Here is a 144,179-nt window from a genome sequence, read left to right as displayed (position 1 = left end):
ATTTCAAATCTTCCAGTGTTTCCTCTCTTTATGCAACTTCCAGTATATTTGGGGGGCATTTATTTCCTTTTTCTTGGTTTAGATTTCCCTGTCAGTAAAATAGAGTAGTCAGACCAACAAATGGATCTGTAGTTTCCAAGTCTGGCACTTGTCTGAAGGAGTCAGTATAGTGCAGTTATCTGTTCTTTGTCCAAAAAATGCTATAAATGCTGCAGTTTGCTCTTTATTTTTAGATTCAAATCAGCTAGAGGCACACAACAAAGCAGAGGACAGGAGGAGGCCCAACCCCAGGTGAAGTGTAGGTGGAGTGGGCATCCAAGGCAGCTGGCTTCTCAGGCGTAGGTGGTGACATATTGGGGCCCCATGTTACCAAAGTAGGAACGTTCCCACTCACTCATGAGCTCGAAGTGCACAGGACGGTGACAGAAATTGCAGGCAGCCACAGACACATCTTGGAGGGGCAGCCCCACTTCAGTCCAGGTTACCAGCAGTTTCTCTGAATGTGGGAATGAGAGAGAAAAAGAGAAGAGGGAAAGAATCGGTTAGACTTGGTCTTCCAAATTCCTGTGTTACAGTGTAGATGTGCTACGATATTGATCCCCTGAATCCTTTGAGGTACCTCAGGGTCAGAGTAGCTTTATATGTTTATTCCAGTGTGAGCTGTGAATGTTGCCATTTTTTTATGAGTGCTGAGATGTATAAAGATTGGGAAGCATTCCTTTGATACAATTTGAAGTGATACCACCTTGCTTTCTATTACTCCCCAAGTACAGGACATGTGTGGGCCAAGAAGTGAACCTATCTGCTTGGAAAGTCCTAACTTGGTGAGAAAGGTAGCACTAGCAGTAATCATACTATGATATCAGTGTGGTGACTAGGGAGCCTAGGGTGAGGCAGTGGGGGTTATTCCTGAGGGGTGTGGGAACCTAGAGTAGGGAATCTAACCCAGCTATAGGAAGTACCTCAGGTATGTGCCAGGCCCCTGTCCTTAACCTTTTTTTATGCTCATGCTCTTGGTGATCTTGTCTAGTTTCATAGCTTTAAACACCATCTATATTCTGATGATTCTGAAATTTTCGTCTCTACCAGACTTGTATATCCAGTGGCATTTCTCCTTCTCCACTTGGATGTCTAATAGGCATGTCTAACTTAACATGGGCACAACTGAACTACGTATGTCCCTACCATCCACCAAGCCTGCTCTACTTTCATCTTTCCTAATCTCATTTGATGGCAATCCCAGTTGTTCAGTCTAAAACTTTCAGAACCAGCTTTTCTTTTTCTTTTTCTTTTACCCTACATTCAATCTATCAATAACTACTACTGGCTTCACTTTCAATTTTTTTTTTTGTGGTACTGGGGTTAGAACTCAAGGCCTCATACTTGCTAGGCATGTGCTGTACCACTTTAGCCATTCCACCAGCCCTTGGCTTCACTTTCAAAATCTGACCACTTGTTATTATCTCCATTGCTATGAAGTATGAACCACAATCATCTCTCATCTGGAATATTACAGTAGCCCACACACACACACACACTGGGCCTCCCTGTTTGCACTCTTTCTCTTTTTTGGTATATTCGCAACATAGAAGTTGGAGTTCTGCTAAAACTTGTGTCAGATATGTTAGTGTTCTTAGATCCTTCCAAAGGATATTTGAGGAAGATTCCAAATCCTTCCAGTGATACACAATCTGGCCTCACATTGCCTCTATCTGCCTAATTTTTCTCCCACTTGCTTACATTATTCCACATTCATCTTATTGCTCCTCAAATATAAAAGGAATATTTCTGAGTTATGGTCTTCCCTGCCTTAGGCTGTTCTCTCTGCCTGGGATGCCCTTCCCTTAGATATCTCCCCATCTGACTCCTTCACCCTTTTCTAATCTTTGTTTGAGTGTCACCTCAGTGGTCTACCCTAATACTATACTATAATACTATAACCCTCCTCTAAACTAGCTCTTGGTCCCAACACTTTCTATCCTCTCTCTCGTGATTTTTCTTATAGCAGTTAGAACTAGCATGCTATTTAATTTGCTTACTTTTAAAAATGTTATTGACCCTTCCAGAATGCAAACTCTGTGTCATTTGTTTACTACTGGATCCCCAGGACCTTGAACTGTATCTAGCTCACAACAAGTACTTGATAATTATTTGTTGAAAGAATGAAAAGATACCTGAGTTAAAACTAGAAGATGAAGGGAAGTAGGGCAGAAGAAAGGGTGAAAGAGGGGGCATTATCTTAATTTTAATAGCCTCCCTCACCTCAAGTCCCAACCTAGTACCTATATGACCTTTGACCAATAAATATATTTTATGCCTCAATTCTACCTACACAAAACATAAATAATAACACATCTACCTTGAGGATTAAATGGATTAATAATACAATAATGTAAAGTGCCTAGAACAGTATGGAGCACATGGTAAATAGTAATTGTTAGCCATCATCATTTAATATTTTTGAGTAAATGAATGAATGGCACCCACCTGTCTTGTCTTTCTTGAACTCTCATACTGCCTGTGCTCCAGATGGAAAGGATGTTGTCAGTACATGCCCTCTATTTTCCTATCTTTAAGTTATTGCTCCTGGGAGTCCCTTATTCTGGAATATCTTTGCATCATATCCACATGTACTTCAATGTGGAGCACAAAGACATTCCGCATCCACAAAGCCTCTCCAATCTCATCCTCCTTGTCTTCTCTAACCATAAATGAACTCTCCCTCCAGCCCCAGAGCACTAAGACTTATCACACTGACCTGTACTGTCCTTGTCTGTCTCCTATGCTAGACCATCGACTGCCTTACCTGTTTTTCATTCAACAGACCTGGAATGAGCACAAGCTCTGTGCGAGGCCCTGTTTTAAACTATACCCAAATGGAATCCAGTAAACTTCAGGTAAATTGAGTAAACTGGCATCTTTCAGGGTAAAACCCAAACTACTGAGCATTATAAGCCTCTCAATCTAGTTCCTATTTTTTTGTTGTCTTTGTAGATTCTTTCCACCCTCACTCCATTCCTACTACTCTACATTCCAGTAATACCTGCATATTGTTCTCTTTCCACACTTTCTTTCTTCTCTTGGTCAGGACCACCACTTACTTTGCAAGGTTCAACTCAGGTGTCACCTCTACTAAGAGACCTTTTGAATCCCCCAGACTGGATCAAGCTCTTCCTTTCTGTCCCCACAACTCCCTCATGCACTGTGTTTGTTAAGCTTTGATCACCCCTCAGTGTCATTGTTTGTGTCTGCCATGGTCTCCCCAACCAGACTAGAGCACTGTGAGTCTATGGGGCTGTTTCTCATTCATTTGTGACCCTGGTATAGGGTCTGGCACACAAAAGATGTTCCAGAAATATTTTCTAAATTGAGTGGAATCTGTCCTGAACTTACTTCTTCAGATCCTGGATCTGAGGGGTGGGGGAAATGCTGTAGGCACACATGTTGAGGACTTACCCACAAAATTTTCCATCATCTGAGGGCTGTGGTGTGGGGAAGGTGCCAGGCGCAGCAGCTCCTCACCCCGGGGAACAGTTGGGTAGTTGATGGCCTGCACATAGATACTATGCTTGGAGAGCAGGAGATCACAGATCTTGCTGTTGAGTGCTGCATCACCCACCTGGGCTCAAGAGAAAGGCCTTTCAGTAGTTGCCACCCTGGCTCCACCACTACTAACTAGATCCATTAGGCAGGTAGGGGGAACCAGATCAAGGTACACCACTGAACTGGGGACAGATTTGTTTCATAAGGGGTTAATCAGTGGCATCTCCAGAATTTCTATCAATCAGGAGCCCCGAGCCAGTAATTGGATTTGAAGGAGGTTGAAGGTAGCACCAGGAGCCTTGACTTGAAGCTGTTTGCAAAGCAAGCATATAGGTTGATTTGGTATGGTTTTAGATGAGAAGATAAACTGACCAAGCCACCTCTGGCTGCTGTAACTGGACTAATGAAAATATCAGTTATTTTAAAAAAGGAGTTTTTCAAGGGAACATTGGAGCAATGGCTGCAGTTGACCCTGTATATCAGTGGGTCTTGCATGCAGGGATTCAACTGACCTCAGATCAAAAATATTTTTTAATTGTGTGTTTTAACGAACACATGCAGACTTTTTTTCTTGGTTATATTCCCTCAAAAATACAGTGTAACAACTATTCACATAGCATTTATATCGCATTAGGTATTACAAGTCATCTAGACATGATTTAAAGTATATGGGAGAATTGCATAAGTTATATGTAAATACTACGCCACTTTCTACAAAGGGACTTGAGCATTTGTGGATTTTGGTACAGGTGGGAGAGGGTGTCCTGAAACCAATCTCCTGCTGATACTGAGAGATGACTATTCCTTTCTCATCCACAAAATCATCACAGTAAAGCATCCTTCCCATACTTACTAACTTACTCATACAAACTCACTCATACAAACTTACTAACTTACTCATACACATAGATGTCATTTAAGAAAGAAGTAGCATTTTTAAAGGCAGTAAACACTCAAACATAATTGAGGATACAAAATAGCAGCTAGCCCTATGGTTTTTGATTTTATTTTTCTGACCTTGATTCTCAGTAACAAGTATCTTTTATATTATAATCATAATACACACATGTACATATACATGCACACACATAAAACTGAACAAATTCCTCACAAATCAATACCCTTTACTTATGTGTGTTATACTTCAACATTGTAATATTTTTTCTCTTTTTTAATGCTAGTTATAATTCAGTAAACTGATTTGGTAACCCACTAATGGTATTGATAAACAGTTTGGAAAATACTGGATTACAGACCATGAGTACTTGATATTGCGAGTCAGGACAGTATAATAAGCATGAGGTAATAGCTGATGCAGAAAAAGATTGGTTAATTCAGAACAGCTGATAATTTTTTCAAAATGAATGAAACTGGGAAGAAGGAGGATTCACAGGAAAATGAAAGAGTTGATGACAGGTGCAGATACTGGTTTGCTGGGGATGGAAAGGTTCCCACAAGACCAGTGGGCATGGTGGAACTCTCACCCGGATGGGGATGATATGGCTGGGGCAAGGGATGACAGGAAGACCCTTGTCCATTAGTAGCTGGCGCATATGCTTGACGTTCCTCTGGTGGGCCCTTCGCAGAGCTTGGCCCTCCTCTCCCTTTAGCAGACGCACAGATTCTAGAGCCCCAGAGAGCACCATGGGGGGCAGTGAAGTGGTGAAGATGAAGCCTGCAGCATAGGAGCGCACCATGTCCACCAAGTCACGAGTGCTGGCAATATAGCCACCCACGCAGCCAAAAGCCTTGCCTGGAGACAGAGGAGAAAAATATGCACAGACATCATAATTAGTCCTCAGAGGAACAGGATCATACCCCAGGTAACACAAGTTGGTACACCAGAAGCTGGGGCTCCGGTCTCATTTCCCAGGCCTCTGCCCATCTCTCCTGTCCATTGCAAGGCAGACAGAGTTGATAATTTTATGGCTCTGGGATTAGGACTGTCAAGTCCTACCATATGTAATGACTAGATAGACAGAAGCAGGGTGGGGACCTTTAACTGATTAGAGCCTAGAAGAGCTAAGATGAGACCTGGGCTCATGTGGCCCAGGGAAACACAGCTCTCTGCTTACTCAAGTTGAACCTGGCTATTTTATCCAACTCAGGGGTCTTTTCAAAAAACTCTCCCAGACTTTTTCAGCAGCTCTGCAATGGGATGAGAGTAGAGAGAAGGGAGATCTGGTAGGACAGTACCCTGGGGCTACTTCTACCCAAACAACTCCTGCAGCTTTGGGGAGGAAGAAGAAAAGGTTCTGGCAGAGGTCTCTTGTCTGGATTGCATGTAAGGGAGGTCCAAGGCATTCACTTACCAAGAGTTCCAGAGATGATGTCAATCTTGTGCATAATTCCATCACGCTCCCCAATCCCAGCTCCCCGGGACCCATATAGTCCTACAGCATGAACCTCATCCACGAAGGTCAAGGCCCCATACTGGTGGGCCACATCACACAACTCCTCAAGGGGACAGATGGCACCTAAGCAAAACCAAGAGATAGGGGTCAGAGATCACAACTCTTCTCCATCTCTACCTCCAGTGTTGAATTTCCCATCACTGCCTACTCTAGGTTGAAAAAAATATGTTGTAGAGCAGGAAAAAGGCCCACCAGAAGTGTACAAATCCTCATTTGAGACTATTCCAAACCTCTTTATATCCATCAACCAACTGCACCCCACCCACACCTCATCTCTCTCTCTTTCTCTCTCTGTGTGTGTGTGTGTCTGTTTCCCTAGTATGGGATCAAGGGTTGGCTCACTGTCTATTTTTGCTTCATTCTGACAATGACTGTCTTCCTATTTCTGCCATTTTTATTCTTTCTGTTGCCTTTTCCCCTTTGCTAATCTGTGTATCTCCATCTAGGGTTGGCACTAGCCTACCTAATATCTTTGTTTAAATAAATAGAAAGCATTACTTTTTGCTTACTACAGTCCTGATTTCAGATATCACTCACCCACCTTGTCCAGGTACTCTTGACAGCCCTGTCAATAATTTTATTCTTCACTGGTCCTCCCAGTTTCTTTCTGGATTTCTGCTACTATCTCCTTTTTTGTGTCCATTTCAATCTTTGTTTCTCTGTCTCCATTTTTCTCTGTGTCTCCTCTCCCCCCTCTCCATCTCCTTTCTCTTTTCCTTACTTTCTCTTTTTCTGTTTATGTCTCTTTCTGTCTTACTTTCTTCTTCAGACTTTCTCTGTACCCTGTGTCTCTTTCTGAGTTTCTTTGTGCTTCTGCCTCTTTGTCTTTTCTGTGTCTTTGTGGGAATGTTTTTCTCTTTCTTCTTTTTTTCAAACTTTTTTTTTTTTGTGGTACTGGGGTTTGAACTCAGGGCCTCATGTTTGCTAGGCAGGCACTCTGCTATCTGAGCCACTCTACCAGCCCATGTTTTTCTCTTTCATCTCTACCAATATGGTTCCCTGAAAAACCTCTCTCTCAGGCTCAGTCACAAACTATAAAGTGAAAATTAATCAGAAGTAATCATTGTACCCCTCTATTTTCCATACAGATTTGTCATTTATCCATGTTATTCTAGATATCATCTATGTTAAGGTCTTCAAATGGCTGTGAATCTCATAAATAAACTTTGTGGCTACTCTTCATATTATAAAACCCCACACCTTTTTAATAATTTCCCATCCCTCTACTCCCTGGAAACTCCTGAGGTATGGGGAGTTGGAATACAGAAGAAACTTCTGAAGGCAGAAACAGGGATCCAGACTATGAATAGAGGGTGTGAGCAGCTGGTTGGTCAACATGAGAGGAGGTGGAGCTTGGGATAAGACAATGTGATGGTTCAAGTATCATTTCAGAAGGAGAAAGTCATACCTAGGATTGAGTTTGGCAGAGTTTCCACCAAAAAAGTATAAGGAGCCATTCACTTGCAAATGTAAGTAGTATGATCTCAAAATAACTTCCACTTGAGAAAAGTGAATTTTAATAGTCTCAGTGTTAGAAATATACAAATGTGATGGTTTTACTTTATTGCTGGTTATAGAAATGTGGGAGTCATCATGACAGTAAATTCCTTCATTTAATTAATTCATTTAATTCTCACAGCATTTCTATTATTATTACCTCCATGTTGTAAATAACAACTGTGACACAGAGCAATTAAGAAACTTGTCCGAGCTAATAAATTGTTATGCTGGAATTTGAACCTAAACAGTTTGAGGTTAGAGCCTGTGTGCATAATCATTATGTGATGTTTATGATACTTATGCTAGCAGGACCTCTTTCCTTAGATAAATCCAGAAGGAGATGTCTAAACCACATGACTTCTGCTTGATAGGGCCAGTAATAGAAAGCTTTAGGCACTGTTTCAGTTGGGAGAAGAAAGGGGGTATCAAAATAAATGGAATGGCTTCCATCATCTATAATTCTTACAATCAAATATTTTACCTTGGGGAAAATTGAGGCTCAGGGAGTTTAAGAGCTCCCAAGTTCATAAAGACAGTATGTGTCAAATAGGGTATTTGAACCCGGGTCTGTCTGACTTGAAAACCTATTTTGATTCTAATGCTGCATACTGGACTTTGAAAAAGGTCCTAGGCAATAGTTTGTGAATTTTCCCATTGTAGAAATCAGACTCTAGGATGATTGATTTTTCACGTCATTTCAAATGCAAGGGAATTGCAGTTATATGTCCTAGGGTGAAAACACTCACTTTTTCACCAATTTGCTGAACTACCTAAGACAAAATTTGATGCCATCTGTAAACTTTAGTTTTTTTCACCTGTAAGATAAGTGTAGTAACTGCCTCTGTCCTTTGGCATTTACTAGTTTTGTGACACTGGGTAGGTTACTCCACTTGTTTCTCAAATAAAAATAAAAATAAAATAGCACTTACCCCATAGAATTGCCATGAAGACTATGAATTGATGCATGTAAAATAATAATAATTTTGCATGGCATGCAATGAGCACCTTGTGAATGTTAGTTATTACCATCATTATCATTACGGTTTTTGTGAAACCAATGCTAGTAAAAGCTCACATATACTCACCATCCATGGAATGAACAGTCTCAAAGGCCACAATTTTTGGTGTCTTACGGTTGGATTTCTCTAGAAGTTTCTTCAGGTGATCAGGATCATTGTGTCTGAAGACAAATTTAGCTGCTCCGCTGTTGCGAATACCTTGGATCATGGAAGCATGGTTGCCTGCATCTGAGTAAATCTCGCATCCTGAGGAGCCAAACATGTAATTCTTAAGCTTCTGTCTCAGTATTCCTCTTTCAACCTTCATGTCTAATCAACTCCCGCTTCCCCTTGAAGATGCTGCTGTGCTTCCTCCTCCTCTAGAAATCTTTGTGATATCTCTTCCTTTACCGAACTCCTTTGCCCTGCAATTCTGCTCTTCCTCCAGGCATTTCTTATTCTCGCATGGCCTCTGACTGACCTGGGGTGGAGGAAAAATTTATTCCCCAGGAAGCTTTAGAGTTTCTTGAGGACATTCTCCTCAACATATAAATTCAAGTCCTGGAAAGATGTTAATCTCAGGGAATGCTTATACACTTGGACTCATGTTAGATTTTTCCTGGTCTAGATAAAACCCATTTGTTCCAGGTATTGTCCATCTGCTTGTAGTTACAGGGATGGACACTTACTGGGCTTTCAATGTTGGAAACATGCTCATAGCAAGTCAGAGCAAGAAGGGCAGATAATCCTTATAGGTTCCAGCCCCTTTACTGTATAGGGGGAAAACTAAGCTCCAGAGAGGGAAGAGTCTTTCTCTAGAACATGAGGAATGCAAGGATTTTTACTGGGGGGGCAGGTGGGGATGGGAAGTTGGTGGTGAGTTGATTCTTAGACCCTGCAAATCTTACTGACATCAAGGAACTATGGCCTTTCATAAGAGTAAGGGATAATTTCTACTTAAGAAAAATGAGTCATGGCTTCTTGGAGGACACGACTAGGACTTTCCTGAGAACAGAAATGAAATATTCTTGTCTTTGTATCCCTTGTTTCCAGTATAATGCTGAGTATATAATAGATGGTAAGAAACAGTTCTTAAATGAGTGGTTGAATAAATAAATGACTGATTTATAAGTGAGTGAATGCGTATATGGATGAATATATTACTGAACAAAACAGTGAGAGGAGAGGTATGAAAATATAAGGCTGAAGAGGTATGCAGAAACTAGATTATTGAAAGCTTTAGAAGGCCATGATGGGGACTTTAGATTTGGTAGTAGGGGCAGTAGAATTTTGACCAGGGGAGAAACAAAGATAGGTTTAAAATTTTTAAACATTGTTCTGAATGGTGTCTAGAATAGATTGTAGGGAGGCAAAGATAAAATCAAGAAAATGATGTAGGTCTAAACTACAATGGTGGCAATAGAGATGGAAAGAAGTTGAATTCTAATAATTGAGGAGGAGGGGATTGATTTAAAAAAAATCCCAAAGGTATTGAGTTTATTTGAGGACTGTGGTGACATCAGAAAAAGTTCCCAAGAAATAGTGGTTATATTTAATGTGCTGAAGAATCAGCAGGATGGTGAGGTGGTAGACAGCAAGTACAGAGACTTCTCTCAGGCAATTTGCCTGTTACAGGAAGAGAGAGGACAGTAGCTAGAGCGTGATGAGGAGTCAAGGCAATATTTTTTTCAGATGTAAGAGACTTGAACATGTTTCTAAAAAGGGAGAGGCTGAAGATACAAAGAGTGGAAGAAAACTGATAGATCAAGGCTCCTGAGTAGGTAGTGGGGAATGAGACACAGAGCACCAGTGGAAGGACTAGTCAACAAGAAGAAAGGTACCTCCACTGTGACAGGAGGCAAAGAGTGGGGAGAGAACAGGCAGGAATGCATGTAAGTTCACAGGTACTTTGTGGGTAGGAATTGAGACTATTGCTCTCTGGTGTCTTCTGTTAGTACGATAGGAGATGAGGATATCTGCTGGGGGCAGGGGAAGCTAAAGATAATGGGGGGTTGGCAAAACTGCCTCAGAGACTTGAAGAACTGACTAGGGAAACAGGATTGTTAGACAGCATAGAGGACTGAGTGGAAGTTGGGAAGTGTGATTCTTTTAGTGGCTCCCATTTGAGCAATTGTATGAGCCCAGGATTGACATAGGGAATGTGGATAGTTGTATTAATCTGAGGTTGAGCTGTGATGGAATGATGGCAAGGCATATGAGGTGATGACATCATTGACTAGAGAGTGGGAACGTGGGAATATGTGATCCAGTATATAGGTAAAAGGATTGGCTTTAGGTAGAAGGAGAGATATATCTGCCTAGTGGCTTCTGTATTGAGATAAGGTGTGGGTTATTTGGTAAAAGTGACAGAGGAGGTAGTCAGAGGTTTTGGAGAGGAAAGGTGGTTTGGTAAAGCTTCTGTGGAGAAATAATTATTTATGAGTGTTATGAGCCCAATTGAGTTGGGAAGTGATGAACTTATGGTGTTACTATTCTTTGATGGGTGATGTTCCCGAGTACTGGTCCTCAATCCAGGTGTAGAAGGGGAGAGAGTGAGCATCTGGTGTTGAGGATATGCAATGTGGGTAAAAGGGAAGAACAATGGGAGCAAGCAAACTCAGAACAGAGGGAATGAGCAATGGCAGCAGTGAGACTGGATGCTGTAGTATAGGACACGAGTCTTGAACAAATGTCAGGCCACAGGCTTACCTGGCAGGATCTTGGCCAATGTGAAGAGAGTAGAGTCATTTGCCACAAAGCAGGAAGAGAAGAGCAGGGCTGAGTCCTTCTGATGCAGTTCAGCTAGCTCCTGCTCAAGCTCCACATGGAACTTACTGGTTCCTGAGATGTTACGGGTGCCACCAGCTCCAGCTCCATGATGCTGCAGGGTCTCCCTGGCCCAGAGAAAAACATATGGGAAAGGAGAAGAAAAAACCCTATCAGGCACTGCACAACTAGGTAGGTAGCCCTTCCTTTATGGGGGATCCATGTTGACTTAGGGTTCCTATATGTACTGTGTCCTCTGTGACCAAGTAAAAGGAAAGATAAGGAGGAGAGGGAGATATAGCCCCTTCTTTTAGTGATGGAGGCACTCAGGGATAGAGGGAAGAAGCTAGATGGAGCTTAAGCCATTTCGAAAACCTAAAGGAGGTCACATGCCATCTCTGGAAACACTCATTCTATAGTTAGTTTGAGTTCATGGAGAATAGGCCTTGCTTGGTTTCCCATCCTACTCCTCCACAACACCAGACACCCAGACACCCTAGAGTTTAGAAACTGTGGTGTGCTGACTGAGTTCATATCTGAGGAGTAGACATGCTTGAGGACCTTGGACAAAAGGGGTGGTGGTAGAACCCAGATTTCCACTGCCAGCTCTGCCTTTCCTTTCCATATATGCCCCATGACCTTCTCTAAATGTATCTCCACAGGTCATGACCCCAACTCTGCTACTCACTGTATAGCCTGCAAGACCCGAGGGTGCCGACTCATGCCCAGGTAGTCATTACTACACCACACAGACACATCCTTTGAGGCCACAAATGCCTCAGAGAAGTGCTGGGCAAAAGGGTAAGCATTAGCCCAGCGGTTCACAGTTTTGAACACGCGGTAGGTGTGGTCCAGTTTCTTCTCCATGATCTTGTCCCTAAAAAACTGGTCATAACCAAAGGCATGGATTCCTGTAAGAGTAGAGATGGGGATAAAAATAATTCATTTCAAATTTCTTCCTGGCTAGTTTGTACTTTATCCATGTTGTTGGTTTTGATTTCTTTAAATCTCTTTCCATATGTTCATTTATTTGCACTGTCACTGGCTTACTGGATCACATTAACACTCCACTATTTCGTTCAACCTCCCTTTGCTTACTCACTTACTCATTCACCCAGTAATTCATTCACACATTCACTCAGGCTTCCTGCCCTTGGCATGGCCTCATCTCTCTTCCCAGGGTTTGTGTGGAAACCTCCTTACTGAAATTATTCCTTCTAATCTCGGTGGAAGAAGTACTGACAGATCTAGTTTGGAGGCATGTCTCTGGTAAAAGCTAGTTGTATGGCCTTGAGCAAGGCATGAATCCTCTGTCTTTCTCTTAATGTCCTCATCTTTAGCATAGAGTAACACTACATTCTTTGCAGAAATGTGAGCATCTGATGACAAATAGCATGTAATACACCCAATTGGCGCATAGCAATAGTAGTATCATTACTACTACTAATAGTAAAGAAAATAGCTAATACTTAACTATATTATTATAACTAACATTTAATGATTATCTACTAGATATGAGGCCCAATTCCAGGAAGTTTAAAAATACTACTTCATATATTCCTCACAATAACCCTATGTGGAAAATTCTATTAGTATCTCCATTTTACAGATGAGGGAATGGAGGTATGAAGAAATTCGTTAACTTGATCAAGATCATATAGCAAGTAAGTGACACACTAGGTTAAAAAAAGAAAAAGTTATGCTATGCATTTTCTTTGAGTATGTTTATGTGTATGTAAAGCCAACATACAATCTAGACTGGAATAAAACAAAAAATGTAAGCAACCTAAATTATAGGTGCTTTATTAATGGAATAATGTTGCGTCCACACTACAAAACACACTTCAGCCATTAATAATTGTTATGCAGCTCTATGTTTATGGACATGGAATGATGCCAGGTAGATTACTAAGTGAACAAAGCAGCATAATAAACTCTGGGTAGAATAAGTTCCTATTTCTGAAAACAGCATGTGTATGGTAAAGAGAATGCGGGGTTTTCTCTCTCTCTCTCTCTCTCTCTCTCTCTCTCTCTCTCTGTGTGTGTGTGTGTGTGTGTGTGTGTGTGTGTGTATGTGTTTAGCCATAGGAAGATATCTGGGAGAAAACATAACCAAAAGTTAATGGTCTGAGTGGTTTAAATTTCCATCTATATTTTCCTGCATCTGTTGAAAAATAGCTCCTTTTCTTTCAAAATTAGAAAAAAAAGCAAATTCCATTATGAAAAATGAATATAAATACATATGAGATATAAAAAGGATGATGAGAGTTTTTGAAGGAAGCATGGAGAAGAAATAATGGAGGTAAGGATAATATTTAACAAGGCCTCATTAACAAGCTAAAAACACTACACTTCCATAACTGTAATTTTATTTTCTCCTCATGATAACCTATTGAGGTAAGTGTTAAAATCCCACCCAAAGGAAGTACCTTACTTGCCAAAGTACACAGATCCAGCAAGTGCCAGCACTAAAATTTAAACTTAGATTCTTTTTGGTTTCAAAGCCTTTCCATGTCCATGTCAGATGATCTTTTAGGACTCCTTCCCTATTCTAATCCCCGCCACCCCCCCACTTATTTCCACCTCAGCAAACTCACCAGCCATATTGTCCTGAATCAGTTGTGTAAGCTTCTCTGAAATTTGCTCTGGATCTTGGGAAGCAGGGAGAGACTTCCTTGGGCTGGTGGAGGCCAGGGAGCTTAGCAGGTCTGAGGAGTGTGAAATTTGCATGAAGAGAGGGAGAAAAAAAGACAGCATGTATTGTTTTCTTTAGGTTCAGTTCAATGTATAAAAATTTAAGTTTATAAAGTATAGAAGCCTTCTGCAGAGAGAAGAAATTTTCTGCAAAGTGAGCTCCTACTCATCTTCTGCAGTAACAACTCCTGTAATGTCAAGAGACCTTCTATAGGGTGATTCATACTTCTCACTAGAATTTTCCCTTAAGTGAGATAACTAGGACAGCCCCTTGGGTCCTGCACTTGGGAGATAGATGCATGACTGTGTACCTTATTCTCCTTTTCTAAACATCATTAAATTTCAATTTTGAATTTGTTGTCCTTAATGATATCCTAAAAGGGCCTAAGAAAGATGTCAATAGTGTGGCCATCTAGGTGTGATTATCTTGGGTGGTGTGCACCACTTGAGTTGAAGGAGCGCCACATCCTTCAAAAGGATGCATCTTGTTGAGAACAAAATTTTATTTGAATTTGTTTTAATAAAACTACTAATGCAAGATACTTTTCAATGAACAAAGGCCAATTAAAGGAGTATGTTATGTGAAAAAATAAAATTAAATAAAGGATGTGTCTACTCTCTACCCTTTCTCTTTCATGCAAATCCATATTCTCATAATGTAGTCTTGCTTAAATGTGGAATCCCAGTTTGGCGGGTTCCATTTAACCACCTGGAAGAGAGAAGGCAGAACTCTAGAAAGCTCATCATAGATTAATGGCTAAAAGTTATGGGATCCTTGCCACATGTGTGTGCTGGGAAGTCTATGCTCAGTGCAGTCTAAGCTATTGCCTTCCATGACTCCCCTGGAAAAGGCTGGGATTTTCCATCATGGGATGTGTACTAGCTGTCCTTGGATTACCCAGTTCATGACTGTGGTAAAATGGGTTCAGGCATTAGGAGTAGAGGTTGGATAAGGTGGAACTTGAGTCCAACCTGTCTTGAAAGTCTTCACATCCTCCTGGACTTCTGGGGCTGCCTTCTGCACAATCTTGCTCTTCCCATCCTGGAGTTCTGACAGCATGAAGGGACAGTGGCCCTTAGCCCAAGATGAAGAGTCTACACAAAGTTAAGAGAATAATTGAGGGTGTATTTCTGACCATAAATTCAGCTCAACAATGATTACTGAGACCTACTGCATCCCAAAACCCTATCTCAGGCTATGGTAGAGGCAAGGATAGATGATTCTGGTTTCTGTTCTATGGACTCTCCTAAGCAGTTGGAAATGGAAATGACACACACAGAAGACACATTGTGAACAGTGCTGGGATGAGAGGGAGGACAGTGTTTGTAGAAATCCAGAAGATTATAGGGGACACGACCAATGATTGGCATTGAATAAGTTAGTGGTCTAGGCAGGCTTTGCAGAGGTGATGATGCCCAATTTCAGTGTTTAATGAGAAGTATGAGAGAGGGTAATAGTTTGGGAGAGGGTAATATGTTAAGAGCAAAGACACAGTATCTTGAGGAAATGGGGTTGATTCAAGCAATTTAAAGTAGTTTGGGCATGGCTGCTGTATAGTGTGTGAAGAGCATGAGAGTGAAACTCTAAAGACCTGGAAGACATATCCTGGAATATTTTGAGGCCAGTTCATTGTGCCTTGACATTTTTTCACATGAATTCTCCTAGTTAGTAGGCAATGATGGCCAGTATGACTTGGAACCTTGTCTTTATGATCTAGATGTTTTCCCCCTTTTGTTAACAACCACTTCTTACCTCCTCCAGCCTTGGTTGCCTTAAGGTGGATTTGAGAACAGGTTGGTCCTTGGGTGGCTAGGATAGGACAGTGTCCAATACCAAATAGGAATGGATGAATCTTAACCACTTTGCCCAGGAGACCTGTGGGGCCCCGGGCAAGCACTGGGCAACACTGTAGCAACACAGCTGCTGCCACCATCTTGAGCCTGAAGTCCTGCAGAAAATATGGAAGAGATGAAATTCCATTGTTAGAATCTGACCAAAAGCCAAGGATCACTCCTCTGTTGTGATTCCTCTGAGATACACTGGTTGTGTTTCAGGGAAAGAACTTCTGGGAACCACTAAATAATGGGGTGAAAGAAGGAGTTCTATTTTGAGGTCAGAAAGCCTGAATTCTAACTCAGATTCTGCCATTGACTTATTGTGATTGTGAGGATCATTGAATTATACTTGTATGTGGCAGGATAAGAGTTGACAACCAACAAACCTTTTGATCAACACTTGAGGTCAGGATCCTTTCTAACAATATCAGCCTCAACCAAGTGAAGATTCAGCCTGATAACGCAAATAGATGCCATTAACCAGAGCTCCTGAGGCTTGGCCCAGAGTGTTTCCTGAGGAAATTCTGCCAGAGAGGAAGAAGGAGCTTAAAGTCAGTTATAAGCTTAAAGAGATTCGGGGAACTAGAAGAAAGGTGAGGCCCTAGATCCTACAGACTATATGCAACCAGGTTAGCATTTCCTATCTGGATTTTCTCCTGACTTTTGGATAAGCACAGGTAAAAGAGAAAGGTACAAGAGCCAAGGCACAAAGACATCATCTATGGGTTAGAAGAAGAGGTGGAGGCCAAAATAGAGGAAAGAAAGGAGCCAGAGAAGAGATCAGGAAAAGAGAAACCAAGTGACACAGCACTCAATAAATAGTTATTGAATTTTGGCTTAAATTAATGAATAAGATCTCAAATTGGGGAAAGAGAAGGCAAGTATGGGAACAGTAAGAAGAAATGAAGGCTTAGGAAAGATAAAAGAAGGAAAGTAGAACAAAGGTGTGATGGTACTGATTGAGTTAGAAGAACAGATATTGCAGGAGGGAATGAGATCAAAGCCAGCGGAAAGGGGATAGGGTAGAAATGAGAATAGACACAGAGGGGAAGACTGATACTGAAAGAAAGGACAGAAAGATGATGGGAAATACAGAAGGAATAGGTTAAGAAAACGACCCATGCATGATGTAGAGAGCTGTTGGCTTGGTTTTGTTTTCTTTTTTTAAAGGAAAAACTATTTGTAAGATGTTGCACTAAAACGTTTTATATACACTTGAGACCTGTAGTAAATTATGTTGACAATAAAAAAAGAAATACAGAAGGATAAGGAAAGAGAGTAAGATAAGAAAAAGAGAAAATGAGAAAGAAAGAGAATATTAGGGCAGAGACAGAGGTTCAAGCCCCAGTACTGTCCTCCATCCCCCCAAAAAAGAGACAGATGGAAGGACACAAAAGGGACATAAGGAAAGATCCAGTAGCCCAGAAGATTATAAAAAGACTTATAAAATTATGTGAAGGAGAAAAGGAATACAGCAGGAGCAGAGTCAGTGAGACACAAAGGAGAAATTCTGAGGAAGGTTAAGTGATTTTAAAAAAAGGATTAGGGGAAGTAAACATGCTACTACAAATGGAAATGAGAGCTAAATTGAGTGAAAGACAGAAATGGGTAGAAAATATCTGCCCATCTCTATCTAAGGGATAGAGTGAGGTGCTAAAAGGGGAGGGGAATGATTACAAGGAGTAAGACTGAAAAATAGCAAGAGAGACAGCTAGAGAGAGCCAAGAGAAACAGATAGAAAAGGGGCCCCATTATAGAGCCAGAATCAAAGGATGAGACAAGATAGTAGATTCTCCACAGGAGAATGTGGGAACAATAAGTCCCTGGCACTGCCAAGAAAGCTTCTGAGTAAAATCTGACAGCACCTTCAGTGTATAAAGTCCAATGGTGTGAGGGACAAATAAGAAGGAAGAGCTCATGGCCCTGTCCTCATTTGACAACCTCCTTCACCTTCCTCCCTTCCTGATCTCATAAAACAAAAACCCTCTCCTTACATCACATAGTAATCCATTTACCTTATTCTATCTTAGAGCCTCTTCCCTCACTCTCACAGGCTGTCATGGGAGCTGGGTAAATTTGTGGGGTCTGAGCATGTGAGCCCTGAAATTAGGAAAGGCAGAAAGGTTAATGTATGGACTAAATTAAATAACCCATGTCAAGCCTTTAAGAATGCCTGGAACATAGTAACTTTTCAATAAATGTTAGCTTTTCCTATTTAAATTATAGCTCCCCAATTCCTTTGGTTTTTGGTCTTGGACAAGTCACTTCCTGTCTTTGGGTCTTGGCTTTCATAAGCTGTCAAATGTGAGGTAATTATGCCTACCTTACATGGTAGGTCATGAATTAGATTCAGTGCCTTTTTCATATCTGGAGATAAGAGGTTTCCCTTCCCCTGCCCATGAAGGCTAAATCATCCAGGGCTGAGCCTGCAGACCAAAGATAAAGCTTACAGAGTTTATCGCCATTGGAGTCTGATCACTCCCCAGGCTGAACCCAGGGTGTGGGAGAGAAGAGGAGCCCCTTCCTGGAATCACGTCTGAGCATCTGTCTGAGGCTGGCTCCAGCTATTGGAAATGAGCTAAGATGGATAGCCCAGGATCCTGCAAACTCCTTCCCTTAGCATCAACACCACCAACAATAATGGCAACAACATTGAAGTATGTAGTCAGATTGAAAGTCCCAAAGATTGGAGGCAAAGTCCAGCCCTGCCTTGGGATGGTGGTAGATTAAAGCCTACTCGCCATGTATACAAACTGAAGTTCAATATAGTAATCCTCTTTAAGGGGCTTTTGGCCAACATGTGTCTGGGAAAATATACACTACTTCTTGAAGCTTATTGAATTCTCAAGTTCTTTCAAGCTCAGGTTCCAATTTCTCTTGTTCTGATACTCCTTTTCTGGGACTTGCTCCTCTTCACTCTGCCTAGAAAGCATTATGACCCATGATTTTGTAGTCTAAGTACCTTGGGCTTTGTGTCCATTCCTTAGCACTACCTACCATGAGACTGGAGTGAGTAAAATTAAATCAAGGAAGCATTTTAGGAAATTTAGGGTATTAAGAGCAAGACTACTTGGTTTTGAATCCTGGATCCACCATTCACTAGCTTTGTGATCTTAGAAGAGTCACTCCCCTACTCTATATCTTATATCTATAAAATGTAGATAATAACATTGACCATCTACTTGACAAGGATGTTGTGAAGACTCAGTAAGATAATTCATACAAAATATTTAGAAGAATACCTATCCTAGAATAAATACTGAAAAAGTGTTAGCCATCACTTTTATTTTCTCCCATTTTCTATGTAGAGAAAGTGAAGGTACAACCAAGGAAAGTCACAACATGGATATGTCAAACAAAGTCTGAAAAGCTAGAGACCTGATCCTTGTTCCAATCCTGTTACAACTTACTGTGTGAACTTGGGCTCTGTAGCCCCTACTCTGGGCCTCAGTTTCTCCACATATATTAAACTAGATAATTTCATAGATCCCACCTGGTTCTGATAATCAAACACAGAGCCCTCGCTGTGCCAGCCTTTGTTGTAAATGCTTCTCATGTATTGACTCATTCAATCCTCATGACAACCCTGTGGTAAGGGAACTGAAGCCCCCCAAAATTAGGTAATTTGTCCAGGTCACAGGGCCTACTAAGTGAACAAAGCAGGATTTTAACTTAGTCATTCTGGCTCCAGAGACCACTAAATTAACAATGGGTACATGAACTGAGAACCAGACTCCATATATCAATCCACTCTGCTATACTAACTGGTACATTAATCTTTTGTGACCAATGTCCTTACCAAAGGAACAGATATAAAACTGAAGTAGGATTTTAGGTACTGTTGAACCATTCCACCATCTAAATATTTATGCATCCCACTATGTGGAAATGCTTGCCAGAGATCTTCTTAAAACAAAGCTTTTAATCAAAGAGATGGATGTTATTCAAACATATCCCATCCATTTCTCTGCATCTTTATAATTCCTTTTCATGTCAGCATCCAATCTGCAATCCCAGAGGTCAGAAGAGCCAACAATGACTCTACCCCAACAGAAACAAACAAACAAACAAAAACCAATCGTACAGGTTTCCTTGCCCCCTCTCTCCCATTATTCCTGGCCTGCTTTGCAAGACTCAGTTCATTCTGAAGGGGAATCAGTTACTTCTCTTCAGGAGTTGGAGGTATCAGGGCCTCCCTTCCTAGTATCCTGTTCCCACCACTGAAGAAGCATGTAGAATTTTACATACCTGGAATAACATAATTGAAAATTCTTAGAAACAGAAAAATTTAGGAGACCACAAAATCAAAACTAGAAAGAGTTGTGGAAAATATAGGCCAAGCCTTTTTTCCCCAGAGAATGAATGACTTGCCTGGGATTTCACAGTGAATTAGAGTGAGAATACAAATCTCTTGACTTTCTACATAGCGACACAGCATTCCTCTTCCATCTTTTCCCTTTAGTTTTGCTAATTATTCACATCTTAATTCCCCCAAATCTCTCCTTATCCAATTCTTCATTTCTATTCTCCTCATTTCCCCTCAGTTTTTCCCTCCCTAGGTCTGGCCCCCCCTAGGCTCTGACCCATCAAGCTATGCCCTAGGTCAAGCAGAAAGAAGAGAGACAAAAGGAGGAAAGAATAGCAAATTGCAAGAAGAAATATTAAGGCATCTTTCCTGATAGAGAAAAGAGAAGGATAGGAAGAGACAGAAAGAAACAGGATGGAGATGGAGAAATACAGAGTTGAGGAAAGAGACAGAAAGGGGAAGAGAGTTTAGGAGAACAAGATACAGAGAAAACTCACTGGAAGGAAAAATAAGAGAAAGCAAGAGTGTTGGAGAGTGATATTGAAAACTAACAAAGGAGAGAAAAGGGGGGAAAGGAAGAAAAGTAAAGGTGGAAACAGGGAAAGATAGGAAGAGACATGGGATAAAAATGACAGAGTTTCTAAGAAACAGAGAAAGGGAAAGTCAGTCAGAAGAAGAGAAAGTCAATCTAAGACAAAGATCTAGTCAGACCAGAGTTAGTGTATGTAGCTCTGAGGTGGGTAGGTAGACCAGAGAGAAGGCATCAGGCTGAAAGCAACTCTTACCTGTTGCCCTGCACTGAGGACGAACGAAAGACGGGTGGGTGCTATGAGTTAGGACCTGGTGTTTATCCCTGCCTGTGACTTAGCTCCACCCACCCCACCTTCTGCTGGCCTGTCCCTGCATTGGCCCCAAAAGTATCTCAGGGCCTTGCTAGAGATAAAAAAAAAAAAAAAAACAAAGTAGTCCCTCTTGTGTTTCTCTTCCCCCAGTTGTGACTCTTCCCTCTCTATTTTCTTTCTCTGTTTCCTCTGGATTGTAAAATGAGCTCATTTGGACTTTAGGATCAGACTATCCATACAGAACTAGAGCACCTCAAGCAAAACCACCACCTTTCTGATCCTCTGTTTCCTCAAGCATAAAAGCAGGGCAATAAAACCCAGAAACAAATGAAGCACAAATGGGAAAGGCTCTGAGATCAGACCTAGAATACAGTTTTGTACTTATGAATTCTAACAATCAGTTCCAGAAAGTACATCCAGGATGTTGTAACAATTCAGTAACATCATATATAGAAAACACTCAGCAAAGAAATAACAGCTAAAGTTGATAGAATGTTTACTATGTACCAGACTCTGTTAATTGCTTTACATGGATTAATTTAGCCTGAAAATGACCTTAAGAGATAGGCACTATTCTCCCTATGTTTCAGATGAAGAAACTGAGGCTCAAAGATGTGAGACAACTTATTAATAATTACCCAACTAGAAAATACATAGCCCAGCTATGAACCTAGGCAGTCTGCTGCCAGAACCCACACTCTTTTCTCCTTCTTATAATATACATTTAAAAATTTGAAGTTCTTCATCCTTTCTTTTCTAATACCCTTTTTTGTTTTCTTTCTCATTTTTCATTTTCTGTTGTTTGTTCCCTTCCAAGTCTAAGGCAGTGGGGCTATATTATAACCAGACAATTTCATCTCTGAAGCAGATTATCATTATTAATATTATATCTATATAAACATGATCATAGCCCATATATTGCATATAATTTCCTTTTGCTAATTTGGCCATATGCCATGGAGTCTTTCTACAAAATTCACCATTTAGTGGAATCATAATATTATAAAATCTGAATGTACTATAATTTAAACACTCTCCTATCGATGGAAATTTAGGTTATTATTAGGAATTTTTCCTCTTCATTGTGTATAATATTGCAAAAAGTAACTTTGGGCATATCTGAGAGTATTTTTTATAGGGTGACATCTTACAAAAAAAGAGTTCTTAGGTTGAAAAGTGTACAGACATTTACTTTTTTGATACTGCCAACTTGCACTGTGTCTATGTTATATAACCTTACTACTGGTATACAAGTGTGTGTGTGTGTTTTCTCACAGACCTTAGTGAACCAATAATTGGTATTTACCAATACCACTTATTATTTTCAATTTTTAAAATCTTTGTTAATTTAAGTACTAAAAGTGGTATCTTGGTGATGCCTTGCTTTTCTTTATTAATGATATTGGGTATCTTTTTTGAACAGTACTGGGAGTTGAACTCAGTGCCTTGCACTTGCTAAGTGGGTGCACTACCACTTGAGCCACTCCACCATCCCTTTTTGTGTTGGTTATTTTTGAGATAGGGTCTCACTTTATGCCCAGGCCAGCCTGGGCATATGATCCTCCTGTTTTTGCTTTCCCATATAACTGGGGATGACAGGCGCATGACACCACATCCAGCCGTCATTTGAGATGGGGGTCTCACAAACTTATTGCCCAGACTGTGATCCTCCCAACCACCTCCCAAGTATCTAAGATTATAGCCTTGAACCACTGTTTATATCAGGTATCTTTTCATATGTATCTTGATCATTATTTGTTTCTCTTCTGAATCACCTATTTTGGGGATGAGTTGGCAGTAAAAGGTAGTAGACAGAAAGTATGTGCTCTGGAGTTGAACTTGTCCACATTATCTTACTTAGTAGCTGTGTGGTTCACTAAATTCGGATTCCTCATCTGTAAAATAAGATTATCATAAAACCTAACCTACAGAATTATTAGGAGGATGTGATCTAACTAGTATAGTTAGACCTTACAGTTTTCTTTTTGAGTTGTGGAAGACATTTGAATAGTATAGATATTAACCCTTTTCAGTGATATTTGTTGCTTCATCTGGATTCATTTATTAATTAAACAAATATTTATTAACTGCCTATAGTGTATTAGGTGCAGTGCTAGTTGCTGGTGATACAACTGCATGGAGTATAGGTATTTTATGGTGTATTTAACCATTTTCAAAAAATTGAAGATTGTCTCTAATTCTTCTGGAAGGTATTTCAAATAGAGTTGCAGTAACCCCAGCCTCCAGCTCTTTAGCTGGCCAACCATTTACTACATTGGATATTGAGCTCCTATGTCATCACCTCTGGGAAGCCCTCCCTAACTCCCACACTGGATCTGGTCCCCTCTCCGAGGCTTCCACATTTCCCCTCCAAGAATTTATCACTGCCTTTGTTTTATATCTTCCTCCCCTATCAGATCTTGAGCAACTTGAAAATAGGCATCTGAAATTATTGGCAAGAGGGCATGTCAGAAATGTTTGCTGTATTCAGTTGCATTTTCTCTGCTCCTTCTACCCCATTCTGTCCATACACAAGAAAGGGACAGGGAGGATAAAACACACCAAGACTGGCAGACCTCCATGCTGACTCAGAGAAGAATGTGAAATACCCTAATGGAGGAAAGTGGCTGGGTCATCCCAGGTCATTGGGAAGGATGCTTAGGTTGAGCCTCCCTGTACTATTCCTGGGTCAAGTGAGTGTGTGAAAGTGGGTGATTGTGCTTGTGTCTGATATCACCTCTCCTTTATGCAAAAATCTCTCTCTCTCTCCCTCCCTCCCTCCCTCCCTCCCTCCCTCTCTCCTTTCTTTCTTTATCTCTCAATGGTGATTATGATCAATGAAAGATAATGATGTATGAAGAGGAGAATAAGTTCCATTCTGAGGTACTCATGTGGCACTTCCTCAGGGAACACGTCAATGATCCTCCTCTCTACAGTCTCCTCTCTCCTTGCACTGATTTCCTCTATGTCTTGGTTGACTTCCTACCTTCCTGAGAATTCCTCTGGGGTCAACATCTAGGTTTGATTAATTTCTGCATCTCCAGTGTCAACCTGGATATAAACAGATGTTAAGATGATGTCTGTTCAACTTTTCATTGTACAGTTGCACTGCAATGGAATATCATGGTAATTAAAACTGTGTCTGAGTACTGGGTTATTTTTTATAATTAATTTTATAAAAGCATAATTTAAATCATAATTTATAAACCATAAAATTTACCCATTTTAGGTGCACAATTCAATGATTATTACCATATTTGTAGTGTTGTGCAATCGTCACTACAAATGCTAGTATTGACTTTTAGAAAAGGAATTATTTTATCAAAGGATATGAACTTTTAAAAGATTTTTTCATACACATTATCAAGTATTTCTCTAAAAGGCTGTACCAGTTCATGATAGTCTCAGTCATCTGTGACAAGTCACAGTTGAGAAAGATACACAGAGCTTTGCTGGGTTACCTCTGAATGCCAGTCTCTCTGTCATCATCTCTCTTTTTTGTTAGCTATACCCCTCCCCAGATTTTGGTGTGAACCTCAGGGATTAGCCTAAATCTATGGTTCCTTACTCTTGTAAAATTGGTCTATAGTTTCTATATTAATTTAAATAGCACACATATTCTTGTAAGATTTGGTAGAATCAGTCAGTATAATTATTTGATCCCAATGCCTTCTGGTGGTAACTGAGTCATTCTCTCACATCTTTTCCCATGGTTTCCTTGATTATTTGTTTATATGAGTTTTTTATATCTTCCCATATCAATTTTAGTAATTGATATTTTTAAAAATAGCATAGAGTAATGTGGAGAATTTGCTTATAATTTTTGTTAGGTATGAAATTATAATGGCCAGTTCTTTTCTCCTTCAGAGTGTTGTAAATATTATTTCATTGTTTTCTAACACTTAGTATTGGAGCTAAGATGTTCAACATCAGAATTGTATTCTTTCTTTTATAGGTAATCTATATGCTTAATAGAAACATCTTCCTATCATGGGAATTTAGAAATGTACCTATCATAGTAACTATAGCTTTTATCTTTTGGTAAACAAGAGAATGTCTTCTTTCTCAATCTCCTATTGAGCAAGCAGAGGGAGCAAAATGAACAGAAAGGAGAAAAGTTTAAAAGTGCTTAGTATGTTTCAGGAAATAACTGTGGAGAACAGACAGTATTTTAAATGGGTTATGAAGCATGTACTCCATATAATAGTGGGAAAGGAACAATCCAGATAATCCAAGAAGAGGATGAAATATCAATAAAACCAGAGAGGGCTTAAAGATATTTATTGTGTTTCAGGAGCAGTGAGTTCCCTATACGTTGAAGGAGAAAGAAGAGTTTGGAATTACCTGCTAAGTCACTTTCTGGAGGATAAGGTCTCATCTGGGTACTTTGTTCTTCTAAGTAACACTGGAAGAATGAATAGTGGTTAAGAACATGGGCCCTGGAGCCCCAGTGCCTGGTTTCTGCCATTTACTAATTGTGGGGAATTTGGTAGGTTATTTAACCTTTCTGAATTTCAGTTTCCTTGTCTACAATATGAGGATATTGATTATTCTAATATCTACTTGATAGTATTTCATGAGGTATAAAAGAGTGAATCTATGAAAAACTTATCACAATACCTGACACAGAAGAAGCAGCTAGCAAGTGTTCTTTTCATTTAGTTTCAATTTTTTTTTTACTAATTCCCTCTCTGTCTTGAAGATCACTGTCACATCATCTGCAGTCTCTTCATTGGCTGTTGGTATGATCTGTCTATCCCAGAAATAGGCACATTTCACTCTGCTGTTTAGACTCTTTTGATGTCTCTCCATAGTTAACAGAAGATAAAACAAAGTCCTATCTTCTGTCTTAACCTGTTGGATACTTTCATAGAAGCTTCCTCTCGTCTACCTATACTTTCTTTCCTACTGGTCTTTACATTCTTCTCTCTGCTTAGACTTGCCTTCTACTATCTGCCTTTTAAAATCATTGCTGTTTTGTTTTAGTTTATTAACTCCTGCTTGTTCTTTAAGAATCAATTTGAATGTCAACTGTCCAAGAAACCTTCCTTGACTTGTTTCTCTCTGATAGAAGATATTTCTCCTCTATGCCTCCTTGATTCCATTTATTTACCTTTCATAAGATTTTGAGCCCTTCAAGTACAGGTTTCTTGTGTTATTTTATTTTCCTCAGCAATCTAAAATGTTTGTTGAAGGAATATACTTTAAAAAGTCACATAAAAGGCTGGAGGTGTGGCTCAAGTGGTAGAGTGCTTGCCTAGCAAGCACAAGATCCTGAGTTCAAGCCCTAGTACTGCAAAAACAAACAAACAAACAAGGCACACAAAGTGTTTGTCTTTATTTCTTGTTCTTATACTGTAAGGATACTGGTTACCTATCTGAGGCTTAGCAAAATTCACAGGGTTTCCTGAGGGTGACACTGCCTAGGTGTCCCAGACTTGGTACACTATCTTCCATGTCTATACGAGTGAACCTGTCCCTGAGAAATCTCATTCTCTCAGGTTCCTGAGAACCTGATATTTTCCTGGGAACCTATTTCTGAGTTCTCAGAAGATCACCAGTACATCTCTCTCTCTCTCTCTCTCTCTCTCTCTCTCTCTCTCTCTCTCTCCCCTCTCTCTTGTATATAAATATAATATATACTTTAAATATAATATACATTGCAAATTCTCCTGTATGACCAGGGCTGAATTTTAAGAGGGCTCAGCAAGCCAAAGCCAATCAACACATACACTTATTTATTTTTCGATGATAAGACTGATACCAAGAATTCTATTCCAAAGTAAGTCGTGCCAGTCATAGAGAAAGTCCTAGGGATCTTACCATAAGGGTCATTCCCCAGACTCCCAAGTCTGGAACAACTTCTGAGTATTAAGACAAGTTAGACTGGCAAGTGGGAAAGATATGTTTCTTTCTGAGAAAATAGTTTTAGTTCTGTCACTAAGTAGCAAGGTTCTGTGTGTGTGTGTGTGTGCATGTGCTCGCGTGCATGGGGGGGTTTACTGAAATAATATCTATGAGAATATCTTAAGCCTCATGACTCAAAGGAGATTGGCTATAGGTCAGAGTCTGGGGTGATAATTCACAAAGTGTTATCTTCATACTAAACTATAAGTGTTTAGGGAGCCAGAGAATTACAAGTATATCCACTGTTTGAAAGCTTTTATGTGAGTCAATTCTTACTCTCCATCAGAGACTTCACAATGGAGAAAAGAAAAGTGATTGTATAAAAACCATTAGCAGGATCTGTAATCTTGCAAAACAAAAGAAAGAATCAAGAGTGGAGACATTATATTATGGATACAATATCTGTGAGAAAAAAAATTTTTACTCAGGGGTCAAATTTTATAAACCTCAAGAAAATTCATAATTAAGAGAAAAGGTATCATGTATACACTAAGGCCTCAGAACTGATTAAGCATCAGCAATCTATAACAGAAAAAAAAAACTGTATGAATATCACGTATGCAGCAAGCCTTAATCAAAAGGACAACCTTATTTTCTTTTCTTTTTGAGATGCTGGGTATTGAACCCAGGACCTCATGCATGCTATGCGAATGTTCTAAAACCTGAGCCATGCCCCCAGCCCTTTTGTTTATATTTTGTTTTGGAGACACGGTCTTGCTGCCTGGACTGGCCTCAAACTCGTGATCCTCCTGCTTCTGCCTCCTGAGTAGTTTGAATTACAGGCACATATCACCATATTCACCTTCAAAGATACAACCAGAAAATCCATGAAAGAAGTCATTGTGGTAGGTACTACGAGTATTGATTCCTCCCAATTCAAGCCTCATCTCTTGCTTGGACTAAACTCTTCAGTGGTCTCTTTACCTCTAATTCTTACTCCTTACTGCTAGAATGTTCCATTAAAAATAACAATGAGTATAATATAAATATAGTAAAGAACCTATGCTGATATCAGACTTTAGAATAGGGTTCCATTCCTTTGCAGTGATGAATAAATTTCTGCCATTTGCTGAGTAAAGATAGTACTGAATCCAGCACTCTGCAAATAATCCCCTCTGTATAACTTTTTGTGTAATTACTTGGCTGACCAAAGGAGTAAATGCATGAAAGTTTTCATTCCTTGAAGTTTGTAAATCACAGTGGTAGAATTATTGGACACATTATAATCCAACTTATTATTTACAAATTTGTAGGCAGAAAATATGCAAAGTGGAAAGAATTTGGGCTTTGACATCAAATAGTAGCTCTACTTCTTTCTAGCTGTGTGACTTGATTAGAACTTAACCTCTCCTGAGTCTCAGTTTCCTTATCTATAAAATGATTATACTAACACCTATACAATTTAAAATAGTATCTAACACATACCAGAATCTCAAATACTTATTTATATCTATTAATAACTTTCTTAACAGTAGGGCTTAGGCCTACTATCCTAGATAATATCTCAGTAGATCAAGAATTTTACCTGAAGTAAATGGATGGAACTTGAGATCATCATGTTAAGCAAAGTAAGCCAGGTTCAGAAAGACAAAGACCACATTTTCTCTCTTATGTGGAAGCTAGACCTCAAAGATAAACATATACATAAATACATACATGATTAAATAGAACTGTTTGAGAGGACTAGGGAGAGGCAGGAGAGGAAAAGAGAATTATGGAGAGTGAATAATATCTAAATACATTGCATCTGTGTATAATTATGGTATAATGAAATGCACTGAAAGCTGTTGAAAAATAGGAGGGAGGGAAAGAGAGCAATAAGAGAGGGCTAATCTTATTAAAGTACAATATATTCATGTGTGAAATACCACAGTGAAACCCCTTTGGACAATGAATATATACTTAAAAAATAAAGGACAGGAATATAAAACAGGTCCTGTTAGGGGGATGGCAGAGGCTTTGGACTGTAGGTGTTGCAGTTCCAGGTTTTGCATTTCCAATTTGAAAGAAGAGAAAGAGCATGTCAGAGATCAAATGTTTCTACCTCCCTTAAATCTAATCCTTCTCCTAGGTTACCTTTTTTATTGAAACCCCCATTCATGCAGCCTTCAAAAACTTATTTTTCTTCATAGACCCCTACTTTTGCCTCAATTCTCATATCTAACCTGTTACCAACTCCTCTTTATTTTTTCTTCATCTCTCATAACCTATTCTTTCTCTCTGTTCCTGAGAATACTGCCTGAATTTAAGCCTCTTCTTCACTGGCCAACATCTTCACTGGCCTTATCATCTCCAATTTTACTCCTTGTTACTACTAGAATGGTCTCTCTAAAACATAAAAAATTGTAGTATAATCTTTGATGGTTTTCAAGATAATATAACATGATCCCTATCTAGGTCTTCTTCAGCATCCTACCCCACCATTCCTTTTTATGCATCCTTCTTAAATATGTCAAGTTCTTACATCTTCATGCTTTTGCACATTCTGTTCTTCCCTTTATCTGGACTTCTCTCTCTTCCCCTCTCTCCCTCACCTCATTGTCCTTCTTAAATGAAATTAGTCTTGGCCTTTAAACTACAAATATCACCTCTTGCGGGGGAGTTTTACTAACCTCAGCCTTAGTTACATACCCTTTTCTGGTGTGTTAATTATACCCTATATTTTATGGCTTATAGTAGTTATGATATGATATAATGTTATACATCTGCTTTCTATACTAAGCCATGAATTTCTTTGTTTCACCATGGAATTTTATGTTAGATATAAGTTTTTCATGTATGGCCTTTATCATGTTGAGGAAGTTATTATGTTAAATTTTAAAAATTTATTGTCTTAACAAATGAAGAATACTTAGTTTAGTGGATATTTCTGTCATGAAAGGGCTTTAAATTCTATCAAATGCCTTATTTGCATCAATTAAGATATAATTTTTTCCTTCATTCCATTTGCAAGGTATTATGTTGCTAGATTTTCACAATTTCTACCATCTTGCATTCCAGGAATAAATCTCTCTTGGCCATGATGCATAATCCCTTTAATATGCTTCAAAGTTAAGTGTGCTACTATTGTGGCAAGCAGTTTTGCATCGATATTCATAAGGGATATTGGTCTGTAGGATTTTTTTTCTTGTATTTGTGTGGTTTTAGTATCAGGTAATGCTGGCCTCATAGAATGAGTAAGGAAGTGTTTCCTGTTCACAGTTTTGGAAGAGTCTGAAAAGTACTGGTACAAATTCTTTTTAAAATGTTTGGTAGACTTCACCAGTGAAGCCATCTTGTCCAGGACTTGTCTTCATTGGGAATTTTTGGTTACTGATTCAATTTCCTTGCTAGTTATGAACCTATTCAGATATTTATATTGCTTTATAATTTAATTTTGGTAGACTGTATGTTTCCAGAATTTTATCTGTTTTATCTAGGATATCTAATTTGTTGGCATACAAATGTTCACAGTATTCTCTTATCATTTTACTTCTATAAAATCAGTATAAATGTTCCCACTTTTGTTTCTGATTTTAGTAATTCTCTTTTTTCTAATCAATCTAACTGAATATTTGTCAAGTTTGCTGATTTTTTAAAATAGCCAGCTTTTGGGGTCATTGCTTCTTATCTATTATTTTTATATTCTATATTTTTCTCTGCTCTAATTTATTATTTCCATCTTTCTGCTTGCTTTGGAATAAATTTTTCCATCTTTCTGCTTGCTTTGGAATAGATTTATTCTTCTTCTAGTTCCTTAGGATGTAAAATTAGGTAATTCATTTTAGATAGAAATATGGATAGCACAGGTCATTCTGATGTGGTTTTAGATGGAAATGAGGTAGATACCATTGGAAACTGGAGGAATAACCATCCTTACTATAAAGTGGCAAAGAACTTGGCTGAATTGTGTCTGTGTTCTAGCATTTTATGGAAGACATATCTTAAGAATGATGAACTTGGATATTTGGTGTAAGAAATCTAACAAAGTATTTAGCGTCTTGCATGGTTTCTCTTAAATGTTTATCATAAAATGTGAGATGAGAGAAATGACTTAAAGATGGAACTTATAATCAAAAAGAAAGTGGAATATAAAGAGTTAGAAAATTCTCAGCCTGGCCATGTGAAGAATAATAAAGGTATGTTTAGAAGAGAAAAACAAGATTATGGTCAACAAACCATTTATTTGATAGAGATTGCTATGGATAGAAAGAAGCCATCAAGAGTATGCAAGGATGGCCCCTAAGGCATTTTTTGAGATCTTTGAAACTGCCTCCTGAATCACAAGTCCTGAGTGGCCAGACCTTGAGGCAAAACGGTTTGAAGAAAGGAGCTATGGGCCTCCTCGAGTCTCTACTCCCCACATTCCAGTATAGTTCTCCTTGCATGCCTCAGTTGTGGCTCAATGAAGCCCAGGTGAGCCTCTAGACATCACTCTTGAGGGCACAAGTCATAAACCTTGGCAGTATTCCTGTAGTGCTGTTTGTACAGGCAGACAAAATGTATGAGCTATGGAGGCAAGATTACTTCCTCCTAAATTTCAAAGGATGCCTCAGAGCCTTATGCCCCAGGATGTAAGCTGTGGAGTTGGGGCTACTGCAGAGAGCCCCCAGCAGGCAATGGTTAATGTAGCCATGGAAGCAGAGCTCTGATTGAGATCCCAGGTCTGTAGAGTCACCATCATGCATTGTCAGCCTGGGAGAGCCATAGGCACCCAATTCTAAGCCTTGAGAACTATGGGCTGTACTCAGAAAAGCTATGGGGGCAGATTTCCTGGAGCTTCTGGGACCCAACCCCTAAGCTGCCCTAGTGTTTCTGGTAGGCAAGAATAATCTTGAGAAGATTAGTCTCAAGCCTTAAGATTTAATGATGTTTGCCATCTTGGGTTTTGGACTTACATGGGACCAATTACTGCTTTCTTCTACTGTTTTCTCCCTTTTGTAATGGAAATGTCTGTCCTATACATCTCCCTCCATTATATGTAACTTCTTTGATTTCACAGACTCACAGATGCTTCAGGATGAATCGTACATCGAGTCTCATCCAGATGATATTTAGATGAGATTTTGGACTTAGACTTTAATGTTGGTGCTAGAAAGAGTTATGACTTTTGGGGCTATTGAGATGGAATGAATATATTTTCTGTGTGAGAATGATGTGCATTGGTAAGGGGTTAGAGGTGGAATGTGTTCCTTTCCAAAATTCAGATGTTGCTAATGTGATAGTAAGCATGGGGCTTTTAAGAAGAAATTAGACCACCAGGACCCTTTCCCTAATGAATGAGATTACGAGTCTTATAAAAGAGATGTCACATGTGTTTGATCTCTTGCCTTTCCAATTTCTGCCATGTGAAGACACAATGTTCCTCCTCTCCAAAATATGCAACCTTCCCCAGACATCTGAACCTGCTGGCCTCTTGATGTTAACTTTCCTGTCTCTAGAACTGTGAGAAATAAATTTCTATTGTTTATCAATTACTTAAGTCTGTGATATTTTGTTATAGCAGGCACAAATGGGCTAAGATAGAAGTATTCCTTCCTCTTCAATTTTTTTGAAGAGTTTTAGAAGGATTATCATTAATCTTTAAATGATTGTTATAATTTTCCTGTGTATTCTCCTGGTCCTGCAATTTGCTTTATTGGGAGGTTTTTGATTACTGAGTTGATTTCCTTACTTGTTATTGGTGTGTCCATATTTTCTATTTCTTTGTAATTTAGTCTTGTAGGTTAAATGTTTCTAGGAATTTATCCATTCTTTCTAGGCTATGCAATTAAAAATTTTTATTATTGACATATAATAGTCATACAGGGATACATTGTGATATTTACATATGTGCTTATAATATATCTCAATTAGATTCATCCTCTCCATCATTCTCCCTCATTTCTCCTTGTCCCCTTCTTAGACAATTTCAACAACTTTCATTATTCTATTTTCATATATAAATACAAAATACATCTACCATATTCACCCTCATTCACCCTTTCCTTATGCCCTCCCACTTTACTTGCCCCCAAAAAAGACTGTTTACTCTTCCACATGAGGGAAACATGCAACTTTTGACTTTTTGATAGGCTATCCAATTTTTTGACATATAATTGTTTATCTTTTGTACTTCTGTGATTTAGTTGTAATATCTCCTCTTTCATTTGTAATTTTATTTGAGTTCTCTCTTTTCTTGGTTAGTCTAGCTAATAGTTTATCAATTTTGTTTATTCTTTCAACAAACAACATTCTTCACAAAAATAGTGTATTGGGCATGGTGGTTTATGCTTGTAATCCCAGTTGTGTGGGTGGTGGATATCAGGAGGATCACAGTTCAAGGCCATCCTGGGCAAAAAGTTAGCAAGACCCCATCTCAACTAATAAAATTGGGTATGGTGTTGTGTACCTGTCTTGCCAGCTATATAGGAGACTTAAATAAAGGATTGAAGTCCAAGCTGGCCCAGGTAAAAACTGCAAAACTAGATTTGAAAAAATATCTAAAGCAGAAAGGGCTGGGGGTATGGCTCAAGTGGTAGAGCCCTTCCAAGCACAAAGGCCTTGAGTTCACCCCCTCAAACAGGGAAAATATTGTAAGACCCTTTTCAGACAAAAAAATATGTAATCACTCACTGTCTCTCTCTCTATATGTATATATATAATATGATCAAATATATGAATTTCCTCTTTTAAATGTGAAAGACAACTTCTAACCAGAAAAATGTTTGCAAAAACTAAGGAATCTCACAAAAGATGCATTTTCTTTTACTAAGCTTTGTATTCTCAAAATCCCCCAAATGGATTAAAAAATACTTATGAAAAGTCTTCATAATTTTTAAGTCATATTACTTTTAACTTTTACTAGATTGACCAGAAAAGTAATGTCTTATTTTTGTTCTCAAGTTTTTTATTAGAAGATAAACCCAATATTTTTGATAATTTGGGATCATTAATATTGCCTCCTTTGTTGATTAATTGCTAATTTATGCTATCTGCACATTTTTCTTTCAAGATGTTATTATGCTTATTGACTTTGTAGCCACTTCAAGTTCATAATTTTTATTTTTATAGTTGTAAAATGTTGCAAATATTTTTGAGGTTGTCATTTGTACTTTATATATTTATGTTCTTTTAAAAAGTCCTTCTTATTGAAGCACAATATTTATAGAGAGAGGTACATATGTCACAAGTGTATAGGTCAGTATATTTACATGAGTCCAGCATACTTGTGTAACCAGAATGCAGATAAAGTAACACAACATGACCATCAACTCAGGATTTCCTCTATGTCCAATTTAAATTATTACCCTGTCCCTTGACTTTGTTTTTTTCATATTCCAATACATTTATTCTATAATAACAGTACCTTTATCTTTTTTACTTGATTTTCACAGTAAAATTTTCATTTTCAACTACAAACTTCATATACATGAAAGATATTCCAAGGACAAACAGAACAGGGTTGATAAAACTCAAGCCAACTAAATATGTTCTTATATGTTAGCATAAAATAAATTATCATTATCAAAATAGCAACAATGACCCATACATAAAATGGTTTGTGGATGAATATTAACTATTTTAATCTTAGTTCTAAAAAGAAAACAGTAATTCACTAAAAATTTTTATTTGTACATAAATGCTTTGTCTGGTTTCCCTTTGGGATGCTGCTGATTAAAGTGTGACGTATTCACCTTGAGTGATCAGTTCAAAAATAAGTCATTGCTTTTATTTTGGAATAACACACATTGAGTTACTAACTTCATATATAGAAACTGGATCTGTGTTGAACATAACCACATGAGTTTGGGAAATGTAAGCTGTCAACTAGCTATTTCCAATACTCAATAAATATTTAACTATATGGTTAAACTTTGTACATGGTCTCAAAACAAAAGACAATTTTACATTCATTTTCAATATGCCAGCATTGAGTACCTAAGAATTCATTCCTGGGTTCTGTCACAGAGAGGAAATCTCATTCTTAAGGATTATGTTGAGTTATCATGTAAAAGAAATGTTACCATACATTTAACTGAGTGTTTGATGATGTGAGGTAAAGAGGAGAAGGATGGATAATAACTGCCTTGCTTAAAGGATCCTAGGTATGTATAAGTCTGCAAAAATCTTGGTAATCCTTAAAGGTTAAGGCCAATTTCACACAGCCAAACAAAATGAAATTAAATCAATAGCCTTGAAACGACTAAAATGTCTTTTTTTTTGACAAGACAGAGAGGAATAGGAATAATTACATGCAAACTGGTATTCTGACACAGACGACAAGAACTATGTTCTGCTTTATATCAAACCCAAGAATATCAGACCACCAAATGTATAGCCTTCTTGTCATTTCTCTTAATATGCAGCATTCATTCTGGTAGTTAGGTCCCTCCACTGGTTTTCTGCAAGTTTGAAATTGTATTCCTTGTGTCATTGCCTGCATCTCCACCCTCAGAGCTGCTTTTGTTTTCTCCTTTGCATTCCTTGTCATCTTAATCTCTGGAGATTTCTGGAATTGTTTAGAGTGTTTCTTTGAAGTGTATGATTTTTTCTACTTTGAACTGTTTTTCAGTTTTTCTTTTGGCTTTTTCATCTTCTACCCTATCATCTTCTTCATCACTGCTAGCATCTGTTTTCCCCTTCAGTTTCTGAAGACATCTGTTGCTGAATTGACTGCTATCAAGCAAACTTTACTCCTAGATTATTTTCTATTTCCCACTATCCTTCATTAAATCTTTACTATGTGTTTGGCTTTGTAAACTGTTTTTATATTCTTTAGATGGGCAAAGGTCTTTGGGACCTAGAAATGAAGTTTCATTGGTACCAGAAAAGAAAATAGGATGCTTTTTTTTTTTGCTGGAGGTTTCACAGTTCCCTCTGAGAGTTCATCAATCCAGGTTGGTTAGTGTAGGTAGCCCTTCGTCTTGGCAAATATCAAGTTGCCCACCTTGTCCTGGCGATGCCATGGATACTCCATTATGCCAGTTCACTATAAAGATGCCAGGAGGTCAACTTCCCCTTAGGCCAATATATTACTCCCCCATCTTGACTTTTAAAGCTATGGATTAGTTTTGTCTGTGTTTGGACCTTACATAAGATTCTATAGTATATATTCACTCTTTTGTATGTAGTACTTTTTAGCACAACATTATGTTTATAAAATTCTAGAATAGGAGAGTTACCAGTTGAGAGCTAATTGTATGGCTTGAATATTCACATGCACACCTTTTAAGATAAACATATGTATATATTCTAACAAATATATACATATGTATATACCTGAGAGATGAATTATGGGGTTATAGGTGATATGTATGTTTTCAGTTTTAGTTGGTACTGCTGAACAAAATGTTTCAAAGAGATGGTACCAATTTATACTCCTATGAAAAGTATATGAGGATTTTGGTTGCTTCACATCTTCAACACTACTTATAAAGTTATATTGATCAATAATTTACATTGTGGTTTATTTCCTTTTCAATGAATTATTTCCTGGTCAGATGTATATTCTGTTAAATTTTCTTTTAGTTATTTATTTTTCAATTTTTTGAATAAAATAGATAGTTATTTTGGTATATCTCATGGATTAGTTTTGTCTGTGTTTGAACCTTACATAAGTAAGATCATATGGTATGTATTCACTCTTGCATCTAGTTCTTTTTAGCACAACATGATGTTTGTGAAATTCTTCCAGGTTGTGTATAGTTTCTTTTATTTTCATTGCTATGTGGTTTTCCATTGTGTAACTATACCACAGTTCATTTATTTATTCAATTGTTGATAGAATAGCAGGGGTTTCCAGTTGTGGGAAACACTATTCTCCAAATAGTTAACAATTGTTTTTCCATTTACTAAGCCAAAGATTACTACCATTTTCTGTACTCTTGTTTTTTCTTTTCTCAGATTGGCTTGCTGTGCAATTTTGAAAATGCAGTTTATTTTTTGGTATTTGTTTTTGTATTAGGATTCATCAATAATAGTACAAGGGGTTTCATTGTGAAAATTCTATAGATGTGTACAGTGTACTCTGAACAATTTCATTGCATCTATTACATTTCCTTACCCCCTATTTTCAAGCAGTATTTGGTGGGTTTCATTATGCTATTTTGTTTTTCTTATTTAAAAGGAAAACACATTGCAGCACTATTCACAATAGCCAAGATGCCCCACTACTGACGAATGGATTAAGAAAATGTGGTATCTATACACAATGGAATTTTATGCAGCCATGAAGAAGAATGAAATCTTATCATCTGCAAGTAAATGGATGGAATTGTAGAACATCATTCTGAGCAAGGTTAGCCTGGCCCAAAAGACCAAAAATCGTATGTTCTCCCTCATATGTGGACATTAGATCAAGGGCAAACACAACAAGGGGATTGGACTTTGAGCACATGATAAAAGCGAGAGCACACAAGGGAGGTATGAGGATAGGTAAGACACCCAAAAAACTAGATAGCATTTGTTGCCCTCAATGCAGAGAAACTAATGCAGATACTTTAAAGTTACAGAGGCCAATAGGAGAAGGAGACCAGGAACTAGACAAAAGGTTAGTTCGAGAAGAATTAATTTAGAAGGTAATGCACATGCACAAGAAAGCAATGTGAGTCAACTCCCTGTATAGCTATCCTTATCTCAACTAGCAAAAACCCTTGATCCTTCCTATTATTGCTTATACTCTCTCTTCAACAAAATTAGAGATAAGGGCAAAATAGTTTCTGCCTGGTAGCGAGGAGGTAGGGGGGGAGAGGGAGGGGGTGGGGTAGGTAAAGGAGGGGGTAGGGGGAAGGGGGGAGAAATGACCCAAACATTGTATGCACATATGAATAAAAAAATTAAAAAATAAATAAATAAAAGGAAAACACTTGAAGCTGTAAATTAACTGGAATGAATGTAAACTTGGATGCTTCCTTTAACTCTAGGTATGTGTTTTTACTGAGACTGGTTCAAATTATCATATGATTATATTTAAATTTTTTCACCTTTACCCAAAGATAATTTAGGAGAAGCATGTTGTTTATATTTTGTGGGTGTGGGTGAAGGTAGCTGATGTGGAGTACACTGTAGGGTCCCAGCACCAGCATAGAAATATGGACAGCTGGGCCCCTGAAAGGGAAGATGAGGATGGACTTGCATGAATAGAGGCACCTGGGTCATTTGGAAGTGGAAGGGAAGTTGGTGACCTATTATCAGATGTTCAAGCTCTTTTCTCAAAATGTACCCTCTGGTTAAATTAATTAAATTATCCTCTGGTTAAAGTAATTACTCTTTTAATTACTTTGTTTTCCACAAGGATGATATTGGCAGTGATATTCTTATCCTACATCTCCCCTGAGACCTTATAGGGTCTGGGCCTGGGAGAACTAGTAGGGGACAAAGTATAAGAAAGGGATGGGTGAAAATGTGGAAGCCCTGAAGTCTAGGTCCTTCTGGGGAGGAGGCAGGAGAGCAAAAGGAGATGGAGTTTATTTTTTTTTGTCTGTTTTTTTTTTTTTTGTTACAAGTCGCTTTTTAGCAGTAATTTAGGTCAATAAAGAGAGGACCTGAGTATTTTCTTGAATCCTGTGACAACTAAGAATTAGATGCCAGAAATGGAGGATCTTGAGGTCAGGACTGTAGTGCCAGTCTGAGAGCAACATATTTGCTCTCAGCAAATGCTCTGCCAATGTTAAGATTTATCCCAGAAAACTGGATTTCTAGGAAACCTCTTCAGGATGTGATAAGCACCACACAGTCAGTAATTGTGGGAGGATGTGGTGAAGGATGGGGATTGGAGTGGTAGCATAGGGGTGATTTAGTGTGAGAACACAATGCTAGACTGGAGAAGATGGGGGAAGGGCTCTAGCAAGAAGCCTCCCTTCAGAATGCAGTGTAGATGCAGTAGTGAGAATACCCAAGAGAGTGGGTTTTAGAGTAGTTACCACATAGGGATTTCATGAGTAGTGCTGGCCTCTGTCAGCTGTCTTCTCTGCCCTCACTTACTCCAATAGACAGAAGGGGAAGAGCAGGAGAGAAAAAAAAAGATCGAGCCTTTTACCTATGATTAATGACAAGAATACTCAATTCCAGAAGCTGAAAGAAACAGTATGGAGTACAGAGAAAGATAATTGTTCTGCAAGGATTTGACTAGTCAGACCAAACTGAAACAGAGATGAAGGTAAAGGGGTTGGAATTCATTTTTGGTAGAGGATGGCTGTTGTGGTACAGAAATAGACTGTGGTAGGGAAGGTGGGGGGGATAAGGGATAACATTTTCTAACCCTCTCTCCTCATTTCTGCGTTTTCTCTTTTCTCTCTTCTTATGACCAGAAGTCTAGACAGGAAGCAGAGGTCGGTTACCAAGGAAACTGAAACTGAGTATGCTTGATTGGTGAGTTTGTGAGATAAAAACAAAATTGCTAGTCAAAATGCAAGATCTTATGGAGGATGGGAATAAATCAAACATACATTCATTCATCCTTACAATTATTTTGCATGCACATATAAATACATAAAGATTAAACACAGAGATTTCCCTACAGGTTTAGTTAAGAATCACTCATGGAATGGCCTTGAATCCTACCCCTGCTGCTTTCCATTTTCTCTGTTGGCCCCATGCTACCAATCTCTCAATATGCCTCATTTCTGAGTCTGATGAAGTCTTAAAAAATTGTCTGTGTCCATGGCTCTGTTAGAGAGAAAGGAACTAAAAGAGAATAGGCATAATATTATCTAGCTTTTAAAACAACTATATGAACCCCAGAACCAAAATATTTCCCTAGAAATCCTCTTAAAATCCCAGAAAATCTAATGAAGGTATTAATCTTTCAAAGTCCCATCTATGCAAATGTTTGGAGTACCTCACCTTTTCTTATACACTGCTTCCCCTAGTGGCACAAATGAAGACTGCACTCTCTTGGCTGCTGTTGTCCAGTCAGAGCACAATTTTTCCATTTGAATGCTGTGTAAAGGGTTTAGACTTGTGTCTGTCTTTTAAAGGTATATAGTTGAATATATATCTGCAAACTTTTATTATGGAATATTGATACAGGTAGTCTACTAGGGGCCAGACAATTCTTCTGATAGGAAAGTACTCTGTGGCAAATGCTTTCCAATGCAGTTTCCATTGTTAAATTTTAACAAAGCCATCCCCTGCTTGTACACTCTGAAATTATTTCAGAAAATTCATGCTGATGTCAACTGTGTTCTAATAATGTGATCTCCACAGGGACCTTAGAAAATTCATGCTGATGTCAACTGTGTTCTAATAATGTGATTTCCACAGGGACCTTAGAAGTGGAAGCAGACCTGGCTTTAAAGTTTTAAGGAGAGAACAAACAGGGAGTGTTCATATCTGTCTGTATGACTTCTAAGATTAGAAAACTTTCACTAGTAAACAAAAAAAATTAGATTTGAGTAGAATTTTGTGTGGATATATGTGCGTATCACTGAAAAGTAATAAGAATTGGCAAGCACCAATATTTACTGAGTACTACTAGGAGTGCTATAATTTGCATTATTTATTTCATCCGAGTATTACAAAAATGTAGTAAGTTGGGTAGCAACCCAAGTTGAACTTTTCAAAGGACATTCTTTGATTCTATGAGGCTAATTGCTTGTGGATGGCAGGGTGAATAGAAATGTTATTGGTTACAGGTTTTCTCTGACACTTAATTGTCATAACCCTTTGTACTTTGGAGAAAATTCTGATAGGGAAATTTATTCTCATGGGTCAGGCCCATTTTCCATGCAATACCTCTTTAACCCTTCCCACAAACCCTCTGATATAGATACTATGATCATCCTCAATTTACAAATGAGGTACTTGGACATGAGAACTCAGGTCTTCCTGTTTCTGAAGTCTGTGCTCTGCAACCACACCTTATCATGTCTTCCTGTCAAATTCTACTTTCCTCTATTAGGACAGTCTGGAGTGTTAATCTTTGAAAAAATTTTTGATGCTTTGTGCAAGCCTTTCCTGAAACACCAGGGAGACGCTCATATATCTCAATTCTTCATCAAAAGAGACTATTACACAAGTGTCACTTAACAATCGGGACATGTTCTGAGAAATACACTGTTAGGTGATTTTATCATTGTGTGAACATCATAGAGTGTATTTACACAAACTGAGGTGGCTATGTCGTCACTAAGTCATACAATCTTATGAGACTACCATCATATATGCTGTCCATTGTTGACAGAAAAGTCATTATGCACTTCATCACTGCTTATATAAATTTGCTTCCCTATACCTACTAATTGCATGTTCACTTTTCTATCAACCTCTGTCATCAATTTAAAAAGATAAATATTTATTGAATAACTGCAGGATTCATAAACTAAATCTGACAAAAATTTGAGACAATAGCAAGGTATGTTTGTTGACTAGGGCTACTGTAACAAAATACCATGGAATGGATGTGTGGAGTCAAACTTTTCATTGCTTTGACAAATACCCCAATAGAAACAGCTTAAAGGAGGTGGACTGGGGCATGGCTCAAGTAGTAGAGCATTTGCCTAGTAAGTGCAAGGCATTGGGTTCAATCCCTAGTACTGCAAAAAAAAAAAAAAAAAGAATAGTTTAAAGGAGAAATGATTTATTTTGACTTACAGTTTCAGAGGTTTCAGTCTGTGGTCACTTGGCCCCATCAATGTAAGGTTGTGGGGAGAGAGAACAGAACTATTCACCTCATGGCAGACAGGAAACAGAAAGAGACAGACAGGAAGAATCCAGGACAGGATACAGACTCCAAGGACACATCCCCACTGGACTACTTTTCTCCAGCTAGGCCACATCTCCTGAAGCTTCCATCACCTCCTAACATAATGCCATCAGCTGGGGACAAAGTCTTCAACACATGAACCTGTGGGGGACATTTCATATTCAAACCATAATAGGGCGATTTAAACAATAGATGTTTATATTCTCATAGATCTGGAGGGTAGAACTGGAAAATCAAAGTGATGATATTTTTGGTTTCTTCTGTGGCCTCTCCTGGGCTTTCAGATAGATAGCTATTGCTCTGTGTCCTCTGTGCTTTATGCATCTTGGCATTTGTTTATCCAAATTTCCTCTTATAAAAATTATTGGATTGGATTAGTGCCACTTGAAAGACCTCATTTTTACTTAACCATCTCTTTAAAGGCCCTATATACAAATACAGTCATATTCTGAGGTACTGAAAGTTAGGTCTTCTAAAGCAGCACTTTTATTTACTTAGTAATAAATTAATTAGTTTAACTAAAATTCAAATTGTATATATTTATGGGGCACATTGTGATGTTTTGATATTTGCATACACTATGGAATGATTAAATTCAAGCTAATTAATCTATCCATAATCTTATATACTTACCATTTTTTTTTGTGGTGAGAACATTTAAAATCTGCTCTTTAGCAATTTTTAAGAATACATTGTTATTTACTATAGTCATCATGCTGTACAATGTATCTCTAGAGCTTATTGCTCCTCCTTAACTAAAATTTTGAACCCATCTCCTCATTTTTCACATCCCCCAGTCCCTGGTACCATCTTTTCTTTCTTTCCTTCCCCCTCTACCCCTCCCTCCCTCCTTCCATACTTCCTTTCCTCCCTCTCTTCTTTCTTCTTCATTCTTTGTTTCTTTCTTTTTGGAGATACTGGGATTTGAACACAGGGCCTCGCACTTGCTAGGGAAGTGCAGGATTGAGCTATGCCTCAAGTTTTTTTGCTTTAGTTTGTTTTTCTGATAGGGTTTCCGGCTTTTTCCCAGGCCAACCTTAGACCAAGATTCTTCTACCTCCAGAGTAGCTGGGATGACAGGCATGTGCCTCCATCTCTGGCTTGTTTTTTGGGATAAGGTCTCACTAACTTTTTTCTCTGGCTGGCTTTGAACCATTATCCTCCTATTTTTGTCTCTCAACTAGTTGGGATTACAGGTGTGAGCCACCACACCCGGCTGTCTACACTCTTTTTCTATGAATTTGACTTTTTTAGACTCTACCCATAAGTGAGATCATGCAGTATTTGTTTTTCTGTGCCTGGCTTTTTTTCATTTAGCATAATGTCCTCCAAGTTTAGCCATGTTATGGCAAATGAAAGGATTTTCTTCTATTTTAAGGATGGATGTATTCAATTGTGTATATATGCCACATTTTCCTTATCCATTTATCTGTTGATGGGCCCTTAGGTTGATTCCATGTTTAGGCTATTGTGAATATTGCAGCAATGAACAGAGGAGGCAGATATCTTTGGAACATACTCATTTAATTTCCTGTGAGTATAGACCCAGAAGTGGGATTGCTTGATCATATGGTAGGTCTGTTTTAAACTTTTTGAGGAAACTCCACACTGTTTTCCATAGTGGCTATACTAATTTACTTCTCAAGAAACAGTGTACAGGGGTTCCTTTTTCTCCACATTCTCCCTAACACTTGCTTTCCATCTTTTTGATAGTAGCCATTCCAACATATTTCATTGTAATTTTGGTTTGCATTTCCCTCATGATTAGTGATATTAAATCCATTTTCAAATACTTTTTGTTGATTTGTAAGTCTTGTTTGGAAAAATGACTATTCACTTCAGTTGCCCACTTTTAATTAGGTTATTGATTTTCTTGTTATTGAGTTGTCTGAGTTTCTTATACATTTTGGATATATAACACGTTATAAAATGTATGATGTTATGGTTCAGATATGAGGTATCCCCTCAAAGGCTCATGTAGTAAAGGCTTGGTTGCTGGCTGATGGACTTTTGGGAAGTGAGTGGATCCTGAGGGTTGTGACCTAATCAATGGATTAATTCCTTGATGGATTTATGATATGATGGCCTTATTGGGAGGTGGAGCCTAATTAGAGGAAGTAAGTCACTGGGGCATGCCCTGAAGAGATATACCTTGTCCCTGGCCCACCCTCCTGTGTTGTGGCCATTATAAGGTTAGCAGTTTTGCTCTATCACATACTCTTATCCCATCATATAGGTTGTCTCTTCACTCTGTTGGTTGTTTCATTTGCTATTCAGAAACTTTAGTTTGATGCAATCTCATTTGTGTATTTTTGCTTTTCTTGACTGTGCTTTTGGATTGTGTTCTTGGCACCTTTGTCAAATATCAGTTGACTGAAGATGGGCATATTTATTTCTGTGATCTCTATTCTAATGCATTGGTCTATGCATCTGTTTCTATACCATTACTATGCTGTTTTGATTACTGTAGCCTTGTATTATATGTGAAAATTAGATAATGTGATGTCTTCAACTTTGTTCTTTTTTGCTCAAGATTGTTTTGGTTATTTGGCAGCTTTTGTAGTTCCATATATATATAAAGATTACCTTTTCTATTTCTGTGAAAAATGACATATTTCTTTGGGTAGTATAGACATTGAAACAAAATTTTATCTTCCAAATTGTGGACACAATACCTTTTCATTTATTTTTTGTCTTCAGTTTTTTATCAGTTTTGTATAGTTTTTCAGTGTACACATCTTTCACCTCCTTGGTTGAATCTATTCTTAAGTATTTTACTTTTGTAACTATTGTAAATAGAATCATTTTCTTGATTTCTTTTTTTGAATATTATGTTGTTAGAGTATGGAAACACTGCTGCTTTTTGTATGTTGATTTTGTATTCTGAAACTTAACTGAATTCATTTTTAGCTATAAAAGTTTTTTTTTGGTGGTACTAGAGGTTGAATTTAGGGTCTTGCACTAGGCAGGTATTCTACCACCTGAGTCACACTCCCAGCCCTTTTTACTAATTATTTTTCGAATAGGGTCTTGTATTTATGCCCAGGCCAGCCTGGATCACAATCCTCCTATTTATGCTTCCTGCATACTGGGATGACAGGTGTACACCACTACACCCAGCTTTTATTGGTTGAGATGGGGTCTTGTGAGCTATTTTGTCCTGGATGGCCTTGAACTGTGATCTCTGCCTCCTGAGTAGGTAGTATTGTAGGCATGAGCCACACACCCATCCATAGTTATAACAGTTTTTGATGGAGTCTTTAGGGTTTTTTTTCATATTTTTAAAGAGTTTTTCATTTGTGTTTATCAGGGATATTGGTCTTGTTTGGCTTTAGTATCAGAGTAATGTTGTCCTTGTTAAATGAGTTAGGAAGTATTCCTTCCTCTTTAATTTTTAGAAGAGTTTGAGAAGAATTTGTATTGTTCCTTAAATGTCTGCTAGAATTTGGCAGTGAGGGCATAAAGTGCTGGGCTTTTCTTTGATGAGAGACTTTTCATTATTGATCTAATCTCTTTGCTCATTATTGGTGTGTTCAGATGTTTTATTTCTTCATGATTCAGCCTTGATAGGTTTTATGTTTTAAAATGTATCCATTTCTTGTAGGTTATCTAATTTCTTGGCATTTAATTATTATAATAGTCTCATGATCTTTTGTTTTTCTTTGACATCAGTTGTAATGTCTCCTTTTCCATTTCTAATTTTATTGAGTCCTCTCTTTTTTTATCCTTGTCTAGCTAAAGGTTTGTCAATTTTGTTTCTTTCCAAAAAACCAACTTTTCTTTATTTTTCTTTCTCCTTTTATTGTATTGTTTTTACATTTACTTACATGTGTATACATTATTTGTGCCACTTCCCCCCAACCCCCTCACCCCCCCATCCCAACCCCCACTTCCAGCAGATCCTGTTCCGCCCTCTTCTTTTCCAATTCTGTTGAAGAGAAAACATGAGATAATAAGAAAGACATAATGTTTTTGCTAGTTTGGGATAAAGATAGCTATACAGAGAGATTCCTAGTGTTGCTTCCATGCACTTGTGTATTGCAACCCACATTGTTTCATCTCTACCAGACCTCTTCGCTACTTCCTGGTCCCCTTCCCATAGTGGCCTCTGCTAATTTAAGATTACTTTACTTGCCCCTCAACAGAGAGCACATCAACCACATTCAAGTTTTAGGTTTCCTTTCCTTTCCCTATTTCTCCCATGCATGTTCTCCCCTTAGTGTGTGACCCATGACCAATAATATTACTGCATTTGTTTCGGTTCTGTAATCCGCATATGAGGGAGAACATTGGATTTTTGGCCTTCTGAGCCTGGCTAACTTCGCTTAAGATGATGTTCTCCACTTCCATCCATTTACTTGTGAATGATAAAATTTCATTCTTCTTTGTGGCTGAGTAAAATTCCATTGTGTATAAATACGACATTTTCTTAATCCATTCATCAGTAGTGGGGCATCTTGGCTGTTTCCATAGTTTGGCTATTGAGAATAGTGCTGCAATAAACATGGGTGTGCAGGTGCTTTTGTTATAACTTGAGTCACATTCCATCGGGTATATCCTAGGAGTGGTGTTGCTGGATCATATGGCAGATCTATGTTTAGTTTTCTAAGAAGCCTCCAAAATGTTTTCCATAGTGGTTGTACTAGTTTACATTCCCACCAGCAGTGTATGAGGGTTCCTTTTTCCCCCACATCCTCGCCAGCATTTGTTGGTGGTATTCTTGATGAACACAGGGGTGAGGTGGAATCTTAGTGTGGTTTTCATTTGCATTTCCTTTATGGCCAGGAATGGTGAGCATTTTTTCATGTTTTTTTTTTTTTTTTGCCTTTTGGATTTCTTCCTTAGAAAAAGTTCTGTTTAGTTCAGTTGCCCACTTATTTATTGGTTCATTGATTTCTGGGGAGTTTAGTTTTTTGAGCTCTCTGTATATTCTGGTTATTAGTCTTTTGTCTGATGCATAGCTAGCAAATATTTTCTACCACTCTGTGGGTGGTCTCTTCAATTTAGAGATCATTGCTTTTGGTGTTCAGAAGCTTTTTACATTTCATGTAGTCCCATTTGTCCATCCTTTCTCTTAGTTGCTGGGCTGGTGGAGTTCTACTGAGGAAGTCCTTGCCTATTCCTATTGTTTCCAGGGTATTCCCTGCTCTTTTGTGTACTAACTGCAAGGTTTCAGGTCTGATATTAAGGTCCTTAATCCACTTTGAATTGATACTTTAGTACAGGATGACAGGCATGGATCTAAGTTTCAGTTTTCTGCAGGCAGATAGCCACTTTTCCCAGCACCATTTGTTGAAGAGGCTCTTTTCTCCGTCGTATGTTTTTGGCACCTTTGTCAAGGATAAGGTGGACATAACTGTATGGATTCATATCTGGGTCCTCTATTCTATTCCACTGGTCTTCATATCTGTTTTTGTGCCATTTACCATGCTGATTTTATTGCTCTGGCTCTGTAGTACAGTTTGGAGTCTTTTTGCTCACTATTCTTGGCTATTCGTGGTCTTTTGTGTTTCCAAATGAACTTTAGGGTAGATTTTTTCAATCTCTGTGATAAATATCATTGGAATTTTGATGGGTATTGTGTTGAACATGTAGATTGCTTTTGGTAGTATAGCCATTTGTACTATGTTGATTCAATCAATCCATGAGCATGGAAGATCTTCCCATCTTCTGTAGTCTTCCTCAATCTCTTTCTTCAGTGGTTTGTAGTTCTCCTTGAAGAGGTCATTTATGTCCTTCATTAAGGTTAATCTTTTTTGAGGCTATCGTAAATGGAATTGTTTTCTTGTATTCTTTCTCAATTTGTTCATTATTGGTGTATAGAAAGCCTACTGATTTTTGTAAGTTGATTTTGTATTCTGCTATATTGCTGACGCTGTTTATGGTGTCTAGAAGTTTCTGGGTGGAGTTTTTGGGTCTTTGAGGTATAGGATCATGTCATCTGCAAATAGGGATATTTTGACTATTTCTTTACCTATTTGTATTCCTTTATTTCTTCTTCTTGCCTTATTGCTCTGGCTAGGAATTCCAGGACTATGTTGAATAGGAGTGGGGAGAGTGGGCACCCTTGTCATGTTCCTGAGTTTAGGGGAAATGGTTTCAGTTTTTCCCCATTAAGTATGATGTTGGCTATAGGTCAAAAAAACAACTTTTCATTGGTCTCCAAAATTTCTGTGCTAGGTCCTGGATTTTATCCCTGTCACTGTAAAATAAGAAAATTAATAAACCAAACACTTTGAACTCAGTTCTATTTCTTGTTAACATGTGAAAAGAATCTGAATTGTGCAGGGTTATTGTAATAATGAGGTGTGTAAAGGACCCAACATTCTCCTTATGTCATTCAATAGATACTTGCTGAATGCCTACTAATGTCTAGGTTTTTGTATTAGGTGCTGTGGCTGGCTTCTACCAGCTCCCAAAATAGTGAGATAGAAGAATACCCATGTGTTCATAGTAGATTGGGGTTGTGTCTGTGATAAAGGAAATAAAAGGTGTCATGGGAGTACAGAGGAAGTTTATATGTCCATAACTTGGGGAACCAGCCTGATAGGGCTCTCTGGAAGATGCAATATCTAGCAATATCTAGTCCCAAGTGGTGAATAAGAGGTGGACAGGAGTAAAGGGAGCACTGTGGAGAAGAAAATTCAGGGCTTCTTTCTACAGTATGGGTTTGAAGCATTATTGCTTCATTTTCTCCTGTCATTGGGATCCCTGGTAGTGGAAGAATTAGAATCTCTGGTAGCCATCTGTCTGGTGAAAAGTCCCTCTAACCTTAGTGAGGTAGAGTGGAGGTAGAACAGACCTGAGTACAGGAAGCAGGATTATATTTAGTATGAAGACAGGATGTTGAAGGTTTTTTCTCTTCTCTCTGTCTTGGTCTCTTTCTCCCCTCAGCATTTAGCATAAGATAAATGTAAGCCAGTTGTGGTTTAGAATTAACAAGAGGTTCCATAGCCAAATGTCTAGATACAGAAGCTTCTGCTTCTCTTCTTGTTTGTAGGCTGGCATATAAACAAGAGCAACTGGTCTGACTGACACACTTGTGCAGGAGGTATCACTTTAGCATCTGACAAACAGCTGAGCTACCACAAAACAACATAGGATGATTATTAAAAAAGAAAAAAGCTGCATTTTCTTTCAGGTAAAGCTGGTTGGGTAGATAATTAGATATATTACAAATGTGGATTAAAACAGAACATGAATGTTAATTTAAGTCTTGAAAAGACATGATGTAATTTAAAAAATAGTTTATTGTCTGGGTTGCCTACTTTTCTCACCTTCTCCCCCCTGTACATTTTCTCTAACCAATCTGTGCCATTGTGATTATCTGTGCAGGAAGAACACACATGTGTACCTGCATGTATAAGAATCCTCAGAATTAACACATCGGAGTCTCAATTCCATGTTGTGAATGGACTGTTATAATCTATCCTCATTTTATATTGCATGTAACATTTTTCCCCTCATGACTGATAGATTCAGCTTCAGTTTCCCTGGAAACAATAATTAACCCTTTGTTTCAAGCATTGGAACCAGAACTACAAAGAGAATGGAGCATTGTTTTCTCACCTGCCCCTATTCACCAACCAGAGGGTCCTCCTGTCTAAGCTGAGTGACTCTGGGGATGAGAAACAGAGCTGTTACTAAGACAACAGAATTCCAGATCCCTTTCCACTTGTGAGGCCCTGCTCCCTCCCCTCAGCCTTCCTATCAAGTAAAATAAAAATAAAAATATTTGCAGTGAGCAATGAAACTATTTAAAGATGATTTTTGTATCTCAGTAATGGTGAACCTTATTTTAAAATAGCATTTAAATGGCAAAATAACTTTCCAATAAGAAGTTCTTGATAAAATAAATGTGGTAATTAAAATATATTTCAATTGTAATAAATTTAGATATAAAACCAGATTATGTCAACCAAAAAAAGGCAGCATAAATGGAGTGTGTGCTTTTGGTTCTCAATCTCAGCTGTGCACCAGAATCTTTCATGGGGCATTAGAGAAGACAAATGTCTGTGTCCTAGCCCTAGAGATTCTGACTTAGTAGGTCTGGAATGTGGACCTGGAATGAGCATTAGTTTAAATAAAATTCCATGTATGGAAAGCCTAGTGACAGCCGTGGAAACAAAATCTGCCTCCAAAAAGAAAATAAAAATCAGACCTATATTAAATATAGATATATTTTAGATATATTTGAGAAAAATTCTCAAATAGATTTTTCCCCAATCACATTGAAGTTGATATCTTCTATGTCCCTAAAACCCAAGGTGTGGGAAACAAAAAAGTCATTACTTTAATAATGAAATATAGCCAGATACCAGTGGCTCACACATGTAATCCTAGCTACTTGGGAGACTGAGATGAGGAGGGTCATGGTTCCAGGCCAACCCCAGCAAATAGTTCATGAGACCTCATCTCCAAAATAACCAGAGAAAAATGGACTGGAGGTGTGGCTCATTTGGTAGAGCACCTGCTTTTGTGAAAATTATTTTATTAGCATGTAATAGTTTTACAGGGGGATACATTGTGATATTTACATATGTGCTTACAATATATCTTTGTTAGATTTACCCCCTCCATTGTTCTCCTTCTTCCCATCTCCCCCCTTTCTTAGAACAATTTCAACAAGTTTCATTATTCTATTTTCATATATGGATACAAAATACACCACCATATTCACTCTCATTCCCCTTTTCCTTATGCCCACTTCCTCCCACTGGTATCCACCCCTGGAAAAGACCTATTTTTCCCTCCTGCCCTTCACTTTTTAAAGTGTATACTGATAGTCCAAGGGGGTTTCACCTTGATACTTCACACCTGTATACATTGTGCTTTAATCAAATCAACCCCCCTGTTATTTATTCTCTATCACCATAATACCCTAGTATTCAACAATTTACAGTACAGTGCATTATAGTATACCCATATATAGATGGGTTGTTTCAATATTTTTCATTCTCTAACATTTTCTTTACCTCTCCCACCTCCTATAGTCCCCTCAGACAGACTAATAAAATCTTGTTCTCTTTCTCACTATATGTATGTGTATATATCTACATATATGATCATGTATGTATCTATATATACATTTAACTTATAGGTCTAGCTTCCATATATGAGGGAAAACATGTGACCTTTGACTTTTTGAGCTTGGCTTACTTCGCTTAGCATGTAGTTCTCCAGTCCACTCATTTACCTGCAAACAACATAATTTCATTCTTCTTTATGGCTGAATAAAACTCCAGTGTTTATATATACCACATTTTCTTAATCCATTCATCAGTCGTGGGGCAATCTGGGCTGCTTACAAAGCTTAGCTATTGTAAATAGTGCTGCAATAAACATGGCTGAGAACACCTACTTTGCAAGTGTGAAGCCCTGAGTTCAAACCCCAGTCCCACCAAAATAATAATAATGATGATGATGATGATAGCAATAATAATGATGGAATATGTTACTTTTCTTTCTTATGAAGGCCCTTTATACCTGAGTTACTGTCAGTGTATGTAAAACATTGAATAGACAATTGCATAAGACCTAAAACATTAGTCTGAAAATTAAAGATAGATCCAAATTATATCACTTATAGAGATGAATTAATACTTGTGTTAATTCTTACTAATTATGGGTTTTTTTTTTGGCGATGGGGGTCTGTTTATGTATCCCAGGTTGCCTCAGCTTCCTGAGTAGGTGGGATTACAGTTGTGCACCACTGCACCAGCTTCATTTTTTTGCAGTAATTGGGTTTGAACTCAGGGCTTCACACTTGCAAAGTGGGTGCTCTATTGCTTTAGCCACATCTTCAGTTCCTTCATTTTTATTATCTTAAGTCATGATTTTTGACAATATGGTCATGTTACCAAGTACATAGATATGTAAGTTGAAAAGTAAAATGTTACTACAAAGTTTAAATTAGCTTAAAAAAACAGCAATTTCCTGTATTATTCCTGCGTATCTTGATATCCTTCCTCCTAAACTTCTAGTTTTTTCTTCTAGTATTTGCTTTCATATTTCTAGCTATTAAGCTCATACAGTTTATTACCAGTTTTAGACATAGCTGTTGACTTATTGTGGGAGATGAGTTTTTATCTCTTATTTACCCAAAGAGCTCTATAACTTTGGGTCTCTCACCAGGGAGATTATAACCTTTTCCAGAGTAGATTCATGGAGTGCTAGGGAAGAGGAGGGAGAGAAGGAAGGAGAGAGGAAGGCAGGGAGAGAGGGAGGGAGGGAGAGAGAGAGGGAGGGAGAGAGGGAGAGGGAGAGAGAGAGACAGAGACCCATGTTTCTGGTTGTTCTGCAGGGCCTGGTGGAGAAGGTGGTCTATGACTTAGCTTAGAGTTCTTATGTAGAGATAGAGATGAGGAAGGAATCACTGTAAGTGATAAGCAGTGTCAGATGAATGAATGGGATGTTTGGGTATGATTGATGGATTATATAGCGTGACAAAAACAGAGGATAGAAGTTTGAGGCTGGAATACCATAATATTTAAAAGGAAAGCAGAGGAAAAGGAACCCAAAGAGGAGGCACAGAAGAAGCAGTCAAAAAGGAAGAAGGATGATCAGAAGGGGCTGCTGCCACAGGGATGAAGAAATGAGAAAGTTTCATGAAGGAAGGAATGTCAACTATACCTAGGACTGCAGAGAGGTCAAGGAAGGTAAAGACAGCAGTGAGTCATTCAGTGTTTTTGTTTGTTTTTGTCGGTACTGGGGTTTGAACACAGGGCCTTATGTTTGCTAGGCAGGCTCTCTACCACTTGAGTCACTCCACGCTCATTTAGCTCTTGCAATAAGTAAATAATTGGTGATTATGGGAAGGAACTATTCCATGGATCTGAGAGGCAGAGGACAGTTTGCTGTATATTGAAGATGGAAGGAGAGGTGATCAATAGAGCAAGAAAGTGTAGTCTACACATTCTAGAGGCTTAATGTTGAAAAGAACGAGTTATAAGGTGCTAGTGGAAGAGAGGTATGTTGTTTCAGTTTCTTTGGTTACAGACTGATTCCAAAACTTAGTAGCTTAAAAACTAAAATTATATTGTATCATGATTTTCTGGGCTGGGGAATTCCTCTGCTCTCTCTGGCATAATTGGGAATCACTCAATGAAGGCTGATCTGATTAGTATCTAAGATGGTTCCATTCACATACATGACACTTTTTTTAGTACTGGGGTTTGAGCTCAGGACCTCATGCTTTTTATTTTATTTTATTATTCATATGTGCATACAAGGCTTGGGTCATTTCTCCCCCGGACCTCATGCTTGCTAGGCAGGTGCTCTACCACTTGAGCCACTCCGCTTACTCAACCTGACACTTTGGAAGGATGGAACAAGCTGCTCCCTTTTCCTTCTCCATACTGTCTCAGGGACTCTCTATGTGGTCTTTCCAGCAGGTGGGTTATAACCCACATTGTATCACTTCTGCCATATTTTCTTAATCAGAGCAGTCCCAGGCAAGCCTAGACTCATGCCACCTCTCAATGGGAAAAGTGTTAAGGAATTGTGCCTATCAAAATAGTATTGAGAGATTGGCTTTTATCCTCAAGAGATAAATTGTGTCCTTGTCTACAATTGTTTCATTGTGATTTTTCTCAGGATAAGGAGCAGTGCCCAGTGGATGAAAGCACATGAGGGTTATAGTTTTAAACATTTTATTAGTACATAATAGTTGTATAAAATAAGAGGATTCGTGGCAACATTTTTATAATGCATATAACATACTTTGATCATACCCACCCCCTATTAATGTCTCTCACTCGCCCCTCCTCCCTCTCCCTGGTCCACTTCTTTAATGGTCCTGCTATTACTTTTATGATGTCTCCCCACCCCCTCCACATCCACGTATGAGAGAAAACATGCAATACTTGTCTTTCTGAGTCTGGCTTATTTCACTTAACATGATGATTTCCAATTCCACCATTTTCCTGCAAATGACATGACTTCACTCTTCTTTATGGCTGGATAATACTCCATTGTGTACATATATATCACATTTTTCCATATCCATTCATCTGCTGATGGGTGCATAGGACTGAAACAGGGTTTTAGGCCCCAGGTCCAAACTCCAGTGTTTCATATGTCAGGTCTGGCCACTCACCCCAAATTGCCAAATAAACAGACAAGTAATGGTACAGGTCACAGAAACGACATTTAATTAACATGGCATGGGCATGCAGCAGAAAGAGGCAAAGTAAGCATTTCAACCCATTTCTTCTGTACAAATGCTTGCTTTTGGTTTAAATAGAGGAAGAATTAGGGGCAGAGGAAGAGAAGTATGCATAATCATTAAACAGTCCTGGTCACAGGTGTGTTCTGGTGGTCATAGATGGTCTGGTTGCTCATTGTCTCAGGATTGGTCAGGCAGGGCCTTGTTACAATAAGAAAGTCACTGCTGCCTGGTATGTGGTGTGTTCTACAGAGGCTCTGATGTTCCTTTACTGGAGGGTAGTTCCCCCTGTAAAGATATTATCTATCAGTCATGTCCTTCCTACTTTCCAAGGTGACTGTGGAAAAGAGAGACCCAGAACAAAGGACACAGATACAAAATGGAGACAGAGATGCCACATTTTTATCCCATTTTCAGTTAATTTGTGGGCAAAAGCAGTTTAAGTACCTGTTAGATGATGGTTCCATAACTTAGCTTTTGTGACTAGTGACACAATAAATATGGGTGTGTATGTATCTCATAGGCTGACTTTGATTCCTTCAGGTATACACCAAGGAGTGACATAGCTAGATTATATGGTAGTTCTATTTTTAATTTCTTTGAGGAACATTCATAATGTTTTCTATAGAGGTTGGGGTAATTTACATTTCTGCCCATGGTGTATAAGGGTTCTTTTTTCTCTACATCTTTGCCAGCATTTGATGGTGTTGGGGATGGAACCCAGGGTGCTGTGCATGCTAGAAAAGTGCTATACTACTGAGGTACACTCCCAAGCCCAAGTAATTTATTCTTGACACTTGTTAAAAAATTGTAAGGCAGATTTTATTTGGAACCAATGAAATGTGTGTAGGGACCACTGCAGTGGACTCTTGCAGTAAAGATTGGGCTCAACTTCAAATATAACAAGGAAAAGTGGGAAATTATTGCCAAGTAGAAGAGTGTGGGTCAGTCGATGGAAAATTAGTAAGAGAAAACATCAGGGTAAGGGAGATTCTGTTTAAAGCAACCTAACAAGATACTTGCTGAAGACAGGCCACCATGATGGGACAACAACTTGGAGGTAGTGGAGAGTGAAAAACCTTATTTGATATCTGAACCTAATTGCACACATCAGAGCCCATGAGGCTGAGTAGCCTCTCCTCCTCAGGGATGTTCTCTTCCCCTTCTAAGTCTCCCTGCCCCACCCGTCGTCATGCCCTGGGCATCAGGGAAGACCATGTCCAGCCCCGATGTCCGTTTCTTCATTACTGCTCTCTCAACAGCAACAGCAGCAGCAGCAGCAGCACCACCACCACCACCACCACCACCATCTGCTGCCCTTCCTGCTCCCTCTCTGAAGCCCCTACATCCACAGCCTTCAACCTCCTGGAGGACTCCACTGCACTAGCATTAGTTAGAAGGCGATCAGATATCAAGGATGGGAGATTCTGGCTAATCTGATTGCAGGATTTGTGATAAAATTAGACAATGCATACACACACACACAAAATTAGGATATAGTTGAGAAGACAGTTCAGAGCCAGAGTAAAGGTACTTCAAGGAGGAAATCTTTGACAAAGGCCTGGCACCAAGTAACTATCCTGTCACAAAGGGGCAGCAGAAGTATAGACCAGTGGTGAGCGCTTGCTCCTATTTTCACAAGGCGATACTGGTGACCACCATGACAATATTTGGTTGTGGTGCTTGTGGGGACTTCTATAGAGAGAAGAAAAGAAATGGGTGTGGAGGGTTTCCATTACTGGGGGTGTTGCCAGGAGGTTAGGGAGGACAGAGAATGGAGCAGAAGTTGAGTGTGTGAGGAGGAGAGTACATAGCTTTGGGCAAGCTGGGTAAGGAAGGGTCTGGTGGATGGTAAAGAACGGTGTGCAGTGGAGTCCTCCAGGAGGGTGAAGACTATGGATATGATTGCTGGCAGGGAAACTTAGAAGGGGAAGAGGGTACAGGTTTCTAACGTGGAATGCCGCTGCTGGTTCTGGACACCTAGGTCACATCCAAACCCTACAGGTAACGACAACATTGGAAGGAAGAGCAGGTAAGACCCAGGTCGGAGGCTGGCAGGGAACTCAGTGGGCTCCCCCAAGCTGTCCCCTAATCAGCCAATCCTATATGGGAACAGGCAGGGTCTTCTGGTGTAACAAACACTTCCCGCTGCTGTTGCTATGGTTCCGAGGGAGGGACTAGGGAAGGCTTCAAGGACGGTGTGGTTTGCAAGACTCATTAAGGCAAATCCTATGGCATTATGTCGTCCTCTCATTCATCTCACAAGGATTTCTCGGAGTTTATAAGCACGATTTTAGGTAGAGAAGAAGCAGAACCGTGAAGTTTCACGCGAACGTAGGTGAATATCCATCTATGAATGCTAGATGGCAGCGTTGCACCGTATTTGGGACATACACGCCTCTTGCCCCGCCCATCGTGCTAAAAAAAACCCTACGGATCTATTTTTACTGCGCAGGCCCTTTCCTCTCTTTTCACTCTCGCTGGAGTGAGCGAGAGGAGGACGTAGGAGGATTAGAACAGTTAGCGAAGATGGGGTGGGGGGGTTGCAGTTCGTGGACATCACGGGTAACACTCCTTACCTTAAAAAAATAGCATTGGAAAGAAAGTGCAGGCGAACTCAGGATGGAAAGCTGGCAGCGACCTCACTGGACGCCTACGCGCAGACTCAGAACTGGCCAATCCTAGGCAAGGAGCCGCTGTCTACTTCCTGTGTGGCCGGGACTTCCTGTTGCTGTTGGGATGATTCCAAAGACAAGATGGGGAAGCGTCTTTACAGCGGATGGTTCGCGGGGGCCGCTCCGGAAGGTATTAGTGTATTCTGTAGTCCTTTACTCTATCCCGCTTGGCTTTCCCAGCCTTCATCTCCAGGGCTGGAAGCAGGAAAGCAGCATTAAAAAGGAATTTTTGTTAGAGGGTTTTGGCTCCTTGTTTCTATAGTCGCTAGATGGCAGTGTTGCACAAATCAGAGTTCCTGCGTGCCTCTTACCCCGCCCTTCATGTTTGAAAAAAACGGTGGAGTCATTTAAAAAAAAAAAAAAAAAACGAAAGAGGCTTAAACATTTTTTTTCCCCTTTTCCCAAACTTGTCTGTGCCTACCTGCAACCAGAGCTGGGGATTAAGGTACAGTCTTCTGGCAACTCCCTAACCTCAAATTGGCATTTGCTTTTCAAGTTGGCATTTCTGTGCTTGGGCTGCCTTGCTATTTGTATGTCTGCTTCTCTGAAAGATTTTCATTGTTTTATTTGTCCTGGGGTTTAATCTCACTCTGGAAGTTTTCTGTAAAGAGTAATAACAGAAACCATTACTAGCCTTACATGGTGGCACGTCCCTGTTATCCCAGCACTTGGTAAGCAGAGGCTGGAGGATCCTGTACCAGGACAGATTAAGCTATTTAGGGAGACCCTGGTTCAAGACACCAAGGCCTAGAGATGCACTTCAGTGGTAGAGCACTTGCTTAGCATGCCCAACCCCTGAATTCCCTCTCTAGTCCATTTTTTTTTTCTGGGAATTTTTTAAAACTCGCATACATTAATAGTACAAGGGAGGTACATTGTGATTTTTTCATAGATGCCTGCTGAAAGGAAAGTGAAGAAGTGGATAAGAGACAAATTGAGAGAGAATCTGCAACCTTCATAAGCAAGCAGGCCTTTTTTAGGGAAATGAGACCCTGAGAGGGACCCTTAGCCATCAGAGTAACACAAAGGGGTGAGAGCATGTCTTTCTTACAGGCTGGGGATTTTAAACATTCTGTTGCAGGGAGAGGGAGGTTGGAGGAGGATGGGCATTAGGTAAGAGAATGGGGAAGGTGCTGGACATTAGCAGGAAGTTCATTGGGGTTGGGCAGGTATGCATGTTGTTATCTCGACATTCCAGCAGTTCCAGAATTTGCATTGTTTCAATGTTTCCTGACATTCCAGCATTCTAGGCTCTTTGATTATACACACACACACACACACACACACACACATACATATAAGTGGCATCGGGGTGCCACCTGTCTTCTGGCTACTTCCTGCTTACTAGGGGCAATGTGGGGTGTTGTCAAGCCTGGAGAGTTTATAGAAGCATGATGGCTTTGAACTGCTCCCCTGGTAATATGTTCCTGAGAAAATTTTTGGAGGATATTAATGAGGCATGGTAGGAATATTAGACCCAGACAAACAAGGATGAGAGGGACCACCAGTGGGATGAGCCACGGGTACGAGGAAAGAATATTAGGCTGTGAGGATGTTAGCTGTGAGGAGATCTAATCCCCTCCTGTTTTGAGGACAAGGTCACAATGGGAAAAATAAGGGGTCCCAGTAGAGGGAAGGCCCATGGCATCCACTTGGCCCACTGGGACACTGTTCCCAGCTGTTCGTTGTTCGTTATTGGAGATTGGCATCAATTTCCCAAAGTCTTTTAGTGGTATCATGAACAATCCTGGATTGGCTGACATAAAACCAGCATTGACCTAAAAAACAGCATTCTTTGGACATGGTTTTGAGTGGCAACCTGTGTAAAGGAATGTAGCCTTCAGGAGATAAAGTGAGACATGCAGTTAAATACACATGGGCCAGTGGTTATCAGCATGAGAAGGAAAACCAAGGGACCTAGGCTATAGGTTTAAGTAGACAAGAGAACTGGGGGCAGGGAACAAAGTTATGTACAGTAAACGGTTCCAATCACAGGTGTGTCATGGGTGGTCATTACCTCAGTCTTTGTTTTGGGAGAGGTTCCAGAGTTGTTATCTGGAGGGTGTTCTGTAAAAGCAGTTTAAGTCTAAAACTAGAGACAACTTTATCAAGTGGAGTACAGAGGATGTAAAAGTCAGAATGCTCCCAGTTAAATAGACCACATAAGGGAAAATAACTCAGTGAGCATGGAGTATGAAAAAGATAAGTTTGAAGCAAAAGTAATGTTTTGTTTTGTTTTTTTACTTAAATGGAAGGTGTCAGGCAAAAATACGAGTTTTCCTTCTGTCAGAGGTGCCTGTAAGGGCTTGAATGTCCAGTTAGCCCTGCGTAAGATCACTTCTTTACAACCTCTCAGCTTTAGTAACTTTTGTGAGGTCTGGCACGGGTGAGCCCATCTGGATCGTGACAGCTTTCCCCTCTTGTCTCCGAACTGTCTCTGAAGAGGCTCCTCTGAAGATTTTTGTCAATTAACCATTCTGGTTTATGACAATCCCTCAGTGCAGGAAAGCTTTTCCTGGATGTTCTTGGCATTGGAGAGGGAGTGTCAGGCAGGTCAGGTGGGAATCAGTGCCAATTAAGACCCATTTGGCCAAATTAAAAGCAACAAAATAGGTTTAGAAGAAGTGGGCTTACTTGGCATCCATTTTTAGTTTTGTCTTGACTATAGATGATATCCTTACAACTTAAAAATGCTGCAGAATGTCAGCAGACAACATTTAAAAAATGTTTTGAAAAAAGCCAACAAAAGTAAATATCTAGAAGGCTGACTCAATTGAAAAATAAGTACCAGGTAATTGCAAATGCTCCGAAGAAGCACCCAGACTGAGAATGAAAAGACTTAGAATAGCCATAGTTAAAATGTTGAAAAGTAGTTTAGGAATTGTCAGAACATTTAGTTATTTCCATTGCAGACCACATTTTTAAGAAAATAATTATGACTGACAGTATTAAAACAGCAGCACTAAATGCTCCTTGTTACAATTACTGTTGAGTCTGGAGACCTAAAGGGCAGATGAGTGAGTATCCCATCCCCCATAGAGCACTATCATTCCTACATCCTGAGAAGGAGTTTAGATCTGCATTCCTGCATCCTGAAGAGGAGATATAGGGTCTGATAGATCTGCCACAGGGCTGATGAGCAAAATGCTTTCAAGATTGTTTCCCCTCCCCCAGAAAGGGGCAAACAAACCAGTTCATCTAAGAAAGCCCACGAATCCACAGCCAATGAAAAGAACCCACCTAACCCAGAGTTAAAAACATCCACAAAACCCCCAGCCTTTACCTGAGTAGAGAGCTACCGGTTTCTGGGCTTTGCTGCACTGCTGTAGCTGTAGCCTTTCCTCGCTCTCTAATAAATCCTACTTCGTATACCTAGGCTTTGGCTCATCAATCAGCTGCCTCATGAGCCAGTTCTCTAGCCTGTGGAGTCAAGGACCCTCGACACTGGCCCACAACACTTCAAACCGGCACGTAACATTTTGGTGACCACGAAGGGACATCTCTCCTGGACCAAAGTTGGTATGTCTTGAGTGCCAAACCAGCAGGGGCAAGCCTAAGGTGCAAACGTGAGTATCTGACGCCCTGCTGGATGCTCCTGCTGGGGGAAAATGCCCTGCTGAGGACTAGCCAAAAGCAGACTTCCTTGCACTGCTTGCCCTGTCTCTGTTCCTGTCTTCCTGAGGGACTTTCCTGTCATGGTATCAAACCAGCAGCAACTAGCCAACTTTGGCCTCATGGCGATTCCGAATCTGGGGGTGCTTTTGCTCCCTCCCTGTGGGCCAAGACCAAGCCCAGGGTTTATTTGGGTATGCCTTATACTATGTTGGAGAAGACCTGATTAATTTTGGTACCTGATGACTTTTTGTCTTTTCCCGCCTGTCAAATACCCCTTCTACCAGAAACAGTGATCTGAGAGTGGAGATTTTTGTGTGGCTGACAGTGTTCCAGTATCACTTAGTGGGAGCAACCTGGAAGCACACTTAATCATTAATCTCTCAGGTGTGCATCCTGCCTCCAGGCTCTGCCTTCCCCTCCTTTACCTAAGATGTCAGGACACCCTTTCTGCTCCCTCCCTGGTCCCGCTGCCTTGTTCTTCATCTCTGTCAGCCTTCACTTCCCTCTGCTTACTGGGACCATGGTCTCCCATGGAAAACTCATACCATGGTACTTATGACTTCTTAAGTTACACACACACCAGTTTGTCATGCCCCTTGGTCTAAAGCAGCTTTAAATCAGCTGCTGGGCACTGGCGGAGGCAAAGGCGCATGCAGAAAACTCTGGCTGCGCCACACACACGCCCTAATCCTGTCTCTACAAGGGGAGAAGGGAAAACAAACAGGTATGCACGTGCACAGGGATGCCAGCCTCTGGGCGCAGCGGTAACACCTGCCATAGCTAAGACAATCCATAAAGAGGGCCTGGCATGCATCCAAAGCCACCTGTCATACATGGCGGGCCACAGGGTTGGGCCTAGGCGGACATGGTTGCTTGTCCTGGGTGTGTGGGGGGGGGTGGCGGGACTTTGTGCAGGCCCTATTCCCAGCCCCACCTCATACCTTGGGCCTGATTGTGTGAGCCCTTGGAGCCAATTCTTGTCTCAGGGTTATGGTTCCAGAAAGCACTAATGTAACCTTCCAAGAACAACAAATGGGCATTGCTATGATCTCTAAATTTCTCATTTAAAATTTCCTATATTTTTGGCCTTAACATAAAAAATTTTTTTTCTCAGAATATTAACACCAGTCATCCCCTTGGGACGCTGTGATTGCCCCAGAACCCCCTCTGGGTACAGGTACCTCTCCAGGTGATGTATCCCTTTATTAAAGAGGTAGCCTTTATTAAAGAGGCTGTGTGCTTTCGGCTAAAAGGCAGGATCCTAGAGTTTTTCTCTCACTGTGTTGGTCAGGTGACCTGTTCCAACCAGTCACTTCCTTCGGTCCTGGTCACGGATGGTGGAGGGACGAGACAGGGCTGCCTGCTCTTGTTAGTTAGGTCTGATCCCCAGTTGGGACACCGATAAAAGGGGAGTCTGACAAGTTCTTCTAGATGGGACCTGCCCCTTCCAGTCTTCTGGCATTGGTACCCAAGTGGTCTCCGCTGGCCTGACTATTGAAACATTGGGAGGACTTTGACCCTATTAATCTCAAGAAAAAAAACCCTCAACTTTGTTTGTACTGAGGTCTGGCCGCAGTATCCCTTGGGTGACCAAGAGAAGTGGCCTTCATAGGGTTCCTCAAATTATAATACCATTCTTCAATTAGACCTTTTCTGTAAAAAGGAGGAAAAGTGGACTGAGGTCCCCTGTATACAGCTTTTCTTTTATCTCCGAGATCACCCAGAATGGCTCCATAATTGCTATCTACTCAAACACTGGCCATTCTTTGTAAGCCACAGGATAAGCATGGGGTAGGAGGACCAGAAAAGCCTCTTATCAATGAGAAGTCCCCTGTCCCTACTGCTCCACCCTCTGCCCTACCTTCTAAGCCACCCCAATATTCAGAACCTCCTAATGGATGTTCCCCCTTCAGTGGTAGGAAGAGGGAGAGTCTATGTCCCCTTCCGGTGACCAGATCTAAGGGAGTTAAAAAAGATGTGGGTAACTATACTGATGTCCCAGACCAATATCTCCAAGCCTTTATCTCTGTGATCCAAACCTTTGAATTGGCATGGGAAGATATTATGCTTCTGCTAGACCAGACTCTCCTCATTAGAAAAGCAATGGGTCCTGGCCCAGGCCACTCAGGTTGGGGACAATTTCCATCTACAATGAACCCCAATACCCATGGCACCTGGAAGTGAGGGAATGAATGTGCCTATACTCACAGCAGCACAGGCAGTCCCCTTGGCAGATCCACATTGGAATCAAAATGGTGAGGATGATGAATGGCGTCAATGCTACTTCATCTATCTGATAGTGGAAGGGCTAAAAAGGGCCAAAGTTAAGCCTCTAAACTATTCCCAGGTGACTGTAGTAAAACAAGGTCCTGAAGAAAACCCCCTTACTTTTCTACAGCATCTTAAGGATGCTATCAGAAAGCATACCACAGTGGACCCAGAGTCACAGGTGACAGAGGTTCTCCTCAAAGATAAATTTCTAACTCAAATCAGCCCCAGATATCTGTAGAAAACTCCAAAAGTCTGTGGCTGAAGGAGAAAACTCATTGGACCAACTAATGCAACTAGCCATGTCTGTATACTATAACCAGGACGTTACTAAAAAGAGAGAAAATGGTAAAAGACACCTTGACCGCATCACAGCTCTCAGGGAGTGCCCCACCCAACTGGGGCTTAACAACCCAAGCTTGCTACCATTGTGGGCAGGAGGGGCACTTCCACAGAGAATGCTCAAAAGGGGGACAGCCCGGGAGACAGCCCTGCCCCCAGTGGGACCTGGTCCTCTCTGCAATGTAACCACTGGAGGTCTAAGTGCCCCCGTCTCCAGATGGAAGGTGAGGTGCCACCTCCTATGGATTGATGGGTCCTGTGGCCTGCTGTTCAGGCTCCACTTCTTTAGCGTCAATGTTGAGGAGCCTCAGGTAACCATAATGGTAGAGAAGCGAAAGGTCATTTTCCTCCTAGACAGTGGAGCCCATTTCTCTGTCTTACCATTCTCTCTTGGTCCCTGGTACAATAACAAGGTTATCATTCTGGGCATATCTGGCCAGCCTCTGGAGCACTATTTTACTTGGCCTCTGGCCTGCTCTTGCAGAGACCTCCACTTCTGTCACTTTTTTCTCATAGTCCCTGAAGCTCCAGTGTCCTTGCTGGGGCAGGCTTTAATATGTCAACTAAAGGTTCAAACTCTACTCCTCCCAAGGGGCTATCTCTGCTGCCCTCTCCTTCAGGAACAAATAGATCCCTCACAGTTTCCACATCAAAAACAGTATCCCCTCAAGCCTGAGGGATAAAGAGGCCTCTTACCTATCATAAATTCCTTAAAAAAACAAGGGCTACAAATTAGTTGCTCTAGCCCCTACAGTACTTCTGTTCTTGCTGTCCATAGGGGCCAAATAAATGGAGGTTTGTTCAAGATCTCTGAATCATTAATGAAGCAGTCATTCCCCTCCACCCAATTGTTCCCAATCCTCATACTCTAATGGTTCAAATACGCTCAAAAGCCCAGTATTACTCTGTATTAGATTTAAAGGACACTTTCTTTTGCATCCCTTTGCATCCTGACCGTCAGCCTCTGTTTGCCTTTGAAGAACCCACTAACTCCTCACAACAACTAACTTGGACAGTTTTGCCAAGAGGGTTTAGAGACAGCCCTCATCTTTTTGGACAGGCCCTAACCAGAGACTTATTAGATTTGCACTATGCAGAGGATCCCCTTCTTCAATATGTTGATGACTTACTCCTGTGTGGAGCCACAGAGCCCCTCATCTCCAGAGCTGCTGAGTCCTTTTAAACTTTCTGGCCTCCTGGGGATACAAAGTCTCCAAGGAAAAGTCTCAATTATGCCTCTCTCAGGTCACCTACTTAGGCATGGTCTTAAAGGGACAGACTCGCTCCTTGAGTCACGAGTGGATCGACCCAATCCTTCAATACCCACTACCCCAGACCATAAAGCAGCTTAGAGCTTTCTTGGGAGTTACAGGATTTTGTAGAATCTGGATCCCTAGATATGCAGCCCTTGCCAGACCCCTTTTTATGCTCCTACTAATATTCCTATTTGGGTCTTGCAAAATAAATGCTTTCTCCAGACTCAAATCTCAATAGGTCCAATGGATCAAATTCCAGCTCTTAGTCAAGGAACACTCACCTCTACCTACGCATGAGCCCTCCATCCAGTTCTATTAGGGGTCCCTGGAGACTACATGGTCAACCCCTGAGACAAGTACCACCACCCCATCCACCTGTTGCCCCACTGTCAGCACAAAGCAAGCTAGATGATTCATTGTCCCTTTCCCCAACAGCAGTTGGGTCTGGAGACCTAAGGCTGATGAGTGAGCATCCCATCCCCAATGGAGAACACTGTGATTCCTGCATCCTGAGAAGGAGTTATAAACCTGCATTCCTGCACCCTGAAGAGGAGGTAAGGGTCTGATAGATCTGCCACAGGGCTGATGAGCAAAATGCTCTCAAGATCGTTTCCCCTCCTCCAATAAAAGGCAAACAGACCAGTTCACCTAAGGAAGCCTGCGAATCCATGGCCAATGAAAAGAGCCCACCAAACCCAGAGTTAAAACGTCCATGAAAGCCCCAGCCTTCACCTTTGCAGCCAGCTACCAGTTTCTGGGTTCCCCTCCTCCATACAAGTTCTGAGGCTGTGAGTTTGTCCTGTCTCAAAGGCCTTAGTACCTGAAAGGGGTAGGACAGATAGGGTCCTGTCCTCCATAAAGGGGTTAGGGCTGAGGAGAACAGAGGCATCCTCTAAGCCTTTATAGCCAGTGTCTGCTTGTCATAGTTTCTTTCCTGTGTCATTCCATTCCTCATAATAATCTGTTTTGGGAAACTTCTTCTAGGATGTTGTGAGGTGTACTTGTTGTTTGGGTCCCATTTTGCCACGCTTAAGCTACCAAAGGAAGGTGGCAGAGCATAAGGTAGCAGTGACAATGGTTGGGTTGGTCTTTAGAACTACGAGCCCAACCTTGGAATAAGAGGACTCCCTCCCCTTATTCTAACTTCTACACTAGCACCACCCTGTCCTGTCCTGTTCAGTGCCCTTGTTCCAGCAACACCTAAGACCTCTGCCATACTTCTGACTCTGGCAACACCTTTTTTTTTTTCCTTCTGGTATTTTTATTATTTTTTTCTTTTATTATTCATATGTGCATACAAGGCTTGGGTCATTTCTCCCCCCTGCCCCCACCCCCTCCGGGTCCTCTCTCTCCCCCCCACCCCCTCAATACCCAGCAGAAACTATTTTGCCCTTATTTCTAATTTTGTTGTAGAGAGAGTATGAGCAATAATAGGAAGGAACAAGGGTTTTTGCTGGTTGAGATAAGGATAGCTATACAGGGCATTGACTCACATTGATTTCCTGTGCGTGTGTGTTACCTTCTAGGTTAATTCTTTTTGATCTAACCTTTTCTCTAGTTCCTGGTCCCCTTTTCCTATTGGCCTCAGTTGCTTTTATGGTATCTGCTTTAGTTTCTCTGCGTTAAGGGCAACAAATGCTACCTAATTTTTTAGGTGTCTTACCTATCCTCACCCCTCCCTTGTGTGCTCTCGCTTTTATCATGTGCTCAAAGTCCAATCCCCTTGTTGTGTTTGCCCTTGATGTAATGTCCACATATGAGGGAGAACATACGATTTTTGGTCTTTTGGGCCAGGCTAACCTCACTCAGAATGATGTTCTCTAATTCCATCCATTTACCAGCGAATGATAACATTTCGTTCTTCTTCATGGCTGCATAAAATTCCATTGTGTATAGATACCACATTTTCTTAATCCATTCGTCAGTGGTGGGGCATCTTGGCTGTTTCCATAACTTGGCTATTGTGAATAGTGCCGCAATAAACATGGGTGTGCAGGTGGTAACACCTTTTGACAGATTACTGCAGAGTTTTAACTCAGAGGCCCATGTCAGTTCTCACCCTCTGCCGGGTCTGCCCCCTGGGCCATGGTTTCATGAGGCATCTTTGCCTCTGTTGGCACCCAGAAGCCAATTTAAAGCTGGTGCGGACCAAGGGGCATGACAAACTAGGTGTGGGAGTAACAGAAGGAAGTCATAAGGTACCATGGTACGAGTTTCCCATGGGAGGCCCAGTTTGGTAAGATTATATAAAAGACACCCTAGGGGTGAGTCAAAGGAAATCTTTGAGTACATTTAATTTATTTGACTAAAACTAATATAGGCCAGGTTTTAAGTAGCAGGCAGGATTTCCCAAATGACAAGGTTTTTCTTAATGTTACTGATTATAAACAGCACTCCTGCCAAAAGTTTCATTAACCATTTTATATGTCAAAGGTTAAGATGTAACACTTTTGTATAAAAGAGCTTTAGCTCATCATTTTACATAAACTGATACTTTTAACTTTGTAAATGTTTGTACCATATTTAGATAAAGTATAGACACAGAACACAGTTATAAGGTGGTCATTTAAGAGACCTTTGCATGAGCAAATATGTAAATGAACTCTGATATAGTAGTACTTAAAGCTTGGAAAAATCCAAGCAGAGCACGGGGATGGGATGAGGTAGAATAGCTTTATTGAGGGAAGGAAGTCACCTGTTCTGCCAGGTGGGAAAAGGGAAGAAGAATGGCTGGGGTCTCTTGGTATGTCATTTTTATACTACTTTGAACTTGGAGGTGGGGAGACATTATGTTATTACCTGGCTCCTCTCATGTATGGGCTAGGGGGAAGAGCCCCAGACTATCCCTAACCTAGACAATATTCCAAAAAATCCTTTTTTTGGGGGGATGATGAAGGGGTATGATCCATCTTCAGTGTCTTCTTTGAGCTGACAAGGGGCAGCAGTCCCTACCTATAAAGAGAAATTGTCTCTCCTATTTCTTTCCCTGTGGCTCATTTGGCCATAAGCTGTCTGAATTATTGTCCTGCATAGTTAAGGTTTCTCATGGAGATCTGGGTTGCTCATGGAGATCTCATTCATTTGTAGAGCTTGATAGTTGTTGCCTCATGATTTGGGTCCTAAAGGCTTTTACTCTGGAAGACATAAATCTGATTTAGAAGGCATGACCTGAACATTTCGCATTAGAAGGGGCCCTGCCAGGTGTGGCAGGAAGGACAAAGTAATTTGGAAAAGTGACAGGGAGTCTTATGGTTACTTTACCTATAGGTGTTTATACCTGTAGCTATTTTTAAGTCTTAGATGGTCCTGTAGTTTGGACTGTAGTTAAAGGCTGACTACATTAGGGGCCAGATGTACCAGGGACTGGGTGTTAGTCCAGTTAGAGAGCAAACATCAGTGTATCAGTTCTGTACAGAAAGAAGGCTCACAGCATCCCTAACGAGACGTTAGACACCATTGACAGTTATATTGCCTTTGTTTAAATAGAAGGCCTTGGCCAAAGACATGATTTTGCCTTTTGCCAAAAGCCCGGAAGGTTTAAATATTAGAGCACATGCATAAGAGCCCCCTTTTAAAAATCTCTCAGCTTTGGTTACTTTTAGAGGTCTGGCATAATTGACTCCATCTGGATCTGGAGAAGTCACCTCATTTATGCAATCCTTTTGAATTGTCTTGGGTGGCTGAATGTCACTTGCTCTTCTGAGAAGTTGGGGGACACTGACTGCTTGGGGGTTGCATCCTCTTAAACTGTTTTTCTGAACAGTCATCTCTGAAGATTTTGCCAGTTTGGCATTTCTGTCCCTTGGTGCGGGAGTGCTCTCCGGGAAAGTCCAGAAAGTCAGATTCTGTCCCATGGAGGAGGAAGACTCGAACAGATCAGAAGTCAGTGCCAATGTGAGCTTTTTGGCCAAATAAAGCAACAAAGAGATTTAGAAAGTGGCTCTTAGGCTGGGCTTAATTAATCTAATTGCTTGTCCTATAGAGGATGACTGACACCTTTAAATTGCTATAAAGTGTTAGTAGTTAACAGTTACAAAGTTTTAAAAGGAAAATACAAAACGACCCCAATACTTAAGAATGTCTGCCCTGGTTGATGGATAAGCACTTCACTTGTCAGTCATTTTTCATGGGCTTGCCTGTGAATGTTTTTGAGGGATCAGAACTGTAATGTAAAAACTTAAAGTAACCATGGTTAATTACAACTTAAATCTTGAATTTTGGTTAGGTAAGTAACAAGTTAGTGGTTAACAATAAAAGTTAGTAGTTAACAATAAAAGTGGTTAAAAATAAAAGTTAGTAAAACCCTAAATTTTCCAATGGTTAAGGGAAGGCCGTGTTAGTAATTTTAAATAGCCCCTGTTTTGATGCTCAATTATATATTATATATATAAAATGATGCTTATCTCTGATGAACAGATGTCAGGCCTAAATGATAGAATTTTTAGCATTTGTCATAAAGAACAGAAATGTCAGAGACCTTATTAGAAGGTACCTTAGATGAAAGAACTATGGCTGCTTGCATGTATACACTTTTAACTTTATAAATGATTTTATGACATTTAGATACATGTGTAAGGCACTAGGAGCATTAGAACCATTAAAGGAATTTTACTTAGTTTAAACTTAGTTTCTTTAGTGTTATTGGAAAAATACTTTAGGTTTTTGTGTCTGGCATGTGACTAATTTAAGCAGGTTGTAAAGAATAGGAAATGATCTTAAATGGGCTATGAAGAGAACTAGTCATCTTATTTTGGTTAGCAAGATCAGAGTATCTCCCAACACTTAAGGATACAGCTAAATGAATATATTGGCTTTCCCTATGCTGGCTGGTGGAAAGAGAGAGAGGGAAAGGGAAGGGGGAGAATCCATTCACCCCTCGTCCCCTGCATGAGGACTCCTGAATGGAACTCCCTATGCTGGCTGGTAGAGAGAGAGGAAAGGGGAGGTGGATAGTCGCCCTTTCAGAGAAAGAAAAACGAGAATTTTCTAGATTCTCAAAGCATCCTCCTTGAACGTTCTGAACGCCTCAACACAGGTCCCTTTAACCTGTTTCATCACACATCTGTGGAGCAAGTGAGTGGCAGGGTACCCTGGCTTGAGTCAACTGTTCTCCTAAGAGCCAGCTTCATCCACCCCAGCATGAGGGTTTTTTGATGGGATGTTGATCCTGAATGTTGACATGACTAGAGCTATTATGACAGTACAAAATCGAAATTGTACGAAAGTAAGCTTGGCTGATACAAATCCATTACTTCTGGTTAGTTTTCATATCAGGCCATGGAGTTGTAGTCAGTTTGTAAGCTGAGAAAAATGGGAGACATGTATATTTTTTAATAATAAACCAATTAAGATTAATTTCTCAAATAATTAGACACAGAAACAGAGATAAAGGGTTAAGCATATTATTACATCTGGAGGGTGAGCTTTTGTTTGGTTTTGGTAACATTTTTTATTAGCCTACAGTACCACAAGATCTTGATAGTTATTTTGATAAAAAGAGAAACCCATTTTTAAATACATATTGGTACCTTAAATTTTAAGGTATGAACCCACACAGCTACGCCCACCTGATTTTTGACAAAGGTGCCCAAGACATACAATGGAGAAAAGAGAGCCTCTTCAACAAATGTTGCTGGAAAAACCGGATATCTGCAACCAGAAAACTGAAACTAGATCCATGTTTCTCACCCTGTACAAGTATCAACTCAAAGTGGATTAAGGACTTTAATATAAGACTTGAAAACTTGAAGCTAGTGTAGGAAAGAGCAGGAAATACCGGAATTAATAGGCATAGGCAATGACTTCCTAAATAGGGCAAATGAATGAACAGTTTTCAAAAGAAGAAGTATCAATGACAAACACATGAAGAAATGCTCAGTAGTCTTGCCCATAATGAAAATGCTACCAAGAACATCACAGAGATTCCTTCACAACTCAGTCAGAACAGTTATCATCAAGAAAACAAACAACAAATGCTGGCCAGAATGTAGGGAAAAAGGAACCCTCATACTCTGTTGGTGGGACTATAAAGTAGTGCACCCACTATGGAAATCAGTATAGAGTTCATCAAAATATTAAAAATAGACCTACCTTATGACCCTGCTATACCACGCTTGGGCATATATCCAAATCACTAGTCACAATAGCTAAGCTGTGGAATCAGGCTAAGGTGCCCAACAACTGATAAATGAAATGTGATATATAGTCACAATGGGGTATTATTCAGCCATAAAGGAGAGTGAAAGTATGTCATTTGTTAGAAAATGGATAGAATTGGAGATCACCATGTTAAGCAAGATAAGCCAAGCTCAAAAAGCCAAATATCCCATGTTTTCACTCATTTGTGGAATCTAAAACTAATATGATGGTGGTGGTGACAATCATGGGACATGAATGTAAAAAGCAGGACTGTCTGAGGGACTGTCAGGGGAAAGGGTCAGGCAGGCTAGGTTAGGGATAGTCTGGGCTGCTCCCCCTCTTGGCTCAAGGGCTCCTCCCCCTAGCCCATAGGTGAGAGGAACCAGGTAATGACATAATGCCTCCCCACGTCCAACCCAAAGTGGTATAAAAACTATATACCAAGAGACTCCGGTCACTCTTCTTCTTCCCTTTTCCCACCTGACAGAACAGGTGACTGACTTCCTTCCCTCAATAAAGCTAGGGATTAAGGGTTAGGAAAAGTAGGTTTGGGGAAGGGGCAGCTAGCATTTAATGTGGTCCATTCCCCGGGGCAGGACCAGGGAACCCAGACATGAACCCTGTGCCTTGGGGTGCTTGTGGGGACTCGCGAGTCCTGCTCGCTCACCACAAATGTTAATGGCGCTGGTGCAGTCTGTGATCAGAAGATCCTGATTTTTGTGCTCCAAATGGAAAAATCCAAGCAGAGCACATGGATGGGGTGAACCCAAGAGGGTGAACTGAACCCTCTTGGTTCAGTTTTGGATGGTCATATATATCTAGAAATTTGTCCATTTCTTCTAGATTTTCCAATTTATTTGAGTAGAGCTTTTCAAAGTAGTCCATTGATGGTTCCCTGGATTTCCTTGGTGTTTGTTATTTCCCATTTTTCATTTCAAGTTTTATTAATTTGGGTCTTTTTCCTCCTCATTTTAGTCAGATTTGCCACGGGTTTGTCAATCTTGTTTATCTTTTCAAAGAACCAGCTTTTTGTTTTGTTGATTCTTTGTATGGTTTTTTTTTTTGGGAGGGGGTGTCTCTTTTATTGTTGATTTTGGCCCTTATTTTTTATTATTCTTTTCTCTGCTAGTTTTGGGTTTAGCTTGTTCTTGTTTTTCTAGGAGTTTGAGATGCAACATTAGGTTATTTATTTGTGTTCTTTAATATATGCATTCATGGCTATGAACTTTTCCCTTAGGACTGCCTTCTCTGTGTCCCATAGGTTCTGATAGGTTATGCTTCCATTCTCTTTAAATTCCAGGAACTTTTTTATTTCCTCCTTTATTTCTTCAATGACCCACTGATCGTGGAGCAATGTGTTATTCAGTCTCCAGGTGTTTGAGTATTTTCTGCTGTTTCTTTTGTTGTTGGGTTCTAGTTTTATTGCATTGTGTTCAGACAGTATGCAGGGGGTTATTTCAGTTTTCTTAATATTTGTTAAGACTTGCTTTGTGGCCTAAAATATGGTCACATATTTTTATGGTCTGTTTTGGAGAAAGTTCCATGGGTTGGTGAAAAGAATGTATATTGTGCTGTTGCTGGATGGAACAGTCTGTAGATGTCTGTCAAGTCTATTTGATCTGTGGTGTCATTCAATTCTAGAGTTTCTTTGTTGATTTTTTTGTCTGTATGACCTATTTTTTTACAGGTTTTTAAAATAACCTTTAGTAAGTTAATATGTGCATTACAGGAAACAAACACATGAAACAAAGAACAAAATCATCCATAGCCACAAGCAGTACAGTTGGAATATCCTAAACCCTGGGTGTACAGACAACAATCCATTTAAAGTAACTGAGGTCATATGGTCTGTGTCATGCTTTTCCACACATTGTGAATACTGACCAACTCAAAATCCCAAAACTACATGAATATTTTGATAGCCATGAATATACTACACCAACTCAATCTGTTAGGAAAAATTTATAATCCTGCCTTCCTTGGGTACAAAATTTTCACTGAAGACAGAAATGGCAACAGGCCTCTCTCTAGACAGAATTACTGGCAGAATTAAAATACTGTATTCCTTTAATGCTCCAATGAGACACTAAGCATAGTTTTTAAGATAATTTATTATCATATCTATACTATTAAAATATTAGCAACAAGGCAGGTTCCCATTGAATTAATGTATCTCTATAGTACAGCCAGAAGATATATACATATCAATGGCTCTTATCAAACTAAATCTGAGCACACCTGCACATAACTCTCTTTGTAGGCTTCCTTCAGCCCCTCTGCTGGCAGCCTAATGAACAAGTACTATTTGCATTGCCAAGAGGTGTGATAATTTCATATCCAAGATGCATCTTTTCTGTTGATTATAACCTCTTTACAAGTTGGCTAATTCAGTACCTCTACTTTTTACCGGACACTGTCATCTCAGGATATCTATAAAGCTTGGATGTTGTGTAACAATGAACTTTGTGCACAATAAACACAAGTACTTTACCAAAAATGCACATACGGGCTTTTGGTTATAATTAAGATCCATCTTCTAGGTGTGGAGATATTAGCCCTCCCTCACCTGTCCAGTGACTAACTTCAGGAAGACACTGGCTCTAAGAGGTAGATTAATAAAAGTCACTCTTCCTAAAAACAAAAGGACATTTATGTAGGGATTATTCCTTACTTCTAACATACTTTGGGCATTAGGACTTATCCTTTAATATGCATCAGTATTAACTGAAATGCATATTGAACAATGTCTAGACAACCTGAACCAACCTAACACGCACAGAGCATACTCTCTGCATACTTCCTTCTCCCACCCCACCTCTGCCACCTCCCAGTGAACAGTCAGCATATTCTCTACGACATCAAGTTTAACAATTCCATTCCCAAAATGCAGCCATTCCTATGAAGTCACAAAAATTACTTAAAAGGCACTAAGCCCTCTATTTTTATATTATGCACTTTTAAACATCTAGAAAGACTAGATGTTCCCCAAAAGGACTTAAATTTCCCATTATACACACAGTAGCATTGAATAAACTGCACACACCTATCAAAGGCTGTAATTTGAAAGGAACAATCTAGTAGATACCCTTCCCATCTCTGTCAACCCAGTGGTCAGCTTTATGCATCTGTAATGTTTCCAGGGTATTTAATTACACTTCGTAAGTGGTTTTAAGAATAGTTTTTCTTATGAATTTTAACACAAAATGTACTAACTCTACTTTTGTCATCACTGGCAACGTTTTTGGACTTGTTTGACCTATACACTATATACATAGAAAAATAAAACAAAATGCATAGATACAGGGACAATCAATCTTGCTTCACCAAACACACATTGCTATAAAGCCCTTTGTACTTTTTTCTCTCCCTTCCTGAGGCAGCACAAATATAATGTGTACTGCTCAGAGAAGTAGTTTCATCATTCCAGTTCCAAAAGACAATATTATGAATTTAACAAAAGGGTATCTACAAAATGTGTTATTTACTACCTCTACTTTTAACATACTTTGTACACTTCTAAACATCTAGAAAGACTAGCTGTTTAAAATAAGGAATTAAGTCTGTCCACTAGATACACAATAGTACTGAGTAACTACACATATGTAACAATGGTTATATATCTGAAAGTGTCTTCTAAGTAGAGCATTCTGGTCTAGAACCCTTCATTTCTTCCAACTCCTCCTCTCCTACATCACGTGTGATATAGATCTGTGCCACTTATAGATGTTACAATTTCACTTACAAAAAGTCCTTTTCAGAAGACAGCCTTTCTATGAATTTTAACTCAAAGTACATGTGTTAGTTTACCAACTTTACTTTTGTCATACTTTGGGAACTTCTTTAATATTTACAGACTAGATATTATAAAATTAGGACTCATTTGTCCAGTATATACACAATATATATAGTACAGCAGAGTTAAATGAAATGCACAACATATAAGGTAATGGATATTCTGAAATTTTCTAACACACACTAACAAAATATTTTTGCAGTTTCTTTCCTCCTACCTCCCTCAACCCAATGAACAAATTGAGATAGTGCCCTGTTCAGAGGTGGTTTTACAACTCCATTTCCAAACACAGTATTCTGGATGACCTATCTATGGGTGATAGAGGAGTATTGAAGTCACCCACCACCACTGTGTTGGGGTCTGTGTTTTTAAGTTCAGTAGTGTATGTTTAATGAAGTTGGGTGCACTGACACATATGAAATTGGGCACACATAGGTTAACAATTGTTATTTCCTCTTAATGTATTGCTCCTTTTATTAGTACGAAGTGACCTTCTTTGTCTCGCCTAATTTAGGTTTGAAGTTTACTTTGTCTTATGTAAGTATTGTTACTCCTGCCTGTTTTCAGGGGTCATGAGCTTGGTAAATCTTTTTCTACCCTTTCACCCTAAGCCAATGTTTGTTTCTGTCTGTAAGGTTGTTTTTTTGTTAACAATAAATTGTTGGTTTTTCCTTTTTTAACCTAGCTTATCAGTTGATGGCTTTTGATGGGAGAGTTGAGGCCATTCACATTCAGTGTTAATATTGAGAGGTATGTGGTGATTCCCGCTATTTAGTTGTTTTTGTTGTGTAAGGGTTTGTGTGTGTTCAACTAATTCTATGCTATTCTCGGATTATTTGTCTGCTCTGCTCTTGAGATTTAATAATTCTCATCTTTTCATGGCTATGTTTGTTTTCATCTTCTGTGTGTAGGATTCTACTCAGAGTCTTCTTGAGTGCTGGTTTAGAGGTCATGTATTGTTTTAGCTTCTGTTTATCATAGAAAGTTTTTATTCCTCCTTCAATTTTAATTGATAGCTTTGCTGGTAGACTATCCTAGGACTGAAATTGTTTTCTTTCAGTGCTCAAAATACCTCACCCGTGCCCTTCTTGCTTTTAAGGTTTCTGTTGAGAAATGTGCAGTTATTTTGATGGGTTTACCTTTATATGTTATTTGATTTTTCTGTCTTACACTCTTCACTATTTCCTTGTTCTCTGTGCTAATTGTTTTAACTATAACATGCCATGAGAGGTTCTATTTTGGTTCTATCTGTTTGATGTCCTGGAGGCTTCCTCTACCTGAATGGGCATCTCTTTCTTGATATTAGGGAAATTTTCTGCTTTTTTTTATATATTACCTTTAATTTTGGCTTGCACCTCTTCTTCAATGCCCATGATTCTCAGGTTTGGTCTTTTGATGGAGTCCAGAGTTCTTGCATATTCCTTTTGCAGCTCTTCAGTCTTTTGTTCTAAGTATTCTTCCATTTATTCTTTAATATTTATTTTGTCTTTGAACCCTGAAATTCTGTCTTCCAATTGTTGCAGTCTGCTGGAGTAGCTTTGAATTGTATTTTTTATTTGACTTAAGGAACTTTTACTTTCTAGGGTTTCTGATTCTTTTTTTTGTGACTTTTCATATCTTTGTTAAGCTCTTTCATATCTTATAATGTCTTCTTTATTACACTTACCTCTTTTTTTTAAAAAATAATCTCCTTAGTTTTGTTTTGGAGTTTGTTGAAATCCTCTTTGATTTCATTTAGTTGTTTCTGTGTCTTCTTGAGTTTTGAGTTTTTTTATCCATCTTCTCTTGGGATTCATTGAGTTGTTTTTGTATGTCCTTTTAAAGCTCATTAAACATTCTTATCATTCTTCTGATGTCAGCAACTGAGGAGTCATCATCCCCTTCACTTTCCACCAAATCCTCTTTTTTGTTTGTTAGCCTTCTGAGGAGTCCTATTCTTCTGCCTTCTTTTTCTCCCCATGTTTCTATTTTGTGCTTTGCTCATGTATTGTTTATTAGTTAGTTGGGGGTTTTAATCACTTGTTATCTTTCCATTGTCTTAATTTCTATGCTCTGACTAGCTTAATTGTTAGCTAGGTTGTTGTACTATTTCTGTTCATTGACCTGGAGGTATAACTTAGCAATAACAAATTCACAGATTCAGTGCCAAGCCAGTTATTTACATAATATCTGACCCCCTTGGCAATATTATCTATAAACAGTGGGTATTGAGGATATAACAGTTGTTTGCATAGAGATTGATACTTAGGTACTTAAAATGATGGTGCTAGAAGAAGGGGCAAGGAGGGGGGATTGGGAGAGGGGGAGAAGAGGTCTGAGATGTGGGGGCTACAGGGTAATAAGGCCTAAATGTGTGTAAAGGTGTATTTCAATCCTTGTGGGGGAGGGTGCTATTGTCAGGGATTGCAGAGGGATAGGAAAGAAGGTGGTAATGTGTAAAGCTGGTATAATATTCAGTGAGTGGGTAGTGTGGAGGAGGTAGGGACAGTGGGATGGGGGGAAAAGGAGAGAAAAGATAAAAGAGAAAAGAAGAGAAGAAAAAATTGGGGGAGAGAAAGGAATGTGGAACAAGAGAGGGCTAAGCAAATTGAAATTTGAACAGAATAGGAAAAGGAGATCAGCAACAACAAATTACATATATAATATATGTTTTATATATATACGTATATATACGTACGTATACATATATTCCAGATTTCTTCCTTGTTATGGAGAGGAGTTGGTTTTCTCTCAGTTCAATGAATGCTCTGGGTTTTTACCTCTAATTTCTAATCCAGGTGCGGATCCTTCTGTCAGGGGCTTTCTCTGTGTTTTGCCCCAGCATAGGCTGGGTCAGCTCAGCACTCTGCCCTACGCCCACCAGGCAGAGATGAAAATTTCCCTCCATTTATTAGGCCACCTGTTTTGTCCAGGAGCTGCACTGGACTATGTGGTTGCCTCCAGAGCAGATGATGTGACACACTCACTTGGAGGGGTTGCAGTTTCACTTGGTGGTTTTGGGGGTCAGCTCCAGGACAGTGCAGGTGGCAGTCAGAGGTTCTGTGTCCATGAATTGGCGGGTCTAGGACGTCCCAGATACTTGCAGCATTTGTTCTGCAGTTCTCTGTGTTGCATTTTTGCTCTTCAGATAGAGGAGGGGAAAAAGAAAAATAGCTCCACCCAGGGGCAGGCAGCTGTGGATTCTTAGCACCTGGGTTTCCAGGGCTCTTATGCACTATAAAAAGCTAATTTAAAGGTCATTCATTATATGTTATGTTCCCCATATGTATTGGTGGTACTGGGGTCCAAAGTAACTAAAAGTAGGACAATAACCTTCCATCTGTGTCTTCATTTTGTATCTGTTTCCTTTACTTTGGGTTAGACACCCGTTTAACTCTGCATGTACACGTTAATCATTCAAGGAGTTTGTGTCTACAAACTGGTGCTACTAACCCATCTCATCCCACCTCAAGGCTGAAGGTACAAAGATAAGAGTAACAGATCTTAATGTCAATTTTTAAAAATGTGTTGTTCCATACCGCAGAAATGGTACCTAAAAGTCTTTAGTCATTATCCTTAACCTGCAGTCACCTTGGATTCCTGTAATAGCATACACTTAGAGATAGATCACCCTATGATAAGATCACTCCCCCAGGAAGGAATAATCATCTAGTGTCCTCTCCAGAGATAAGGACTTCTCCAGAGACATATTGTACAAGCAGAACCAAGATGATGAATTAGACCACAGTATGACCAAGTAGACATGTCCTCTTGTTAATCATGGCAGTACTATGATGATGGGTGGAAATGCTTAATTTCTGCCTTTCCAAATGCCATTTTAAATAAGATCCTTTCCTGCCTTTTCACTATTATTTTTATTTGATTCCTTTGGGGTGAGTGGCCTAACCTGATATGTTGGAATCCCAGAGTCAGGCCTCTGGCCTAGTACCTGGTTGTAGATTTCAAGGGAAATTCTCTTGACCCCTGACCCAAGGCCTGCCCTCCAGGAGACTGTGAGAAGTGAAAATTAGTGAAGAGCTTTATATCCAAATCAGTGTTTTAATGGCAAAGATGCTGTCAGTAAAAATTCAGATTGTTCACAGAACATTTAAAGTTTTTTGTTTTGTTTTGTTTTTTAGTAAGAAATGTGACCTTTTTTTTGTTACTGAGTACAGAGGCAACATAATTCAGAAGGCTTTAAGGGTTTTCTCATCACTGCTCAGGTGGTCAGATACAGGAAGGGCGCCTGTGTATTGCTGGACATCACTGAGTGGCCCGCCCTCGCCTGATGCCCAGGGCATGGCCGCGGGGCGTGGCGGGGACACTTAGGTGGGGGAAGACCAGAACATCGCAGAGGAGGAGAGGCTCCAATGGAGGCTGCTCAGCCCCGTGGGCTCTGAAGCGTGCAGTCAGGATCAGAAGGGTGAGGGCTGACAGGAAGACAGCGAGTGTGTGCGCCGCCGCGTGACAAGGCCGTCCACACACTGTAGTGAGCCGCAGCACTACATAAGGGGAGTGGCACGGGTCGCGATCGTGGGATGGTGGCGGCAGATCCTGGATGCCCCGGGTCCCACCCCTGGCTTACAGGTAGCGACAGCATTGGAAGGAAAGTGCAGGCGAACTCCGGGTGGGAGACTGGCAGCGCCCTCACTGGACTCCCACGCGCACGCCCAGAACCCGCCAATCCTAGGTCAGGAGCCGCGGCCTGCTTCCGGCGAGGCCGGGACTTCCTGCTGCTGTTGCTGTGGTTTGGAGGTTAGGTCTAGGAACGCTTCCTTGCTCCGGATGGTTCTCCACAGATGTTCGTGCATCCTGTGGGCCTGTCCCCCATCCCATTTGGCTTCTCCAGCCTTCATCTCCACGGTTCTGAGCAGGAAAAGAAAAAGGTTTTCCCTAATTATGGTCCTGTTTCTACGGCCATTAGATGGCAGTGTTGCACCGTGCAGGTTTCCTGCACGCCTGTTTCCCTGCCCCTCTTACTTGAAAAAAGTGGGGAGCCCTTGTTTTTCTTTTTTCTTTTCCTTTACCATGCCAGTTCCTGCCTGCAGCAGGAGCTGGGGGATTAAGTTGCAGCTTTAGGGCAACTCCCTAACCTCACCGCCTGTAGACAAAACCCTTTACTTTTCAAGTTGGCATTTCTTTGGTGGACTACCTAGGTATCCGGGCTATTTGTATTTCTGCTCTGAAAGATATTTTCATTGTTTCCTCTATTTGTCCTGGGGTTTAACCTCACTCTGGGAGTTTCCGCCGCGGTTGCTTCGTTGTTGGGAATGGTTACACGGACCCACTTTGGCAAGTATTAGTGGTCCTCTCCCTCATCCAGCTTGGCTTCCCCAGCTTTCACCTCCAAGGGTCTGCACGTGAAAACAGCAGAAAAATGGGAGTTTGTTCCGGCAGCCATGGCTCCCGGTTTCTCTGCCCGCTAGGTGGCAGTGTTGCTCCATGCAGCGGCCCTGCCCCCGCCCTGCGTGCTTGAAAAAAACGGCTTTGGAGCCTTTTTCTACTTATGAGTTTAGGAGGGGTTTTGGTTTTGGTTATGGTTTTTTCCCGCCCCCTGCCTAGTCTGTCCGCAGGCAGCTGGAGGTGTGGATTGTGGCTTGGTTTTCTGGGGGTTCCCAGAGTAAACCTCGACCCTTTGATTTTCAACTATGCGTTTCTTCTCTGGTACTACCTTGGGTCCCAACTATTTGTATTTCCGCTTCTCTGTAAATTCTTGCTATAGACACTATGTAATCTCAATCGAAATTTTCTGTAATAATTTCGGGTAATAATGAAAATGATTCCCAGCATGTTTTGCTTTATTCCTGCCCAGGAGGGCCATTGTAAGGGAGGAAGGTTGCTAGTATTGTGGAGTAGTGTTGTAGTAGTACTGGAAGGATGTGCATGAAAGGCTTTCATGTTGTTGTGTTGTGGTTCTCTGTTTTCTCATTCTAGTCCATCACAGGCTGCTTCTCCAGGAAGGCTTTGGAGACTTTGTGTTTCTTCCGCCGGTAAATGGCAGTGTTGCGCCGTATTCGTGTCCTGCGCAGACTCTTCCCCCGCCCTTCCCGTTTTAAAAAACTTAACCCGGAGACTTTTTCATTGGAAGAAGATTTTGCTTTGTTTTTCTTCCCTTTCCCCCCTTCCCCTACCGTTTCTGTGCTTGCCTGGAGCTTGAGCTGGGGAATAAGGTACTATCTTTTGGGGATTCCTCAATAAACCTCACCGCGTGTGGACACAGTACTTTGCTTTTCAAATTGGCATTTCTCCCATGTGGCTGCCTAGGTACTTGTGTTAAGGTTTCTCTGAAAGATCTTCTTGTACCTATTTGTTTTGGGGTGTTTGGCCCCTTATCAGTAAGTTATTTAACTCACTCTGGAAATTTTCTGTAATCATGTGTAAAATTAAAGGCAACTCTTACCCACAGTCCCATCACACAGTGGTCTCCATTAATTACATTTAAGATTTAATTACATTTAATCTCACCATTGTGTCAGAGGTTTTTTCATCCATACAGGTACATTTTGAACATACTGCAATTCTTATTTGCATAATTGCTGTAACACCTTTTTGAAGGATCGCACTAAATCCCACTGACGTAAAATTATTGTGTTGTGTTACATCTCAGATATTTAGGATGAGTTATCCTGTCCTACTCTTACTTACAATGTATTTCTGACAGTTGTATAAAAATAACTATGTTTGATTAAATTAGTATCATCATGCTACTGAAAAAGAAAAAAGAAGTCAAGTACTCGTTACAATTGAGGTTCTCACCTCTGGGATAAGTAAGCTTTAAGGATCTAGGAATATTTAATACAGGATAGGTGTTCTCAAAGATCTCACAGATAATGAGCAGTGAAGCATCCAGAAAATAAAGACAAAAGAAATGTGATGATAGCACTGGCAGGGATGATCCAGGTGACACAGAACATGGAGCCAGGCCCTGAAACCCAGCTGATCAGGATTTCCTTCTCCAAGGGGATGATAGATGTGCTATAGTCACTGCTTTACTGTACGTAAATTTTAGTCATGTTGTGGCCTATCATCCCAATGACTACTTGAACCCTGACAGCAGTCAGATACTGAGGCCTCCTCTGCTCACACACTGAGCCCTTGTCCTTGTTAAGCATTGAGTCCTTATCCTGATCACACACTGCTCTGTGACTCTGGTTACATGCTGAGCCTTTAACCCAGCATGTGCTGAGCTTTAATCTGGTCCATGCCAAACACCAGCCCACATTATGTGAAGATCCCTGACCAAGTCCAAATACTGAGCCCTGCTCATATTTATAAGTCATGAAGTTGGCAACACACTGACACCAATCACATGCTGAACCTGGTCTCATGCTTAGCCCTGACCCTGTTAAAACATTTATCCCTGACTCTGATCACATCATATAGGACACCTCATGAGGCATGACTTCAGTGACATTGTGATCCCTAAATTCAATAATTTGTTGAGTTCAGAGCTGGGTTGGTAATAAGTGGGATGTTAGCACTCTTTCTTTACTTGTGGATTTCCAAAGCTACCCCTTCACAGATATTTCTTGACCTTTTTTTTTTTTTTTTTTTTGCAGTACTGGGGTTTGAACTCAGGGTTTCATTATTGCTAAGCAGTGTCTACACAACTTGAGCCATGCCTCACCAGGACCCCTTTTTATGCTTTAGCTATTTTTAGAAAGGGTTTACCCTTTTTGCCCTAGCTGGTCTTGAACTGTGCTTCCCCCATCTCTACCTCCCGAGCAGCTGGTATTACAGTTGTAAACCTCTACAGCCTTTCTTCCTTGACTTCTTGAGGGAACTCACCCAGTTCCTGACATAGGATTATCCTGGGGTGCAGGTGTGACAAGTGATTTCTTCATGGCAGAAGAAAGAAGACAGGAGGAACTAGCCTTGCAGCACTAATGGTGGTGGATGTGGGACATTTTGTCACTGCCTTTCTAGAGAAAAGTGCCAGTTCATATCCCAGCTACATCTGTGCCTTTCTGGATGACTCAGACAAGTCTTTACACCTCTCTGAGCCCCAGATACTCAGTGCAGAACAAGACATTTGGAGTAAATGGTCCTTAGTTCCCTACGATTCATTCATTCACTCCACAGTCATTTTTATCGAATACCCCAGAGTGCCAACCTCACTTCTTCCCTTTTGCTGAGTCGCCTTTTAGTGGAAAGGCCAAGGCAATGACTTCACTGTATAGGGCTGGGGAAGTACCCAGTGCTAGGCAGTATAAGGGCTTGGGGATCAGGTGGTCCTCTGGAAGGCATGTACCATGGACCAAGTACTACATTATATGAAGACATGGGGAGGGGACATTGTGTAACTGCTGTGTGAAAAGGACTTGTCAAGAGAGAGGAATCAAGCTTTTGGTGAGATAGGAGGGAGGCCCTTCAAGGATGGCCAGTTTCAGAGATGCTGTCTGTGATCATCATGCTCAACTGCAGTAAGAAACCACATTTGTTCATGAGGATTTGGAAGGTGAGGGGAGTGGACATGCCCTCTGTCCTGGACAGTCATTCCAGTTGAGCAGTATGAGGACCTGCCAGTACTTAACAGAGTCTAGGACAGAGGAAACCATGAGGCTCAGGGCCTAGGGTGTCTGGAATCACAGCTGTCTCCAAACTGGTACCTATTTTCTGAGGATTGGGCCTGGATACACTCACCTTGCCTACCTTTTGTGCCTTTGCACAACTGCCTCCTTTGGTGAGAGTGCTTCTTTCTCTTCCATGGGCTACCTCTCATCCTGTGCCATTCATCATCCCTAGAGGGTTGAAGGCCTGAAGTGCTACCTCCTGTAGTGCAACACCTCCCAGGCCATCTCTGGTCCCTATACTCTCACAGACAGAACCTCAGCCAGAGTACATAAGCCCTTTGCCTGAGAGCCAGTCAAGCCCAGGAACTGTGAGCAAAGGCCTAGAGTCAGGAAGACATGGTTTTGAATCCTGTTGAGTCAGTAACCCCAAGGTGAGCATACTAATGAACAGTCTCTTTCCAGAGTATATCTTTTTATTTTTTAAACATTTTATGAACATATATATTAGTTGTACAGGGGGTTGCATCGTGAGATTTCCATATATGCTTACAATGTACCTTGGTTACATTCTCCCTCATCCCCCTCTCCCTACTTAAAATGATTTTGACAGGCTCCATTTTTTACTTTCACACAAGAGTATGAAGCACATCTACCGTATTGAACCTCCTTCACCCTCTCCATTCACTTTCACCTTTCCACTAGTGCTCACCTCTTAACAGGACCTATTTTACATTCCTGTGCTTCATTTTTAAAGGGATTTTGCCACGGTATTTCACCTGTGAAATATACTTTATTTTAAACAGATTGCTCTCCTTTACCCTTTTCCCTCTGTCCCCTATTAATAATTCAATAGCATTTAATACGTTTTGAAGTGCCTTCTTAGACAGATGCAATGTATTTCAATATTTTTCCTCACCCCCCCATCCCCTCAAATACTCCCACTACAAACATGTTTTACATTATATATATATATATATATATATATATATAAAATATAAAATACATATATTTGATCATGTTTGTATTTGTGTTCACATTCATCTTTTGGATCAATCTTCCACATATGAAAGAAAACATTAAATCTTTGTCTTTCTGACCCTGGCTTATATTGCTTAACATGTTCATCTCTAGTTCCATTCCATATATATATATATATATATATCACATTTTCTTAATCCATTTATCAGTTATAGGACATCTGGCTTGTTTCCATAGCTCGGCTATTGTAAATAGTGCTGCAATAAAAATGGGTGTGCAATTCTCTATTGTATCTTGACTTACATTCTTTCAGGTATATGCCCAGGAATGGTACCACTGGATAGTTATATTTTTAGTTTTTTGAGGAATCTTCATACTGCTTATCGTAGTGGTAATACTAATTTATATTCCCACCAACAGTGCATAAGAGTTCCTTTTTCTCTGTATCCTCACCAACATTTGTTGTTGCTTGTGTTCTAGGTGATAGCCATCCTGACTAGAGTGAGGTCTTAATGTAGTTTTGGTTTACATTTCCTTTGTGGGAAGAGACATTGAGAATTTATTCATGTATTTATTGACCATTTATACTTCTTCCTTTGAAAAATGTCTGTTCAGTTAATTTGCCTATTTCTTCATTGGGTTGTGGAATCTTTGGGAGTTCAGTAATTTGAGTTCCCTGTAAATTCTGGTTATTAATCCATTGACAAATGCTTAGCTGGCAAAAATTTTCTCTTATTCTGTGAATTGCCTCTTCAGTCTGGTGGCTGTTTCCTTTGCTGTGCAGAAGATTTTTGGTTTGATGTAGTCCCATTTGTCAATCCTTTCTCTTAATTGCTGAGCTATTGGAGTTCTATTCAGGAAGTGATTGCCTATGCTTGTATGTTCCAGTGTTTTCACTATTCTTTTCTGTAGTGGTTTCACAATTTCAGATGTTACATTAAAAATCTTTAGTCTACTTTGAGTTGATACCAGTATAAGGTGAGAAACTGTCATCTTGCTTCAGTCTTCCACACAGGGAAATCCAGATTTTCCAGCACCATTTGTTGAAGAGGCTGTCATCTTTTCTTCAACATCTATTCTGGGCTTCTTTGTCAAAAATCAAATGGCTATGGGTGCATGGATTTGTATCTAGGTCTTCTGTTCTTTTCATCGGTCTTTGTGTCTGTTTATGTGCCAGGACCATGCTGTTTTTATTGCTGTTTTATGGATCTGTAGTATAATTTAAAGTAAGGTATTGTGATACCTCCAGCATTGCTCTTTTTGCTCAGGATTGCTTCAGTAATTTGAAGTCTTTGTTGTGTGCATATTAGGATTGATTTTTCTTTCCTGTGAAGAATGTTGTTAGAAATTTGATGGGGATTGCATTGAACGTATAGGTTGCTTTTGGTGGCGTAGTCATTTTTACAATATGCATTCTGCTGATTCATGAGCATGAGAGGTCCTTCCATCTTTCTTTTTTGTGGCAATAGGGAGTGTTGAAATCAGAGCCTTGTGCTTGTTAGGCAGGCACTCTACCACTTGAGCCATGCTCCCAGCACCTTCATTCTTCTGATGTTTTTCAATGATTTATACATTTCATTGTATGTATTTCACTTCCTTCATTAAATTTATTCCTAGGTATTTTATCTTTTATGCTATTGTGAATGGAATGTCTTTCTAATTTCTTTCTCAGTCTGTTCATTATTGGTGCATAGAAAAGCAACTCATTTTCGTATACTAATTTTATATCCTGCAACTTTGGTGATTGTATTTATAAGAATCTAAGAGGATTTGGTGGATTTTTTAGTTTCTTTTAGGTATAATATCATATAATCTATAAACAGGAATAATTTGCCTTCTTTCTTCCCTACTTGAATCCCTTTCTTTCTCCTGTCTTATTGCTCTGGTTAAGAATGCTAGTACTATATTGAATAAGAGTGAAGAGAATGGACACCCTTGTTGTATTCTTGGCTTTAGAGAAAATGGTTTCAGTTTTTCCCTATTCAGTATGATGTTGGCTATGGATTTGTCATATATAACCTTTATAATGTTGAGGAAAAACTATTCCTAGTTTTTTAGATCTTTTATCCTGAAAGGATGTTGAATTTTGTCAAAGGCTTTCTCTGCATCTGTTAAGATGATCATGTGATTATTGTCCCTGACTCTGTTTATGTGTCACATTACATTGATTTGCAAAGGCTAAATTATCCTTACATCCCTGCAATGAAATGTACTTAATCATGGTGTATGATCTTTTTAATGTGTTAGGATTTACACATATTTTATTGAGCATTTTTGCGTCTATGTTCATCAGGGATATTGTCCTATAACTTTCTTTTGTGTCTTTACCTGGTTTTGATATTAGGGTAATGCTGGCTTTATAGAGTTTGGTACTTTTCCTTCCCTTTCTATTTCATGGAAATGACTGAGGAGTATTGATGTCAGTTCTTTAGAGGTCTGGTAGAATTCAGCAGTGAATCCATCAGGTCAGGGCTTTTCTCTGTTGGAAAACTGTTACTACTTCAATCTGACTACTTGTTATAGAACTATAGTTCCCGAAGCCTTGGTATAATCAGCAGTGACAGATCCTTTTTCCTGGAACTTACAAACTGGGCATCGTCATGGTGTCCCATGGGGTTCTATATCCACAAGTGCCCCACCTGTGGTTCCTACTGCTCCAAGCACCAGAGAAAGGCCTTGTGGCTTCATGATTCTGAGGCACTTGCTGGCTTGACAGACCTGTCTCCAGATGTCTGTGGTCAAATATAGGTATGTACATTTCTTACTGAACTTTTAGGGGCTTTATGTTTTTCTCTTTTGAAAATAAATATATTTTTATGCAAAAATGATAACATGCTTCTTGACGAAAAAATATTTGCAAAATGGAAATATACAAAGAAGAAAGTAGAAGAGATGCTTCCTTGTCTTTGCCCTACTGAAGACATTCATGACTAACAGTGTGGTGACCCTTCTTCCCATAAATGCAGTGTGAAAAGCAACACAGAGTCCCCCTGACCAAGTCTTCCTGGATAAACTAGAGCTCCTTATCCAACCATGACACCCATACTCTGTTAGGGACAGGGGAGGCATTTCACTGGCACGTGGACCCCATGAGGTCAAGCCTGGGCTATTTCTGAAGTGATAGAAATACTATAAACAGGGAAACACACATGGCTGCAGAATCAGACTATAAGACCAGTGCCTATGGGTGTGTATACTTCCTCAGGAACTTGTGTCATAGCAGCGGAGAGAGGCGTTCTAGCCTGACTGAGTGTCTCTCTCTGTCTCTCTCTTTCTCTGTTTTCATTGCCTGCATTGTGTGCTATCTGTCAGGAGTGTGACAGTGAATTTTGTATGTATATTTCTGTCAGTTAAGTGAACACCATGAATATGATGTGCTGTGGGGTATGTGTGTGTGTGTGTGTGTGTGTGTGTGTGTGTGTGTGTGTGTGTTACCTGGCATGGGATATAGGGAACCTAGAAGCACAGGCTGAGGAAGGGAATGGCAGGCAAGACCAAGGAGGCCAGGAGCACCCAGGGCTACAACAAGTCCAATCCAGGCTGGGTACCTTGGGATGCACCAAGGAACTGTCACTTGCAGAGTTCTCTCAAGAGAACTTGAAACATATTTACACAAATACCTACATACTAATGTTCATGGCAACATTATTAATAATAGCTTAGAAGTAGAAACAACACAAATGTCCAAGAACTGGTTAGTGTATAAGCAAAATGAGGCATGTTCATACAATGGAGTATTATTGGAGAATAGAAAGGAATGACATTGGTGCATGGTATAATAGAAATGAATCTTGAAAACAGTAAGCCAGACATAAAGGCCACATATTCTGTGATTCCATTTATGCAAAATGAGAATAATAGGCAAATATATAGAGATAGAAATTAGATTAGTGGTTGCAATGACTAAAAGGAATAGAAATTGATTGCTAAAGGTAAGGAGGTTTTTTTTTCAGTGCTGGGGACTGAACCAAAGGCTTTTTGCATGTTAGGAAAGTACTCCACCTGTCAACTGCATCCCCAGACCAGGAGTTCCTTTTTGGGGTGATGAAAGCATTATAGAATTATGTATGCACAAACTAGTTGATGAAAACCAATGAACTATATACTTTAAAATAGTGAATATTATGGCAAAAGCATTATGTCTACAAAAATAAGTGATAGAAAAGAAAGGTTTTAAATACTGAAATTCCTCAAATCTTTTTATCTAAAATACGTATGGATTTATTAATCCCTAAAGTGAGATGGTCTCATTTTCAACCTGTTAAACTCTCTATATTTCTTTCAACCTCTAAACATATTATACAGCAAATATTTATTTTAAAAGGTGGTGATGAAGTTGATAAAGATTAAAATAACTGATAATTAACTAAGATGAAACATCTGCAAAATAGCCACAATGACCATCTTAATAATAGCTTTTATGAAATTTAAAGGATTGATAGTATATCCTAATTATCACATACTTACATTAAAGGAAGTTTATGCTGTAAATTAGGAAAGTATTTACTTTGTTCTGGGACAATTTTGCCAGAGAAAACACCATCTTTGAATTCTAGCAAAAAGCATGAATAATGTTTAGAACTGAACTCTATTTCCTTTTCTTTCTTTTTTGAAAGTACTGGGGTTTGAACCCAGGGTTTTATGCTTGATAGGCAGGTGAGTTACTGCTTGAGCCATGCCTGCAGCACAAGTCTGTTTTCTTAAGTGGAAAATAAATTCATAGAAATAAAACAGAGGGTCAGACATGGTGGCACACATGTATAATCCCAACAGTTCATGAGGTGGAGATTTGCAGGATCTTGCTCAAATTGAGCCCTGGCCAAAAGTTACGAGACTCCATCTCTAGAAAAGAGGTGGGCGTGGTGGGGCACACTTGTGAGAGGCTATGTGAAGGATCACGGTCCACAGTCAGTCCCAGGCAAAAAGCACATGATCATATCAAAAAAAAGAGAAAGCAATCTAAATATTTGTTGCAATCCCCATCAAAATTCCAATGACATTCATTACAGAGATTGAAAAATCAACCCTAAAGTTCATATGTAAGCACAAAAGCACAAAAGACTACAAATACCCAAGGTAATACTGAGTAAAAAGAGCAACGCTGGAGGTATCACAATACCTGACTTCAAACTATACTACAGAGCCTTAACAATAGAAACAGTATGGTACTGGCACAAAAACAGACATGAAGACCGGTGGAACAGAACAGAAAACCCAGCTATGAATCCATGCAGTTACGCCCACCTGATTTGTAACAAAGGTGCCCAAAATATTCGATAGAGAAAAGACAGCCTCTTCAACAAATGTTACTAGGAAAATTGGATGTCTGAATCTAGAAAACTGAAATTAGATCCATGTCTTTCACCCTGCACAAATATCAACTCAATGTGGATTAAGAACCTTAATATAAGACCTGAAACTTTGAAGCTAGTGCAGGAAAGACCAGGGAATACATTGGAATTTATAGGCATAGGCAATGACTTCCTTAATAGAAGTCAAATGGCTCCACAACTAAGAGAAAGGATTGACAAATGGGACTGCATGAAACTAAAAAGCTTCCGCACAGCAAAGGAAATGGTCACCAGATTGAACAGGCAACCCAGAGAATGGGAGAAAATCTTTGGCAGCTATACATCTGACAAGGGATTAATAACCAGAATATACAGGGAGCTCAAAAAACTAAACTTCCCCAAAATCAATGACCCAATGAAGAAATGGGCACATGAACTGAGCAGAGCTTTATCAAAGAAAGAAATACAAATGGCCAAAAGCCACATGAGGAAATACTCACCATCCCTGGCCATAAAGGAAATGCAAATCAAAACCATGCTAAGATTCTACCTCACTCCTGTTAGAATGTCTATCATCAAGAATGCAAAGAACAGCAAATGTTGGCAAGAATGTAGGGAAAAAGGAACTTTTATACACTGTTGGTTTAAATGTACATTAGTACAATCACTGTAGAAAACAGTATGGAGGCTGCTCAAAAAACTAAAAATAGAACTGCCATACAATTAGCAATACCACTCCTAGGGATATACCTGAAGAAGTATAAGTCAGGTTACAATAAAGATACTTGCACACCCACGTTTATTGCAGCATTATTCACAATAGCTAAGTTATGGAAACAGTCAATATGCTCATCAAGAAAATGTGATATTTATTCACAATGGAATTTTATCCAGCCATAAAGAAGAATGAAATTTTGTCATTTGAAGATAGTGGATTGAACTAGAGAACATCGCCTTAAGTGAAGTTAGCGCGCTTTAGAAAGCCAAAGGCTACGTTTTTTCTCATATGTGGAATATAGGCCAATACAAAGAATATTATATATACATAGAAATAAATATATAGCATGCATTCAAAAGCAGGACTGGTAGAGGAGACCAAGGGAGGAGTTAAAAAGGAAAGAAAGGTAGCAACAAATAATGAAGTACATCACATCTGTGTAGAAACAAGACACAGTGAAACACACTGGAAACAAACAACACAGGCTAGGGGGAAAAGAGCAAGGAAGTGCAGTGGAGGGGAGTTATATTGACTTAAGCACAATACATGCACGGGTATAATACCAAGACAAAAATCCCACTAAACAATGTAGAGTAAGAATGAAAACCAGGTCACTCTAAGGGGTGGGCACTAACGGGGGTGGGGAGGGGGGCGGTAAAAGAAGGAAGTAAAAAGAAGTAAAGAGGATGAATATGGTTCATGTACTTTCTATATAAGAATGAATATAAAAATAATTAAACCTGTTGAAATTATCCTAAGAAGGGAACTAAGGTAGAAAGCAGAAAATAGAAAGGGTGAAACAATTTGGGATATAATACAAATACACATGGAAATGTAATAATGAAACTCCCTGTTTAGCTATCTTAAACAAACAAAATGACTTTTTTCAAAAATGAAGGACATGAAAGTAAAACAGATCCTGTATGGGGTTGGTACAGGTGTGAGGAGGAGGACATAAGGAAAGGGTGAAGAGGGCAAATATGGTGGAAAATATGTACTTATGTATGAAAATGGAACAATGAGCCCTGTTGAAACTATTCTAAGTAGGGAGTAGGGGGAAACAAAGGAGAATAATGAAGAGGATGAATCTAACTAGGACATGTTGTAAGCACTTTTGTAAATACCACAATCTACCCACAGTAAAACAATTATATGCTAACAAAAATTAAAAATTTTTTAAAAGGCATAAAGCAAAAAAGGGTTGGAGGCATGGCTCATGTGTTGGAGCACCTGCCTAGCAAGTGCAAAGCCCTGAATTCAAACTCCAGCACTGTCCCTCCTCAAATACATAAAGCAGAATACATCATAATGTTTAAAATCCTCTAAATTTGCAAGTTTTTCTTTTTAAAATAGCAATCAAGTTGAATTATGTAATGTCTAAGTCCTTTAGCTTCTGCTTCCATTGTAAAAAGTACATGTCATGGTCCATAGGCAAAAATGTTTGAAAGAACTGATATGAAGAAGTGTCAAAATTTTTGTATTAAATGTCAGAATGTCAATTCAGTGAGTGTGTGTGTGTGTATGTGTGTATGTATGTATGTGTGTGTGTGTGTGTGTGTGTGTGTGTGTGTGTAGGCATCACACACAATAGGCAAATGCAACCACTGAGCTCTGGCTCTTTTCAGTATTTCCAGTCTCTATTTTCTTTCTACAATATATGGAACTTATAGGCTGGAGGACAATTTCAGTGGTAGAACGTTTGCCTAGCATATGTCAAGCCCCTAGGTTTTATCCCTAGCACCTAAAGAGAAATAAGAGACCTTGAGTGAGACCCAAGGAAACTTTGAATTAATATCTACAACCATTACACAGACATCCACAGATGGTACCATCCAATGAATGTGAATTAATCTTCTTACTAACTGGCTCCTTAAGAAAGCCAGATACAGTATGTTTTTATGCTGAAATAGAGTGTGTGTATCCATCTCCACACATATGTGTGTGTACAAACATGAGACCTTAAATTAAAAAAACTATACTAATTATAACTTAGATATTTCTTTTTGACTATAGCCATACCTTGATTTTTATTTATGAAAGAACTATTGAATCCACTTAAAAATACATGTTCCTAAAATGTGCGTGCGTGTGTGTGTGTGTGTGTGTGTGTGTGTGTATTCCTTTTCTGCTTCTCAGTGGGACTAGGGAAATTTTATTTACTGTGTATCTTTCCTGATCAATTTTCATAGCAAAAATCCAAAGAAATCAAGTAGCGTGTTTGTAACAAAATGCAAAGTCTTTAAAGTAACCTTACAAAACTGTATGATTTACTTCAGAGAAAAACTTCTCTGAGTTGACTAGTTACTCTCCCCAGGTTGCAGAGATAACCACTGGCAGAGTTGGTTACGGATATAATTTTAGATATCATTTTATTCTGATTAAATGTTAGAAATTATTAACCAACTTTTGTGTATAAAATTTACTATGAAATAACTGAAATGATATTATTGTTGCATATTCTGAAATCTATGGCTTATAGTAAATGTTATTAAGGAAAGTCAGTTTACATAATTTTTCATACCCAGTAGCATTTCACTTAAGTATTGCTATGTAATCAAAGTAATGCCAACAAGGAAAAAGTTAGAAATTATCAGAAATTATTTGATTTGTTTATGATAATGTTTCTAATATTCAACTGTTATTTATTTTAATGCTATTATCCTTGTACAATCCTTAAAGAAAAGTTACATGTATGTAGTTAAAACAGATCACATTGTTAGAGTGATAGCTGAATTTTGTGCCTCAACACTTTATGTTTCCTTCTTTGTTTAGTAAATTTGTTTATAAAGGAATTGCAAGATGAAGAAAAGACCCTAAGCCAGAGGCTGTGCACATCATTTTCCCTCCATCACACTGGCCATATCTTGTTAACCAGACCATGTTAGCTGAAGGGCAGCTTGTGAAGTAGACTTCAGCCAGGCAGTTACAATCCCACTAAAATGGAGAGCCATTAGTAGGCTCTGTCACACTAAACTATTGTCTATAAAGGGAGGCTCTGAATGTGACTGAGAATACAGGCCATTAAAAGGAATAAAGGATGCTCAAGGGTCAAAACAGGGAAGGGGAGGCTGGGTCTAAGATATATTTAGACCTACTGATCATTGGTGTCCATCTCCACTCCACTTGTGTCTTCCCTTCTTAGTCCTTCAAAACAACCATTCAAAAAATATCTTCAGGTGTTTAGGAACTCTCTGTAATTCTCCTATCAGGCAATAGTAAGTTTTATAATTCCTGTTTTGCAGATGATAAAACTGGAACTCTCAGTATATAAATGATCCTTAATAATGTAACAGCCAATTTCCTGTCAAAGACCACAGAGTTCAAAAGGCAGTGGGAAGACATGATTTAAGCATTGAATGGAAAACTCTGTCAATGAAGAATTTTGTACCTGGCAAAACTATCCTTAAAAAGTGAAGGAGAAAGTAAGGCATTCCCAGATAAACAAAAGTTGAAGGAATTCATCACTAGCAGAACTTCTCTACAAAAAGTGCCAAGTAAGTCCTTAAGGCTTAAATGAAAAGATAGAAGACAGTGCTTGAAACCATGTGGAGAAATAAAGGCTTTTGATAAAAGTATTGATATAATTATAAAATCATAAAATATAGGTATCATTAAAAATACAGGTATCATTATAGTTTTGGCTTATCACTGCTCTGTTTTTCACCTGATTTAAAAGACAAATGCACAAAAGCAATAATTATAAATTTGTGATAGTGTACAGACAATACATAAAGACATATTTTGAAAAAGAATGAAGTTTTTCATCCAAGCATGAAGTTGGATGGAGTATGTATGAAAAGTGTTTTGTATGCTCTTGAAGTTTTATTGGTTTAAATTCAAGAAAAGGAAGTAAGGGTGGAATAAAAATTACCCACTATGAAGAAAAACAAACAAAAAGACTACTGCAGGAGGTAACAAAAAAGATAAGACATAGCTCTAGGTGTGATGGCACATACTGAAATATCAGCACTCAGGAAGCTGAGGATCTCAAGTTCATGGCTAGCCTGTGCTACATAGCAAGACTCTGTCTCAAAGGAAAGAAAAGATAAGTCAGAAAACAAATAGCAAAATGACAGAAATAATTCCCTCTATATTAGTGATCACTTTAGACATAAAGGACTTAAACTCACCAATTAAAAAAGGTTGGCAGTATAGATTAAAAATAATCCAACCTAATGCTATCTAATAAGACTCAGTTTGTATTAAAAGACAAATAGGTTAAAAAATTGAAGGATGGACCGTGATATCCCATGTAAATAAAAACAAAGAGATATCTGGAATGGTATGAATATAGAACAATGTAACCTTTTAAAATTGTATTAAGAAAGGGGAAAAAAGGATGAGAGTGATTGATAGAGGGGGTGAATTTGGTCAGAGCACATTGTATGAATGTATGTGGACATCACAATGAAAACACTTTGTACAACTAATATATGCTAATAAAAATGTAAAAGAAAATAAAAGTAAAAAGCACAAATGGCAGAAGAACAGACTAGGCTGTCTGTAAATCCATTTAGAAGGAAAACAAATTTTCTCATCAAGTTAGTTCAGCTTTTAAATGGCAGGCATAAATGCCACATGTCAGAACCATCAAGTATGTCAGCTGACCTCTTTCACTGTGACAGTGAGTCCTCCTCTGTGTTTAATTCTTGCTTCTAGGCTACCCCATTTACTATATTTTGTTTTGATTTTTACTGGGTCCCTTTCCTGTTATTCTGCATTTGTAATTCAAATGTTTTTCAGTTTATAGTATCTAATTACCACAGTATGATATCCCTCATAGTAAGGACCATGTGTCATTGGTCTTTTAGTTTCTAGCATCCCAGATGTTTCCTGACATGTATGGCTTAACCCATCTTTTGTAATGATCTCAAACAGGAAAAACATCTCCACAGTTTAGGAAGCAACATTGTAAATGTAATGTTTATAGGCACTGACTGCTGTTTTTTTCTAACAGATCCTGGAGGGAAGATGTTCCACTATATGTGGACGTGTTGCCCTTGGGTCCATGCATGTCAACAACATAGCACATGTGGCCAAGGCTAGAATGTAATCTGACTGGATCTTGCAAGAACATTCTTAAATTCTCCCTGGAGAAAGGAGAGGCAAGTAGTTTAGCGAGGAGCTACCACTAAACAATTTCTCACCTGCCTCCCTTATCTTGTTGGGGTTGACACAAGCCATTTCACATCCATTTCCAGTTCCACCTGAGCACAGGTCACTTTGTCTTGCTTTGCTTTAGAGTATAGCTCTAAGAAGAGTGTCCTGTGATATGTGTTACCAACTACTTCTGATTTAGTGTTAAACTATGGGACTAGGGAAGCAAGGATCTGACACAATGATGATCTTGCTTTTTCTGTGTTTGTAACTAATATACTGTTTGAATTCATTTCAGTTCATTATCTCTTTACCAGACAAATTTATGAACCTATCCATTGCAATAGTGGCCCCTGTGGCTGTGTTAACCCATGAAATGTTGTATAGGCACTACTTGACACCTTGACAGACAGACTCTGGTGTTGTGCAGAATTGAATGCTCAGGATATTGACTTCTTTTCCTTGGCATTACACACAGCAATGGGCAGTTCTCAGCACATAATATGTCTTAGGGCAGCATTTGTCACACCTCTGTCATTTACAAACCAACTGTACATTTATTAGCTTGTTTGGTAACAAGTATAATACATTATGATTTAATTAATATATTTAAATTCATTTCTTAAATCAAATTAATTTAAAAGAAAATGATAACCGTACATGAAGTTCAAAGGGAGTATCTCTTGATAGAAATGGATTACAAAGGAGATTGAAATGGAAATATTTAAAACTTAAGTGAAAAGATGGACTATAGCTAGCGAACTAAATTCATTTGTATTGTAATGCCAAATTCATGTGCTATATCCCTGTGTTAATCAGTTTTTCTCTCTATGACAATAAATCTGTTGAAACATCTTAAAGGAGAATCATGGTATCAGAAGTTTCAGTCTAAGGTCAGTTGATTGCATTGAGTTGAGCCTGAGGTGAGGCAGGACATAGTGGCAGTGGAAGCACCTGGCAGAGGAAGCCGATCACCTGTTGACCAGCAAACAGGGTAAGAGAGACTGAGATGCCAGGAGCAGGATATACCCTTCAAAGTCATGACTCCTCACCCCAAGTGACCTACTTCTGCCAACAAGTGCTCACTTCCTAATAGCCCATCAGCTCTAAAATCCTCAGTGGATCTTGGTAAGTCTAGCACATTGAGGACCCAATCACATTTTGATAATAGGGAATCAAGCCTACGACACATAGGACTTTTTCCTCTTTTTTATTATAATTTTTTATTAGGATATATTCATTATATGGGGGGGATTCATAGTGACAATTTCAATCAGGCTTATATTGTACATTGGTTAGATCACCCCATCGTCTCTCCCCCTCAATCCCCTCCCCGCCCCACTTAAAGCAATTGAGAGGTTTCTTTGTTCTATTTCATATAAGTATATGAAGTCCAACAACCATGTATCTTCACCTTAATCTCCTTCATTTACCCCTACCCCTCCCATAAGTACCACCCCCATACTGTGCCTATTTTACAATTTTGTCTTTCATTGTTAATATTTAAGTTGATGTTCAATGGGTTTTCTCAATGTATCCCCACTGTGAGTGTACTTTACTTAACACATGGGCCTTTGGGGGGTACTTCATATCCAAAACATAAATTCTCTTATTCATCATAACAAATATTTAATGTAAATTTCTATTTTAGAAATGGAGAAAAAAATGAAAGAATGTAAGTGTATTTCCTACCACTATATACTTAGTGCATGTCAGAACCAAAATGGAAACCCATGGTTATTTCATGCCATAGCTTATTAGGAGACAGGACTGATAGGACCAAAGCAATTTTGCCTCAGCATATACCCATTTTCTACAACTTTTCTTCTACCTAGGACTTAATACTTTTCAGGCAGTATCATGGAATATGGATCCCTTGCTTATTCTGTGTGAGATTGTGATACTTTACACATATTTCCATTTTATATTTGAATCACATATTTTTATCATTTGAGGTCAGAAAAATATAGTAAACTTATGTAAATATAATGACCATTAATAATCTCCTGTCATTCCTAAGTAAGATAGATTTTGAATAGCATTTCTTATTGTACAGCTCTTTTATTTAGTGGGGGTGAAAAAGTAAGTGGAGGCTCAGGGATGAGCACATAGATTATTTATCGGTGAAATCATGCATTACCAGACTAATAATTTTCTCAGCAGATGCATTGATAAAAAGGATCTAGAGATAAAATTTTAGAATTAACAGGTATATTTAATAAGACTATGAGATAAATCCACTTTCAAGGATTATTGCTTTGCATACCAATCCAAATAAAATATAAAATTTCAAAACTTGCAATTTTCAATAGCATCAAAGACTAGGAATAAATTTCACTAACAATGTGCAAGAATTCTTTGTAGAAAACTGTAAAAGTTTATTGTGAGGAATTTAACAGTGAAATGTCTGATAGAAAGACAGCATATGCCTGTTTGTAACTGGTCTTCATTTAAGGTTGTGTTTTCCCTTCATCTATAATATAAACATGACAGTTGGGAATATGAATTGGCACGGCTTTATCAAGAAAACACTAAATTTAGGTATACAAATGACATTTGGATTTTATAAAAGGGACCAAAACAGAATCCCAAAGGTGACCTTTTGTCTTATAGTCAACCTTCACGTTCTTCAGATTCACATACGTTAATGGTGTTTCTGAGACATAATGCATTCCAGTGAAGTAAGGATATATATAAGACTCTTAAACTCAGAACGGATTAAATGAACAAAGTTAAGGGAAATTTTAAGCAGACAGGAAGAATTTTGTATACTTCTATACAAATTTGACCAAGAAAAACAAGTTGAAACAATAGAAATGTTTTAACAAGTATCATTTAGATGCTTTATTTGAAATAATAAATATAGGAGAGCTAAAACAGTGATGTCACTGTTGGAATTGCTTGAGTGAAATATGTAGAAATGATGGTGTTATATTTGTTCCATTTCTACTGTAGATAAGTAAAAAATACTTCTTTTGTCTATTTTAGCCTTGCATACAGGGTAATATAATGGTTTTTCCTCACTTTCATCCATAATTCTGGTGTACTTAAGAAGAACGCTTCTTCACATACTGAAAAGCAATCCAGTTTTTGTGAGCAATTATATATTCACAATACTTTTAAAACTTTTCTATCAACATGTGGAATCAAAATGTAAGCTATTATTTATTACAAAGGTGTTATGTATTTGTGAAAAGCAGCCCTTCACAAAATTATGTGAAACTACTAGCTGTTGGTTGAAGGACTTAGACACAAAAGTATAAAAATAATGAAATGCTTTCATTTTTCATAATTTAATCTGATTTTGTACAAATGTGCTTCTATCTCACCAGGTCTAGATAGGCATTTGGGTTCTGAACTACGTTTCAAAGAATCCTGACATGTGAATATAAGGTATTGAAATAGTAGTATAATTTCCTCATTATTAAAGAATATAGTGGAAAATAGAAATCTCAGGGTTTGCATTCATAGTAGCACTACTACCTACTTTTAGCACTAGAAAGGGCTCTAGTTTCAGTTGAATCTCTTCCTTTACATCAGGTCCATCTGGGAGTTACTTGCAGTCTTTTGAAGAGCTGGTGTCTGCTGATCAGCTCCTGTCTCTGGCCCTTGTAAGTAAAAGCAGTTATTATTTTAAGTCTTGAAATATGACCCAGGAATTAGGAAAAATAATATTTATCCCCTCAGTTATTAAATAAAAGGTTTAAGCAAGTATGGCAATAAATGCAATGAAAAAAAATAGCAGAAGAATCATTTCAAAACTTTTCTGCCACAAAAAAGGAAAGCAGATATATAAAAATGTCCTCTCCATTCTTTCCCAAGACTGTCCTGAGACAATTTAATTGAACCATTTGTACCTATCTATGACTGGTCTTGTTATGATATTTCTCATTTTAAATCAATAATTATACATATTGGTTATTCGCCTAAAACATTAAATCAGAGGTATGTTGTCTCTGACTGGATTGTCATGCCAAGGCTAAAGTCATGATGATCACTGGTATTTATATCCCTAGTATCTATTGTATTTTGGGACAGGAGTGAATAAACATGGAGTGAAATGAAGAACAAAGAATATATGAAGCAAGCAAAAATTGATGACTGTTCTGCAAAACAACTAAACTAATGAAACTTCACAGCATCATCAAAAGCAAAGAAAAATGAAGAACTGGTACAGATTAAAGGAGAATTAAAATATAGGAGAAGTAAATGCAATGTATCATCTGTGACTGGACTGTGGTTCTGAAAAAGGTCCTGTAAAGAAATTATAAGACAACTGGGAAAATACAGCTTATATAGTTAAATATTATATGTTTTCATTATTCAGTTAATCACATTTATTGGTAAAAATCATCATAGTACCTAAAATTTAATTTTAAATATTCAGCAATATGAATAACAAATACGAAAAAGAGCACATGCATGTGTGTATGTACAGAGGGGAAAAAGTGAGGGAGGAATGGAGAAAAAGATAAGAAATCAGCCTAGCAAGAACTATTAAAATTGATGAAGCTACATGAAATAAATGTGAGTTATTTTTGTTACCTATTATTTAAATTTTCTGTAAATTCTATTTTAAAGTGAAAAGTAGTTGGGGACTTGACTCAAGGGGTAGAGCAGTGGCCTTGGCAAGCATGAGGCCCCAAGTTCAAACCTCAAAATTGTTTTTAAAAAGTAAAATGTAAAGATCAAAAGAATATATGAAAAGAATATTGTGCTTCAAGAACACTGGCCCACTATCAATATTAATAATATCTATATGTTTACTTTCCTGTGTTATGGAACTTGTTTTTAAAATGACAGTGTAGAGATCAACCACAACACACCAACATTTACTGCATGTTGCAGTGAGCACTACCTAATGATTAAATATGAAGTCTATATCCCGAATAGGATTTCAGTAAGAATTAAAGTATAATTTTCAGATAGAATAACTGAAGGATTTGGGAGCCTGTAACATCCTTTTGTACCGGAATAGTGAAACAAACCTTTATTTTTTTTAAAACACAGTTATACTTAGGCCCAAAAGCCCTATGTGCAGCTTCCCTTAAAGAAATCCAGTGTGCCACCACAGTATGAAAAATAGCAGCAAAATTACTGTCTTAGAGTGAGAATAAGGAAAGTGAGAGGGACAGATTTCATGGGCACATGTCAATCATATTCTAGAAACCTTTTCACTAGTGAATTGCTACTTTTATCCATCGTTTGAGACATGTAAATATTTCATTTAAAAATACCTGGAACATCAACTTAAATATTAATAATAAAAACCAGGACTGTAAAATAGGCACAGTATATGTGGGAGGGGGGAGTACTACTGGGAGGAGGGAGAGTGAAAGAAGGAAATTAAGGTGATGGTATACGGTAGATGGACTTCATATACCTATATGGAACAGAACTATAAAAACCTCTTGCAGTTGCTTTGGTTGGGGTGGATGGGGGCTGAAGGGGAGAGAAGATGGAGAGAGACAATGGGGAAATGTAAATAATGTACAATATAAGTCTGATCAGAATTATCACTTCTAACCCCCCCCCCGGTATAATGAATATATCCTAATAAAAATTTATAATAAAAAATATCTGGAAGAAATAATTTGTTTATGGTAGGTTATTTAGCTATAGATTTTTCTACAAAAAACTTTAGATATTTTTCACTTTGTAAAACCCATTTAAAAATTGTGTTAAACCAGCTATCCATTTGCCAGTTTCTTGAATTATCAAGAGCTCCTAAGTAAGACACAATCTCTAAAGTCTCAGTTTTGTCATTATAAAATGGGGTTAATATCAATATGTAACTAGGCTTTACTGAACTAGAAGATTTGTTGACATGGCACTGCATAGAGGTGGTTTACACTTTTAACACAATTAGTATGAAGGTCAAACAACAATGTTCTAAAGAAACCAAGTTTCAAATGTGTATGCATTATTATATATCACCTTATATCTAATACACATAAAGAACACATCCATATATCCAAACATAACTAAGTCTAAAACTTTTTCAACACTGTCATGTGTGTTTTCTTAGTAATGTTGCTCTTCCCACAGAGTGGCTACTCCAAATAGCTGGCCACAAGGATTTTGCAAGCTTTTTTAATCTATGTTCAGATGGGTTGGTGCCAACTGTTTAAAAGCATGAGATGAAAGTTATAGGATATATTCCTGGGAAGCAGATGAGCATACATATAAAGGCACTGATGGGATAGAATTCTCCAGGATCTATGTTTTCTTAATTAGATGGGCATATCATCCACTAGCAAAATGGAAGACATTTATATAATGGGATATATTCTAGCTCAACATTTGAAAGTAAATTAATGTGAACAAATTCCTGTAATGTTAAGACACCCACAGTAACAGGCCCAACTGGATGCAAGATGCTTGATGATCTCTTCATCTTGTACACTGAGGTCTTTTCTTCCTCCACATTTTCATCTTTTTCTTCCTCCAGGACTCATATTTTACACTGAAAGTAATATTGTCATTATGAAAATACACTTAAAAGGAGAGCTATGGTCCCATAGCTTGGTGAAATGGTGATTTGCAATTTTTTAAAAATTTTGAATATTAATATTTCAGGGAGCAATTATTAGCATGCAAACTTCCCATGGACACATGTACAAATCTGTTCACATCATGTTTAAATAGGTGTAGAAGTCATCTTTAAGGCACATGGCAAAAGATGAAACTTGTTCTAGTTGGTCTGTATTACACAGCCTTTCTTACAAATGATTACTGGCAATATTTTAAAATTTAGAGAATACTGTTAAAATAAGTCCCAGAGTTAGTGTGCATGTGTGTATGCTTTTTCCAGCTCTTGCAAAGCCATTTATGTTGGTCAGGCTGCCAGAGAAATCTTATTAAGGCATATGGCAAAAGAAAGAAGGCATTTCTGATCCTGTTTGGTTGGACCGCTAGATATCTGTGAGTACTGCCAAGGAAATAAAAGTCCAGTGACTACTAACTTGATCACATTCCCATTAGCTAGGCACACTTTCTCTGGAAAAATAGCTTATAACAAGGGAAGTCCTAGATTTTTGTGTTCAGGGCAAAGAATCTAATTTTTCTGATTTCCTTTTGGATTACTTTTTGGCATATAGTCCATACACTTGCTAGCCATTGCTGATAACTCTTAAACACGCCTTTATTTGGCTCCACCTATGGCTTTCATGGACATTTAAAAGAACATGAATCTTATACCTATATGAACTAGAACAATGAAACCTCTTGCAATTGCTTGAAGTGGGACGGGAGAGGGTAGAGGGAGAGATATGGTGGGGACAACCTAATCAATGTGCAATATAAGCCAATTTGGAGTTGTCACAATGAATTCCCCCTGTACAATAAACATATCCCAATAAAAATATATGAATCTAGTTGCATAAATATTGTGTATTGACACCTGTGGGCATTGTAGTAGGTTGACTAGCTCCAAAGGATGTATGAATCATGACTCTTCTTGGATTAAGTCACATTAATGTTGCTTTTGGGAAGACTGTGACACAGGTTACTCCAGAGGCACCTGCACACCCATGTTTACTGCGGCACTATTCACAATAGCCAAGTTATGGAAACAGCCAAGATGCCCCACCACTGACGAATGGATTAAGAAAATGTGGTATCTATACACAATGGAATTTTATGCAGCCATGAAGAAGAACGAAATGTTATCATTCGCTGGTAAATGGATGGAATTGGAGGACATCATTCTGAATGAGGTTAGCCTGGCCCAAAAGACCAAAAATCGTATGTTCTCCCTCATATGTGGACATTAGATCAAGGGCAAACACAACAAGGGGATTGGACTTTGAGCACATGATAAAAGCTTTAGCACACAAGGGAGGGGTGAGGATAGGTAAGACACCTAAAAAATTAGTTAGCATTTGTTGCCCTTAATGCAGAGAAACTAAAGCAGATACCTTAAAAGCAACTGAGGCCAATAGGAAAAGGGGACCAGGAACTAGAGAAAAGGTGAGATCAAAAAGAATTAACCTAGAAGGTAATATACACGCACAGGAAATTAATGTGAGTCAACTCCCTGTATAGCTATCCTTATCTCAACCAGCAAAAACCCTTGTTCCTTCCTATTATTGCTTATACTCTCTCTACAACAAAATTAGAAATAAGGGCAAAATAGTTTCTGCTGGGTATTGAGGGGGTAAGGGGGAGAGGGAGGGGGCGGAGTGGGTGGTAAGGGAGGGTGTGGGGGCAGGGGGGAGAAATGACCCAAGCCTTGTATGCACATATGAATAATAAAAAATAAATAAAAAATAAAGTAAAAAAAAAAAAAAAAGAATGGAGACTGAAGCCAGAGTGTGTGCGCTCCTATCCCATCTCAAAAACTTCTAGCCTCTTCAATCTTGTTCAAATTTGCTTGGTCTTTAAGCTTTGTTTTATCCATTTTTACACTGCACATTAGGGTAGTAGTAAAACTATTGTGCATTTTTGAATGATTGACTGAGTTCAAACAAGTCAAAAAAGTAGAAAATGGTACATCCTGCTGGGCAGACAGGATGCAAGTGGCACACCTCAGTTTTCCCAAGCACATTCCCCACCCCTGTCCTCACAAATACAAGCACAATCTCCCTCCCATGATCTAGTTCAATCCAAATCCTATGAGCTACACGGATGGCAATCCTTTCCTTGCTTCCTATTCTCTTGATTTTGGAGACAAACCTTGAAATGTCACTTTAACTCCCAAGCTCCCTCATGAGATCCTGTGTGGCATCCCTTGGTCAAATCTCATGGAATAATTGTTAGTGATTTCTATTGAAATGCAGTTCTACTAAGTACATCAAAATGCATATGACTACAGAGAACAATCTACTTTATCATCCTGAAAATATTATGACTCTGTTGGGATTCTGTATATAAGTGAGATCATGCAGTATTTTTTTCTCTGTTAGGTATTTTTTCACTTCACATGATATCCTCAAAGTGCATTTTTATGTGTCCCAAACATCGAGATTTCCTTTTTTTATGGCTGAACAATAGTCCTTTGTCAATGTGTGTATGTGTACACAATAATCTCTACAATTTTGTATCCAACCATCAATACATGGACACATAGTAGTGCTCCATATGAGTGCTGTTGTGAATAATGCTATAGTGAACACGGAAGGGCAGAATGTCTCTTTGAGATATTGATTGCTTTGATTCTTTGTTGTTTCTTTTTAGGTTTGATTATTTCATTATTTAGTAGCTTCATTTTCAACGTACTTCACAAATACAGGCTAAGCATCCTTAATCTGAAAATCTGAAAGCCAAAATGGGAAAAACTCAAAGGATGTTGGTGCCGACATTAGGATATGAGATGAGTTGCAGTCAAAACAAAGGTACACTAAAAATACTGTATAAAACTGAAGTGAAGGGGGCACTGTTTTTCATGCCCCTCCGTTGCTGGGGCGAGGTTTTCTCTCTTGTTCCTTGGTTATTACTGGACCTAACTGGGCTTAACTGGGGGATACTGGAGATTTTAGAAAAGATACAGGATAGACAGACAGAAAGTTGGGATCAGGTGTGTTGTACACTTGGCTGGAAATGCCCAACCCTCATTGCTTCTTTTCTCTATCTTGATTCTTTAAGGACTTCCTCCTTGCAGTTCTGTAAAACCTTGCTTAAAACCTCTTTCCTTAGGCTCGCACTGTCCCATGTTCTCTCTTAGCTTATCTTTACCTTAATTGCTCTTAAAGTCTTTTGCCCCTGGGCTTGCACTGTCCCATCTCTCTTTAGCTTTCTCAAAGCCTCTGTGCTCAAACTTGCAAACCAGCAGCCATGCCTAAAAACTGCATATACATAACTCTTAAGGTCTCAGTCCTTAGACTTGCACTGTGTACTGTCCCTTGTTCTTTTTGGCTTCTCTTTAGCTTTAGCTTTCCTAAGGCCTATGTATGAAGTTCTTTCTCAGCTTTGCTTTCTGAAGCCTATGTTAAAGTTCTCAGTGCAGACTTTCTACCAACCCCTCTTTAGCACTTTCCCTTCAGCAATTCTTTTCCCTTCAGTTCCCTTCCAAAAGTTCCCACACCAAAAAGCCCAAAGGAAAAGCTTCTTCCCAATATTCAAAGGCAAAAAGCCCCCAGGCCAAAAAGCCAAAAGCCAAGCAAAAAAGTCCAAAAGTCCAAAAGTCCAAAAGCCCAAAGTAAAGCCCCCAAAGGCAAAATCCCCTCTTCCTCCTTCAGGGGTCTTTTATAGCAGCAAACAGGGTGGAGCCACGGGGAGGGGTGTGACATCGCAACAGGAGAAACCTGTGTTCTTGCTTCTCTGAACACAACTTAGGAGACACAGCTGTTCTGCCTTTCCCTGTTTCGTGGCTGGAGGCTGTGCCTATCTCGGCCTACAGGTAAGGGCAATAACTGCATGTCGCCTTGCTTGTGTCCAGTTCTCATAGGCTTTAATGCACTCCCCACACTGAAGTGCTCATATTTTTCCTAGAACAATGGTTTCCCATGGTCAGTGGGGGGAGGAAAGAAATGGGGACATGTTGGTCAAGTGCACAAACCTTCAGTAATGCAATGAATATATTTCATCGCGATTCAATGTATAGCATAGTGAGTACAGTTAACAAGTAGATTGGAGGGGACTATGATGAAAATACATTAAATACTTATATTAGAATGTCATAATGAAGCCCATTTGTAAAATTAATGTAGGATGATAAAAAGGGGGAAATGTATTATATACATGGGGTATATTAAAAGAGTAGGTCTTAAGAACCCTCTTCACACACATATGCCAATGTAATGATTGATGTGATTGTTAGGTAATGAGGTTGATTTTGGTAATTGTTTCACTATTTTTCTACCTGTCTGTCTGTCTATCTATCTACCTATCTGTGTATCTCAGGATGTCAGGTTTTGCACACCATGTCTAAGTAAAGCTGAAAAATGCCGTCACCAAACTGGAGTCATCTATCATTTAGCTCTGCAAAGAAAGATTTGAGCAAATTTAAATAATTATACCATGGAAATTCAAAATACAAAATATGCACTGACACATTGGTATCTTCTTTCAATGTAGCAGGTGTGAGACTCTGTTCATGCTCACCACATGAAGCATATCAGTTAACCAAGAATGGTTCCTGGACTCCCTGAGCCTGGGATGCCAGAACCAGCCTATAAACCTCATGCTGTGGGCAGAGGACTCTTCTTTTTATGGGGAGGGGCAATTCCTGTCTGGCTGGTCTGACTGCTGGCCCTACCATGGCACCCAAATGAACCAGAGAGCCAACAGTGTCCCCAGTCTTCCTCCTTGATTCCTTGTTTGGCCTTTTCAAATTCAGAACCCTCTTTGGGAAACCCCTACCTCTGGAAGGTATCCTCTTCTTTCACAAATGGGCAATGACTGCTCTAATTTAATCTTATTCCTAGAACATTCTGATGTTAAGCAATTCCTCATCATTTCTGGATAATTTTTTTTGGCAGTAATGTGGTTTGAACTCAGGGATTTGTGTACTTGCTAGGTAGGTGCTCTACTGCTTGAGCCACGCTTCCAGCCTTTTTTGCTCTGGTTATTTTATTTCCATTTTATTTTTAAGTTCAGATAATCTCAGGTATAATCAAGGTGTTATGGCTAGGGACATATTTTTAGGTTCAGTTAACACATATCTCTATCTAAGATGTGTGCATACATACTGGCATCTATGCACACACATGAACACACACAGAGACACAGAACCTTTCCATGATCTCCATCCAACTTCCTGATTATTGTCTTGGATATGCAGTGTGGAACTTTGAACTTTCTACAATTGGCACCTGGAGGTCAGGGTCGAAGAACTGCTGATGGGATGTGAAAGGGCGGGAAGCTCTAACCTAGGGATCTTCAGAACTAGAGGAGTGACACATGAAGTGCCAACCAAGCAGGTGGAGTTGGAAGTCAACCTGGCCCCTTTGGCTGTGTTCTTCCTTCTGCAATATTATACCCTGTTTTAGACTGGAGGCAACAGTTGCCTCAGGAAATTACCTGTAACCCCCCCTCAGTCTTATATTACCTCTTCACATTTTTGTGTTTTTTAGTGATTATTAATTGTATAAAGTAATAAGCTTCCTTGTGACATTTCCATACATGTAAATAATGTATTTTGACCATATTCACTCCTTCTATTTGCCTCTCTTATCCCTTCTCATGCTCTCCCTGGTCACCTTTTTCTTCTCTAATGGTCTTCCATCTATTGGAATATCTTTCTTTAAATCTAGATTCCATATATGAGAGAAAACATATAATATCTTTCTTCCTGGATCTGCCTTATTTTGTTAACATGGTGATCGCCAGTTCCATCCTTCTCGCTTCAGTTTTCTAGTTATTGGATTCTCACGTGGGAATGAGTGGGGGCCGAGGAGATTTATTAAACTGTATGTACAACAACCTACTCTTGATTGCTCTTTCCTCACTCACTGACTCACTAACTGAGTGGAAGAATTTTGCATGTGTACTATATCTATTTCTCACACATGCTGTGGATAGCAAAAGTCAGAAGGAGCATTAGTTTCTTAAACATTAAGTGATTATTTAACTTTTGTTGATAGAGTGGTTCAAGTGGTAGAGTGCCTGCCTAACAAGCATGAGACCCTGAGTTCAAACTCCAGTACCATCAAAAGCAAAAAAAAAGAATTTTCTACTTACTGGTACTGGTTACAAGTTAGGGCTTGAACACTCTAGTGGCAAGAAGGATGTGGGAAGGGGAGACACAGATCCAACTGAGCCTTCTCCCCACCAATTTGTTGATGCATGCCACAAAAAATTCTCATGTTGTACAGAGGCCATAAGGCCCCTGGGGTGATGTCAAAGCAAATATATGTGCCAATTTGGGATAAGAGTTTGGACAAAATGATATGCTTACCTCTTGCCACCTCCCATTCATAAGACAGGGCCACAGCATTGTGGGGTGTGGTTGGAGCTGTTCAGTCATAGAAAGGAAAACACTTATAGATAATTATTGGGGGAATGAATGCACTAATTGATGACTGTGCTGTTTGGAAAGTGGACTGGCCATTCTTCATGTAAACCTTTAAAAGGAATAGCCCAAGTACAGGAAGATCTGATGTATGACTGTTGGGATGCTGGCAAATCTTGTTCTTAGGAAAAATAAGATTGCCTCAGATCCCAAACCCAACACTGTACCTCCTCTTCACCTTGTGATGGATATAGGTGGTTCAGAGATTGAGTCAGTATGAACAGAGTCTTTCTGAACAGAGTCTTCAAAATCAAGACCTAGGATTCATGATCCCCTTGAGTTCCTGGTGTATTTTCTGTTGCAAGGGAGGAATAAAAATAAGGTCTACCTCAGAGGCTGTTGGGATGATTAAATCCAGTAGTACATGAAAATCATACACACAGAACATAAGTGATATGAAAATATTTGATCATGATTCCCAAAGGATATTTGGAAAACTGAATGTGTGTTTTCCTACTTTTGAATTTTCCTTTACAAGTTTAATATTGGCATTAAGACCTGAAGGTGCCATGTCATCCTTTCAAATGTATGTAATGGACTTTATACACAAAGCACAGTGACTCTTTATGTACATACAGCTTAAAAAATATGTGAATTAAGTCTTATTTAACAAGTAGAAATTGTGTATCATTCTTTTTTGCCATAAGATAGTATTTTAATTAAAATTGCTTCTTGTCAACTTTAGCTGTGTGTGTCTCAAAGGTTGAACATCTTTCTTTGATCACCCTCTTTTTCTTCTCAACTTATCCCAGCAAGCACACATCTCCCTAGGGACGCATCAGATCAAATAATTGTGCAAGGAACCTCCATGGAGGGCTTTCATGGGAGATGCCACTGTCTCTCTTGCCTCTTATACACAGAAGTGTCTTGATGGGGATTTACCTGAGAATCAAAATGGAGAGACTTCAGGGTGTGACTTGTATGTTCAGATATTCTGATTAAGACTTCCACAGAGAATAACTGGACCATCCAGACTTTCATAAGTGGAAATAAAGACTAAGGCATTCATGTATGCATTAACATTATAACCTCAGGCTCCCTTTTATCAGACTGTTGGGTTATGTTTGTGAGATCCAATCATTTTTCTGGCATTCTTGATGTCCATTTACCTGAGGGCACTCAGAAAATCTATATGAGAGGAAATTGGGGAACTTCATTTTTTCACATTCTGCATAATCTCCTGGCTTTGTCTAAAGGATTCTGTATCCTATTGTCAGTCACATATCCAGAGAAAGCAAAATGCAAGAAAATGAACATTGAATAAATACCTACAGATAAATAATGGGAAAGTGATCTGAGACAGTTTTACAACACAGGGGAAGATTACATCAAAATATGAAAATTTGTCTTAAGCATGTAGAAATTGCTCTTTCTGCTCTGGAATGCACACATTGGAAAGTACCAGTCAGTGGATATGTAGTACTTAGGTTATTTGGATATTTTGTAATGTTTTGCTCTTGTCTGTGCAGAGATTTCCACTGCTTCAGCAGCCAGAAAAATGCTTCAAAACATGGTTGAATAGTTTTGTTTATGAGCTTGTGATAAACATGTCAAAGAAGGTGCAAAGGAGGAAAGGAGGCGACTCAGCCCAGAAGAGGCAATAGAGAAACAAAGCTTTGAAGTGAGCGGAACCCTTGTTCTGCCTCACAGATTAGTACTGATGCTTTTAGTGGATTTGCTTTAATTCCTTGCCTGTGGAAGCTCTCTAAACATTTCTCAGATCCATGGATGTGGCCATTTTGTCATGCATTCATAGACGCAGGGAAGGACAGATAGAAGGACTAAGGCAAGATTCGTCAATAACTTTATGGTCACATTGCTGGCACAAAAGTATTTGCACAATTTGCACAATAAAAAGAAGCCTCAGTTTTTCAATGCAGGCTTTTTTTGGTGGGGGGCGATACTGAGGATTGAACTCAGGACTTTGTGCATGCTAGGCAAACACGCTACTTCTTTTTTTTATTATTCATATGTGCATACAAGGCTTGGGTCTTTTCTCCACCCTGCCCCCACCCCCTCCCTTACCACCCACTCCGCCCCCTCCCTCTCCCCCTTACCCCCTCAATACCCAGCAGACACTATTTTGCCCTTATTTCTAATTTTGTTGTAGAGAGAGTATAAACAATAATAGGAAGGAACAAGGGTTTTTGCTGGTTGAGATAAGGATAGCTATACAGGGAGTTGACTCACAGTAATTTCCTGTGCGTGTATGTTACCTTCTAGGTTAATTCTTTTTGATCTCACCTTTTCTCTAGTTCCTGGTCCCCTTTTCCTATTGGCCTCAGTTGCTTTTAAGATATCTGCTTTAGTTTCTCTGCATTAAGGGCAACAAATGCTAACTAATTTTTCAGGTGTCTTACCTATCTTCACCCCTCCGTTGTGTGCTAAAGCTTTTATCATGTGCTCAAAGTCCAATCTCCTTGTTGTGTTTGCCCTTGATCTAATGTCCACATATGAGGGAGAACATACGATTTTTGGTCTTTTGGGCCAGGCTAACCTCACTCAGAATGATGTTCTCCAATTCTATCCATTTACTAGCGAATGATAATATTTCATTCTTCTTTATGGCTGCATAAAATTCCATTGTGTATAGATACCACATTTTCTTAATCCATTCGTCAGTGGTGGGGCATCTTGGCTGTTTCCATAACTTGGCTATTGTGAATAGTGCCGCAGTAAACATGGGTGTGCAGGTGCCTTTGGAGTAACCTGTGTCACGGTGTTTTGGGTACATCCCCAAGAGTGGTATTACTGGATCAAATGGTAGATCAATGTCTAGCTTTTTAAGTAGCCTCCAAATTTTTTTCCAGAGTGGTTGTACTAGTTTACATTCCCACCAACAGTGTAAGAGGGTTCCTTTTTCCCCGCATCCTCGCCAACACCTGTTGTTGGTGGTGTTGCTGATGATGGCTATTGTAACAGGGGTGAGGTGGAATCTTAGTGTGGTTTTGATTTGGATTTCCTTTATTGCTAAAAATGGTGAGCATTTTTTCATGTGTTTTTTGGCCATTTGAATTTCTTCTTTTGAGAAAGTTCTGTTTAGTTCACTTGCCCATTTCTTTATTGGTTCATTAATTTGGGGAGAATTTAGTTTTTTAAGTTCCCTATATATTCTGGTTATCAGTCCTTTGTTTGATGTATAGCTGGCAAATATTTTCTCCCACTCTGTGGGTGTTCTCTTCAGTTTAGAGACCATTTCTTTTGATGAACAGAAGCTTTTTAGTTTTATGAGGTCCCATTTGTCTATGCTATCTCTTAGTCACTGTGCTGCTGGGGTTTCATTGAGAAAGTTCTTACCTATACCTACTAATTCCAGAGTATTTCCTACTCTTTCCTGTATCAACTTTAGAGTTTGTGGTCTGATATTAAGATCCTTGATCCATTTTGAGTTAATATTGGTATAGGGTGATATACCTGGATCTAGTTTCAGTTTTTTGCAGACTGCTAACCAGTTTTCCCAGCAGTTTTTGTTGAAGAGGCTGCTATTTCTCCATCGTATATTTTTAGCTCCTTTGTCAAAGACAAGTTGGTTATAGTTGTGTGGCTTCATATCTGGGTCCTCTATTCTGTTCCACTGGTCTTCATGTCTGTTTTTGTGCCAGTACCATGCTGTTTTTCTTGTTATTGCTTTGTAATATAGTTTGAAGTCAGGTATTGTGATACCTCCTGCATTGTTCTTTTGACTGAGTATTGCCTTGGCTATTCGTGGCTTCCTGTGTTTCCATATAAATTTAACAGTAGATTTTTCAATCTCTTTAATGAATGCCATTGGAATTTTGGTGGGAATTGCAATAAACATGTAGATTACTTTTGGGAGTATAGACATTTTTACTATGTTGATTCTACCAATCCATGAGCATGGGAGATCTCTCCACTTTCTATAGTCTTTCTCAATCTCTTTCTTCAGAAGTGTATAGTTTTCCTTGTAGAGGTCTTTCACATCTTTTGTTAGGTTTACACCTAGGTATTTGATTTTTTTTGAGGCTATTGCAAATGGAATTGTTTTCATACATTCTTTTTCAATTTGCTCATTGTTAGTGTGTAGAAATGCTAATGATTTTTCTATGTTGATTTTATATCCTGCTACCTTGCTATAGCTATTGATGATGTCTAGAAGCTTCTGAGTAGAGTTTTTTGGGTCGTTAAGGTATAGGATCATGTCGTCTGCAAATAGGGATATTTTGACAGTTTCTTTACCTATTTGTATTCCTTTTATTCCTTCTTCTTGCCTAATTGCTCTGGCTAGGAATTCCAGTACTATGTTGAATAGGAGTGGAGATTATGGGCATCCTTGTCTGGTTCCTGATTTTCGAGGGAATGGTTTCAGGTTTCCTCCGTTAAGTATAATGCTGGCTGTAGGTTTGTCATATATAGTTTTTATAATGTTGAGGTACTTTCCTTCTATTCTTAGTTTTCTTAGAGCTTTTATCATGAAATGGTGTTGGATCTTTTCAAATGCTTTCTCTGCATCTATTGAGATGATCAAGTGGTTTTTGTCTTTGCTTCTGTTAATGTGATTTATTACGTTGATTGATTTTCGTATGTTGAACCACCCCTGCAACCCTGGGATGAAGCCTACTTGGTCGTGGTGAATAATCTTTTTGATGTGTTGTTGAATTCGGTTTGCCATTATTTTGTTGAGGATTTTTGTGTCCATGTTCATTAAGGAGATTGGCCTATAGTTCTCCTTTTTGGAGGTGTCTTTGCCTGATTTTGGGATAAGTGTAATACTGGCTTCATAAAATGTGTTTGGCAATTTTCCTTCCCTTTCTATTTTGTGGAACAGTTTAAGGAGAGTTGGTATCAGTTCTTCCTTAAAGGTCTGATAGAATTCCGCAGAGAATCCATCAGGTTCTGGACTTTTCTTTTTGGGGAGACTCTTGATTGCTGCTTCAATTTCATTTTGTGTTATAGATCTATTCAGGTGATTAATTTCCTCTTGGTTCAGTTTTTCCTCTTGGTCATATGTATCTAGAAATCTGTCCATTTCTTTAAGATTTTCAAATTTATTTGAATATAGGTTCTCAAAGTAGTCTCTGATGATTTCCTGGACTTCCATGGTGTTTGTTGTTATCTCCCCTTTTGCATTGCTGATTCTACTAATTTGGGTTTTTTCTCTCCTCATTTTACTCAGGTTTGCCAGGGGTCTGTAGGTCTTGTTTATTTTTTCAAAGAACCAACTTTTTGTTTCATTAATTCTTTGTATGGTTTTTTTGGTTTCTATTTCATTGATTTCAGCTCTTATTTTTATTATTTCTCTCCTATTTGTTTTGGGATTTGCTTGTTCTTGTTTTTCTAGGAGTTTGAGATGTATTATTAGGTGATTGATTTGTGATCTTTCAGTCTTTTTAATATATGCACTCATGGCTATAAACTTTCCTCTCAGGACTGCCTTAGTTGTGTCCCATAGGTTCCAGTATGTTGTGTTTTCATTTTCATTGACTTCCAGGAACTTTTTAATTTCCTCTTTTATTTCATCAATGATCCATTCTTCATTAAGTAATGAGTTATTTAGTTTCCAGCTGTTTGCATGTTTTTTGTCTTTACTTTTGTTGTTGAGTTCTACTTTTACTGCATTGTGATCAGATAGTATGCACGGTATAATTTCTATTTTCTTATATTTGTTGAGACTTGCTTTGTGCCCTAGGATATGATCTATTTTGGAGAAGGTTCCGTGGGCTGCTGAGAAGAATGTATATTGTGTAGAAGTTGGATGAAATGTTCTGTAGACATCAAGTAGGTCCATTTGATTTATTGCATATTTTAGATCTTGGATTTCTTTATTGATTTTTTGTTTGGATGACAATTCTATTGATGATAATGGGGTGTTAAAGTCTCCCACAACCACTGTGTTGGCATTATATATGCTTTTAGGTCTTTCAGGGTATGTTTGATGAAATTGGGTGCATTGACACTGGGTGCATAGAGGTTGATAATTATTATTTCCTTTTGGTCTGTTTCCCCTTTTATTAGTATGGAATGTCCTTCTTTATCTCGTTTGATCAATGTAGGTTTGAAGTCTACTTTGTCAGAGATAAATATTGTTATTCCTGCCTGATTTCAGGGGCCATTGGCTTGGTAAATCATCTTCCAGCCTTGCATCCTAAGCCTATGCTTATTTCTGTTTGTGAGATGGGTCTCCTGTAAGCAACAAATTGTTGGATCTTCCTTTTTAATCCATTTCGTCAAGCGGTGCCTTTTGATGGGTGAATTATGTCCGTTAACATTAAGTGTTAGTACTGATAGGTATGTGGTGATTCCTGTCATTTGGTTGTCTTAGTTGTTTGAAGGTTTGATTGTGTGTACCTAAGTTGAGGTTACTCTCTACTGTCTTGCTTATTCTTTGCCTGTGGTTTGGTGCTGCCTGCCTTTTCATGGTTAAGTTGGGTTTCACTTTCTAAGTGTAGAATCCCTTGAGGAATCCTTTGTAGTGGTGGCTTTGTGGTCACATATTGTTTTAGTTTCTGCTTATCATGGAAGACTTTTGTTGCTCCATCTATTTTTAATGATAGTTTTGCTGGGTAGAGTATCCGAGGGTTGAAGTTATTTTCATTCAGTGCCTGGAAGATCTCACCCCACACTCTTCTTGCTTTTAATGTTTTTGTTGAGAGGTCTGCTCTGATTTTGATGGGTTTACCTTTGTATGTTATTTGTTTTTTCTCTCTTACAGCCTCAATATTCTTTCCTTAGTTTCTAAACTTGTTGTTTTAATGATGATATGTCGTGGGGTAGTTCTATTTTGATCTGGTCTATTTGGTGTCCTGGAGGCCTCTTGCATCTGTATGGGAATATCTTTCTCTAGATTTGGGAAATTTTCCATTATTATTTTGTTAAATATATTACGCATACCCTTCGCTTGCACCACTTCTCCTTCTTCGATGCCCATGATTCTCAAGTTTGGTCTTTTGATGGAGTTGGTGAGTTCTTGCATTTTCTTTTCACAGGTCTTGGGTTGTTTAATTAATAGTTCTTCAGTTTTTCCTTTATTTACCATTTCATCTTCAAGTTCTGAGATTCTGTCTTCTGTTTGTTCTATTCTGCTGGATTGGCCTTCTGTTTTGTTTTGCAGTTCTGTTTCGTTCTTTTTTCTGAGGTTTTCCATATCCTGGCTGGATTTCTCTGTAATGTTGTCTTTTTTTGTCCTGAGTTCATATATCTCTTTGTTCATTGTGTTTTCTCTTTCACTTTGGTGTTTATACAGTGCTTCTATGGTTTTTTTTATTTCTTCTTTTGCTTTTTCAAATTCTCTATTTTTGTTGTCTTGGAATTTCTTGAGTGTCTCCTGTACATTTTGGTTGACCCTATCCAGTATCATCTGTATAAAATTCTCATTGAGTACTTGTGGTATGTCTTCTTTTAAATTATTCTTGTGGGCTTCATTGGGTCCTTTGGCATGGTTTATCTTCATTTTGTTGGAGTCTGGATCTGAGTCCCTGTTTTCTTCATTCCCCTCTGGTTCCTGTACTAATTTTTTGCTGTGGGGAAACTGGTTTCCCTGTTTTTTCTGTCTTCCCGTCATTGTCTTTGGTTTTGTTACTGTCCCTGTACTGTGTGCAATTAAGTATTTTCTAGCTTGTAATAATAACAATGGTAATATTTAGAATGGAAGGGTGAGCTGAGATGGAAAGCAAGAAGTTAAAGAAATGAGAAAAACAAATACACAGACTGGAAGGAGAAAACAGAACAAGGTATCAGACAAGAAGGTTTCAAAGGTATAAACAGGGAGCTTTAGTGTACTAATCGAGAGTAAGCTGAACAGACATTAGAGAGACAGAGGATTGAAAATCAAAAGTAAAAAAATAAAGATAAGAATAAAAAATAAAAAATAAGTAATTGAAAGAAAAATCTATATATAAAAATGTATTAAAATAAAATGAAAAAAATAGAAAATTTAAAAAAACCCAAAAAGCCAAAAAACCAAAAAACGTCCAAGTTCAAATGCAATGAAGTTTCACTCTTAATAATTTGGGTGTCTGTCTCAGTCTCCAATCCTGGAGATGGTGCCTCAGATGTTGTTCTGTAGTTGTCTCATCAAAGGGGACGCATAAAGTAGTACAAAACTACACACACATGCACAAAAAAAAAAAACCCACCAAGTGTCCCAAGTTCAAATGCAATACAGTTTCCGTAAGTTTTTCAGCTTGCAGGTGTAATTTGGTTGTTCTCTCATCAAAGGTAGGGAGACAAAGAAAAAAAAAGAGTCTGGAGACAGTTGTGAGAATGGTATCTGCAGCTGTGGCTTGCCTGCCCACTGCTGTCAGCCTGCTGTTGCTGGAGGCATTATTTATTTAGATCTCAGGGGTCAGCTTAGCACTCACCTGGCCCTGCAGGCTTTGTTTGCTCAGATTTCTCCTGTGCGTGAGCCTCTGCTACAGGCTTTCCCCTTTCCAAGCACACTGGGAAAAGTGACACTGCACCCGTGTTGTCAGGCCTGCGTGTTTATTTACAGTTCATGTGGGAGGTGGGTCTTCCCCCCTCTCCTGTGCAGTTTTCCTCCCACCACCACTTTCACAAGCTTTCCTGCTCCTGATTACTGGGGGGTGCTGCTGCTCCTGCCAGCTGCCATGTTTGTTTACAGTTCACATGGGAAGTGGGTCTTCCCTCCTCTCCTGTGGAGTTTTCCTCCCTCCGCCACTCTCACAAGCTTTCCCGCTCCTGGTTGCTGGGCACGCGCCCCCGCTCCCGCCAGAGGCTCTCCGGCCAGGCCGGCTTGTTTATTTACAGTCCCCGGAAGGGTTCCCTTCCCCCAATCTTCGGCACTCAGTGCGCCCCACCCTCTTTCCTGTGTGTCTTTATTGCTCTTATTGCTTATTACTCAGTTTCTCTTTTTTTTTTTCCCCGCGTGGATGTCAGCCTGTCCAGGGGGCTATGCTGCTCTGGCCCAGGCTTGTCTGTGGGAGTACCGCGGTACCGTGAAGCTCACCTGGTCCACGTCTTCCCAAGCCGTGTGGGCGCCGGCGACTGGCGGCCCGGGGACCCTCCTGGTTTCTCTGTTTAACGTGAAGTGGAGATGCTCTGCGCCGGCTGGAGGTGTGGAGGGGTCAAAGTTATGCCTCTTTTCAGTGATTATGCCTGCAAAGTGTGTCTCCAGTGGCTCTCCAAGATTTCACTATAGGAGGCTCGCTTTCTGCTTTCTCCCTCTGGCCGCCATCTTGGAATCCCTTCAGTCTCCATTCTTAATGATTATACATCCCAATGAGTGTCAATAGTTAAGAGTATGTTCAATCTGTCAATGTTAGACCTGCAAACCCCAATGTTTTCCTTCTTTAACTATTACCATTAGCAATGAGGTCTTGCAGGGAACCCTGTGCTGGAGTTCAGATACAAGCACTGGGCAGCTGAGAAACTGAATAATGGGCAAGATATGATGGACATGTTGTGATGTGAGAGAAAAGAGCAAGCCAATGGGAGAAAAACCTTCCTTGTTTCCTTGATAGATCTCAATCTTTCCATTTACTGCTGACTTCTGAGACTGCATGAAAGAAGGCTAGAATATAATTTGCACAAAATAAAGCCTGTGACCTGATGTCTTTGAGGGTTGTAGTCTGGTTGCTTACCAAAATATCAGAATGTAGATTTCTTTTATTCATAATAGATTAGTGTTTAACACCCAGACACAACTGTGGGAGAGAAAGGGTGTCTTTAAAAAAAAAAGCAGTGGTCATTCTCTTTAATAATTCAATTCCCAAGGATTCCAAGATGGCAGCTGAAGGGCGGAAGCAGAAAGCATGTCTCCTAAAGTAAAATCTTGGAGAGACACTGGAGATACACCTTACAGGAAAAACCACCGAGAAGACGCAAAACTTTGACTCCTCCACACCTCCAGCCTGCGCATAGCATCTCCACTTCACGTTAAATGGAGAAACCAGGAGGGCTCCCGTGCCACCACCAGATGCCAGCGCCCAGACGGCTTGGGAATATGCGGACCACAAGGTGAACTAACCTGGACGCAGTACTTCCACAGACAACCCTGGGCCAGATCAGCATAGCCCCCTGGAAAGACCGACCCCCACCCAGGGCAAAAAGAGAAACTGAATAATAAGCAATAACAACAAAAAAATGTAGAATAGAGGGTGGGGCACCCTGAGCACTGAAGAGGGGGGAGGGGAAATCCCTCACATCCTGGCTGGAGAAGGCTGGAGCAGCGGCACATGCCCAGTAACCAGGAGCGGGAAAGCTTGTAAAAGTGGCAGTGGGAGAAAAACTCCACAGGAGAGGGGGGAAGACCCACTTCCCATGTGAACTGTAAATAACCACGCCGGCCTGACAACGTGGGTGCAGTGTCACCTCCCCCAGTGTGCTTGGAAAGGGGAAAGCTTGTAGCAGTGGCATCGCGCCCAGGAGAACTCTGAGTAAACAAAGCCTGAGGGGCTAGGTGAGTGTTAAGCTCACCCCTGAGATCTGCATAAATAAAACCTCCAACAACAGCAGGCTGACAGCAGCGGGCAGGCGAACCACAGCTGCAGATAGCCATTCACAGACGTGTCTCCAGACTCTTTTTTTTCTCTCTCCCTATCTTTGATGAGAAAACAACTGAACTACACCTCCATGCTGAAAAATGTACTGAAACTGTATTGCATTTGAACTTGGGACACTTTGCGGGTTTTTTGTTTTGTTTTGTGCAGTTTTATTCTGTTTTATGTTTCCCCTTTGATGAGACAACTACAGAACAACATCTGAGGCACCATCTCCAGGATTAGAGGCTGAGGGATGAACACCAAAATTATTAAAACTGAAACTATTGCATTTGAACATGCAGATTATTTTAATATATTTTTTTAAGTTTTTAATTTTTAATTTTAATTTTTATTTTTCATTTTAAATCCTCTGTCTGTGCCTCTAATGCCTGTTGAGCTTACAGTTGATTAGTACACTATCTCTCCCTGTTTATATCTTTGAAACTTTTCTTGTTGTTTGTATTTTTTCTACTTATTTGTTTTTCCCTTTTTCTTTAACTTCTTTGCTTTCCATCTCCTCTCACCCTTCCATTCTAAATATAACCATTGTTATTATTACAAGCTAGATAATACTTAATTGCACACACTACGGGGACAATAACAACACCAAAGGCAATGATGGGAAGACAAAAAAACAGGGAAACCAGTTTCCCCACTGCAAAACATTAGTATAGGAAACAGAGGGAAATGAAGAAAACAGATACTCAGGTCCAGACTCCAAAAAAATGAAGATAAACTATGCCAAAGAACCCAATGAAGCCCACAAGAACAATCTAAAAGAAGAAATACTACAGGTAGTCAATGAGAATTTTATAGAGATGATACTGGATATGGTCAACCAAAATGTACAGGAGACACTCAAGAAATTCCAAGACAACAAAAATAGAGAATTTGAAAAAGCACAGGAAGAAATAAAAGAAACCATAGAAGCACTGTATAAACACCAAAGTGAAACAAAGAACATGATTAATAAAGAGATAAATGAACTTGGCAAAAATAGACAACATTAAGAGGAAGGAATTCAGGATATGGAAAACCTCAGAAAAAAGAACAAAACAGAATTTCAAAACAAAATGGAAGGCCAATCCAGCAGAATAGAACAAACAGGAGACTGAATCTAAGAACTTGAAGATGAGATGGTAATTAAAGGAAAAACTGAAGAACTGTTAGTTAAACAACGCAATGCGAGAACTCACTGCCTCCATCAAAAGACCAAACCTAAGAATCATGGGCATTGAAGAGGGAGAAGAGGTGCAAGCAAAGGGAATGTGTAATACATTCAACAAAATAATAACAGAAAATTTCCCAAATCTAGAGATATCTATTCGCAGACAGATACAAGAGGCCTCTAGGATACCAAACAGACCAGATCAAAATAGAACTACCCCACGGCATATCATCATTAAAACAAGTACAGAAACTAGGGAAAGAATATTGAAGGCTGTAAGAGAGAAAAAACAAATAACATACAAAGGTAAACCCATCAAAATCACAGCAGAATTCTCAACAGAAACATTAAAAGCAAGAAGAACATGGGGTTAGATCTTCCGGGAACTGAAAGAAAATAAATTCAACCCCAGGGTATTCTATCCAGCAAAACTATCATTCAAAATAGATGGAGCAATAAAAGTCTTCCATGATAAGCAGAAACTAAAACAATATGTGACCACAAAGCCACCACTACAAAAGATTCTCCAAGGGATTCTGCACAAAGAAAGTAAAACCCAACATAACCATGAAAGGGCAGGCAGCACCAAGCTACAGGTAAAGAAAAAGCAAGAAAGTAGAGAGTAACCTCAACTTAGGTACACACAATGAAACCTTCAACAACTAAGACAACTAAATGACAGGAATCACCACATATCTATCAGTACTAACACTTAATGTTAACGGACTTAATTCACCCATCAAAAGACACCGTTTGACAAAATGGATTAAAAAGGAAGATCCAACAATTTGTTGCTTACAGGAGACCCATCTCACTGACAGAAATAAGCATAGACTTAGGATGCAAGGCTAGAAGAAGATTTGCCAAGCCAATGGCCTCCGAAAACAGGCAGAAGTAGCAATACTTATCTCTGACAAAGTAGACTTCAAACCTACATTGATCAAATGAGATAAAGAAGGACATTCCATACTAATAAAAGGGGAAATAGACCAAAAGGAAATAACAATTATTAACCTATATGCACCCAATGTCAGCGCACCCAATTTAATCAGACATACCTTGAAGGACCTAAAAGCATATATAAACGCCAACACAGTGGTTGTGGGAGACTTTAACACCCCATTATCATCAATAGATAGGTCATCCAAACAAAAAATCAATAAAGAAATTCTAGATCTAAAATATACAATATATCAAATGGACGTAGTTGATGTCTACAGAACATTTCATCCATCCATCTTCTACACAATATACATTCTTCTCAGCAGCCCACAGAACCGTCTCCAAAATAGATCATATCCTAGGGCACAAAGCAAGCCTCAGCAAATATACGAAAATCAAAATTATACCATGCATTTTATCTGATCACAGTGCAATAAAACTAGAACTCAACAACAAAAGTAAAGACAAAAAACATGCAAACAGCTGGAAACTGAATAACTCATTGCTTAATGAACAATGGGTCATTGATGAAGTAAAGGAGGAAATTAAAAAGTTCCTGGAAGTCAATGAAAATGAAAACACAACCTACTGGAACCTATGGGACACAGCAAAGGCAGTCCTGAGCGGAAAGTTTATAGCCATGAGTGCATATATTAAAAAGACTGAAAGATCCCAAATCAATCACCTAATGATACATCTCAAACTCCAAGAAAAACAAGAACAAGCAAATCCCAAAACAAATAGGAGAGAAATAATAAAAATAAGAGCTGAAATCAATGAAATAGAAACAAAAAACCATACAAAGAATTAATGAAACAAAAAGTTGGTTCTTTGAAAAAACAAATAAGATCAACAGACCCCTGGCAAACCTGACTAAAATGAGGAGAGAAAAAACCCAAATTAGTAGAATCAGGAATGCAAAAGGGGAGATAACAACAAACACCATAGAAGTCCAGGAAATCATCAGAGACTACTTTGAGAACCTATATTCAAATAAATTTGAAAATCTTAATGAAACGGACAGATGTCTAGATACATATGACCATCCAAAACTGAACCAAGAGGAAATTAATCACCTGAATAGATCTATAACACAAAATGAAATTGAAGCAGCAATCAAGAGTCTCCCCAAAAAGAAAAGTCCAGAACCTGATGGATTCTCTGCTGAATTCTATCAGACCTTTAAGGAAGAACTGATACCCACCCTCCTTAACCTGTTCCATGAAACAGAAAGGGAAGGAAAACTGCCTAACACATTTTATGGAGCCAGTGTTACACTTATCCCCAAACCAGGCAAAGACACCTCCAAAAAGGAGAACTATACGCCAATCTCCTGAATGAACATTGATGCAAAAATCCTCAATAAAATAATGGCAAACCGAGTTCAACAACACATCAAAAAGATCATTCACCATGACCAAGGAAGCTTCATTCCAGGAATGCAGGGGTGGTTCAACAAACAAAAATTAATAAACATAATAAACCACATTAACAGAAGCAATGACAAAAACCACTTGATCATCTGAATAGATGCAGAAAAAACCTTTGATAAGATCCAACATCATTTCATGATAAAAGGTCTAAGAAAACTAGGAATAGAAGGAAAGTACCTCAACATTATTAAAGCTATATATGACAAACCTACAGCCAGCATTATACTTAACGGAGAAAAACTGAAACCATTCCCTCTAAAATCATGAACTAGACAAGGATGCCCACTATCTCCACTCCTATTCAACATAGTACTGGAATTCCTAGCCAGAGCAATTAGGCAAGAAGAAGGAATAAAAGGAATACAAATAGGTAAAGAAACTGTCAAAATATCCCTATTTGCAGATGACATGATCCTATACCTTAAAGACCAAAAAAACTCTACTCAGAAGCTCCTAGACACTATCAATAGCTACAGCAAGGTAGCAGGATATAAAACCAACATAGAAAAATCATTAGCATTTCTATACACTAATAATGAACAAACCAAGAAAGAATATATGAAAACAATTCCAATTACAATAGCCTCAAAAAAAATCAAATACCTAGTTGTAAACCTAACAAAGGATGTGAACAACCTCTACAAGGAAAACTATACACTTCTGAAGAAAGAGATTGAGGAAGACTATAGAAAGTAGAGAGATCTCCCATGCTCATGGATTGGCAGAATCAACATAGTAAAAATGTCTATACTCCCAAAAGTAATCTACATGTTTAATGCAATTCCCACCAAAATTCCAATGACATTCATTAAAGAGATTGAAAAATGTACCGTTAAATTTATATAGAAACACCAGAGGCCACTAATAGTCAAGGCAATACTCAGTCAAAAGAACAATGCTGGAGGTATCACAATACCTGACTTCAAACTATATTACAAAGCAATAACAATAAAAACAGCATGGTACTGGCACAAAAACAGACATGAAGACCAGTGGAACAGAATAGAGGACCCAGATATGAAGCCACACAATTATAACCAACATGTCTTTGACAAAGGAGCTAAAAATATACAATGGAGAAAAGACAGCCTCTTCAACAAAAACTGCTGGAAAAACTGGTTAGCAGTCTGCAAAAAACTGAAACTAGATCCAAGTATATCACCCTATACCAATATTAACTCAAAATGGATCAAGGATCTTAATATCAGACCACAAACTCTAAAGTTGATACAGGAAAGAGTAGGAAATACTCTGGAATTAGTAGGTATAGGTAAGAACTTTCTCAGTGGAACCCCAGCTGCACAGCAACTAAGAGATAGCATAGATAAATGGGACTTCATAAAACTAAAAAGCATCTGCTCAACAAAAGAAATGGTCTCTAAACTGAAGAGAACACCCACAGAGTGGGAGAAAATATTTGCCAGCTACACATCAGGCAACGGACTGATAACCAGGATATATAGGGAACTTAAACAACTAAATTCTCCCAAAATTAATGAATCAATAAAGAAATGGGCAAGTGAACTAAACAGAACTTTCTCAAAAGAAGAAATTCAAATGGCCAAAAAAACACATGAAAAAATTCTCACCGTCTCTAGCAATGAAGGAAATGCAAATTAAACCCATACTAAGATTCAACCTCACCCCAGTTTCAATAGCCATCATTAGCAATACCACTAACAATAGGTGTTGGCGAGGATGCAGGGAAAAAGGAACCCTCTTATTTTGTTGTTGGGAATGTAAACTAATACAACCACTCTGGAAAAAAATTTGGAGGCTACTTAAAAATCTAAACATTGATCTACCATTTGATCCAGCAATACCACTCTTGGGGATATACCCAAAACACTGTGACACAGGTTACTCCAGAGGCACCTGCACACCCATGTTTATTTCAGCACTATTCACAATAGCCAAATTATGGAAACAGCCCAGATGCCCTACCACCGACGAATGGATCAAGAAAATGTGGTATTTATACACAATGGAATTTTATGCAGCCATGAAGAAGAACGAAATGTTAACATTCGCTGGTAAATGGATGGAATTGGAGAACATCATGCTTAGTGAGGTTAGCCTGGCCCAAAAGACCAAAAATCGTATGTTGTCCCTCATATGCGGACATTAGGTCAATGGCAAACACAACAAGGGGATTGGACTTTGATCACATGATAAAAGCGAGAGCACACACGGGAGGTATGAGGATAGGTAAGACACCTGAAAAACTAGATAGCATTTGTTGCCCTTAATGCAGGGAAACTAAAACAGATACCTTAAAGCAACTGAGACCAACAGGAGAAGGGGACCAGGAACTAGAGAAAAGGTTAAATCAAGAAGAATTAACCTAGAAGGTAACACACATGCTCAGGAAATCAGTGCAAGTCAAGTCCCTGTATAGCTATCCTTATCTTAACTAGCAAAAACCCTTGTTCCTTCCTATTATTGCTTATACTCTCTCTTCAACAAAATTAGAGATAAAGGCAAAATAGTTTCTGCTGGATATCGAGGGGTTGAGGGGGGAGACGGAAGGGGCAGGGGCGGGTAAGGGAGGTGGTGGGGGAAGGGGGGAGAAATGACCCAAACATTGTATGCACATATGAATAAAAAAAAAAAGAATTCAATTCCCTGGGTACTAGGGACTAACTGTAAAGATACCAGGTGAAAGGAGGAATAAGGGAAGTGTGCTTGCTTCTTTGGTGGGAATCCCTCAAAGTACCCATCCTTCTAACCTATACAGGCTTCCTAGCCTCTGAGAATCCCAATATTCAAGCAATTCCTTTAATATTAGTGGATTTGTGAGCTCAAATGTTCACTTTCCGTACATTAGCGTCACTTTACATGAATGGACCCTTCCCCTAGCATGTAAGGAGGAGATTCTCTGGGCTGAGTTACTGGCACACTCATTGGGAAGCTAGCCATTTCCCTAAGGTCTATCCAATCCATGACTTCTTATCAAACATTTTAGTATACAAAAAATGCTTTAGAGAAGGGGTTCTCCAATCTTTCTATTCTCTTCTTTGGTTCTCTTGTGTGAGCCCTCTATATAGAGGGATATTCAAACGTTTCTTTGACTAGAGGGAACGCAAGATGGAACCCAACATTTTGTGATAAAGTCCACACCTACTTCTGAGAAAAAGTCACCAACAGGCCATTCTGGGATCCTCCATCAATGTGTGGGAACATCAGGGTTCTCTGGACCTTCACCACTTCCATGCTTGGCTGAGGCATGACATGTAGAGCAAGCAACAGTCTATAAACTGGGTTCCTCACACTCATGGAAACTTGGAGAAGCAAAAAGTCCTTCACAGATTTTCTGAGCCCTAGTGTCTTCAGGGATTCTACTCCCAAATCTTCTGACTCTCTAAGTGTTGTTTCCTAAAACTCATCCACTGCTCGAAAACATATGGGCTCCCCGTTTCCACTTCTCTTTTTCAAATCTTCTTCCTCCCACTTTACAAAAGAGAACCCTCCCTCTAGCCAGTCACCAATGTTATCATGGTGAATTGGGTCCAGGCTTAAGAATTCTAAAGCCCCACTAAAGCTGGGTACAGTGGCACATGTCTGTAATCACAGCGTTTGGGAGGCTTAAAAGAAAGATCATGAGTTTGAGACTGGCCTGGGGTACACAGTTGATCCCATGTCAGTCAAAAAAATGGGAGTAAAAAACCCCAGACACCAAAGAAGGGTTAGAATATTTGATTATTGAAGTTAACAAATATCCTTTGACTGGTAAAGGCCTGCAATATGTCTACTCCCTCAATCTCATTAACACTTATTCCAATGAAACTATATTTTCAATAATTAATGGATTTATTACATTACTTGTTATATAGGTATACGTATATTCATATATGTATGTATACATTGTGTTCTTCCGTTTTCCATTGTTGTAACCAAATGCCCAAAATGAATAAAAGAGGTTTATTTAGGTCTCAGGTTTGGAAGCTGAAATTCCAGACATCCTGGCCCTAATCCTCAGGAGGGTGCCTGTAGGTGCCTCACTTCATGGTTGAATGGCATCGTGGTAGGAGTGCATATGAGAGGTAGTGATCACATGGAGAGGACAGGAAAGCAAGGAGAAACTGGGGGTCTCATGAGGCCTACCTAATATCTTCTGAATTCATGTCCCCAGTGACTGACTAACTTCACACTAGGCCCCCTGCTTCTTGCCACTGCCATACTGGGAATGAAATTTCCAACAGGTGGGCCTTTAGGGGACACGCTCAAACCATAGCAAACTAACAATTTTATCCATATCTTATACATAATATATGAAGAGCTATGAGAAGTGCACATATATGTATATATATATATATATACACACATATATATATATTCTGAAGACATATGTATAGTCTTTCGTATGTATCATGCATATGCCATAATATGCCTCCCCATAGGGAGGACTGACCAAACAAAACTAAACAAGAGGGGGAACATAGCTCAAGTGGTAGAGTGCTTGCCTAGCACACATGAAGCCCTGGGTTCAATTCCCAGTACCCAAGGGGTGGGGGAAATTAAACAGGAGAATAAAGAGGTTGGAGGACCCCTTCTTAAAAGAATTTTTGTATACCAAAATGTACTGCTCGAACATACGTAAGTCAATAAGCATTGCAATGGTGACAATCTGAGAGGAGGCCTGCCTGTCACAGGGCCGTTCAGTGGGCTCTGAGAGTTCAAATCCAGGAGTACTCAGTGAAAGGCTAAGAGCTAGATGGGTAAGGAGAGAAGATAGTGTTGAAGATGAATTGGCAGGATCTGGTGATTGGATGGATGCATGAGCAATGGTGGGAGCTGCAGAGAAGTCTGGGATGGCATGAGCAGGTGGGTAGATTGTGCTGTCTTTCACAGAACTACAAACACTAGAGAAAAAGCTCTTTTGCTATTTGTTGGAGAGCATAAATTCAAGTGTGCTCACACTGAGTATGAAGTGTCTATAGAATCTTCAGACAGAATTGTCTGAGAAATGATTCCATACATAGAACCATCACCAAGGAGAGAGAAGGAGCTGCAGTTATGGGTGTGGCAGTCATCAGTGAATGTCAGAACAACATGGTGGTTAAGATGTGGGACTCCTGGGTTTGCATCAACACTCCAATTGCTTAGTACATTGGTGTAGCATACTGAAGCATTCTGAGCCCCAGTTACATAATCTAAACAATGAAGATGATGACGATAAGGTGTGTGTGTGTGTGTGTGTGTGTGTGTGTGGTAATTACTTTATACCACTGTGGTCATTTAGTGAAAAATAATGTTTCATTTTCTAAAGTGGCTGGTCAGTTGTGAGTTATCCCATTGGCAAAAGGGGAGGCCATTTGTGTCTGTCTGCTTAAGAATGCATGAAGATGCATTGAGCACTTCCAATAGTTCCTCTTAGAAACAGATGTAAAGTAATGGATGCAAATGGTATGCATTGATGTGTACTCTAACAGAAATACCAATCCCAGCCAGTCACACAGACAGGCCCACCTCCTTTCAAATCCTCTACCCATGAAGTCCTCCTGCTTGTAGACACCCCCAGGCCCCCACTTCTACCTACCCCCCAAAGGATGGAGTTTATGACCAATTTCTCCATCACTCTACTGTTATGTCACTTCTAGTAACCTGGAAACATTTCTGTAGTCAACAGGACTCCCAGATAAACACCACATCCTGGGGGAGGACCCTGCAGTGTTGCCATACTGTCCTTTAGGGTGGGGGTGTGGGATGTTAGTTTTAAGTTCTCAATCAGGGAGTAGTACTTGATTTCTCATGAAAAGGAAAAGGAAACCTAGCCAGCTTGTCACCCTAAGAAGCTGATCATTAAGGCCCTGGACCTTTGTTCTCCAGTCACTGTAGACATAGAGGGTGGGATTTTCTAACTTTCCCTGTCCCAAAAGAAAGAGATCTCTGCCTACTTTCAATAGCTTACTGTGGCCTAACACCATTATCTGAAAGATGGTTGTAAGAAGTTCCAGTTTCTCTAGGATATCAGGAAGAATTCTGCTCTGGGAGGCCTAAAACCTATCTTCCCCCAGAGTACCATGTTGTATTGTAGCAAGAGGAACTCAAGACACCATTTGGCATCAGGACAACATGGAAGTGATCCAGAAAAAGAGAAAAGTGACCTAAAAACAGGCCGGGTGAGAGTTGCTGTTTCCACAAGATCATGCACCTGTGGGATTTTTACTACTAACCGTAAGCAGGGATTCCTAAGTGAGGTGTTCTATCCTGTCTCCAGTGTCACAGCTGTCACACATATGTAATATTTGGGATTTCTCTGGCTGGAGAAACAGCATCTTTAGGCTTTTTATGGCACACAGGATCAAACTGGTCTTAATTCAGTGTCTGAGAGTATACAGTTTCCTTGGCTTTATGCCTCACGACTCACTATATGCCTCAGAATAAAATAATAAAAAATTATTTTTATTTTATTTTATTGTGAATAAATGAATAAAAAAAAAGAATTAACATGTGTGGTAGACGTTGAGATATGCTCCAACACTCTCATCTCCTGGAGCTTCCACCCTGCAGTATCCAGGCACTGCTGAGTAGAGATTTTGAAACAGCATTTCAGGTGACCTTATGATAGGAAGATGTCCTGGATTATCTAAGTTGACAGCTGGAGAAGGCTAGAGGGAGAGGAGAACAAGGAATGTGGGCACCCCAGCTACTAACAGCAACTACCATCCTGAGCTGACAGGCAGCAAGAGAACAGGGACCTCACTTCTAAGGCTGCAAGGGACAAAATTCCCTCAGCAACCTGAATGAGCTTGGAAGTAGGCTCTTCCTCAGAGCCTCAAGAAAGCAACACAGTTTTGGGGACCTCTTGATTTGGGCCCTTTAAAACCAAAGTAGGTTATATTGCCAAGCCCAAACAGACTTATGCCATAAGGAAATTATGGGTTAGTAAATTTCTGTCTTCTGAAGTCATAATTTTGGTGCTAACATGGCAGCGATGGAAATCTAATTCAGTATGGAAAGAGATGGAGCAAACAGAATTTCACTTTTCAGTAGTGAGGTGTTATCAGATAATCTTTAAAATGATGTTTTGGGGGTCCTGGGACATGGTTCGTGTGATAGAGTGCTTTTCTAGCAAGGACAAGGCCCTGAGTTCAATTGCCAGTGCTGCAAAACAAATCTTAAAAAATGAAGAGGTGAAGAAGAAAGGGAGAGAGAGAGAGAGAAAGAAAGGGGGGGAGAGAGTGTGTGTGTAAGAGAGGGAGAGAGAGAGAGAGAGAGAGAGAGAGAGAGAGAGAGAGAGAGAGAGAGAGAGAGATTTGGTTCCTGTATTAGTTTAGTTTATATTTATTCAAACAAATTTGTCAAGAATACCTAGTGAGCACACAACTCATTGGTTAACCCGTTTCCTGATATGGTTCAGATTGTTGCATTAGAATTGCAACAATATCAGAAATTTGTTCATATAATTGACGTGACAAAACAATAACTGCTTCACTTGGCTTCACCATTTAGTAATTACTGAGGGAGAAAGAGAAAGTTAGGAAAGTCCATGATGGTGTGATTAGGGTCTTTTTGTTTTTGTTGTGTTTTGTTCTTTTTATATTTGTAGTGAGTTTCATAATACTATTTTTTATATACGTATAAGGTACTTTGATCATATTCAACTCCCATCATCTTTTCCTTTGCCCTCCCCCTCCCACTGATTCACACTTCATTGTATATTGAGTCATATACATATATACGTGTGTATGTATACATATACGTAGGCATATATATGTATACGTATATATATATATGTTTATGTCTATCCTCCACATATGAGAGAGAAACTTGATATTTGTCTTTCTGAATCTGGATTATTTCCCTTAGCCTTATGATTTCTAGTTTCATCCATTTTTCTGCAAATGATATGATTTCATTTCTTTATTGCTGAATAATATTATATTGTGTATGCAAACCACATTGTCTTTATCTATTCATTTTTTGATATGCACTTAGGGTAATTCTGTAGTTCAGCTGCTGTGAATAGCACTGCTATGAACATGAGTAACTCTAAAGTATGGTGACATACATTCCTTTGGATATATGCCCAGCAGTTCCAAGGATCATAGGATAATTCTATCTTTAGTTTCTTGTGGAAACTCCATAGTGATTTCAATAGTCGTTGTATTAATTCACATTCCCAGCAACAGTGTATAGGTTTCCTTCCCCCCCAATACACACACACATGCTCACCAGCATTCATTTTCATTTGTTTTCTTAATGATAGCCATTTTGACTGGGGTTGGATAGAATCTCATTGGTATTTTGATTTCTATTTCCTTTATGGCTAAGGGTGTTGAACATCTTCATACATTTATTAGGCATTTGTACTTCTTCTTTTGAAACCTGTCTGTTCAGATCATTTACTTATTAATTTAATCATTTGTTACATTTGAGTTTAATATTTTGAGCTCTTCATAAACTCCAGCTATTAATCCCTTGTCAAATGAATGAATAGCAAAGATTTTCTCCCATCCTATAGGCTGTCTCTTCATTCTGGTAATTGTTCGTTTGATATGCAGAAGTTTTTAATTTGATACAATCCCATTTCTCAGTTCTTGCTCTTATTTCCTGAGCTATTGGAATCCTATTCAGAAAATCATTGCCTATGTCTATATCTCGCAGTGACTTACATATGTTTTCCTGTAGAGTTTCTTATTCTCAGGCATTACATTAAAGTCTTTGAATCAATTAGAATTGACTTTTGCACAGGCTGAGAGAAAAGTTTTATTTATTTATTTTTTTTTTTTTTCATTTTTCTTTTATTATTCATGTGTGCATACAAGGCTTGGTTCATTTCTCCCCCCTGCCCCCACCCCCTCCCTTACCACCCACTCCGCCCCCTCCCGCTCCCCCCCTCAATACCCAGCAGAAACTATTTTGCCCTTATCTCTAATTTTGTTGTAGAGAGAGTAGAAGCAATAATAGGAAGGAACAAGGGGTTTTGCTGGTTGAGATAAGGATAGCTATACAGGGCATTGACTCACATTGATTTCCTGTGTGTGGGTGTTACCTTCTAGGTTAATTCTTTTTGATCTAACCTTTTCTCTAGTTCCTGGTCCCCTTTTCCTATTGGCCTCAGTTGCTTTAAGGTATCTGCTTTAGTTTCTCTGCGTTAAGGGCAACAAATGCTAGCTAGTTTTTTAGGTGTCTTACCTATCCTCACCCCTCCCTTGTGTGCTCTCGCTTTTATCATGTGCTCATAGTCCAATCCCCTTGTTGTGTTTGCCCTTGATCTAATGTCCACATATGAGGGAGAACATACGATTTTTGGTCTTTTGAGCCAGGCTAACCTCACTCAGAATGATGTTCTCCAATTCCATCCATTTACCAGCGAATGATAACATTTCGTTCTTCTTCATGGCTGCATAAAATTCCATTGTGTATAGATACCACATTTTCTTAATCCATTCGTCAGTGCTGGGACATCTTGGCTGTTTCCATAACTTGGCTATTGTGAATAGTGCCGCAATAAACATGGATGTGCAGGTGCCTCTGGAGTAACAGTCTTTTGGGTATATCCCCAAGAGTGGTATTGCTGGATCAAATGGTAGATCGATGTCCATCTTTTTAAGTAGCCTCCAAATTTTTTTCCAGAGTGGTTGTACTAGTCTACATTCCCACCAACAGTGTAAAAGGGTTCCTTTTTCCCCGCATCCTCGCCAACACCTGTTGTTGGTGGTGTTGCTGATGATGGCTATTCTAACAGGGGTGAGGTGGAATCTTAGTGTGGTTTTAATTTGCATTTCCTTTATTGCTAGAGATGGTGAGCATTTTTTCATGTGTTTTCTGGCCATTTGAATTTCTTCTTTTGAGAAAGTTCTGTTTAGTTCACATGCCCATTTCTTTATTGGTTCATTAGTTTTGGGAGAATTTAGTTTTTTAAGTTCCCTGTATATTCTGGTTATCAGTCCTTTGTCTGATGTATAATTGGCAAATATTTTCTCCCACTCTGTGGGTGTTCTCTTCAGTTTAGAGACCATTTCTTTTGATGAACAGAAGCTTTTTAGTTTTATGAGGTCCCATTTATCTATGCTATCTCTTAGTTGCTGTGCTGCTGGGGTTTCATTGAGAAAGTTTTTACCTATACCTACTAACTCCAGAGTATTTCCTACTCTTTCTTGTATCAACTTAAGAGTTTGGGGTCTGATATTAAGATCCTTGATCCATTTTGAGTTAATCTTGGTATAGGGTGATATACATGGATCTAGTTTCAGTTTTTTGCAGACTGCTAACCAGTTTTCCCAGCAGTTTTTGTTGAAGAGGCTGCTATTTCTCCATCGTATATTTTTAGCTCCTTTGTCAAAGATAAGTTGCTCATAGTTGTGTGGCTTCATATCTGGATCCTCTATTCTGTTCCACTGGTCTTCATGTCTGTTTTTGTGCCAGTACCATGCTGTTTTTATTGTTATTGCTTTGTAATATAGTTTGAAGTCAGGTATTGTGATACCTCCTGCATTGTTCTTTTGACTGAGTATTGCCTTGGCTATTCGTGGCCTCTTGTGTTTCCATATAAATTTCACAGTAGATTTTTCAATCTCTTTAATGAATGTCATTGGAATTTTGATGGGAATTGCATTAAACATGTAGATTACTTTGGGGAGTATCGACATTTTTACTATGTTGATTCTACCAATCCATGAGCATGGGAGATCTCTCCACTTTCTATAGTCTTCCTCAATCTCTTTCTTCAGAAGTGTATAGTTTTCCTTGTAGAGGTCTTTCACATCTTTTGTTAGGTTTACACCTAGGTATTTGATTTTTTTTGAGGCTATTGTAAATGGAATTGTTTTCATACAATCTTTTTCCGTTTGCTCATTGTTAGTGTATAGAAATGCTAATGATTTTTCTATGTTGATTTTATATCCTGCTACTTTGCTATAGCTATTGATGATGTCTAGAAGCTTCTGAGTAGAGTTTTTTGGGTCTTTAAGGTATAGGATCATGTCGTCTGCAAATAGGGATATTTTGACAGTTTCTTTACCTATTTGTATTCCTTTTATTCCTTCTTCTTGCCTAATTGCTCTGGCTAGGAATTCCAGTACTATGTTGAATAGGAGTGGAGATAGTGGGCATCCTTGTCTGGTTCCTGATTTTAGAGGGAACGGTTTTAATTTTTCTCCGTTAAGTATAATGCTGGCTGTAGGTTTGTCATATATAGCTTTTATAATGTTGAGGAACTTTCCTTCTATTCCTAGTTTTCTTAGAGCTTTTATCATGAAATGATGTTGGATCTTATCAAAGGCTTTTTCTGCGTCTATTGAGATGATCAAGTGGTTTTTGTCTTTGCTTCTGTTAATGTGGTTTATTACGTTTATTGATTTTCGTATGTTGAACCACCCCTGCATCCCTGGGATGAAGCCTACCTGGTCTTGGTGGATAATCTTTTTGATGTGTTGCTGAATTCGGTTTGCCATTATTTTGTTGAGGATTTTTGCATCAATGTTCATTAAGGAGATTGGCCTATAGTTCTCCTTTTTGGAGGTGTCTTTGCCTGGTTTTGGGATAAGTGTAATACTGGCTTCATAAAATGTGTTTGGCAGTTTTCCTTCCCTTTCTATTTCATGGAACAGTTTAAGGAGGGTTGGTATCAGTTCTTCTTTAAAGGTCTGATAGAATTCAGCAGAGAATCCATCAGGTCCTGGACTTTTCTTTTTGGGGAGACTCTTGATTGCTGCTTCAATTTCATTTTGTGTTATAGGTCTATTCAGGTGATTAATTTCCTCTTGGTTCAGTTTTGGATGATCATATGTATCTAGAAATCTGTCCATTTCTTTTAGATTTTCAAATTTATTTGAATATAGGTTCTCAAAGTAGTCTCTGATGATTTCCTGGATTTCCATGGTGTTTGTTGTTATCTCCCCTTTTGCATTCCTGATTCTACTAATTTGGGTTTTTTCTCTCCTCATTTTAGTCAGGTTTGCCAGGGGTCTATCGATCTTGTTTATTTTTTCAAAGAACCAACTTTTTGTTTCATTAATTCTTTGTATGGTTTTTTTGGTTTCTATTTCATTGATTTCAGCTCTTATTTTTATTATTTCTCTCCTTCTATTTGTTTTGGGATTTGCTTGTTCTTGTTTTTCTAGGAGTTTGAGATGTATCATTAGGTCATTGATTTGGGATCTTTCAATCTTTTTAATATATGCACTCATGGCTATAAACTTTCCTCTCAAGACTGCCTTAGCTGTGTCCCATAGGTTCCGGTAGGTTGTGTTTTCATTTTCATTGACTTCTAGGAACTTTTTAATTTCCTCTTTTATTGCATCGATGATCCATTCTTCATTAAGTAATGAGTTATTTAGTTTCCAGCTGTTTGCATGTTTTTTGTCTTTACTTTTGTTGTTGAGTTCTACTTTTACTGCATTGTGGTCAGATAGTATGCACGGTATTATTTCTATTTTCTTATATTTGCTGAGGCTTGCTTTGTGCCCTAGGATATGATCTATTTTGGAGAAGGTTCCATGGGCTGCTGAGAAGAATGTATATTGTGTAGAGGTTGGATGAAATGTTCTATAGACATCTACTAGGTCCACTTGATCTATTGCATATTTTAGATCTTGGATTTCTTTATTGAGTTTTTGTTTGGATGACCTATCTATTGATGATAATGGAGTGTTAAAGTCTCCCACAACCACTGTGTTGGCGTTTATATATGCTTTTAGGTCTTTTAGGGTATGTTTGATGAAATTGGGTGCGTTGACATTGGGTGCGTACAGATTGATGATTATTATTTCCTTTTGGTCTATTTCCCCTTTTATTAGTATGGAATGTCCTTCTTTGTCTCGTTTGATCAATGTAGGTTTGAAGTCTACTTTGTCAGAGATAAGTATTGCTACTCCTGCTTGTTTTCGGGGGCCATTGGCTTGGTAAGACTTTCCGTGGATATCCAGTTTCACCAACACTATTTGTGGAAGAGGTTGTTTCTTCTCCAACATGTTTTTGGCACCTTTGTTGAAAATCACATGGGTATAGCTGTGAGGGCTTATGTTTGGATCTTTTATTCCATTGGTGTAAGTGTCTGTTTTGTGCAATGCTGTTTTTGTTACTTTGACTCCGCAGTGTAATTTGAAGTCAGTTATTGTGATAGCCCTGGCATCAGTGAGCAGTGTTTTTAAGACGGACCAATAAGCAGCATACATGAATGTGGAAAATAAGAGGCATTATGTCCTCTATGGGAACTCCTGGCATTTAATAAACCCCACCATTGGAGGATGTTGTGAATAGCTGTAGAGAGGAGTGGTGGGTTTTCAGTTGAAAACTGTGTGCAAATAGAGTTTCTGTGATGCCTTTGACACTCAGCTAAACATTCAGTTTTAAGCCATGCCCAGGTGTAGGCCCACTCCATAAGGTGAAAGGCCTCATGTGAAACAAGAGGCATGTTTATGTACTGTAAAGTACAGGATAAGGGGCAAGTATAGGTGGTTGGATGCAAATATAAGCAAATGACCAAGTCATGGTGGGGAGATTGACAGAGTAAAGCCTATACATTTCAACAGAAGTAGTTAGAAAATGGGGGTTTTGTGGGTTGCTAATCTCTCTGATCTTCTGTTGCCTCATCTGTAGGTGGGACTGGTAATACTGTATGTCATCCTATGCCCTGGGAGATGCTGTTCCTGACTTCTTGGGGTGTGGGAACTTCCTCATGTTCCCAGACTCCCTTGACTCAGGCCTGTTTTGATTATCATCTTCAGTATAGATTCCTCCCCCACAGATTAGGAGTACTTGAAGGACTTTTGTCTAGGAGGGAATATATCTGGGTGCCAAAAGTCTACCAAACCCCAAATCCTAAGCCTGGTGCTGGTCAGATGCTCTGAAATGTTATTCTTAAGAGGGGTGATGCTTCAGGCCACTCATTCACTGCACTTATTTCATTAGTTTGCTACTGGAAATATGTTGTATGTGAGTTGATGTAGAAAATTTATTGGCTGAATTTTCTGTAACCTCAATGGATGGAATTTGTCCTTGAATCTCTACACTTGTTCCAGAACCTTATCACACCAGTGTAGACATGCACATTTTACCCTTAATAATGGGTCTTAGTCACTGCAGGTTGGGTTGCACAGTGTAATTCCAGGAAGCCTTGCCCTATGCAAGGGATTGAGGTAGCACGGTGCTTCTTGGAAGAACGCAACTTTATCAAGCAGGTTATTTTATTGCATGTCAGAGAGGCAGGCTCCCATACCACTGAGGCCTATCACAGCAGGTTCAAGAAAGTTGAACCCAGTGATTAGGGGATTCGGGAAGTCCAAATCATTTCCACAGCATAGCATCTCTGCTTGCTTTCTTCCTGCTCCTTTGGTCAGTCTGTCAAAGCCTGTTTCACTGGCCACTCTTCCTGCCCACGGGTTCTTTTGTCCTCAGGTGTGACACTACTTCTAGAGGTCTTAACATCCAGTGTGGCAGTGGGGTCATGTCCCTTGATGACCATCAGTAATTCCAGCAATGCCTAGCATAGAAATGTCCACTGGAGAAAAGACTTTCAGAAAACTGTCTCCATTCCACCTGGATAAAAAAGCCAAGTGGTGACCTGACAAGAGGCTCTAGCCTTTGATTCCAGGCATGAGTCTCAGAACATGCCAGAGTAGAGACTTATCTTTGGCTCATAACTATGCTGGGAATAAAAAAAAGGGCCCTGTGTCTGAGAGGATAAGAAAAATCTCTGAAAGAATCAAATTGGCTGGGAAAATGCCAAGAAATCCTTATCTCTCATTAACAAATGAGATTATGAGACAAAGAGAGATCGTGTGATTTACCAAAAGGCACACAGCTAGTGAGAGGGAGAATTCAGATACAGTCCTAAGCTGTGTGGCCCCAGAGCGGGCAGTCCTGGCAGTTTTCACCCACTGCCTCTCAAAGGAATGGACATCAGGCCTATAAGCCAAGGTTACACTTGTGAGCACATACCTTTACATTCCTTATCTTATTTACTCCTCAACACAGCATAAGAGCTCTATAAATAGAGCTTCTCTGTAGGCTTCTATGGGGTAGTTCCAGAAATCACCACAGGTCACACAGCCACCCTTCTATTATTCCTCCTCATCGATGACCCCAAATGCTTCTTCTCCCAGATATTTAAGGGGTCAAAGCCTCAACCAGGAGACACAGTCTATGTCTTTGGAACACAGGAATTCAATAAAGAGGCAGAAAATTCAAACTCATAAAAGAAGTAGGAAAAGTTGGGCCCTTGTGGATTACATTCCACTAGGTGAGATTAGATACATGAAGTATTCAAAACAATTCACACCATTACCTGAGTTGTTGCTTCTGTGACTTGTAGCAGCTGTTGCTTAGAAACAATTTTCCTTGGCATCATTCTTCCCACATCACTATGCCACTAACACCTCTTGCCCAACCCCAGAATGCTTGAAGTACTTATCTAAACTTTTAAACTTGTGTCTCCACTATAGGTATTATCAAAACATCTTTCTTTATTGTTTGTTATTTTCTGAAGTGTATGTGTCTGTCTGTGTGTGTAAAAGAGAAGGAAAGGCAGAGAGAGACAGGCACACAGAGACAGAATGAGACAGAGAAAATCTATGATGAGTCTCATATTTAGTTCCAATTTCGGTATGCATTCATCTACACAGTTTTTAAAAATATATCAACAGCAGCAGTGTACATAAACCATAGGGAACTAGTACATCCTTGGAGGACAGCTAAATGGAGTAGAACCCATGTCAGTACTGCACCTGCACAATGACTATAAATTGTGTTGTATTATCAACCACTGATATATAACCAGTATTGGGATTTCTGGATCATGGAGGAGTTCTATTCTTAACTTATTGAGGAACCTCCATATTGCTTTTTGTAATGGCTGCACTATTTTACATTCCCACCAACAGCCTGCAAGGGTTCTCTTTCTCCACATTCTCACCAGCATGTTACCTTTAGCCTTTTTGATGGCAACTATGCCAGCAATTGTGAGATGATGTCTCATTGTGGATGTACTTTGCTTTTCTCTGATGATTAGTGATGTTAAGCATTTCTCATATACCTGTTGGCCATTTGTAGGTTTTCTTTTGAGAATTGCCCATTCAGATGCATTGCCCAATTTTTAATTAAGTAATTTGTCTACTTTCAAAAAAGTCTTTTACAATATCTGGAGTAGTCCCTTATCAGAAATGATGTGTTTACTACATTTCTGAATTGGTTTTTCTACATTCACTGATTTCTAAAATGGGCTTAAGGAGAAGATGAAACCTAAGCAACTGCCTGGAACCATGTAACCCAGCCACAAAAGGTACTTCAAAGGTACTTAGAATTGTTTTTCCATTCTAAGGAAGTAGATTTCACTAAATCCTGAAGTCATGGGTGGAAAAGGTCCCGGTACACCACATAATCCCAGGATAATTGTCCCAGGACATTTCTAGAGAGCCTTCAAAGAATTTTGCCTTGTGGGTGAAACTTGTGGCTGTTTTCAACTGAAAATATTACCACCTATCCCTTACTAAAAATACCAAAGAGGCCAGAGAATAGGAAGTACATTTTTACTCACAAATCACCAACTTCTTTTCATTTGGGAAAATGTGTGTTTTTAGAGGCTCTCAAAATAGAGAAATTAGAGGTCAGAGAGTTTAAGAGTATTCAGACTTTCAGTGTTAAATCCTATAGCATCTTTGGTGGACACACACATGATATTGCACATTTGCCACTCCCATCCATGCCGATGTCTCCTCCTCCACAAAGGGGAATTTCACGCTTAGAGTGGAGGTAGAAATCCCTCAAGGCTCCACAGATCACTTCACAGGACACATGGAACCCACCATTCTAGGGCTCAGGGAATGTTCCACTCATGGGGCCCAGGCCGCTGGGGTGTCAAATGCACAAAGTTTGGAAAGGATGGAGGCTCCTGGCAGCAAAAGCAGCAGGACCTTGGTCAGAGGGGTCAGGGCTGCCCTGAGACTGGGCTTCTTGCTCAATCTTCCTTCCAGTCACATCAGGCTGCACAGGCCTCCAAAGGGGCCAAAGTTTGCCCAGGTTCTGTGGTCACACCCAAAAGTTTTTTTTTTTTTTTTATATTTCATTTTTTGTGATAGTAGGGTTGAACTCAGGGCCTTGTGCTTGCTATTCAAGCACTATACCACTAGAGTCACTGACATAGTCCTTTATGCTTTTCTTTTCTGATAGGGCCTCCTGCTTTTTCCTGGTGTTGGTTCCAGACAAAGATCCTCCTACACACGCCTCCCACTTCGGTAGGACCACAGGCATGCACTACCACACCCAGCCTGATTATATTGAGGTGGAGTCTCACTATCTTTTTACCTGGGCTGTCCTTGAACTGTGTGATCCTCCCCATTCTGCCACCTGAGAAGGTAGAATTACAGGCATGAGCCACCATACCCGGCCAGACTTTTTTTTAAAAAAAAGTGAATGGCCCTGCTTAGTTGTTCTGCAAATAGAAAGAAATGAAAATAAAGCTTATATCACCTCAAAACCTTCAACATAAAATAATCTGTCCCTAAGCATGCCCAGGGTTCTTTTTCCAGGTAATAAATGAAAAAGACAGAATTCAGTGCACTCTCTGGATTGGGTGTACAAAACTTGCAGCCAGGAATGGAAAATTATCACTTCCCTTCAATATGGTAGAGAGCTCTTAGGAGTGTTATTTAAGACAGAGCTTCCAGGGGTCAGAGAACAGAGCAAGTCTGGAGATGAGGGACAGATGGAGGTGACAAGGAGGACACAATCTGAGTGGTGGTTATGATTGCTCAAGCCATGGTGTAAGTAGAAAGTCCATGCATTTGGGAAACGACCCTCACATTTTCTACTGAGTAGTGGAGCTCAGCCTCATCTTTTTTTTTTCTTTTATTCATATGTGCATACAATGTTTGGGTCATTCCTCCGCCCCTCCCCCCGCCCCTTCCCTTACCCCCCAATACCCCCTCGCTACCAGGCAGAAACTATTTTGCCCTTACCTCTAATTTTGTTGAAGTGAGAGTATAAGCAATAATAGGGAGGAACAAGGGTTTTTTCTAGTTCAGATAAGGATAGCTATACAGGGAGTTGACTCGCATTGATTTCCTGTGCATGTGTGTTACCTTCTAGGTTAATTCTTCTTGATCTAACCTTTTCTCTAGTTCCTGGTCCCCTTTTCCTATTGGCCTCAGTTGCTTTTAAGGTATCTGCTTTAGTCTCTCTGCGTTGAGGGCAACAAATGCTATCTAGTTTTTTAGGTGTCTTACCTATCCTTATATCTCCCTTGTGTGCTAAAGCTTTTATCATGTGATCAAAGTCCAATCCCCATGTTGTGTTTACCCTTGGTCTAATATCTGCGTATGAGGGGGAACATACAATTTTTGGTCTTTTGGGCCAGGCTAACCTCACTCAGAATGATGTTCTCCAGTTCCATACATTTACTTGCAAATGATAAGATTTCATTCTTCTTCATGGCTGCATAAAATTCCATTATGTATAAATACTACATTTTCTTAATCCATTCATCTGTAGTGGGGCATCTTGGCTGTTTCCATGTCTTGTCAGCCTTATCCTTCCCTGCTATCCTACATCATTCCCCATTCCTTCACCCTGTCAGCCGGTACCTCATGGGATCCTAGTTCCTCATTAACTGTCTCAAGTTGGCTTTGGCTGGCAGCTTGAATGCTGTGTGTTTTTCCTCAATTGTGTTAGGCCACATCCCCACCTTTCTTAGTCACACAGTTGTGAGAATTAGCCCCTGATTGTCACCTTCCTGTCCCAGGTCTCAAGGGTTTGCTGACAAGAGATGAATCAAATATTCACCCACTTCTGTGCAATATTGTGACAATTGGAGGAGACAAATTGCTTGGCTCAGGAGTGAGCATGTTGTTAGAGGTTTTCATAACTTTCCTTTCCTTCTAATCCTATGAAACTTCCACTGTGAAACCAACTTTTTCTCTCCCTATCTCTTTTTGACACTGGTACAGAGACTGGTGCTCAAAATAATTGTGCTCATAACAATTATTGTTATGTTTACACCTAACTTTTGTCACATGCAGATGGTACAAATCTATGACCTTGAGAATTGTTTGATTCTTATTAAGTTTTGGGGGTGGTAATGAGGTTTGAACCTGTACATGCTAGGAAAACTTAATTGTTCTTTAAAAAAAAACAATGGCTAGGGGTGTAACTCAGTGGTTAGACAGCTGGGATGTGGTGCAGTGGTTATAGCACATGCTTAGCATGCACAAGGCTCAGGGCTCCATGTCAAGCACCATAAAAATGAATGAATAAATAGACAAATAAACAGATAAGTGCAAAACCCCACCCTAACACGGTAGGCTGTTATTCCCTGCATACTTTGAAACACGAATGTTGTAATCATACTTCTTTTTTTTCCTTTTAATTTTTGTTTTTATTAGCATATTATTATTGTGCTGGAGATACATTGTGACATTTACAAAAGTGCTTACAATAGATCTTAGATTCACCCCCTCCATCATTCTCCTTTATTCCCCCTTCCCCCTTCTTAGAACAGTTTCAGCAGGTCTCATTTTCCGTTTTCATACATGAGTACATAGTAGTTCCACCACATCCTCCCTCCTTCACCCTTTCCTCATATCCTCACCCCTCCCACTGGTACAAATAAATTCCTTCCTTGTTATCGAGAGGAGTGGTTTTCCTCTGTGTTCAGTGAGTACACTGGGTGCTCCCCTCTGATTTCTAATCCTCAGATTTTACACTGCCGCTTTCATTCCAGGTGCTATCCCTTTAGACAGGGGCTTTCTCTTGGCCCCTGCCCCTCCTTAGGATATATTCACTAGGCTGGGTGGCAATTGGTGGTGCCCATCTCTACCGAACAGGTTTGGATGGGGTTCCACTCAAGATGTTTGAGCACAGGTACCTCTTGGGGGGAAGGCAGTCGGGTTCAGCTTCTTGGATATGCAGGTTCCCAACACTCCTCCTCCCACCTGAGGAGCTGATGTGTGAACAGTGACCGGGCCCTCCCACCTTCTGGGCAAACCTGGGAGCTGTAGCTTGAGCTCTTTGGTCCAATAGCTCTTCTCTGGGAAGGCAGTACCTTTCAACTTGCTACTAACTTCTCTGAGGTGTGTGATTTTTTTTTCCCTTAGGCTGAGCTGAGCTGCCCATTCCCACACACAGGCTCAATTAGCCCCTGCTTGGACTGAGCCACCTCTACTCCTACTAGGCAGGGTCGGACATTTCATCCATTTATTAGGCCAACAGCTTTGTCTAGGAGGGGTGCAATCAATGCCCACAAGTTGATCCGAACTATGCTGTTTCCTCCAGGACAGAAGATGCAGCAAGCTCACCTGAATGGGTTATATGCATCTCTTAGTTTTATCAGAGGTTAGCAGATCACCATCACAAGCAGCAGTCGGAGGTTCCATGTCCTCAATTCTTGATCCTTCTCTCTAGGGTCCATGACAACCCAGGCACTTTCAGAATTCAGTCTGCAATCCTTTTCATTGGTTTTTTTTTTTTTTTTTTTTTTTTTGCTCTTCAGAAAGAGAGAAAAGAAAGAAATAAAGTGCTCCCCGGTGGCACAGCAGTATGGCAGCCACGGCACCCATGTGTGTGGAGCTGTTTTGCACTATAAAAGGTAATTTAAAGTTTGGTCATTGTAGATTTGATCTACCTACATATTGATAATATCCTATTTGGCAGAGTAGCCAGATTCCCCCACCTGAAGTTTTCTTTCAGGCTTGTGAGAGCTCAGTGTTCTGGGGTCTATTAGCAATTTTCCATCTTGGTAAGTCTCTCTTGTAATCATATTTCCAGTTTGGGAAATGGAGTCATTTAACATTTGAATACCATTGTGTTATATGTGAGAATTATGGATGTTCTGCTTTGGAAACCTGGTTGTGTCTACCATTACACTGGAGGTCTGGCCTACAATATTCTCTGCCTCACATACTATAATACCATTTATCCCCTCACCACGTACACACAGCCACCACCACTACCACAACCACCATACTCAGTCTTCCCTTGCTGAGGTACTTAGGGCCAAGGTTCATGAGACCTGTTCCTGATGAGCCACTCATGGAAGGGCACCAATCACTGGGTCTAGGTCACTGCTTTATATGGTGAGGAGACCTGTGATGTGACTGAGGCCTGGGGGGTCATAGGGTGATGTCATGCTCCTCACCAAAGCTACCATGCCCACCATCCTGTAAAGAAACTTGAGTCTCTCAATTCATCAAAATCTTTTACTAGAGTGCTCAAAAGAGGCCTATCATTCCCTTTTCCCAAGTCTTTCAGGTTTTCCATTAAGAGATCCTTAAAAGAGATCTTCCCACTTTTTCTCTTGCCTATCCCAGGAAAACAACTATACTGACTAAAATCCCTTAACACTCCAATTAAATTTCAATTGGTCTGTAGGGTGAGCTTCAAAGTAACATAATCTTTTTAAGTTTAAGTCAGAGGTGATTAAATAGTTCTTCTTTGAGCATCATAGAAAATAACTTTTTGGTTCATAGCATCCTTAGACCATCTCACTCCTTCTGCAATGTTGTCAACCTCTACTCCATCTCAACCAATAAATCAGGTGTGGTTGCACATGCCTGTGGTCCCAGCTATGTAGGAGGCCATAGGTCATCCAGTAACACAGTCATTACTTCTAGTAACTTAATATTCACTCAGGGTTTACCCTGTTACTTATATGTTCTTCCAAACAATTCTTGTTTTGCTTGTTTCGGTTGCATACTATATATTCTAAATAATTACCTTGATGGATAGAATGACAATAAATAATTGTATACATGTTCCCTACATAAAACTATGTAGAAGACATGACCTTAGTGGTATAAATTAACCATGTAGCCACATCCTCACACACAGTCAGAAAAAAGGTTGAAAGAAACATGGCTACCTATTGTTTATTTCTTTTCTTCTCTTTATAATTTTATGAATCTCAATATTCTGTTTTATAAGCATTTGCAATATTTTATAGGTTTTTGTGATGCTGCAAAAATTCTACTTTTAAAATAATCCTAAATGAATGTAGAAATGTTAAACTGGCCGGGGCCACCGTGAGAAGGGGACTAGAGAGGAGTGAAGAGGACTGGTAGAGATGAACCAGTTGGGGTTGTAATACACATGTTTATGGAAGCAACAGAAGTAATCTCTCTGCGTAGTTATCTGTATCTCAAACTAGCAAAAGCGCCATGTTTACCTTATTATCTTTTATGGTTTTTCTTCTACAAAATCAGAGCAGGAAGGTAAAACAGGTTCTGCCTGGGGTGGGGAAGGTTGGCACTGGTAGGAAGGGGGAGGTGGCAGAGAAAGATGGTAGGAGGATGAATATGGTGAAAATAATGTATACACATGTATGTAAATGCAAAAATGATACCTGCTGAAACTGTTTCAGGAATCAGGGGAAGAGGGGTGAATTCAAGTATGATATATTTGATACATTGTAAGAGCCTTTGTAAATGCTACAATGTATCCCCCCAGCACAATAATTTTTTAAAGTACATAAATAAATAAAAATAAAACATTCCTAAAAGTCATTCAATGAAAACAAAATATTTTACATGCATGCATTCTCTTTTTAAGCACCATTTTCTACTTTTAAACACCATTTTCTGAGCCAGAATTCGATCTTGGTCCAGCCAGAAAAATTTCAACCAGCCACCCACATGTTCCCTCTAGGAAAACTTAAGTGTTCTTGCTGTAAGTTGTCAAGCTGCCGAATTATAGAGAACTGGCCCATTATTATGTCTACCTAGTTACCCCACCTCAGTAGTTGACCCTTCACTATGGTACAGTTTTCCCCATCAATGTCAATATTTATGTGGAAATGTGTGATGGGAAGTTCGCAGTCTGGGAGCCAGACATCCCATGATTCCAGTCAAGTGTTCTCCCATTAACTGACTCTATAACCATAGGTCTGTCACTATTTCTTGCTGAGCTTTCCTTTCCTCCTCTCTGCAATGAGCTTAGCAGGTTTTATGATAATTTGACATGTTTAGCACACTAGGATTTTGGAAATATTAGT

General features: G+C 39.4%; 1 protein-coding gene, 3 long non-coding RNA genes and 1 pseudogene across 7 annotated transcripts; 2 read left to right on the top strand and 3 right to left on the bottom strand.

Annotated features, from left to right (window-relative positions):
• Window positions 1-210: 210 nt before the first annotated feature.
• On the bottom strand, window positions 211-20,951 carry LOC109700225 (5-aminolevulinate synthase, erythroid-specific, mitochondrial). Of its 2 annotated transcripts, XM_020185294.2 has the most exons (12): window positions 20,843-20,914; window positions 17,767-17,851; window positions 15,669-15,864; window positions 14,888-15,010; window positions 13,819-13,929; window positions 11,910-12,132; window positions 11,165-11,349; window positions 8,543-8,722; window positions 5,856-6,020; window positions 5,028-5,296; window positions 3,457-3,619; window positions 211-496 (listed from the first exon to the last, which is right to left on the bottom strand). In XM_020185294.2, exons 3-12 carry the CDS (start codon window positions 15,847-15,849, stop codon window positions 333-335), a joined length of 1,764 nt encoding a protein of 587 aa, XP_020040883.1. In that variant the 5' UTR covers window positions 15,850-15,864; window positions 17,767-17,851; window positions 20,843-20,914; the 3' UTR covers window positions 211-332. The 2 variants fall into 2 exon arrangements, with proteins under 2 accessions (XP_020040883.1, XP_020040882.1); XM_020185293.2 differs by lacking the exon at window positions 17,767-17,851 and having other exon boundaries at window positions 20,843-20,951.
• Window positions 20,952-35,015: 14,064 nt separating this feature from the next.
• On the bottom strand, window positions 35,016-35,744 carry LOC109700223 (hepatoma-derived growth factor-related protein 3 pseudogene; annotated as a pseudogene).
• A 3,081-nt stretch (window positions 35,745-38,825) lies between these two features.
• Window positions 38,826-49,327, top strand: LOC141419536 (uncharacterized). Its single transcript, XR_012444186.1, has 3 exons — window positions 38,826-38,924; window positions 39,076-39,136; window positions 48,472-49,327. It is a non-coding gene; the product is annotated as an uncharacterized lncRNA (long non-coding RNA).
• A 4,279-nt stretch (window positions 49,328-53,606) lies between these two features.
• LOC141419401 (uncharacterized) lies at window positions 53,607-56,291 on the bottom strand. The gene is made up of 2 exons (XR_012444164.1): window positions 56,217-56,291; window positions 53,607-53,925 (listed from the first exon to the last, which is right to left on the bottom strand). It is a non-coding gene; the product is annotated as an uncharacterized lncRNA (long non-coding RNA).
• On the top strand, window positions 55,737-101,696 carry LOC141419400 (uncharacterized). Of its 3 annotated transcripts, XR_012444161.1 has the most exons (6): window positions 55,737-56,442; window positions 59,689-59,878; window positions 64,229-64,347; window positions 92,446-92,697; window positions 97,841-97,911; window positions 98,339-101,696. It is a non-coding gene; the product is annotated as an uncharacterized lncRNA (long non-coding RNA). The 3 variants fall into 3 exon arrangements; XR_012444163.1 differs by lacking the exon at window positions 92,446-92,697; XR_012444162.1 differs by lacking the exons at window positions 97,841-97,911; window positions 98,339-101,696 and adding an exon at window positions 94,161-95,103.
• The last annotated feature ends 42,483 nt before the right edge of the window (window positions 101,697-144,179 follow it).

This window comes from Castor canadensis, chromosome X, assembly GCF_047511655.1.
Source record: "Castor canadensis chromosome X, mCasCan1.hap1v2, whole genome shotgun sequence".
Taxonomy (NCBI): Eukaryota; Metazoa; Chordata; class Mammalia; order Rodentia; family Castoridae; genus Castor; species Castor canadensis.
The sequence above is the reverse complement of the archived record's forward strand: the minus strand, read 5'-3'. Positions and strand labels throughout refer to the sequence as shown.

Excerpts from the sequence above, each read along its gene's own strand:
- LOC109700225 (XM_020185293.2), bottom strand. The coding sequence starts at position 15,849 with ATGGTGGCAGCAGCTGTGTTGCTACAGTGTTGCCCAGTGCTTGCCCGG. Across the intron at positions 13,930-14,887 it reads TGTGAAGACTTTCAAGACAG|ACCTGCTAAGCTCCCTGGCC; the intron begins GTTGGACTCAAG and ends CACACTCCTCAG. Across the intron at positions 8,723-11,164 it reads ATTGGCCAAGATCCTGCCAG|GATGCGAGATTTACTCAGAT; the intron begins GTAAGCCTGTGG and ends TTGGCTCCTCAG.